Source organism: Mobula birostris, chromosome 4, assembly GCF_030028105.1.
Source record: "Mobula birostris isolate sMobBir1 chromosome 4, sMobBir1.hap1, whole genome shotgun sequence".
Taxonomy (NCBI): Eukaryota; Metazoa; Chordata; class Chondrichthyes; order Myliobatiformes; family Myliobatidae; genus Mobula; species Mobula birostris.
The window spans coordinates 94960987-95105165 of record NC_092373.1 but is presented as its reverse complement, the minus strand read 5'-3'; positions in this window follow the sequence as shown (position 1 = coordinate 95105165).

Sequence of the window (144179 nt, the reverse complement as noted above, 5' to 3'; positions counted from 1 at the left end):
ACCAGCAGGGTCAAAGCTCAGTGTCAGGGACAGAATGTTCACCAGCAGGGACAAGTCTCAGTGTCAGGAACACAATGTTCACCAGCAGGGACAAGTCTCAGTGTCAGGAACAGAATGTTCACCAGCAGGGACAAAGCTCAGTCTCAGGGACAGAATGTTCACCAGCAAGGGCAAAGCTCAGTGTCAGTGACAAAATATTCACCCCCAGGGACAATGGTAATTTTGAGGGACACAATGTTCAGCAGCAGGGACAAAGCTCAGTGTCAGGGAGAGAATGTTGGCAGCAGGGACAAAGCTCAGTGTCAGGAACAGAATATTCACCAGCAGGAACACAGCTCAGTGTCAGGGACAGAATATTCAGCAGCAGGAACACAGCTCAGTGTCAGGGACAGAATATTCACCAGCAGGCACAAAGGTCAGTCAGGGACAGAATATTCACCAGCAGGAACACAGCTCAGTGTCAGGGACAGAATGTTCACCCGCAGGGACAAAGCTCAGTGTCAGGGACAGAATGTTCACCAGCAGGGACAAACCTCAGTTTCATGGACAGAATGTTCACCAGCAGGGACAAACCTCAGTCTCAGGGCCAGAATTTTCACTTTCAGGGAGAAAGCTCAGTATCAGGGACAGAATGTTCACCAGCAGGGATAAAGCTCAGTGTCAGGGGCAGAATTTTCACTTTCAGGGACAAAGCTCAGTCTCAGGCACAGAATGTTCACCAGCAAGGGTAAAGCTCAGTGGCAGGGACAAAATATTCACCCCCAGGGGCAAGGGTCATTTTGAGGGACAGAATGTTCACCAGCAGGAACAAAGCTCAGTGTCAGGGACAGAATGTTCACTAGCATCGACAAGACTGAATGTCAGAGACAGTATTTTCAGCATTTGGGACAAGACTCAGTGTCAGGAACACAATGTTCACCAGCAGGGACAAAGCTCAGTGTCAGGGACAGAATGTTCACCAGCAGAGGCAAAGCTCAGTGTCAGTGACAAAATATTCACACCCAGGGACAATGGTAAATTTGAGGGACACAATGTTCAGCAGCAGGGACAAAGCTCAGTGTCAGGGACAGAATGTTGGCAGCAGGGACAAAGCTCAGTGTCAGGAACAGAATGTTAACCCGCAGGGACAAAGCTCAGTGTCAGGGACTGAGTATTCACCAGCAGGAACAAAGCTCAGTGTCAGGCACAGAATGTTCACCAGCAGGGACAAGACTGAGTGTCAGGGACAGTATTTTCAACATTAGGGACAAGACTCAGTGTCAGGGACAGAATATTCACCAGCAGGGACAAAGCTCAGTGAAATTGACAGAATTTTCACCAGCAGGGACAAAGATCAGTGTCAGGGACAGAGTGTTCACCAGCAGGAACAAAGCTCAGTGTCAGTGACAGAATATTCACCAGCAGGGACAAAACTCAATTTCAGGGACAAAATGTCGAAAAGCAGGGACAAAACTCAGTGTCAGGGACAGAATGTTCACCAGCAGGGACAAGACTGAGTGTCAGGGACAGTATTTTCAACATTAGGGACAAGACTCAGTGTCAGGGACAGAATATTCACCAGTAGGGACAAAGCTCAGTGTCAGAGACAGAATATTCACCAGTAGGGACAAAGCTCAGTGAAATTGACAGAATGTTCACCAGCAGGAAGAAAGATCAGTTTCAGGGACAGAATGTTCACCAGCAGGGTCAAAGCTCAGTGTCAGGGACAGAATATTCACCAGTAGGGACAAGTCTCAGTGTCAGGAACACAATGTTCACCAGCAGGGACAAAGCTCAGTGTCAGGGACAGAATGTTCACCAGCAAGGGCAAAGCTCAGTGTCAGTGACAAAATATTCACCCCCAGGGACAATGGTAATTTTGAGGGACACAATGTTCAGCAGCAGGAACAAAGCTCAGTGTCAGGAACAGAATGTTGGCAACAGGGACAAAGCTCAGTGTCAGGAGCAGAATGTTCACCCGCAGGGACAAAGCTCAGTGTCAGGGACAGAATATTCACCAGCAGGAACAAAGCTCAGTGTCAGGGACAGAATATTACCAGCAGGGACAAAGCTCAGTGTCAGGGACAGAATATTCACCAGCAGGGACAAACCTCAGTCTCAGGGCCAGAATTTTCACTTTCAGGGAGAAAGCTCAGTGTCAGGGACAGAATGTTCACCAGTTGGGACAAAATTCAGTGTCAGGACAAAATGTTAACCAGCAGCGATAAAATTCAGTGTCAGGCACAGAATGTTCACCAGCAAGGGTAAAGCTCAGTGGCAGGGACAAAATATTCACCCCCAGGGGCAAGGGTCATTTTGAGGGACACAATGTTCAGCAGCAGAGACAAAGTTCAGTGTCAGTCAGAGAATATTCACCAGTAGGAACAAGGATCAGTGTCAGGGACAGATTGGTCACCAGCATCGACAAGACTGAGTGTCAGGGACAGAATTTTCACCAGCAGGAACAAAACTCAGTCTCAGGGACAGAATTTTCACTTTCAGGGACATAGCTCAGTTTCAGAGACAGAATGTTCACCAGCAGGAACAAAACTCAGTCTCAGGGACAGAATTTTCACTTTCAGGGACATAGCTCAGTGTCAGGGACAGAATGTTCATCACAGGGACAAGACTCAGTGTCAGGGACAGAATATTCACCAGCAGGGACAAAGCTCAGTGAAATTGACAGAATTTTCACCAGCAGGGACAAAGCTCAGTGTCAGTGACAGAATATTCACCAGCAGGGACAAAACTCAATGTCAGGGACAAAATGTCGAAAAGCAGGGACAAAACTCAGTGTCAGGGACAGAAAGTTCACCAGCAGGGACAAAGCTAAGTCTCAGGTTCAGAATTTTCATCTCAGGGTCAAAACTCAGTCTCAGGGACAGAATGTTCACCAGCAAGGGCAAAGCTCAGTGTCAGTGACAAAATATTCACCCCCAGGGACAATGGTAATTTTGAGGGACACAATGCTCAGCAGCGGGGACAAAGCTCAGTGTCAGGGACAGAATGTTGGCAGCAGGGACAAAGCTCAGTGTCAGGGACAGAATATTCACCAGCAGGAACAAAGCTCAGTGTCAGGAACAGAATGTTCACCCGCAGGGACAAAGCTCAGTGTCAGGGACAGAATATTCACCAGCAGGGACAAAGCTAAGTGTCAGGGAGAGAATATTCACCAGCAGGAACAAAACTGAGTGTCAGGAACAGAATGTTCACCCGCAGGGACAAAGCTCAGTGTCAGGGAGAGATTGTTCACCAGCAGGGATAAGTCCCAGTGTCAGGAACACAATGTTCACCCGCAGGGACAAATCTCAGTGTCAGAGACAGAATGTTCACCAGCAGGAACAAAGCTCAGTGTCAGGAACAGAATGTTCACCCGCAGGGACAAAGCTCAGTGTCAGGAACAGAATGTTCACCAGCAGGGACAAAGCTCAGTGTCAGGGACAGAATGTTCACCAGCAGGGACAAAGCTCAGTGTCAGGGACAGAATGTTCACTAGCAGGAACAAAGCTCAGTGTCAGTGACAAAATATTCACCCCCAGGGACAATGGTAATTTTGAGGGACACAATGTTCAGCAGCAGGGACAAAGCTCAGTGTCAGGGACAGAATATTCACCATCAGGGACAAACCTCAGCATCAGGGACAGAATGTTCACCAGCAGGAACAAAGCACAGTGAAATTGACAGAATTTTCACCAGCAGGGACAAAGCTCAGTGTCAGTGACAGAATATTCACCAGCAGGAACAAAGCTCAGTGTCAGGAACACAATGTTCACCAGCAGGAACAAAGCTCAGTGTCCGTGACAGAATATTCACCAGCAGGAACGAAGCTCAGTGTCAGGAACAGAATGTTCACCCGCAGGGACAAAGCTCAGTGTCAGGGACAGAATATTCACCAGCAGGAACAAAGCTCAGTGTCAGGAACACAATGTTCACCAGCAGGAACAAAGCTCAGTGTCCGTGACAGAATATTCACCAGCAGGAACGAAGCTCAGTGTCAGGGACAGAATGTTCACCAGCAGGGACAAAGCTCAGTGAAATTGACAGAATTTTCACCAGCAGGGACAAAGATCAGTGTCAGGGACAGAATATTCACCAGCAGCAACAAAGCTCAGTGTCAGGGACAGAATGTTCACCCGCAGCAACAAAGCTCAGTGTCAGTGACAGAATATTCACCAGCAGGAACAAAGCTCAGTGTCAGGAACGAAATGTTCACCCGCAGGGACAAAGCTCAGTGTCAGGAACAGAATGTTCACCCGCAGGGACAAAGATCAGTTTCAGGAAAAGAATGTTCACCAGCAGGGTCAAAGCTGAGTGTCAGGGACAGAATATTCACCAGCAGGGATAAGTCTCAGTGTCAGGAACACAATGTTCACCAGTAGGGAAAAAGCTCAGTGTCAGGGACAGAATATTCACCAGCAGGAACAAAGCTCAGTGTCAGGAACAGAATGTTCACCCCCAGGGACAAAGCTCAGTGTCAGTCACAGAATATTCACCAGCAAGGGCAAAGCTCAGTGTCAGGGACAGAATATTCACCAGCAGGGACAAAGCTCAGTATCAGTGACAGAATGTTGGCAGCAGGAACAAAGCTCAGTATCAGTGACAGAATATTCACCAGCAGGAACAAAGCTCAGTGTCAGGGACACAATGTTGAACAGCAGCAAGAAAACTCTGTGTCAGCACAAAATGTTCACTAGCAGGGACAAAACTCAGGGTCAGGGACAGAATGTTCACCACTAGGGATAAGGGTCATTTTGAGGGACACAATGTTCAGTAGCAGGGACAAAGCTCAGTGTCACGGACAGAATATTCACCAGCAGGGATAAAGCTCAGTGTCAGGGACAGAATTTTCACTCTCAGGGACAAAGCTCAGTGTCAGGGACAGAATATTCACCAGCAGGAACAAAGCTCAGTGTCAGGGACAGAATGTTCACCCGCAGGGACAAAGCTCAGTGTCAGGGACAGAATATTCACCAGCAGGAACAAAGCTCAGTGTCAGGGACAGAATGTTCACCCGCAGGGACAAAACTCAGTGTCAGGGACAGAATATTCACCAGCAGGGACAAAGTTCAGTGCCAGTGACAGAATATTCACCAGCAGGTACAAAACTCAATTCAGGGACAAAATGTCGAAAAGCAGGGACAAAACTCAGTGTCAGGGACAGAAAGTTCACCAGCAGGGACAAAGCTAAGTCTCAGGTTCAGAATTTTCATCTCAGGGTCAAAGCTCAGTCTCAGGGACAGAATGTTCACCAGCAAGGGCAAAGCTCAGTGAAATTGACAGAATGTTCACCAGCAGGAACAAAGATCAGTGTCACGGACAGAATGTTCACCAGCAGGGTCAAAGCTCAGTGTCAGGGACAGAATATTCACCATCAGGGACAAACCTCAGCGTCAGGGACAGAATGTTCACCAGCAGGAACAAAGCTCAGTGAAATTGACAGAATTTTCACCAGCAGGGTCAAAGATCAGTGTCAGGGACAGAGTGTTCACCAGCAGGAACAAAGCTCAGTGTCAGTGACAGAATATTCACCAGCAGGAACAAAGCTCAGTGTCAGGAACAGAATGTTCACCAGCAGGAACAAAGCTCAGTGTCAGTGACAGAATGTTCACCAGCAGGAACAAAGCTCAGTGTCAGGGACAGAATGTTCACCAGCAGGGACAAACCTCAGCGTCAGGGACAGAATGTTGGCAGCAGGGACAAAGCTCAGTCTCAGGGACAGAACGTTCACCAGCAGGGGTAACGCTCAGTGGCAGGAACAAAATATTCACCCCCAGGGGCAAGGGTCATTTTCAGGGACTCAATGTTCAGCAGCAGGGACAAAGCTCAGTGTCAGGGAGAGATTGTTCACCCCCAGAGACAAAGCTCAGTGTCAGGGACAGAATATTCACTTTCAGGGACAAAGCTCAGTGTCAGGGACAGAATGTTCACCAGCAAGGGTAAAGCTCAGTGGCAGGAACAAAATATTCACCCCCAGGGGCAAGGGTCATTTTCAGGGACACAATGTTCAGCAGCAGGGACAAAGCTCAGTGTCAGGGAGAGATTGTTCACCAGCAGGGACAAAGCTCAGTGTCAGGGACAGAATGTTCACCAGCAGGAACAAAGCTCAGTGTCAGGGAGAGATTGTTCACCCCCAGGGACAAAGCTCAGTGTCAGGGACAGAATATTCACCAGCAGGGACAAAGCTCAGTGTCAGGGACAGAATGTTCACCAGCAGGGACAAAGCTCAGTGTCAGGGAAAGAATATTCACCAGCAGGGAAAAGGCTCAGTGTCAGGGATAAAATGTATACCACCAGGGATAAGGGTCATTTTGAGAGACACAATGTTCAGACGCAGGGACAAAAGTCAGTGTCAGGGACAGAATGTTCACCAGCAGGGACAAGACTCATTGTCAGGGACAGAATATTCACCAGTAGGGACAAAGCTCAGTGTCGGAGACAGAATATTCACCAGTAGGGACAAAGCTCAGTGAAATTGACAGAATGTTCACCAGCAGGAACAAAGATCAGTTTCAGGGACAGAATGTTCACCAGCAGGGTCAAAGCTCAGTGTCAGGAACAGAATATTCACCAGCAGGGACAAGTCTCAGTGTCAGGAACACAATGTTCACCAGCAGGAACAAAGCTCAGTGTCAGGGACAGAATATTCACCAGCAGGGACAAGTCTCAGTGTCAGGAACACAATGTTCACCAGCAGGGACAACGCTCAGTGTCAGGGACAGAATGTTCACCAGCAAGGGCAAAGCTCATTGTCAGTGACAAAATATTCACCCCCAGGGACAATGGTAATTTTGAGGGACACAATGTTCAGCAGCAGGGACAAAGCTCAGTGTCAGGGACAGAATATTCACCAGCAGGAACAAAGCTCAGTGTCAGCGACAGAATGTTCACCCCCAGGGACAAAGCTCAGTGAAATTGACAAAATATTCACCCCCAGGGGCAAGGGTCATTTTGAGAGACAGAATGTTCACCAGCAGGAACAAGGATCAGTGTCAGTGACAGAATATTCACCAGCAGGGATAAAACTCAGTGAAATTGACAGAATGTTCACCAGCAGGAACAAAGCTCAGTGTCAGGGACAAAATGTCGAAAAGCAGGGACAAAACTCAGTGTCAGGGACAGAATATTCAACAGCAGGGACAAAACTCAGTGTCAGTGACAGAATATTCACCAGCAGGGACAAAACTCAATGTCAGGGACAAAATGTCGAAAAGCAGGGACAAAACTCAGTGTCAGGGACAAAATGTCGAAAAGCAGGGACAAAACTCAGTGTCAGGGACAGAAAGTTCACCAGCAGGGACAAAGCTAAGTCTCAGGTTCAGAATTTTCATCTCAGGGTCAAAACTCAGTCTCAGGGACAGAATGTTCACCAGCAAGGGCAAAGCTCAGTGGCAGGGACAAAATAATCACCCCCAGGGACAAGGGTGATTTTGAGGGACGCAATGTTCTGCAGTAGGGACAAAGCTCAGTGTCAGGGAGAGATTGTTCACCAGCTGGGACAAAGCCCATTGCCAGGGACAGAATATTCACGAGCAAGGACAAAACTCAGGGTCAGGGACAGAATGTTCACCACTGGGGATAAGGGTCATTTTGAGGGACACAATGTTCAGCAGCAGGGACAAAGTTCAGTGTCACGGACAGAATGTTCACCAGATGGGACAAAGCTCAGTGTCAGGGACGGAATATTTACCAGCAGGGACAAAGCTCAGTGTCAGGGACAGAATATTCACCATCAGGGACAAACCTCAGCGTCAGGGACAGAATGTTGGCAGCAGGGACAAAGCTCAGTCTCAGGGACAGAATGTTCACCAGCAGGGGTAAAGCTCAGTGACAGGAACAAAATATTCACCCCCAGGGGCAAGGGTCATTTTGAGGGACTCAATGTTCAGCAATAGGGACAAAGCTCAGTGTCAGGGAGAGATTGTTCACCCCCAGGGACAAAGCTCAGTGTCAGGGACAGAATATTCACTTTCAGGGACAAAGCTCAGTGTCAGGGACAGAATGTTCACCAGCAAGGGTAAAGCTCAGTGGCAGGAACAAAATATTCACCCCCAGGGGCAAGGGTCATTTTCAGGGACTCAATGTTCAGCAGCAGAGACAAAGCTCAGTGGCAGGGAGAGATTGTTCACCCCCAGGGAGAAAGCTCAGTGAAATTGACAAAATATTCACCCCCAGGGACAAGTTTCATTTTGAGAGACAGAATGTTCACCAGCAGGAACAAGGATCAGTGTCAGTGACAGAATATTCACCAGCAGGGACAAAACTCAGTGAAATTGACAGAATGTTCACCAGCAGGGACAAAGCTCAGTGTCAGGAACAGAATGTTCACCCGCAGGGACAAAGCTCAGTGTCAGGGAGAGAATGTTCAGCAGCAGGGACAAAGCTCAGTCTCAGGGAGAGATTGTTCACCAGCAGGGATAAGTCTCAGTGTCAGGAACACAATGTTCAGAAGCAGGGACAAAGCTCAGTGTCAGGGACAGAATATTTACCAGCAGGAACAAAACTCAGTATCAGTGACAGAATATTTACCAGCAGGGACAAAGCTCAGTGTCAGGGACAGAATGTTCACCAGCAGGAACAAAGCTCACTATCAGTGACAGAATATTTACCAGCAGGGACAATGCTCAGTGTCAGGGACAGAATGTTCACCAGCAGGGATAAAGCTCAGTGTCAGGGACAGAATATTCACCATCAGGGACATACCTCAGCATCAGGGACAGAATATTCACCAGCAGGAACAAAGCTCAGTGAATTTGACAGAATATTCACCAGCAGGAACAAAGCTCAGTGTCAGGAACACAATGTTCACCAGCAGGAACAAAGCTCAGTGTCAGGAACAGAATGTTCACCCGCAGGGACAAAGATCAGTTTCAGGAAAAGAATGTTCACCAGCAGGGTCAAAGCTGAGTGTCAGGGACAGAATATTCACCAGCAGGGACAAGTCTCAGTGTCAGGAACACAATGTTCACCAGTAGGGAAAAAGCTCAGTGTCAGGGACAGAATATTCACCAGCAGGAACAAAGCTCAGTGTCAGGAACAGAATGTTCACCCCCAGGGACAAAGCTCAGTGTCAGTCACAGAATATTCACCAGCAAGGGCAAAGCTCAGTGTCAGGGACAGAGTATTCACCAGCAGGGACAAAGCTCAGTATCAGTGACAGAATGTTGGCAGCAGGAACAAAGCTCAGTATCAGTGACAGAATATTCACCAGCAGGAACAAAGCTCAGTGTCAGGAACACAATGTTGAACAGCAGCAAGAAAACTCTGTGTCAGCACAAAATGTTCACTAGCAGGGACAAAACTCAGGGTCAGGGACAGAATGTTCACCACTAGGGATAAGGGTCATTTTGAGGGACACAATGTTCAGTAGCAGGGACAAAGCTCAGTGTCACGGACAGAATATTCACCAGCAGGGATAAAGCTCAGTGTCAGGGACAGAATTTTCACTCTCAGGGACAAAGCTCAGTGTCAGGGACAGAATATTCACCAGCAGGAACAAAGCTCAGTGTCAGGGACAGAATGTTCACCCGCAGGGACAAAGCTCAGTGTCAGGGACAGAATATTCACCAGCAGGAACAAAGCTCAGTCTCAGGGACAGAATGTTCACCCGCAGGGACAAAACTCAGTGTCAGGGACAGAATATTCACCAGCAGGGACAAAGTTCAGTGTCAGTGACAGAATATTCACCAGCAGGTACAAAACTCAATTCAGGGACAAAATGTCGAAAAGCAGGGACAAAACTCAGTGTCAGGGACAGAAAGTTCACCAGCAGGGACAAAGCTAAGTCTCAGGTTCAGAATTTTCATCTCAGGGTCAAAGCTCAGTCTCAGGGACAGAATGTTCACCAGCAAGGGCAAAGCTCAGTGAAATTGACAGAATGTTCACCAGCAGGAACAAAGATCAGTGTCACGGACAGAATGTTCACCAGCAGGGACAAAGCTCAGTGTCAGGGACAGAATATTCACCATCAGGGACAAACCTCAGCGTCAGGGACAGAATGTTCACCAGCAGGAACAAAGCTCAGTGAAATTGACAGAATTTTCACCAGCAGGGTCAAAGATCAGTGTCAGGGACAGAGTGTTCACCAGCAGGAACAAAGCTCAGTGTCAGTGACAGAATATTCACCAGCAGGAACAAAGCTCAGTGTCAGGAACAGAATGTTCACCAGCAGGAACAAAGCTCAGTGTCAGTGACAGAATGTTCACCAGCAGGAACAAAGCTCAGTGTCAGTGACAGAATGTTCACCCGCAGGGACAAAACTCAATGTCAGGGACAAAATGTCGAAAAGCAGGGACAAAACTCAGTGTCAGGGACAGAATGTTCACCAGCAGGGACAAACCTCAGCGTCAGGGACAGAATGTTGGCAGCAGGGACAAAGCTCAGTCTCAGGGACAGAACGTTCACCAGCAGGGGTAAAGCTCAGTGGCAGGAACAAAATATTCACCCCCAGGGGCAAGGGTCATTTTCAGGGACTCAATGTTCAGCAGCAGGGACAAAGCTCAGTGTCAGGGAGAGATTGTTCACCCCCAGAGACAAAGCTCAGTGTCAGGGACAGAATATTCACTTTCAGGGACAAAGCTCAGTGTCAGGGACAGAATGTTCACCAGCAAGGGTAAAGCTCAGTGGCAGGAACAAAATATTCACCCCCAGGGGCAAGGGTCATTTTCAGGGACACAATGTTCAGCAGCAGGGACAAAGCTCAGTGTCAGGGAGAGATTGTTCACCAGCAGGGACAAAGCTCAGTGTCAGGGACAGAATGTTCACCAGCAGGAACAAAGCTCAGTGTCAGGGAGAGATTGTTCACCCCCAGGGACAAAGCTCAGTGTCAGGGACAGAATATTCACCAGCAGGGACAAAGCTCAGTGTCAGGGACAGAATGTTCACCAGCAGGGACAAAGCTCAGTGTCAGGGAAAGAATATTCACCAGCAGGGAAAAGGCTCAGTGTCAGGGATAAAATGTATACCACCAGGGATAAGGGTCATTTTGAGAGACACAATGTTCAGACGCAGGGACAAAAGTCAGTGTCAGGGACAGAATGTTCACCAGCAGGGACAAGACTCATTGTCAGGGACAGAATATTCACCAGTAGGGACAAAGCTCAGTGTCGGAGACAGAATATTCACCAGTAGGGACAAAGCTCAGTGAAATTGACAGAATGTTCACCAGCAGGAACAAGTCTCAGTGTCAGGAACACAATGTTCACCAGCAGGAACAAAGCTCAGTGTCAGGGACAGAATATTCACCAGCAGGGACAAGTCTCAGTGTCAGGAACACAATGTTCACCAGCAGGGACAACGCTCAGTGTCAGGGACAGAATGTTCACCAGCAAGGGCAAAGCTCATTGTCAGTGACAAAATATTCACCCCCAGGGACAATGGTAATTTTGAGGGACACAATGTTCAGCAGCAGGGACAAAGCTCAGTGTCAGGGACAGAATATTCACCAGCAGGAACAAAGCTCAGTGTCAGCGACAGAATGTTCACCCCCAGGGACAAAGCTCAGTGAAATTGACAAAATATTCACCCCCAGGGGCAAGGGTCATTTTGAGAGACAGAATGTTCACCAGCAGGAACAAGGATCAGTGTCAGTGACAGAATATTCACCAGCAGGGATAAAACTCAGTGAAATTGACAGAATGTTCACCAGCAGGAACAAAGCTCAGTGTCAGGGACAAAATGTCGAAAAGCAGGGACAAAACTCAGTGTCAGGGACAGAATATTCAACAGCAGGGACAAAACTCAGTGTCAGTGACAGAATATTCACCAGCAGGGACAAAACTCAATGTCAGGGACAAAATGTCGAAAAGCAGGGACAAAACTCAGTGTCAGGGACAAAATGTCGAAAAGCAGGGACAAAACTCAGTGTCAGGGACAGAAAGTTCACCAGCAGGGACAAAGCTAAGTCTCAGGTTCAGAATTTTCATCTCAGGGTCAAAACTCAGTCTCAGGGACAGAATGTTCACCAGCAAGGGCAAAGCTCAGTGGCAGGGACAAAATAATCACCCCCAGGGACAAGGGTGATTTTGAGGGACGCAATGTTCTGCAGTAGGGACAAAGCTCAGTGTCAGGGAGAGATTGTTCACCAGCTGGGACAAAGCCCATTGCCAGGGACAGAATATTCACGAGCAAGGACAAAACTCAGGGTCAGGGACAGAATGTTCACCACTGGGGATAAGGGTCATTTTGAGGGACACAATGTTCAGCAGCAGGGACAAAGTTCAGTGTCACGGACAGAATGTTCACCAGATGGGACAAAGCTCAGTGTCAGGGACGGAATATTTACCAGCAGGGACAAAGCTCAGTGTCAGGGACAGAATATTCACCATCAGGGACAAACCTCAGCGTCAGGGACAGAATGTTGGCAGCAGGGACAAAGCTCAGTCTCAGGGACAGAATGTTCACCAGCAGGGGTAAAGCTCAGTGACAGGAACAAAATATTCACCCCCAGGGGCAAGGGTCATTTTGAGGGACTCAATGTTCAGCAATAGGGACAAAGCTCAGTGTCAGGGAGAGATTGTTCACCCCCAAGGACAAAGCTCAGTGTCAGGGACAGAATATTCACTTTCAGGGACAAAGCTCAGTGTCAGGGACAGAATGTTCACCAGCAAGGGTAAAGCTCAGTGGCAGGAACAAAATATTCACCCCCAGGGGCAAGGGTCATTTTCAGGGACTCAATGTTCAGCAGCAGAGACAAAGCTCAGTGGCAGGGAGAGATTGTTCACCCCCAGGGACAAAGCTCAGTGAAATTGACAAAATATTCACCCCCAGGGACAAGGGTCATTTTGAGAGACAGAATGTTCACCAGCAGGAACAAGGATCAGTGTCAGTGACAGAATATTCACCAGCAGGGACAAAACTCAGTGAAATTGACAGAATGTTCACCAGCAGGGACAAAGCTCAGTGTCAGGAACAGAATGTTCACCCGCAGGGACAAAGCTCAGTGTCAGGGAGAGAATGTTCAGCAGCAGGGACAAAGCTCAGTCTCAGGGAGAGATTGTTCACCAGCAGGGATAAGTCTCAGTGTCAGGAACACAATGTTCAGAAGCAGGGACAAAGCTCAGTGTCAGGGACAGAATATTCACCAGCAGGAACAAAACTCAGTATCAGTGACAGAATATTTACCAGCAGGGACAAAGCTCAGTGTCAGGGACAGAATGTTCACCAGCAGGAACAAAGCTCAGTATCAGTGACAGAATATTTACCAGCTGGGACAATGCTCAGTGTCAGGGACAGAATGTTCACCAGCAGGGATAAAGCTCAGTGTCAGGGACAGAATATTCACCATCAGGGACATACCTCAGCATCAGGGACAGAATATTCACCAGCAGGAACAAAGCTCAGTGAATTTGACAGAATATTCACCAGCAGGAACAAAGCTCAGTGTCAGGAACACAATGTTCACCAGCAGGAACAAAGCTCAGTGTCAGTGACAGAATATTCACCAGCAGGAACAAAGCTCAGTGTCAGGAACAGAATGTTCACCCGCAGGGACAAAGCTCAGTGTCAGGGACAGAATATTCACCAGCAGGAACAAAGCTCAGTGTCAGGGACAGAATGTTCACCCGCAGGGACAAAGCTCAGTGTCAGGGACAGAATATTCACCATCAGGGACAAACCTCAGCGTCAGGGACAGAATGTTGGCAGCAGGGACAAAGCTCAGTCTCAGGGACAGAATGTTCACCAGCAAGGGCAAAGCTCAGTGGCAGGGACAAACTATTCACCCCCAGGGGCAAGGGTCATTTTGAGGGACACAATGTTCACCAGCAGGGACAAAGCTCAGTGTCAGGGACAGAATTTTCACCAGCAGGAACAAAACTCAGTCTCAGGGACAGAATTTTCACTTTCAGGGACATAGCTCAGTTTCAGAGACAGAATGTTCACCAGCAGGAACAAAACTCAGTCTCAGGGACAGAATTTTCACTTTCAGGGACATAGCTCAGTGTCAGGGACAGAATGTTCATCACAGGGACAAGACTCAGTGTCAGGGACAGAATATTCACCAGCAGGGACAAAGCTCAGTGAAATTGACAGAATTTTCACCAGCAGGGACAAAGCTCAGTGTCAGTGACAGAATATTCACCAGCAGGGACAAAACTCAATGTCAGGGACAAAATGTCGAAAAGCAGGGACAAAACTCAGTGTCAGGGACAGAAAGTTCACCAGCAGGGACAAAGCTAAGTCTCAGGTTCAGAATTTTCATCTCAGGGTCAAAACTCAGTCTCAGGGACAGAATGTTCACCAGCAAGGGCAAAGCTCAGTGTCAGTGACAAAATATTCACCCCCAGGGACAATGGTAATTTTGAGGGACACAATGCTCAGCAGCGGGGACAAAGCTCAGTGTCAGGGACAGAATGTTGGCAGCAGGGACAAAGCTCAGTGTCAGGGACAGAATATTCACCAGCAGGAACAAAGCTCAGTGTCAGGAACAGAATGTTCACCCGCAGGGACAAAGCTCAGTGTCAGGGACAGAATATTCACCAGCAGGGACAAAGCTAAGTGTCAGGGAGAGAATATTCACCAGCAGGAACAAAACTGAGTGTCAGGAACAGAATGTTCACCCGCAGGGACAAAGCTCAGTGTCAGGGAGAGATTGTTCACCAGCAGGGATAAGTCCCAGTGTCAGGAACACAATGTTCACCCGCAGGGACAAATCTCAGTGTCAGAGACAGAATGTTCACCAGCAGGAACAAAGCTCAGTGTCAGGAACAGAATGTTCACCCGCAGGGACAAAGCTCAGTGTCAGGAACAGAATGTTCACCAGCAGGGACAAAGCTCAGTGTCAGGGACAGAATGTTCACCAGCAGGGACAAAGCTCAGTGTCAGGGACAGAATGTTCACTAGCAGGAACAAAGCTCAGTGTCAGTGACAAAATATTCACCCCCAGGGACAATGGTAATTTTGAGGGACACAATGTTCAGCAGCAGGGACAAAGCTCAGTGTCAGGGACAGAATATTCACCATCAGGGACAAACCTCAGCATCAGGGACAGAATGTTCACCAGCAGGAACAAAGCACAGTGAAATTGACAGAATTTTCACCAGCAGGGACAAAGCTCAGTGTCAGTGACAGAATATTCACCAGCAGGAACAAAGCTCAGTGTCAGGAACACAATGTTCACCAGCAGGAACAAAGCTCAGTGTCCGTGACAGAATATTCACCAGCAGGAACGAAGCTCAGTGTCAGGAACAGAATGTTCACCCGCAGGGACAAAGCTCAGTGTCAGGGACAGAATATTCACCAGCAGGAACAAAGCTCAGTGTCAGGAACACAATGTTCACCAGCAGGAACAAAGCTCAGTGTCCGTGACAGAATATTCACCAGCAGGAACGAAGCTCAGTGTCAGGGACAGAATGTTCACCAGCAGGGACAAAGCTCAGTGAAATTGACAGAATTTTCACCAGCAGGGACAAAGATCAGTGTCAGGGACAGAATATTCACCAGCAGCAACAAAGCTCAGTGTCAGGGACAGAATGTTCACCCGCAGCAACAAAGCTCAGTGTCAGTGACAGAATATTCACCAGCAGGAACAAAGCTCAGTGTCAGGAACGAAATGTTCACCCGCAGGGACAAAGCTCAGTGTCAGGAACAGAATGTTCACCCGCAGGGACAAAGATCAGTTTCAGGAAAAGAATGTTCACCAGCAGGGTCAAAGCTGAGTGTCAGGGACAGAATATTCACCAGCAGGGATAAGTCTCAGTGTCAGGAACACAATGTTCACCAGTAGGGAAAAAGCTCAGTGTCAGGGACAGAATATTCACCAGCAGGAACAAAGCTCAGTGTCAGGAACAGAATGTTCACCCCCAGGGACAAAGCTCAGTGTCAGTCACAGAATATTCACCAGCAAGGGCAAAGCTCAGTGTCAGGGACAGAATATTCACCAGCAGGGACAAAGCTCAGTATCAGTGACAGAATGTTGGCAGCAGGAACAAAGCTCAGTATCAGTGACAGAATATTCACCAGCAGGAACAAAGCTCAGTGTCAGGGACACAATGTTGAACAGCAGCAAGAAAACTCTGTGTCAGCACAAAATGTTCACTAGCAGGGACAAAACTCAGGGTCAGGGACAGAATGTTCACCACTAGGGATAAGGGTCATTTTGAGGGACACAATGTTCAGTAGCAGGGACAAAGCTCAGTGTCACGGACAGAATATTCACCAGCAGGGATAAAGCTCAGTGTCAGGGACAGAATTTTCACTCTCAGGGACAAAGCTCAGTGTCAGGGACAGAATATTCACCAGCAGGAACAAAGCTCAGTGTCAGGGACAGAATGTTCACCCGCAGGGACAAAGCTCAGTGTCAGGGACAGAATATTCACCAGCAGGAACAAAGCTCAGTGTCAGGGACAGAATGTTCACCCGCAGGGACAAAACTCAGTGTCAGGGACAGAATATTCACCAGCAGGGACAAAGTTCAGTGCCAGTGACAGAATATTCACCAGCAGGTACAAAACTCAATTCAGGGACAAAATGTCGAAAAGCAGGGACAAAACTCAGTGTCAGGGACAGAAAGTTCACCAGCAGGGACAAAGCTAAGTCTCAGGTTCAGAATTTTCATCTCAGGGTCAAAGCTCAGTCTCAGGGACAGAATGTTCACCAGCAAGGGCAAAGCTCAGTGAAATTGACAGAATGTTCACCAGCAGGAACAAAGATCAGTGTCACGGACAGAATGTTCACCAGCAGGGTCAAAGCTCAGTGTCAGGGACAGAATATTCACCATCAGGGACAAACCTCAGCGTCAGGGACAGAATGTTCACCAGCAGGAACAAAGCTCAGTGAAATTGACAGAATTTTCACCAGCAGGGTCAAAGATCAGTGTCAGGGACAGAGTGTTCACCAGCAGGAACAAAGCTCAGTGTCAGTGACAGAATATTCACCAGCAGGAACAAAGCTCAGTGTCAGGAACAGAATGTTCACCAGCAGGAACAAAGCTCAGTGTCAGTGACAGAATGTTCACCAGCAGGAACAAAGCTCAGTGTCAGGGACAGAATGTTCACCAGCAGGGACAAACCTCAGCGTCAGGGACAGAATGTTGGCAGCAGGGACAAAGCTCAGTCTCAGGGACAGAACGTTCACCAGCAGGGGTAACGCTCAGTGGCAGGAACAAAATATTCACCCCCAGGGGCAAGGGTCATTTTCAGGGACTCAATGTTCAGCAGCAGGGACAAAGCTCAGTGTCAGGGAGAGATTGTTCACCCCCAGAGACAAAGCTCAGTGTCAGGGACAGAATATTCACTTTCAGGGACAAAGCTCAGTGTCAGGGACAGAATGTTCACCAGCAAGGGTAAAGCTCAGTGGCAGGAACAAAATATTCACCCCCAGGGGCAAGGGTCATTTTCAGGGACACAATGTTCAGCAGCAGGGACAAAGCTCAGTGTCAGGGAGAGATTGTTCACCAGCAGGGACAAAGCTCAGTGTCAGGGACAGAATGTTCACCAGCAGGAACAAAGCTCAGTGTCAGGGAGAGATTGTTCACCCCCAGGGACAAAGCTCAGTGTCAGGGACAGAATATTCACCAGCAGGGACAAAGCTCAGTGTCAGGGACAGAATGTTCACCAGCAGGGACAAAGCTCAGTGTCAGGGAAAGAATATTCACCAGCAGGGAAAAGGCTCAGTGTCAGGGATAAAATGTATACCACCAGGGATAAGGGTCATTTTGAGAGACACAATGTTCAGACGCAGGGACAAAAGTCAGTGTCAGGGACAGAATGTTCACCAGCAGGGACAAGACTCATTGTCAGGGACAGAATATTCACCAGTAGGGACAAAGCTCAGTGTCGGAGACAGAATATTCACCAGTAGGGACAAAGCTCAGTGAAATTGACAGAATGTTCACCAGCAGGAACAAAGATCAGTTTCAGGGACAGAATGTTCACCAGCAGGGTCAAAGCTCAGTGTCAGGAACAGAATATTCACCAGCAGGGACAAGTCTCAGTGTCAGGAACACAATGTTCACCAGCAGGAACAAAGCTCAGTGTCAGGGACAGAATATTCACCAGCAGGGACAAGTCTCAGTGTCAGGAACACAATGTTCACCAGCAGGGACAACGCTCAGTGTCAGGGACAGAATGTTCACCAGCAAGGGCAAAGCTCATTGTCAGTGACAAAATATTCACCCCCAGGGACAATGGTAATTTTGAGGGACACAATGTTCAGCAGCAGGGACAAAGCTCAGTGTCAGGGACAGAATATTCACCAGCAGGAACAAAGCTCAGTGTCAGCGACAGAATGTTCACCCCCAGGGACAAAGCTCAGTGAAATTGACAAAATATTCACCCCCAGGGGCAAGGGTCATTTTGAGAGACAGAATGTTCACCAGCAGGAACAAGGATCAGTGTCAGTGACAGAATATTCACCAGCAGGGATAAAACTCAGTGAAATTGACAGAATGTTCACCAGCAGGAACAAAGCTCAGTGTCAGGGACAAAATGTCGAAAAGCAGGGACAAAACTCAGTGTCAGGGACAGAATATTCAACAGCAGGGACAAAACTCAGTGTCAGTGACAGAATATTCACCAGCAGGGACAAAACTCAATGTCAGGGACAAAATGTCGAAAAGCAGGGACAAAACTCAGTGTCAGGGACAAAATGTCGAAAAGCAGGGACAAAACTCAGTGTCAGGGACAGAAAGTTCACCAGCAGGGACAAAGCTAAGTCTCAGGTTCAGAATTTTCATCTCAGGGTCAAAACTCAGTCTCAGGGACAGAATGTTCACCAGCAAGGGCAAAGCTCAGTGGCAGGGACAAAATAATCACCCCCAGGGACAAGGGTGATTTTGAGGGACGCAATGTTCTGCAGTAGGGACAAAGCTCAGTGTCAGGGAGAGATTGTTCACCAGCTGGGACAAAGCCCATTGCCAGGGACAGAATATTCACGAGCAAGGACAAAACTCAGGGTCAGGGACAGAATGTTCACCACTGGGGATAAGGGTCATTTTGAGGGACACAATGTTCAGCAGCAGGGACAAAGTTCAGTGTCACGGACAGAATGTTCACCAGATGGGACAAAGCTCAGTGTCAGGGACGGAATATTTACCAGCAGGGACAAAGCTCAGTGTCAGGGACAGAATATTCACCATCAGGGACAAACCTCAGCGTCAGGGACAGAATGTTGGCAGCAGGGACAAAGCTCAGTCTCAGGGACAGAATGTTCACCAGCAGGGGTAAAGCTCAGTGACAGGAACAAAATATTCACCCCCAGGGGCAAGGGTCATTTTGAGGGACTCAATGTTCAGCAATAGGGACAAAGCTCAGTGTCAGGGAGAGATTGTTCACCCCCAGGGACAAAGCTCAGTGTCAGGGACAGAATATTCACTTTCAGGGACAAAGCTCAGTGTCAGGGACAGAATGTTCACCAGCAAGGGTAAAGCTCAGTGGCAGGAACAAAATATTCACCCCCAGGGGCAAGGGTCATTTTCAGGGACTCAATGTTCAGCAGCAGAGACAAAGCTCAGTGGCAGGGAGAGATTGTTCACCCCCAGGGAGAAAGCTCAGTGAAATTGACAAAATATTCACCCCCAGGGACAAGTTTCATTTTGAGAGACAGAATGTTCACCAGCAGGAACAAGGATCAGTGTCAGTGACAGAATATTCACCAGCAGGGACAAAACTCAGTGAAATTGACAGAATGTTCACCAGCAGGGACAAAGCTCAGTGTCAGGAACAGAATGTTCACCCGCAGGGACAAAGCTCAGTGTCAGGGAGAGAATGTTCAGCAGCAGGGACAAAGCTCAGTCTCAGGGAGAGATTGTTCACCAGCAGGGATAAGTCTCAGTGTCAGGAACACAATGTTCAGAAGCAGGGACAAAGCTCAGTGTCAGGGACAGAATATTTACCAGCAGGAACAAAACTCAGTATCAGTGACAGAATATTTACCAGCAGGGACAAAGCTCAGTGTCAGGGACAGAATGTTCACCAGCAGGAACAAAGCTCACTATCAGTGACAGAATATTTACCAGCAGGGACAATGCTCAGTGTCAGGGACAGAATGTTCACCAGCAGGGATAAAGCTCAGTGTCAGGGACAGAATATTCACCATCAGGGACATACCTCAGCATCAGGGACAGAATATTCACCAGCAGGAACAAAGCTCAGTGAATTTGACAGAATATTCACCAGCAGGAACAAAGCTCAGTGTCAGGAACACAATGTTCACCAGCAGGAACAAAGCTCAGTGTCAGGAACAGAATGTTCACCCGCAGGGACAAAGATCAGTTTCAGGAAAAGAATGTTCACCAGCAGGGTCAAAGCTGAGTGTCAGGGACAGAATATTCACCAGCAGGGACAAGTCTCAGTGTCAGGAACACAATGTTCACCAGTAGGGAAAAAGCTCAGTGTCAGGGACAGAATATTCACCAGCAGGAACAAAGCTCAGTGTCAGGAACAGAATGTTCACCCCCAGGGACAAAGCTCAGTGTCAGTCACAGAATATTCACCAGCAAGGGCAAAGCTCAGTGTCAGGGACAGAGTATTCACCAGCAGGGACAAAGCTCAGTATCAGTGACAGAATGTTGGCAGCAGGAACAAAGCTCAGTATCAGTGACAGAATATTCACCAGCAGGAACAAAGCTCAGTGTCAGGAACACAATGTTGAACAGCAGCAAGAAAACTCTGTGTCAGCACAAAATGTTCACTAGCAGGGACAAAACTCAGGGTCAGGGACAGAATGTTCACCACTAGGGATAAGGGTCATTTTGAGGGACACAATGTTCAGTAGCAGGGACAAAGCTCAGTGTCACGGACAGAATATTCAGCAGCAGGGATAAAGCTCAGTGTCAGGGACAGAATTTTCACTCTCAGGGACAAAGCTCAGTGTCAGGGACAGAATATTCACCAGCAGGAACAAAGCTCAGTGTCAGGGACAGAATGTTCACCCGCAGGGACAAAGCTCAGTCTCAGGGACAGAATGTTCACCCGCAGGGACAAAACTCAGTGTCAGGGACAGAATATTCACCAGCAGGGACAAAGTTCAGTGTCAGTGACAGAATATTCACCAGCAGGTACAAAACTCAATTCAGGGACAAAATGTCGAAAAGCAGGGACAAAACTCAGTGTCAGGGACAGAAAGTTCACCAGCAGGGACAAAGCTAAGTCTCAGGTTCAGAATTTTCATCTCAGGGTCAAAGCTCAGTCTCAGGGACAGAATGTTCACCAGCAAGGGCAAAGCTCAGTGAAATTGACAGAATGTTCACCAGCAGGAACAAAGATCAGTGTCACGGACAGAATGTTCACCAGCAGGGACAAAGCTCAGTGTCAGGGACAGAATATTCACCATCAGGGACAAACCTCAGCGTCAGGGACAGAATGTTCACCAGCAGGAACAAAGCTCAGTGAAATTGACAGAATTTTCACCAGCAGGGTCAAAGATCAGTGTCAGGGACAGAGTGTTCACCAGCAGGAACAAAGCTCAGTGTCAGTGACAGAATATTCACCAGCAGGAACAAAGCTCAGTGTCAGGAACAGAATGTTCACCAGCAGGAACAAAGCTCAGTGTCAGTGACAGAATGTTCACCAGCAGGAACAAAGCTCAGTGTCAGTGACAGAATGTTCACCCGCAGGGACAAAACTCAATGTCAGGGACAAAATGTCGAAAAGCAGGGACAAAACTCAGTGTCAGGGACAGAATGTTCACCAGCAGGGACAAACCTCAGCGTCAGGGACAGAATGTTGGCAGCAGGGACAAAGCTCAGTCTCAGGGACAGAACGTTCACCAGCAGGGGTAAAGCTCAGTGGCAGGAACAAAATATTCACCCCCAGGGGCAAGGGTCATTTTCAGGGACTCAATGTTCAGCAGCAGGGACAAAGCTCAGTGTCAGGGAGAGATTGTTCACCCCCAGAGACAAAGCTCAGTGTCAGGGACAGAATATTCACTTTCAGGGACAAAGCTCAGTGTCAGGGACAGAATGTTCACCAGCAAGGGTAAAGCTCAGTGGCAGGAACAAAATATTCACCCCCAGGGGCAAGGGTCATTTTCAGGGACACAATGTTCAGCAGCAGGGACAAAGCTCAGTGTCAGGGAGAGATTGTTCACCAGCAGGGACAAAGCTCAGTGTCAGGGACAGAATGTTCACCAGCAGGAACAAAGCTCAGTGTCAGGGAGAGATTGTTCACCCCCAGGGACAAAGCTCAGTGTCAGGGACAGAATATTCACCAGCAGGGACAAAGCTCAGTGTCAGGGACAGAATGTTCACCAGCAGGGACAAAGCTCAGTGTCAGGGAAAGAATATTCACCAGCAGGGAAAAGGCTCAGTGTCAGGGATAAAATGTATACCACCAGGGATAAGGGTCATTTTGAGAGACACAATGTTCAGACGCAGGGACAAAAGTCAGTGTCAGGGACAGAATGTTCACCAGCAGGGACAAGACTCATTGTCAGGGACAGAATATTCACCAGTAGGGACAAAGCTCAGTGTCGGAGACAGAATATTCACCAGTAGGGACAAAGCTCAGTGAAATTGACAGAATGTTCACCAGCAGGAACAAGTCTCAGTGTCAGGAACACAATGTTCACCAGCAGGAACAAAGCTCAGTGTCAGGGACAGAATATTCACCAGCAGGGACAAGTCTCAGTGTCAGGAACACAATGTTCACCAGCAGGGACAACGCTCAGTGTCAGGGACAGAATGTTCACCAGCAAGGGCAAAGCTCATTGTCAGTGACAAAATATTCACCCCCAGGGACAATGGTAATTTTGAGGGACACAATGTTCAGCAGCAGGGACAAAGCTCAGTGTCAGGGACAGAATATTCACCAGCAGGAACAAAGCTCAGTGTCAGCGACAGAATGTTCACCCCCAGGGACAAAGCTCAGTGAAATTGACAAAATATTCACCCCCAGGGGCAAGGGTCATTTTGAGAGACAGAATGTTCACCAGCAGGAACAAGGATCAGTGTCAGTGACAGAATATTCACCAGCAGGGATAAAACTCAGTGAAATTGACAGAATGTTCACCAGCAGGAACAAAGCTCAGTGTCAGGGACAAAATGTCGAAAAGCAGGGACAAAACTCAGTGTCAGGGACAGAATATTCAACAGCAGGGACAAAACTCAGTGTCAGTGACAGAATATTCACCAGCAGGGACAAAACTCAATGTCAGGGACAAAATGTCGAAAAGCAGGGACAAAACTCAGTGTCAGGGACAAAATGTCGAAAAGCAGGGACAAAACTCAGTGTCAGGGACAGAAAGTTCACCAGCAGGGACAAAGCTAAGTCTCAGGTTCAGAATTTTCATCTCAGGGTCAAAACTCAGTCTCAGGGACAGAATGTTCACCAGCAAGGGCAAAGCTCAGTGGCAGGGACAAAATAATCACCCCCAGGGACAAGGGTGATTTTGAGGGACGCAATGTTCTGCAGTAGGGACAAAGCTCAGTGTCAGGGAGAGATTGTTCACCAGCTGGGACAAAGCCCATTGCCAGGGACAGAATATTCACGAGCAAGGACAAAACTCAGGGTCAGGGACAGAATGTTCACCACTGGGGATAAGGGTCATTTTGAGGGACACAATGTTCAGCAGCAGGGACAAAGTTCAGTGTCACGGACAGAATGTTCACCAGATGGGACAAAGCTCAGTGTCAGGGACGGAATATTTACCAGCAGGGACAAAGCTCAGTGTCAGGGACAGAATATTCACCATCAGGGACAAACCTCAGCGTCAGGGACAGAATGTTGGCAGCAGGGACAAAGCTCAGTCTCAGGGACAGAATGTTCACCAGCAGGGGTAAAGCTCAGTGACAGGAACAAAATATTCACCCCCAGGGGCAAGGGTCATTTTGAGGGACTCAATGTTCAGCAATAGGGACAAAGCTCAGTGTCAGGGAGAGATTGTTCACCCCCAAGGACAAAGCTCAGTGTCAGGGACAGAATATTCACTTTCAGGGACAAAACTCAGTGTCAGGGACAGAATGTTCACCAGCAAGGGTAAAGCTCAGTGGCAGGAACAAAATATTCACCCCCAGGGGCAAGGGTCATTTTCAGGGACTCAATGTTCAGCAGCAGAGACAAAGCTCAGTGGCAGGGAGAGATTGTTCACCCCCAGGGACAAAGCTCAGTGAAATTGACAAAATATTCACCCCCAGGGACAAGGGTCATTTTGAGAGACAGAATGTTCACCAGCAGGAACAAGGATCAGTGTCAGTGACAGAATATTCACCAGCAGGGACAAAACTCAGTGAAATTGACAGAATGTTCACCAGCAGGGACAAAGCTCAGTGTCAGGAACAGAATGTTCACCCGCAGGGACAAAGCTCAGTGTCAGGGAGAGAATGTTCAGCAGCAGGGACAAAGCTCAGTCTCAGGGAGAGATTGTTCACCAGCAGGGATAAGTCTCAGTGTCAGGAACACAATGTTCAGAAGCAGGGACAAAGCTCAGTGTCAGGGACAGAATATTCACCAGCAGGAACAAAACTCAGTATCAGTGACAGAATATTTACCAGCAGGGACAAAGCTCAGTGTCAGGGACAGAATGTTCACCAGCAGGAACAAAGCTCAGTATCAGTGACAGAATATTTACCAGCTGGGACAATGCTCAGTGTCAGGGACAGAATGTTCACCAGCAGGGATAAAGCTCAGTGTCAGGGACAGAATATTCACCATCAGGGACATACCTCAGCATCAGGGACAGAATATTCACCAGCAGGAACAAAGCTCAGTGAATTTGACAGAATATTCACCAGCAGGAACAAAGCTCAGTGTCAGGAACACAATGTTCACCAGCAGGAACAAAGCTCAGTGTCAGTGACAGAATATTCACCAGCAGGAACAAAGCTCAGTGTCAGGAACAGAATGTTCACCCGCAGGGACAAAGCTCAGTGTCAGGGACAGAATATTCACCAGCAGGAACAAAGCTCAGTGTCAGGGACAGAATGTTCACCCGCAGGGACAAAGCTCAGTGTCAGGGACAGAATATTCACCATCAGGGACAAACCTCAGCGTCAGGGACAGAATGTTGGCAGCAGGGACAAAGCTCAGTCTCAGGGACAGAATGTTCACCAGCAAGGGCAAAGCTCAGTGGCAGGGACAAACTATTCACCCCCAGGGGCAAGGGTCATTTTGAGGGACACAATGTTCACCAGCAGGGACAAAGCTCAGTGTCAGGGACAGAATGTTGGCAGCAGGGACAAAGCTCAGTGTCAGGGACAGAATGTTCAGCAGCAGGGAAAAGTCTCAGTGTCAGGGACAAAATGTCGAAAAGCAGGGACAAAACTCAGTGTCAGGGACGGAAAGTTCACCAGCAGGGACAAAGCTAAGTCTCATGTTCAGAATTTTCATCTCAGGGTCAAAGATCAGTCTCAGGGACAGAATGTTCACCAGCAAGGGCAAAGCTCAGTGGCAGGGACAAAATATTCACCCCCAGGGGCAAGGGTGATTTTGAGGGACACAATGTTCAGCAGCAGGAACAAAGCTCAGTGTCAGGAACAGAATGTTGGCAACAGGGACAAAGCTCAGTATCAGGAACAGAATGTTCACCCGCAGGGACAAAGCTCAGTGTCAGGGACAGAATATTCACCAGCAGGAACAAAGCTCAGTGTCAGGGACAGAATATTACCAGCAGGGACAAAGCTCAGTGTCAGGGACAGAATATTCACCAGCAGGGACAAACCTCAGTCTCAGGGCCAGAATTTTCACTTCCAAGGAGAAAGCTCAGTGTCAGGGACAGAATGTTCACCAGGAGGGACAAAATTCAGTGTCAGGACAAAATATTAACCAGCAGCGATAAAATTCAGTGTCAGGCACAGAATGTTCACCAGCAAGGGTAAAGCTCAGTGGCAGGGACAAAATATTCACCCCCAGGGGCAAGGGTCATTTTGAGGGACACAATGTACAGCAGCAGAGACAAAGCTCAGTGTCGGTCAGAGAATATTCACCAGTAGGAACAAGGATCAGTGTCAGGGACAGATTGGTCACCAGCATCGACAAGACTGAGTGTCAGGGACAGAATTTTCACCAGCAGGAACAAAACTCAGTCTCAGGGACAGAATTTTCACTTTCAGGGACATAGCTCAGTTTCAGAGACAGAATGTTCACCAGCAGGAACAAAACTCAGTCTCAGGGACAGAATTTTCACTTTCAGGTACATAGCTCAGTGTCAGGGACAGAATGATCACCAGCAGGGACAAAACTCAATGTCAGGGACAATATGTCGAAAAGCAGGGACAAAACTCAGTGTCAGGGACAGAAAGTTCACCAGCAGGGACAAAGCTAAGTCTCAGGTTCAGAATTTTCACCTCAGGGTCAAAGCTCAGTCTCAGGGACAGAATGTTCACCAGCAAGGGCAAAGCTCAGTGGCAGGGACAGAATATTCACCAGCAGGGACAAGTCTCAGTGTCAGGAACACAATGTTCAGCAGCAGGGACAAAGCTCAGTGTCAGGGAGAGATTGTTCACCAGCAGGGATAAGTCTCAGTGTCAGGAACACAATGTTCACCAGCAGGGACAAAGCTCAGTGTCAGGGACAGAATATTCACCAGCAGGAACAAAGCTCAGTATCAGTGACAGAATATTTAGCAGCAGGGACAAAGCTCAGTGTCAGGGACAGAATGTTCACCAGCAGGAACAAAGATCAGTTTCAGGGACAGAATGTTCACCAGCAGGAACAAAGCTCAGTGTCAGTGACAGAATATTCACCAGCAGGGACAAAACTCAATTTCAGGGACAAAATGTCGAAAAGCAGGGACAAAACTCAGTGTCAGGGACAGAATGTTCACCAGCAGGGACAAGACTGAGTGTCAGGGACAGTATTTTCAACATTAGGGACAAGACTCAGTGTCAGGGACAGAATATTCACCAGTAGGGACAAAGCTCAGTGTCAGAGACAGAATATTCACCAGTAGGGACAAAGCTCAGTGAAATTGACAGAATGTTCACCAGCAGGAAGAAAGATCAGTTTCAGGGACAGAATGTTCACCAGCAGGGTCAAAGCTCAGTGTCAGGGACAGAATATTCACCAGTAGGGACAAGTCTCAGTGTCAGGAACACAATGTTCACCAGCAGGGACAAAGCTCAGTGTCAGGGACAGAATGTTCACCAGCAAGGGCAAAGCTCAGTGTCAGTGACAAAATATTCACCCCCAGGGACAATGGTAATTTTGAGGGACACAATGTTCAGCAGCAGGAACAAAGCTCAGTGTCAGGAACAGAATGTTGGCAACAGGGACAAAGCTCAGTGTCAGGAGCAGAATGTTCACCAGCAGGAACAAAGCTCAGTGTCAGGGACAGAATGTTCACCCGCAGGGACAAACCTCAGTGTCAGGGACAGAATATTCACCAGCAGGGACAAACCTCAGTCTCAGGGCCAGAATTTTCACTTTCAGGGAGAAAGCTCAGTGTCAGGGACAGAATGTTCACCAGGAGGGACAAAATTCAGTGTCAGGACAAAATGTTAACCAGCAGCGATAAAATTCAGTGTCAGGCACAGAATGTTCACCAGCAAGGGTAAAGCTCAGTGGCAGGGACAAAATATTCACCCCCAGGGGCAAGGGTCATTTTGAGGGACACAATGTTCAGCAGCAGAGACAAAGTTCAGTGTCAGTCAGAGAATATTCACCAGTAGGAACAAGGATCAGTGTCAGGGACAGATTGGTCACCAGCATCGAGAAGACTGAGTGTCAGGGACAGAATTTTCACCAGCAGGAACAAAACTCAGTCTCAGGGACAGAATTTTCACTTTCAGGGACATAGCTCAGTTTCAGAGACAGAATGTTCACCAGCAGGAACAAAACTCAGTCTCAGGGACAGAATTTTCACTTTCAGGGACATAGCTCAGTGTCAGGGACAGAATGTTCATCACAGGGACAAGACTCAGTGTCAGGGACAGAATATTCACCAGCAGGGACAAAGCTCAGTGAAATTGACAGAATTTTCACCAGCAGGGACAAAGCTCAGTGTCAGTGACAGAATATTCACCAGCAGGGACAAAACTCAATTTCAGGGACAAAATGTCGAAAAGCAGGGACAAAACTCAGTGTCAGGGACAGAAAGTTCACCAGCAGGGACAAAGCTAAGTCTCAGGTTCAGAATTTTCATCTCAGGGTCAAAACTCAGTCTCAGGGACAGAATGTTCACCAGCAAGGGCAAAGCTCAGTGTCAGTGACAAAATATTCACCCCCAGGGACAATGGTAATTTTGAGGGACACAATGCTCAGCAGCGGGGACAAAGCTCAGTGTCAGGGACAGAATGTTGGCAGCAGGGACAAAGCTCAGTGTCAGGGACAGAATATTCACCAGCAGGAACAAAGCTCAGTGTCAGGAACAGAATGTTCACCCGCAGGGACAAAGCTCAGTGTCAGGGACAGAATATTCACCAGCAGGGACAAAGCTAAGTGTCAGGGAGAGAATATTCACCAGCAGGAACAAAACTGAGTGTCAGGAACAGAATGTTCACCCGCAGGGACAAAGCTCAGTGTCAGGGAGAGATTGTTCACCAGCAGGGATAAGTCCCAGTGTCAGGAACACAATGTTCACCCGCAGGGACAAATCTCAGTGTCAGAGACAGAATGTTCACCAGCAGGAACAAAGCTCAGTGTCAGGAACAGAATGTTCACCCGCAGGGACAAAGCTCAGTGTCAGGAACACAATGTTCACCAGCAGGGACAAAGCTCAGTGTCAGGGACAGAATGTTAACCAGCAGGGACAAAGCTCAGTGTCAGGGACAGAATGTTCACCAGCAAGGGCAAAGCTCAGTGTCAGTGACAAAATATTCACCCCCAGGGACAATGGTAATTTTGAGGGACACAATGTTCAGCAGCAGGGACAAAGCTCAGTGTCAGGGACAGAATATTCACCATCAGGGACAAACCTCAGCATCAGGGACAGAATGTTCACCAGCAGGAACAAAGCACAGTGAAATTGACAGAATTTTCACCAGCAGGGACAAAGCTCAGTGTCAGTGACAGAATATTCACCAGCAGGAACAAAGCTCAGTGTCAGGAACACAATGTTCACCAGCAGGAACAAAGCTCAGTGTCCGTGACAGAATATTCACCAGCAGGAACGAAGCTCAGTGTCAGGAACAGAATGTTCACCCGCAGGGACAAAGCTCAGTGTCAGGGACAGAATATTCACCAGCAGGAACAAAGCTCAGTGTCAGGAACACAATGTTCACCAGCAGGAACAAAGCTCAGTGTCCGTGACAGAATATTCACCAGCAGGAACGAAGCTCAGTGTCAGGGACAGAATGTTCACCAGCAAGGGCAAAGCTCAGTGTCAGGGACAGAATGTTCACCCGCAGCAACAAAGCTCAGTGTCAGTGACAGAATATTCACCAGCAGGAACAAAGCTCAGTGTCAGGAACGAAATGTTCACCCGCACGGACAAAGCTCAGTGTCAGGAACAGAATGTTCACCCGCAGGGACAAAGATCAGTTTCAGGAAAAGAATGTTCACCAGCAGGGTCAAAGCTGAGTGTCAGGGACAGAATATTCACCAGCAGGGACAAGTCTCAGTGTCAGGAACACAATGTTCACCAGCAGGGACAAAGCTCAGTGTCAGGGACAGAATATTCACCAGCAGGAACAAAGCTCAGTGTCAGGAACAGAATGTTCACCCCCAGGGACAAAGCTCAGTGTCAGTCAGAGAATATTCACCAGCAAGGGCAAAGCTCAGTGTCAGGGACAGAATATTCACCAGCAGGGACAAAGCTCAGTATCAGTGACAGAATGTTGGCAGCAGGAACAAAGCTCAGTATCAGTGACAGAATATTCACCAGCAGGAACAAAGCTCAGTGTCAGGGACACAATGTTGAACAGCAGCAAGAAAACTCTGTGTCAGCACAAAATGTTCACTAGCAGGGACAAAACTCAGGGTCAGGGACAGAATGTTCACCACTAGGGATAAGGGTCATTTTGAGGGACACAATGTTCAGTAGCAGGGACAAAGCTCAGTGTCAGGAACAGAATATTCACCAGCAGGGACAAGTCTCAGTGTCAGGAACACAATGTTCACCAGCAGGAACAAAGCTCAGTGTCAGGGACAGAATATTCACCAGCAGGGACAAGTCTCAGTGTCAGGAACACAATGTTCACCAGCAGGGACAACGCTCAGTGTCAGGGACAGAATGTTCACCAGCAAGGGCAAAGCTCATTGTCAGTGACAAAATATTCACCCCCAGGGACAATGGTAATTTTGAGGGACACAATGTTCAGCAGCAGGGACAAAGCTCAGTGTCAGGGACAGAATATTCACCAGCAGGAACAAAGCTCAGTGTCAGCGACAGAATGTTCACCCCCAGGGACAAAGCTCAGTGAAATTGACAAAATATTCACCCCCAGGGGCAAGGGTCATTTTGAGAGACTCAATGTTCACCAGCAGGAACAAGGATCAGTGTCAGTGACAGAATGTTCACCAGCAGGAACAAAGCTCAGTGTCAGGGACAAAATGTCGAAAAGCAGGGACAAAACTCAGTGTCAGGGACAGAATATTCAACAGCAGGGACAAAACTCAGTGTCAGTGACAGAATATTCACCAGCAGGGACAAAACTCAATGTCAGGGACAAAATGTCGAAAAGCAGGGACAAAACTCAGTGTCAGGGACAAAATGTCGAAAAGCAGGGACAAAACTCAGTGTCAGGGACAGAAAGTTCACCAGCAGGGACAAAGCTAAGTCTCAGGTTCAGAATTTTCATCTCAGGGTCAAAACTCAGTCTCAGGGACAGAATGTTCACCAGCAAGGGCAAAGCTCAGTGGCAGGGACAAAAATATTCACCCCCAGGGGCAAGGGTGATTTTGAGGGACGCAATGTTCTGCAGTAGGGACAAAGCTCAGTGTCAGGGAGAGATTGTTCACCAGCTGGGACAAAGCCCATTGCCAGGGACAGAATATTCACGAGCAAGGACAAATCTCAGGGTCAGGGACAGAATGTTCACCACTGGGGATAAGGGTCATTTTGAGGGACACAATGTTCAGCAGCAGGGACAAAGTTCAGTGTCAGGGACGGAATATTTACCAGCAGGGACAAAGCTCAGTGTCAGGGACAGAATATTCACCATCAGGGACAAACCTCAGCGTCAGGGACAGAATGTTGGCAGCAGGGACAAAGCTCAGTCTCAGGGACAGAATGTTCACCAGCAGGGGTAAAGCTCAGTGACAGGAACAAAATATTCACCCCCAGGGGCAAGGGTCATTTTGAGGGACTCAATGTTCAGCAATAGGGACAAAGCTCAGTGTCAGGGAGAGATTGTTCACCCCCAGGGACAAAGCTCAGTGTCAGGGACAGAATATTCACTTTCAGGGACAAAGCTCAGTGTCAGGGACAGAATGTTCACCAGCAAGGGTAAAGCTCAGTGGCAGGAACAAAATATTCACCCCCAGGGGCAAGGGTCATTTTCAGGGACTCAATGTTCAGCAGCAGAGACAAAGCTCAGTGGCAGGGAGAGATTGTTCACCCCCAGGGACAAAGCTCAGTGAAATTGACAAAATATTCACCCCCAGGGACAAGGGTCATTTTGAGAGACAGAATGTTCACCAGCAGGAACAAGGATCAGTGTCAGTGACAGAATATTCACCAGCAGGGACAAAACTCAGTGAAATTGACAGAATGTTCACCAGCAGGGACAAAGCTAAGTGTCAGGAACAGAATGTTCACCCGCAGGGACAAAGCTCAGTGTCAGGGAGAGAATGTTCAGCAGCAGGGACAAAGCTCAGTCTCTGGGAGAGATTGTTCACCAGCAGGGATAAGTCTCAGTGTCAGGAACACAATGTTCAGAAGCAGGGACAAAGCTCAGTGTCAGGGACAGAATATTCACCAGCAGGAACAAAGCTCAGTATCAGTGACAGAATATTTACCAGCAGGGACAAAGCTCAGTGTCAGGGACAGAATGTTCACCAGCAGGAACAAAGCTCAGTATCAGTGACAGAATATTTACCAGCAGGGACAATGCTCAGTGTCAGGGACAGAATGTTCACCAGCAGGGATAAAGCTCAGTGTCAGGGACAGAATATTCACCATCAGGGACATACCTCAGCATCAGGGACAGAATATTCACCAGCAGGAACAAAGCTCAGTGAATTTGACAGAATATTCACCAGCAGGAACAAAGCTCAGTGTCAGGAACACAATGTTCACCAGCAGGAACAAAGCTCAGTGTCAGTGACAGAATATTCACCAGCAGGAACAAAGCTCAGTGTCAGGAACAGAATGTTCACCCGCAGGGACAAAGCTCAGTGTCAGGGACAGAATATTCACCAGCAGGAACAAAGCTCAGTGTCAGGGACAGAATGTTCACCCGCAGGGACAAAGCTCAGTGTCAGGGACAGAATATTCACCATCAGGGACAAACCTCAGCGTCAGGGACAGAATGTTGGCAGCAGGGACAAAGCTCAGTCTCAGGGACAGAATGTTCACCAGCAAGGGCAAAGCTCAGTGGCAGGGACAAAATATTCACCCCAAGGGGCAAGGGTCATTTTGAGGGACACAATGTTCACCAGCAGGGACAAAGCTCAGTGTCAGGGACAGAATGTTGGCAGCAGGGACAAAGCTCAGTGTCAGGGACAGAATGTTCAGCAGCAGGGAAAAGTCTCAGTGTCAGGGACAAAATGTCGAAAAGCAGGGACAAAACTCAGTGTCAGGGACGGAAAGTTCACCAGCAGGGACAAAGCTAAGTCTCATGTTCAGAATTTTCATCTCAGGGTCAAAGATCAGTCTCAGGGACAGAATGTTCACCAGCAAGGGCAAAGCTCAGTGGCAGGGACAAAATATTCACCCCCAGGGGCAAGGGTGATTTTGAGGGACACAATGTTCAGCAGCAGGAACAAAGCTCAGTGTCAGGAACAGAATGTTGGCAACAGGGACAAAGCTCAGTGTCAGGAACAGAATGTTCACCCGCAGGGACAAAGCTCAGTGTCAGGGACAGAATATTCACCAGCAGGAACAAAGCTCAGTGTCAGGGACAGAATATTACCAGCAGGGACAAAGCCCAGTGTCAGGGACAGAATATTCACCAGCAGGGACAAACCTCAGTCTCAGGGCCAGAATTTTCACTTTCAGGGAGAAAGCTCAGTGTCAGGGACAGAATGTTCACCAGGAGGGACAAAATTCAGTGTCAGGACAAAATATTAACCAGCAGCGATAAAATTCAGTGTCAGGCACAGAATGTTCACCAGCAAGGGTAAAGCTCAGTGGCAGGGACAAAATATTCACCCCCAGGGGCAAGGGTCATTTTGAGGGACACAATGTACAGCAGCAGAGACAAAGCTCAGTGTCAGTCAGAGAATATTCACCAGTAGGAACAAGGATCAGTGTCAGGGACAGATTGGTCACCAGCATCGACAAGACTGAGTGTCAGGGACAGAATTTTCACCAGCAGGAACAAAACTCAGTCTCAGGGACAGAATTTTCACTTTCAGGGACATAGCTCAGTTTCAGAGACAGAATGTTCACCAGCAGGAACAAAACTCAGTCTCAGGGACAGAATTTTCACTTTCAGGTACATAGCTCAGTGTCAGGGACAGAATGTTCACCAGCAGGGACAAGACTGAATGTCAGGGACAGTATTTTCAACATTAGGGACAAGACTCAGTGTCAGGGACAGAATATTCACCAGCAGGGACAAAGCTCAGTGAAATTGACAGAATTTTCACCAGCAGGGACAAAGATCAGTGTCAGGGACAGAGTGTTCACCAGCAGGAACAAAGCTCAGTGTCAGTGACAGAATATTCACCAGCAGGGACAAAAGTCAATGTCAGGGACAAAATGTCGAAAAGCAGGGACAAAACTCAGTGTCAGGGACAGAATGTTCACCAGCAGGGACAAGACTGAGTGTCAGGGACAGTACTTTCAACATTAGGGACAAGACTCAGTGTCAGGGACAGAATATTCACCAGTAGGGACAAAGCTCAGTGTCAGAGACAGAATATTCACCAGTAGGGACAAAGCTCAGTGAAATTGACAGAATGTTCACCAGCAGGAACAAAGATCAGTTTCAGGGACAGAATCTTCACCAGCAGGGTCAAAGCTCAGTGTCAGGGACAGAATATTCACCAGCAGGGACAAGTCTCAGTGACAGGAACACAATGTTCACCAGCAGGGACAAAGCTCAGTGTCAGGGACAGAATGTTCACCAGCAAGGGCAAAGCTCAGTGTCAGTGACAAAATATTCACCCCCAGGGACAATGGTAATTTTGAGGGACACAATGTTCAGCAGCAGGAACAAAGCTCAGTGTCAGGGACAGAATATTACCAGCAGGGACAAAGCTCAGTGTCAGGGACAGAATATTCACCAGCAGGGACAAACCTCAGTCTCAGGGCCAGAATTTTCACTTTCAGGGAGAAAGCTCAGTGTCAGGGACAGAATGTTCACCAGCAGGGACAAAGCTCAGTGTCAGGGACGGAATATTTACCAGCAGGGACAAAGCTCAGTGTCAGGGACAGAATATTCACCATCAGGGACAAACCTCAGCGTCAGGGACAGAATGTTGGCAGCAGGGACAAAGCTCAGTCTCAGGGACAGAATGTTCACCAGCAGGGGTAAAGCTCAGTGACAGGAACAAAATATTCACCCCCAGGGGCAAGGGTCATTTTGAGGGACTCAATGTTCAGCAATAGGGACAAAGCTCAGTGTCACGGACAGAATATTCACCAGCAGGGATAAAGCTCAGTGTCAGGGACAGAATTTTCACTCTCAGGGACAAAGCTCAGTGTCAGGGACAGAATATTCACCAGCAGGAACAAAGCTCAGTGTCAGGGACAGAATGTTCACCCGCAGGGACAAAGCTCAGTGTCAGGGACAGAATATTCACCAGCAGGAACAAAGCTCAGTGTCAGGGACAGAATGTTCACCCGCAGGGACAAAACTCAGTGTCAGGGACAGAATATTCACCAGCAGGGACAAAGTTCAGTGTCAGTGACAGAATATTCACCAGCAGGTACAAAACTCAATTCAGGGACAAAATGTCGAAAAGCAGGGACAAAACTCAGTGTCAGGGACAGAAAGTACACCAGCAGGGACAAAGCTAAGTCTCAGGTTCAGAATTTTCATCTCAGGGTCAAAGCTCAGTCTCAGGGACAGAATGTTCACCAGCAAGGGCAAAGCTCAGTGAAATTGGCAGAATGTTCACCAGCAGGAACAAAGATCAGTGTCACGGACAGAATGTTCACCAGCAGGGACAAAGCTCAGTGTCAGGGACAGAATATTCACCATCAGGGACAAACCTCAGCGTCAGGGACAGAATGTTGACCAGCAGGAACAAAGCTCAGTGAAATTGACAGAATTTTCACCAGCAGGGTCAAAGATCAGTGTCAGGGACAGAGTGTTCACCAGCAGGAACAAAGCTCAGTGTCAGTGACAGAATATTCACCAGCAGGAACAAAGCTCAGTGTCAGGAACAGAATGTTCACCAGCAGGAACAAAGCTCAGTGTCAGTGACAGAATGTTCACCAGCAGGAACAAAGCTCAGTGTCAGTGACAGAATGTTCACCCGCAGGGACAAAACTCAGTGTCAGGGACAGAATGTTCACCAGCAGGGACAAACCTCAGCGTCAGGGACAGAATGTTGGCAGCAGGGACAAAGCTCAGTCTCAGGGACAGAACGTTCACCAGCAGGGGTAAAGCTCAGTGGCAGGAACAAAATATTCACCCCCAGGGGCAAGGGTCATTTTCAGGGACTCAATGTTCAGCATCAGGGACAAAGCTCAGTGTCAGGGAGAGATTGTTCACCCCCAGAGACAAAGCTCAGTGTCAGGGACAGAATATTCACTTTCAGGGACAAAGCTCAGTGTCAGGGACAGAATGTTCACCAGCAAGGGTAAAGCTCAGTGGCAGGAACAAAATATTCACCCCCAGGGGCAAGGGTCATTTTCAGGGACACAATGTTCAGCAGCAGGGACAAAGCTCAGCGTCAGGGAGAGATTGTTCACCAGCAGGGACAAAGCTCAGTGTCAGGGACAGAATGTTCACCACCAGGAACAAAGCTCAGTGTCAGGGAGAGATTGTTCACCCGCAGGGACAAAGCTCAGTGTCAGGGACACAATGTTCACCAGCAGGAACAAAGCTCAGTGTCAGGGAGAGATTGTTCACCCCCAGGGACAAAGCTCAGTGTCAGGGACAGAATATTCACCAGCAGGGACAAAGCTCAGTGTCAGGGACAGAATGTTCACCAGCAGGGACAAAGCTCAGTGTCAGGGAAAGAATATTCACCAGCAGGGAAAAGGCTCAGTGTCAGGGATAAAATGTATACCACCAGGGATAAGGGTCATTTTGAGAGACACAATGTTCAGACGCAGGGACAAAAGTCAGTGTCAGGGACAGAATGTTCACCAGCAGGGACAAGATTCATTGTCAGGGACAGAATATTCACCAGTAGGGACAAAGCTCAGTGTCGGAGACAGAATATTCACCAGTAGGGACAAAGCTCAGTGAAATTGACAGAATGTTCACCAGCAGGAACAAAGATCAGTTTCAGGGACAGAATGTTCACCAGCAGGGTCAAAGCTCAGTGTCAGGAACAGAATATTCACCAGCAGGGACAAGTCTCAGTGTCAGGAACACAATGTTCACCAGCAGGAACAAAGCTCAGTGTCAGGGACAGAATATTCACCAGCAGGGACAAGTCTCAGTGTCAGGAACACAATGTTCACCAGCAGGGACAACGCTCAGTGTCAGGGACAGAATGTTCACCAGCAAGGGCAAAGCTCATTGTCAGTGACAAAATATTCACCCCCAGGGACAATGGTAATTTTGAGGGACACAATGTTCAGCAGCAGGGACAAAGCTCAGTGTCAGGGACAGAATATTCACCAGCAGGAACAAAGCTCAGTGTCAGCGACAGAATGTTCACCCCCAGGGACAAAGCTCAGTGAAATTGACAAAATATTCACCCCCAGGGGCAAGGGTCATTTTGAGAGACTCAATGTTCACCAGCAGGAACAAGGATCAGTGTCAGTGACAGAATATTCAGCAGCAGGGATAAAACTCAGTGAAATTGACAGAATGTTCACCAGCAGGAACAAAGCTCAGTGTCAGGGACAAAATGTCGAAAAGCAGGGACAAAACTCAGTGTCAGGGACAGAATATTCAACAGCAGGGACAAAACTCAGTGTCAGTGACAGAATATTCACCAGCAGGGACAAAACTCAATGTCAGGGACAAAATGTCGAAAAGCAGGGACAAAACTCAGTGTCAGGGACAAAATGTCGAAAAGCAGGGACAAAACTCAGTGTCAGGGACAGAAAGTTCACCAGCAGGGACAAAGCTAAGTCTCAGGTTCAGAATTTTCATCTCAGGGTCAAAACTCAGTCTCAGGGACAGAATGTTCACCAGCAAGGGCAAAGCTCAGTGGCAGGGACAAAATATTCACCCCCAGGGGCAAGGGTGATTTTGAGGGACGCAATGTTCTGCAGTAGGGACAAAGCTCAGTGTCAGGGAGAGATTGTTCACCAGCTGGGACAAAGCCCATTGCCAGGGACAGAATATTCACGAGCAAGGACAAATCTCAGGGTCAGGGACAGAATGTTCACCACTGGGGATAAGGGTCATTTTGAGGGACACAATGTTCAGCAGCAGGGACAAAGTTCAGTGTCAGGGACGGAATATTTACCAGCAGGGACAAAGCTCAGTGTCAGGGACAGAATATTCACCATCAGGGACAAACCTCAGCGTCAGGGACAGAATGTTGGCAGCAGGGACAAAGCTCAGTCTCAGGGACAGAATGTTCACCAGCAGGGGTAAAGCTCAGTGACAGGAACAAAATATTCACCCCCAGGGGCAAGGGTCATTTTGAGGGACTCAATGTTCAGCAATAGGGACAAAGCTCAGTGTCAGGGAGAGATTGTTCACCCCCAGGGACAAAGCTCAGTGTCAGGGACAGAATATTCACTTTCAGGGACAAAGCTCAGTGTCAGGGACAGAATGTTCACCAGCAAGGGTAAAGCTCAGTGGCAGGAACAAAATATTCACCCCCAGGGGCAAGGGTCATTTTCAGGGACTCAATGTTCAGCAGCAGAGACAAAGCTCAGTGGCAGGGAGAGATTGTTCACCCCCAGGGACAAAGCTCAGTGAAATTGACAAAATATTCACCCCCAGGGACAAGGGTCATTTCGAGAGACAGAATGTTCACCAGCAGGAACAAGGATCAGTGTCAGTGACAGAATATTCACCAGCAGGGACAAAACTCAGTGAAATTGACAGAATGTTCACCAGCAGGGACAAAGCTCAGTGTCAGGAACAGAATGTTCACCCGCAGGGACAAAGCTCAGTGTCAGGGAGAGAATGTTCAGCAGCAGGGACAAAGCTCAGTCTCTGGGAGAGATTGTTCACCAGCAGGGATAAGTCTCAGTGTCAGGAACACAATGTTCAGAAGCAGGGACAAAGCTCAGTGTCAGGGACAGAATATTCACCAGCAGGAACAAAGCTCAGTATCAGTGACAGAATATTTACCAGCAGGGACAAAGCTCAGTGTCAGGGACAGAATGTTCACCAGCAGGAACAAAGCTCAGTATCAGTGACAGAATATTTACCAGCAGGGACAATGCTCAGTGTCAGGGACAGAATGTTCACCAGCAGGGATAAAGCTCAGTGTCAGGGACAGAATATTCACCATCAGGGACATACCTCAGCATCAGGGACAGAATATTCACCAGCAGGAACAAAGCTCAGTGAATTTGACAGAATATTCACCAGCAGGAACAAAGCTCAGTGTCAGGAACACAATGTTCACCAGCAGGAACAAAGCTCAGTGTCAGTGACAGAATATTCACCAGCAGGAACAAAGCTCAGTGTCAGGAACAGTATGTTCACCCGCAGGGACAAAGCTCAGTGTCAGGGACAGAATATTCACCAGCAGGAACAAAGCTCAGTGTCAGGGACAGAATGTTCACCCGCAGGGACAAAGCTCAGTGTCAGGGACAGAATATTCACCATCAGGGACAAACCTCAGCGTCAGGGACAGAATGTTGGCAGCAGGGACAAAGCTCAGTCTCAGGGACAGAATGTTCACCAGCAAGGGCAAAGCTCAGTGTCAGGGACAAAATGTCGAAAAGCAGGGACAAAACTCAGTGTCAGGGACGGAAAGTTCACCAGCAGGGACAAAGCTAAGTCTCATGTTCAGAATTTTCATCTCAGGGTCAAAGATCAGTCTCAGGGACAGAATGTTCACCAGCAAGGGCAAAGCTCAGTGGCAGGGACAAAATATTCACCCCCAGGGGCAAGGGTGATTTTGAGGGACACAATGTTCAGCAGCAGGAACAAAGCTCAGTGTCAGGAACAGAATGTTGGCAACAGGGACAAAGCTCAGTGTCAGGAACAGAATGTTCACCCGCAGGGACAAAGCTCAGTGTCAGGGACAGAATATTCACCAGCAGGAACAAAGCTCAGTGTCAGGGACAGAATATTACCAGCAGGGACAAAGCCCAGTGTCAGGGACAGAATATTCACCAGCAGGGACAAACCTCAGTCTCAGGGCCAGAATTTTCACTTTCAGGGAGAAAGCTCAGTGTCAGGGACAGAATGTTCACCAGGAGGGACAAAATTCAGTGTCAGGACAAAATATTAACCAGCAGCGATAAAATTCAGTGTCAGGCACAGAATGTTCACCAGCAAGGGTAAAGCTCAGTGGCAGGGACAAAATATTCACCCCCAGGGGCAAGGGTCATTTTGAGGGACACAATGTACAGCAGCAGAGACAAAGCTCAGTGTCAGTCAGAGAATATTCACCAGTAGGAACAAGGATCAGTGTCAGGGACAGATTGGTCACCAGCATCGACAAGACTGAGTGTCAGGGACAGAATTTTCACCAGCAGGAACAAAACTCAGTCTCAGGGACAGAATTTTCACTTTCAGGGACATAGCTCAGTTTCAGAGACAGAATGTTCACCAGCAGGAACAAAACTCAGTCTCAGGGACAGAATTTTCACTTTCAGGTACATAGCTCAGTGTCAGGGACAGAATGTTCACCAGCAGGGACAAGACTGAATGTCAGGGACAGTATTTTCAACATTAGGGACAAGACTCAGTGTCAGGGACAGAATATTCACCAGCAGGGACAAAGCTCAGTGAAATTGACAGAATTTTCACCAGCAGGGATAAAGATCAGTGTCAGGGACAGAGTGTTCACCAGCAGGAACAAAGCTCAGTGTCAGTGACAGAATATTCACCAGCAGGGACAAAACTCAATGTCAGGGACAAAATGTCGAAAAGCAGGGACAAAACTCAGTGTCAGGGACAGAATGTTCACCAGCAGGGACAAGACTGAGTGTCAGGGACAGTACTTTCAACATTAGGGACAAGACTCAGTGTCAGGGGCAGAATATTCACCAGTCGGGACAAAGCTCAGTGTCAGAGACAGAATATTCACCAGTAGGGACAAAGCTCAGTGAAATTGACAGAATGTTCACCAGCAGGAACAAAGATCAGTTTCAGGGACAGAATCCTCACCAGCAGGGTCAAAGCTCAGTGTCAGGGACAGAATATTCACCAGCAGGGACAAGTCTCAGTGACAGGAACACAATGTTCACCAGCAGGGACAAAGCTCAGTGTCAGGGACAGAATGTTCACCAGCAAGGGCAAAGCTCAGTGTCAGTGACAAAATATTCACCCCCAGGGACAATGGTAATTTTGAGGGACACAATGTTCAGCAGCAGGAACAAAGCTCAGTGTCAGGGACAGAATGTTGGCAACAGGGACAAAGCTCAGTGTCAGGGACAGAATATTCACCAGCAGGAACAAAGCTCAGTGTCAGGGACAGAATATTACCAGCAGGGACAAAGCTCAGTGTCAGGGACAGAATATTCACCAGCAGGGACAAACCTCAGTCTCAGGGCCAGAATTTTCACTTTCAGGGAGAAAGCTCAGTGTCAGGGACAGAATGTTCACCAGGAGGGACAAAATTCAGTGTCAGGACAAAATGTTAACCAGCAGCGATAAAATTCAGTGTCAGGCACAGAATGTTCACCAGCAAGGGTAAAGCTCAGTGGCAGGGACAAAATATTCACCCCCAGGGGCAAGGGTCATTTTGAGGGACACAATGTACAGCAGCAGAGACAAAGCTCAGTGTCAGTCAGAGAATATTCACCAGTAGGAACAAGGATCAGTGTCAGGGACAGATTGGTCACCAGCATCGACAAGACTGAGTGTCAGGGACAGAATTTTCACCAGCAGGAACAAAACTCAGTCTCAGGGACAGAATTTTCACTTTCAGGGACATAGCTCAGTTTCAGAGACAGAATGTTCACCAGCAGGAACAAAACTCAGTCTCAGGGACAGAATTTTCACTTTCAGGGACATAGCTCAGTGTCAGGGACAGAATGTTCATCACAGGGACAAGACTCAGTGTCAGGGACAGAATATTCACCAGCAGGGACAAAGCTCAGTGAAATTGACAGAATTTTCACCAGCAGGGACAAAGCTCAGTGTCAGGGATAAAATGTATACCACCAGGGATAAGGGTCATTTTGAGAGACACAATGTTCAGACGCAGGGACAAAAGTCAGTGTCAGGGACAGAATGTTCACCAGCAGGGACAAGACTGAGTGTCAGGGACAGTATTTTCAACATTAGGGACAAGACTCAGTGTCAGGGACAGAATATTCACCAGCAGGGACAAAGCTCAGTGAAATTGACAGAATTTTCACCAGCAGGGACAACGATCAGTGTCAGGGACAGAGTGTTCACCAGCAGGAACAAAGCTCAGTGTCAGTGACAGAATATTCACCAGCAGGGACAAAACTCAATGTCAGGGACAATATGTCCAAAAGCAGGGACAAAACTCAGTGTCAGGGACAGAAATTTCACCAGCAGGGACAAAGCTAAGTCTCAGGTTCAGAATTTTCACCTCAGGGTCAAAGCTCAGTCTCAGGGACAGAATGTTCACCAGCAAGGGCAAAGCTCAGTGGCAGGGACAGAATATTCACCAGCAGGGACAAGTCTCAGTGTCAGGAACACAATGTTCAGCAGCAGGGACAAAGCTCAGTGTCAGGGAGAGATTGTTCACCAGCAGGGATAAGTCTCAGTGTCAGGAACACAATGTTCACCAGCAGGGACAAAGCTCAGTGTCAGGGACAGAATATTCACCAGCAGGAACAAAGCTCAGTATCAGTGACAGAATATTTACCAGCAGGGACAAAGCTCAGTGTCAGGGACAGAATGTTCACCAGCAGGAACAAAGATCAGTTTCAGGGACAGAATGTTTACCAGCAGGGACAAGTCTCAGTGTCAGGAACACAATGTTCAGCAGCAGGGACAAAGCTCAGTGTCAGGGAGAGATTGTTCACCAGCAGGGATAAGTCTCAGTGTCAGGAACACAATGTTCACCAGCAGGGACAAAGCTCAGTGTCAGGGACAGAATATTCACCAGCAGGAACAAAGCTCAGTATCAGTGACAGAATATTTACCAGCAGGGACAAAGCTCAGTGTCAGGGACAGAATGTTCACCCGCAGGAACAAAGATCAGTTTCAGGGACAGAATGTTTACCAGCAGGGTCAAAGCTCAGTGTCAGGGAAAGAATATTCACCAGCAGGGACAAAGCTCAGTGTCAGGGAAAGAATATTCACCAGCAGGGAAAAGGCTCAGTGTCAGGGATAAAATGTATACCACCAGGGATAAGGGTCATTTTGAGAGACACAATGTTCAGACGCAGGGACAAAAGTCAGTGTCAGGGACAGAATGTTCACCTGCAGGGACAAGACTGAGTGTCAGGGACAGTATTTTCAACATTAGGGAAAAGACTCAGTGTCATGGACAGAATATTCACCAGTAGGGACAAAGCTCAGTGTCAGAGACAGAATATTCACCAGTAGGGACAAAGCTCAGTGAAATTGACAGAATATTCACCAGCAGGGACAAAGCTCAGTGAAATTGACAGAATTTTCACCAGCAGGGACAAAGCTCAGTGTCAGGGATAAAATGTATACCACCAGGGATAAGGGTCATTTTGAGAGACACAATGTTCAGACGCAGGGACAAAAGTCAGTGTCAGGGACAGAATGTTCACCAGCAGGGACAAGACTGAGTGTCAGGGACAGTATTTTCAACATTAGGGACAAGACTCAGTGTCAGGGACAGAATATTCACCAGCAGGGACAAAGCTCAGTGAAATTGACAGAATTTTCACCAGCAGGGACAACGATCAGTGTCAGGGACAGAGTGTTCACCAGCAGGAACAAAGCTCAGTGTCAGTGACAGAATATTCACCAGCAGGGACAAAACTCAATGTCAGGGACAATATGTCGAAAAGCAGGGACAAAACTCAGTGTCAGGGACAGAAAGTTCACCAGCAGGGACAAAGCTAAGTCTCAGGTTCAGAATTTTCACCTCAGGGTCAAAGCTCAGTCTCAGGGACAGAATGTTCACCAGCAAGGGCAAAGCTCAGTGGCAGGGACAGAATATTCATCAGCAGGGACAAGTCTCAGTGTCAGGAACACAATGTTCAGCAGCAGGGACAAAGCTCAGTGTCAGGGAGAGATTGTTCACCAGCAGGGATAAGTCTCAGTGTCAGGAACACAATGTTCACCAGCAGGGACAAAGCTCAGTGTCAGGGACAGAATATTCACCAGCAGGAACAAAGCTCAGTATCAGTGACAGAATATTTACCAGCAGGGACAAAGCTCAGTGTCAGGGACAGAATGTTCACCCGCAGGAACAAAGATCAGTTTCAGGGACAGAATATTCACCAGCAGGGACAAAGCTCAGTGTCAGTGACAAAATATTCACCCCCAGGGACAATGGTAATTTTGAGGGACACAATGTTCAGCAGCAGGGACAAAGCTCAGTGTCATGGACAGAATGTTGGCAGCAGGGACAAAGCTCAGTGTCAGGGACAGAATGTTGGCAGCAGGGACAAAGCTCAGTGTCAGGGACAGAATATTCACCAGCAGAAACAAAGCTCAGTGTCAGGAACAGAATATTCACCAGCAGGAACAAAGCTCAGTGTCAGGAACAGAATGTTCACCCGCAGGGACAAAGCTCAGTGTCAGGGAGAGATTGTTCACCAGCAGGAACAAAGCTCAGTGTCAGGGACAGAATATTCACCAGCAGGAACAAAGCTCAGTGTCAGGAACAGAATGTTCACCCGCAGGGACAAAGCTCAGTGTCAGGGAGAGATTGTTCACCAGCAGGGACAAAGCTCAGTGTCAGGGACAGAATGTTCACCAGCAGGGACAAACCTCAGCGTCAGGGACAGAATATTCACCATCAGGGACAAACCTCAGCATCAGGGACAGAATGTTGGCAGCAGGGACAAAGCTCAGTCTCAGGGACAGAATGTTCACCAGCAAGGGCAAAGCTCAGTGGCAGGGACAAAATATTCACCCCCAGGGGCAAGGGTGATTTTGAGGGACACAATGTTCTGCAATAGGGACAAAGCTCAGTGTCAGGGAGAGATTGTTCACCAGCTGGGACAAAGCCCATTGTCAGGGACAGAATATTCACCAGCAGGGAAAAGGCTCAGTGTCAGGGATAAAATGTACACCAGCAGCGACAAAGCTCAGTGTCAGGGAAAGAATATTCACCAGCAGGGAAAAGGCTCAGTGTCAGGGATAAAATGTATACCACCAGGGATAAGGGTCATTTTGAGAGACACCATGTTCAGACGCAGGGACAAAAGTCAGTGTCAGGGACAGAATGTTCACCAGCAGGGACAAGACTGAGTGTCAGGGACAGTATTTTCAACATTAGGGACAAGACTCAGTGTCAGGGACAGAATATTCACCAGTAGGGACAAAGCTCAGTGTCAGAGACAGAATATTCACCAGTAGGGACAAAGCTCAGTGAAATTGACAGAATGTTCACCAGCAGGAACAAAGATCAGTTTAAGGGACAGAATATTCACCAGCAGGGTCAAAGCTCAGAGTCAGGGAGAGATTGTTCACCAGCAGGGATAAGTCTCAGTGTCAGGAACACAATGTTCACCAGCAGGGACAAAGCTCAGTGTCAGGGACAGAATATTCACCAGCAGAAACAAAGCTCAGTATCAGTGACAGAATATTTACCAGCAGGGACAAGGCTCAGTGTCAGGGACAGAATGTTCACCCGCAGGAACAAAGATCAGTTTCAGGGACAGAATGTTTACCAGCAGGGTCAAAGCTCAGTGTCAGGGACAGAATATTCACCAGCAGGGACAAAGCTCAGTGTCAGTGACAAAATATTCACCCCCAGGGACAATGGTAATTTTGAGGGACACAATGTTCAGCAGCAGGGACAAAGCTCAGTGTCAAGAACAGAATGTTCACCCGCAGGGACAAAGCTCAGTGTCAGGAACAGAATGTTCACCCGCAGGGACAAAGCTCAGTGTCAGGGACAGAATATTCACCAGCAGGAACAAAGCTCAGTGTCAGGGACAGAATATTCACCAGCAGGAACAAAACTCAGTGTCAGGAACAGAATGTTCACCCGCAGGGACAAAGCTCAGTGTCAGGGAGAGATTGTTCACCAGCAGGGACAAATCTCAGTGTCAGGAACACAATGTTCACCAGCAGGGACAAAGCTCAGTGTCAGGGACAGAATATTCACCAGCAGGAACAAAGTTCAGTGTCAGGAACAGAATGTTCACCCGCAGGGACAAAGCTCAGTGTCAGGGACAGAATGTTCACCAGCAGGGAAAAGGCTCAGTGTCAGGGTTAAAATGTACACCACCAGGGATAAGGGTCATTTTGAGAGACACAATGTTCAGACGCAGGGACAAAAGTCAGTGTCAGGGACAGAATGTTCACCAGCAGGGACAAGACTGAGTGTCAGGGACAGTATTTTCAACATTAGGGACAAGACTCAGTGTCAGGGACAGAATATTCACCAGCAGGGACAAACCTCAGTCTCAGGGCCAGAATTTTCACTTTCAGGGAGAAAGCTCAGTGTCAGGGACAGAATGTTCACCAGGAGGGACAAAATTCAGTGTCAGGACAAAATGTTAACCAGCAGCGATAAAATTCAGTGTCAGGCACAGAATGTTCACCAGCAAGGGTAAAGCTCAGTGGCAGGGACAAAATATTCACCCCCAGGGGCAAGGGTCATTTTGAGGGACACAATGTACAGCAGCAGAGACAAAGCTCAGTGTCAGTCAGAGAATATTCACCAGTAGGAACAAGGATCAGTGTCAGGGACAGATTGGTCACCAGCATCGACAAGACTGAGTGTCAGGGACAGAATTTTCACCAGCAGGAACAAAACTCAGTCTCAGGGACAGAATTTTCACTTTCAGGGACATAGCTCAGTTTCAGAGACAGAATGTTCACCAGCAGGAACAAAACTCAGTCTCAGGGACAGAATTTTCACTTTCAGGGACATAGCTCAGTGTCAGGGACAGAATGTTCATCACAGGGACAAGACTCAGTGTCAGGGACAGAATATTCACCAGCAGGGACAAAGCTCAGTGAAATTGACAGAATTTTCACCAGCAGGGACAAAGCTCAGTGTCAGGGATAAAATGTATACCACCAGGGATAAGGGTCATTTTGAGAGACACAATGTTCAGACGCAGGGACAAAAGTCAGTGTCAGGGACAGAATGTTCACCAGCAGGGACAAGACTGAGTGTCAGGGACAGTATTTTCAACATTAGGGACAAGACTCAGTGTCAGGGACAGAATATTCACCAGCAGGGACAAAGCTCAGTGAAATTGACAGAATTTTCACCAGCAGGGACAACGATCAGTGTCAGGGACAGAGTGTTCACCAGCAGGAACAAAGCTCAGTGTCAGTGACAGAATATTCACCAGCAGGGACAAAACTCAATGTCAGGGACAATATGTCCAAAAGCAGGGACAAAACTCAGTGTCAGGGACAGAAATTTCACCAGCAGGGACAAAGCTAAGTCTCAGGTTCAGAATTTTCACCTCAGGGTCAAAGCTCAGTCTCAGGGACAGAATGTTCACCAGCAAGGGCAAAGCTCAGTGGCAGGGACAGAATATTCACCAGCAGGGACAAGTCTCAGTGTCAGGAACACAATGTTCAGCAGCAGGGACAAAGCTCAGTGTCAGGGAGAGATTGTTCAGCAGCAGGGATAAGTCTCAGTGTCAGGAACACAATGTTCACCAGCAGGGACAAAGCTCAGTGTCAGGGACAGAATATTCACCAGCAGGAACAAAGCTCAGTATCAGTGACAGAATATTTACCAGCAGGGACAAAGCTCACTGTCAGGGACAGAATGTTCACCAGCAGGAACAAAGATCAGTTTCAGGGACAGAATGTTTACCAGCAGGGACAAGTCTCAGTGTCAGGAACACAATGTTCAGCAGCAGGGACAAAGCTCAGTGTCAGGGAGAGATTGTTCACCAGCAGGGATAAGTCTCAGTGTCAGGAACACAATGTTCACCAGCAGGGACAAAGCTCAGTGTCAGGGACAGAATATTCACCAGCAGGAACAAAGCTCAGTATCAGTGACAGAATATTTACCAGCAGGGACAAAGCTCAGTGTCAGGGACAGAATGTTCACCCGCAGGAACAAAGATCAGTTTCAGGGACAGAATGTTTACCAGCAGGGTCAAAGCTCAGTGTCAGGGAAAGAATATTCACCAGCAGGGACAAAGCTCAGTGTCAGGGAAAGAATATTCACCAGCAGGGAAAAGGCTCAGTGTCAGGGATAAAATGTATACCACCAGGGATAAGGGTCATTTTGAGAGACACAATGTTCAGACGCAGGGACAAAAGTCAGTGTCAGGGACAGAATGTTCACCTGCAGGGACAAGACTGAGTGTCAGGGACAGTATTTTCAACATTAGGGAAAAGACTCAGTGTCATGGACAGAATATTCACCAGTAGGGACAAAGCTCAGTGTCAGAGACAGAATATTCACCAGTAGGGACAAAGCTCAGTGAAATTGACAGAATATTCACCAGCAGGGACAAAGCTCAGTGAAATTGACAGAATTTTCACCAGCAGGGACAAAGCTCAGTGTCAGGGATAAAATGTATACCACCAGGGATAAGGGTCATTTTGAGAGACACAATGTTCAGACGCAGGGACAAAAGTCAGTGTCAGGGACAGAATGTTCACCAGCAGGGACAAGACTGAGTGTCAGGGACAGTATTTTCAACATTAGGGACAAGACTCAGTGTCAGGGACAGAATATTCACCAGCAGGGACAAAGCTCAGTGAAATTGACAGAATTTTCACCAGCAGGGACAACGATCAGTGTCAGGGACAGAGTGTTCACCAGCAGGAACAAAGCTCAGTGTCAGTGACAGAATATTCACCAGCAGGGACAAAACTCAATGTCAGGGACAATATGTCGAAAAGCAGGGACAAAACTCAGTGTCAGGGACAGAAAGTTCACCAGCAGGGACAAAGCTAAGTGTCAGGTTCAGAATTTTCACCTCAGGGTCAAAGCTCAGTCTCAGGGACAGAATGTTCACCAGCAAGGGCAAAGCTCAGTGGCAGGGACAGAATATTCATCAGCAGGGACAAGTCTCAGTGTCAGGAACACAATGTTCAGCAGCAGGGACAAAGCTCAGTGTCAGGGAGAGATTGTTCACCAGCAGGGATAAGTCTCAGTGTCAGGAACACAATGTTCACCAGCAGGGACAAAGCTCAGTGTCAGGGACAGAATATTCACCAGCAGGAACAAAGCTCAGTATCAGTGACAGAATATTTACCAGCAGGGACAAAGCTCAGTGTCAGGGACAGAATGTTCACCCGCAGGAACAAAGATCAGTTTCAGGGACAGAATATTCACCAGCAGGGACAAAGCTCAGTGTCAGTGACAAAATATTCACCCCCAGGGACAATGGTAATTTTGAGGGACACAATGTTCAGCAGCAGGGACAAAGCTCAGTGTCATGGACAGAATGTTGGCAGCAGGGACAAAGCTCAGTGTCAGGGACAGAATGTTGGCAGCAGGGACAAAGCTCAGTGTCAGGGACAGAATATTCACCAGCAGGAACAAAGCTCAGTGTCAGGAACAGAATATTCACCAGCAGGAACAAAGCTCAGTGTCAGGAACAGAATGTTCACCCGCAGGGACAAAGCTCAGTGTCAGGGAGAGATTGTTCACCAGCAGGAACAAAGCTCAGTGTCAGGGACAGAATATTCACCAGCAGGAACAAAGCTCAGTGTCAGGAACAGAATGTTCACCCGCAGGGACAAAGCTCAGTGTCAGGGAGAGATTGTTCACCAGCAGGGACAAAGCTCAGTGTCAGGGACAGAATGTTCACCAGCAGGGACAAACCTCAGCGTCAGGGACAGAATATTCACCATCAGGGACAAACCTCAGCGTCAGGGACAGAATGTTGGCAGCAGGGACAAAGCTCAGTCTCAGGGACAGAATGTTCACCAGCAAGGGCAAAGCTCAGTGGCAGGGACAAAATATTCACCCCCAGGGGCAAGGGTGATTTTGAGGGACACAATGTTCTGCAATAGGGACAAAGCTCAGTGTCAGGGAGAGATTGTTCACCAGCTGGGACAAAGCCCATTGTCAGGGACAGAATATTCACCAGCAGGGAAAAGGCTCAGTGTCAGGGATAAAATGTACACCAGCAGCGACAAAGCTCAGTGTCAGGGAAAGAATATTCACCAGCAGGGAAAAGGCTCAGTGTCAGGGATAAAATGTATACCACCAGGGATAAGGGTCATTTTGAGAGACACAATGTTCAGACGCAGGGACAAAAGTCAGTGTCAGGGACAGAATGTTCACCAGCAGGGACAAGACTGAGTGTCAGGGACAGTATTTTCAACATTAGGGACAATACTCAGTGTCAGGGACAGAATATTCACCAGTAGGGACAAAGCTCAGTGTCAGAGACAGAATATTCACCAGTAGGGACAAAGCTCAGTGAAATTGACAGAATGTTCACCAGCAGGAACAAAGATCAGTTTAAGGGACAGAATATTCACCAGCAGGGTCAAAGCTCAGAGTCAGGGAGAGATTGTTCACCAGCAGGGATAAGTCTCAGTGTCAGGAACACAATGTTCACCAGCAGGGACAAAGCTCAGTGTCAGGGACAGAATATTCACCAGCAGAAACAAAGCTCAGTATCAGTGACAGAATATTTACCAGCAGGGACAAGGCTCAGTGTCAGGGACAGAATGTTCACCCGCAGGAACAAAGATCAGTTTCAGGGACAGAATGTTTACCAGCAGGGTCAAAGCTCAGTGTCAGGGACAGAATATTCACCAGCAGGGACAAAGCTCAGTGTCAGTGACAAAATATTCACCCCCAGGGACAATGGTAATTTTGAGGGACACAATGTTCAGCAGCAGGGACAAAGCTCAGTGTCAAGAACAGAATGTTCACCCGCAGGGACAAAGCTCAGTGTCAGGAACAGAATGTTCACCCGCAGGGACAAAGCTCAGTGTCAGGGACAGAATATTCACCAGCAGGAACAAAGCTCAGTGTCAGGGACAGAATATTCACCAGCAGGAACAAAACTCAGTGTCAGGAACAGAATGTTCACCCGCAGGGACAAAGCTCAGTGTCAGGGAGAGATTGTTCACCAGCAGGGACAAATCTCAGTGTCAGGAACACAATGTTCACCAGCAGGGACAAAGCTCAGTGTCAGGGACAGAATATTCACCAGCAGGAACAAAGTTCAGTGTCAGGAACAGAATGTTCACCCGCAGGGACAAAGCTCAGTGTCAGGGACAGAATGTTCACCAGCAGGGAAAAGGCTCAGTGTCAGGGTTAAAATGTACACCACCAGGGATAAGGGTCATTTTGAGAGACACAATGTTCAGACGCAGGGACAAAAGTCAGTGTCAGGGACAGAATGTTCACCAGCAGGGACAAGACTGAGTGTCAGGGACAGTATTCTCAACATTAGGGACAAGACTCAGTGTCAGGGACAGAATATTCACCAGCAGGGACAAAGCTCAGTGAAATTGACAGAATTTTCACCAGCAGGGACAACGATCAGTGTCAGGGACAGAGTGTTCACCAGCAGGAACAAAGCTCAGTGTCAGTGACAGAATATTCACCAGCAGGGACAAAACTCAATGTCAGGGACAATATGTCGAAAAGCAGGGACAAAACTCAGTGTCAGGGACAGAAAGTTCACCAGCAGGGACAAAGCTAAGTCTCAGGTTCAGAATTTTCACCTCAGGGTCAAAGCTCAGTCTCAGGGACAGAATGTTCACCAGCAAGGGCAAAGCTCAGTGGCAGGGACAGAATATTCACCAGCAGGGACAAGTCTCAGTGTCAGGAACACAATGTTCAGCAGCAGGGACAAAGCTCAGTGTCAGGGAGAGATTATTCACCAGCAGGGATAAGTCTCAGTGTCAGGAACACAATGTTCACCAGCAGGGACAAAGCTCAGTGTCAGGGACAGAATATTCACCAGCAGGAACAAAGCTCAGTATCAGTGACAGAATATTTACCAGCAGGGACAAAGCTCAGTGTCAGGGACAGAATGTTCACCAGCAGGAACAAAGATCAGTTTCAGGGACAGAATGTTTACCAGCAGGGACAAGTCTCAGTGTCAGGAACACAATGTTCAGCAGCAGGGACAAAGCTCAGTGTCAGGGAGAGATTGTTCACCAGCAGGGATAAGTCTCAGTGTCAGGAACACAATGTTCACCAGCAGGGACAAAGCTCAGTGTCAGGGACAGAATATTCACCAGCAGGAACAAAGCTCAGTATCAGTGACAGAATATTTACCAGCAGGGACAAAGCTCAGTGTCAGGGACAGAATGTTCACCCGCAGTGACAAAGATCAGTTTCAGGGACAGAATGTTTACCAGCAGGGTCAAAGCTCAGTGTCAGGGAAAGAATATTCACCAGCAGGGAAAAGGCTCAGTGTCAGGGATAAAATGTATACCACCAGGGATAAGGGTCATTTTGAGAGACACAATGTTCAGACGCAGGGACAAAAGTCAGTGTCAGGGACAGAATGTTCACCAGCAGGGACAAGACTGAGTGTCAGGGACAGTATTTTCAACATTAGGGACAAGACTCAGTGTCAGGGACAGAATATTCACCAGTAGGGACAAAGCTCAGTGTCAGAGACAGAATATTCACCAGTAGGGACAAAGCTCAGTGAAATTGACAGAATATTCACCAGCAGGGACAAAGCTCAGTGAAATTGACAGAATTTTCACCAGCAGGGACAAAGCTCAGTGTCAGGGATAAAATGTATACCACCAGGGATAAGGGTCATTTTGAGAGACACAATGTTCAGACGCAGGGACAAAAGTCAGTGTCAGGGACAGAATGTTCACCAGCAGGGACAAGACTGAGTGTCAGGGACAGTATTTTCAACATTAGGGACAAGACTCAGTGTCAGGGACAGAATATTCACCAGCAGGGACAAAGCTCAGTGAAATTGACAGAATTTTCACCAGCAGGGACAACGATCAGTGTCAGGGACAGAGTGTTCACCAGCAGGAACAAAGCTCAGTGTCAGTGACAGAATATTCACCAGCAGGGACAAAACTCAATGTCAGGGACAATATGTCGAAAAGCAGGGACAAAACTCAGTGTCAGGGACAGAAAGTTCACCAGCAGGGACAAAGCTAAGTCTCAGGTTCAGAATTTTCACCTCAGGGTCAAAGCTCAGTCTCAGGGACAGAATGTTCACCAGCAAGGGCAAAGCTCAGTGGCAGGGACAGAATATTCACCAGCAGGGACAAGTCTCAGTGTCAGGAACACAATGTTCAGCAGCAGGGACAAAGCTCAGTGTCAGGGAAAGATTGTTCACCAGCAGGGATAAGTCTCAGTGTCAGGAACACAATGTTCACCAGCAGGGACAAAGCTCAGTGTCAGGGACAGAATATTCACCAGCAGGAACAAAGCTCAGTATCAGTGACAGAATATTTACCAGCAGGGACAAAGCTCAGTGTCAGGGACAGAATGTTCACCCGCAGGAACAAAGATCAGTTTCAGGGACAGAATGTTTACCAGCAGGGTCAAAGCTCAGTGTCAGGGACAGAATATTCACCAGCAGGGACAAAGCTCAGTGTCAGTGACAAAATATTCACCCCCAGGGACAATGGTAATTTTGAGGGACACAATGTTCAGCAGCAGGGACAAAGCTCAGTGTCATGGACAGAATGTTGGCAGCAGGGACAAAGCTCAGTGTCAGGGACAGAATGTTGGCAGCAGGGACAAAGCTCAGTGTCAGGGACAGAATATTCACCAGCAGGAACAAAGCTCAGTGTCAGGAACAGAATGTTCACCCGCAGGGACAAAGCTCAGTGTCAGGGAGAGATTGTTCACCAGCAGGAACAAAGCTCAGTGTCAGGGACAGAATATTCACCAGCAGGAACAAAGCTCAGTGTCAGGAACAGAATGTTCACCCGCAGGGACAAAGCTCAGTGTCAGGGAGAGATTGTTCACCAGCAGGGACAAAGCTCAGTGTCAGGGACAGAATGTTCACCAGCAGGGACAAACCTCAGCGTCAGGGACAGAATATTCACCATCAGGGACAAACCTCAGCGTCAGGGACAGAATGTTGGCAGCAGGGACAAAGCTCAGTCTCAGGGACAGAATGTTCACCAGCAAGGGCAAAGCTCAGTGGCAGGGACAAAATATTCACCCCCAGGGGCAAGGGTGATTTTGAGGGACACAATGTTCTGCAATAGGGACAAAGCTCAGTGTCAGGGAGAGATTGTTCACCAGCTGGGACAAAGCCCATTGTCAGGGACAGAATATTCACGAGCAAGGACAAAGCTCAGTGTCAGGGAAAGAATATTCACCAGCAGGGAAAAGGCTCAGTGTCAGGGATAAAATGTACACCAGCAGCGACAAAGCTCAGTGTCAGGGAAAGAATATTCACCAGCAGGGACAAAGCTCAGTGTCAGGGATAAAATGTATACCACCAGGGATAAGGGTCATTTTGAGAGACACAATGTTCAGACGCAGGGACAAAAGTCAGTGTCAGGGACAGAATGTTCACCAGCAGGGACAAGACTGAGTGTCAGGGACAGTATTTTCAACATTAGGGACAAGACTCAGTGTCAGGGACAGAATATTCACCAGTAGGGACAAAGCTCAGTGTCAGAGACAGAATATTCACCAGTAGGGACAAACCTCAGTGAAATTGACAGAATGTTCACCAGCAGGAACAAAGATCAGTTTCAGGGACAGAATGTTCACCAGCAGGGTCAAAGCTCAGTGTCAGGGAGAGATTGTTCACCAGCAGGGATAAGTCTCAGTGTCAGGAACACAATGTTCACCAGCAGGGACAAAGCTCAGTGTCAGGGGCAGAATATTCACCAGCAGAAACAAAGCTCAGTATCAGTGACAGAATATTTATCAGCAGGGACAAAGCTCAGTGTCAGGGACAGAATGTTCACCCGCAGGAACAAAGATCAGTTTCACGGACAGAATGTTTACCAGCAGGGTCAAAGCTCAGTGTCAGGGACAGAATATTCACCAGCAGGGACAAAGCTCAGTGTCAGTGACAAAATATTCACCCCCAGGGACAATGGTAATTTTGAGGGACACAATGTTCAGCAGCAGGGACAAAGCTCAGTGTCAGGAACAGAATGTTCACCCGCAGGGACAAAGCTCAGTGTCAGGAACAGAATGTTCACCCGCAGGGACAAAGCTCAGTGTCAGGGACAGAATATTCACCAGCAGGAACAAAGCTCAGTGTCAGGGACAGAATATTCACCAGCAGGAACAAAGCTCAGTGTCAGGAACAGAATGTTCACCCGCAGGGACAAAGCTCAGTGTCAGGGAGAGATTGTTCACCAGCAGGGACGTCTCAGTGTCAGGAACACAATGTTCACCAGCAGGGAAAAAGCTCAGTGTCAGGGTCAGAATATTCACCAGCAGGAACAAAGTTCAGTGTCAGGAACAGAATGTTCACCCGCAGGGACAAAGCTCAGTGTCAGGGACAGAATGTTCACCAGCAGGGAAAAGGCTCAGTGTCAGGGTTAAAATGTACACCACCAGGGATAAGGGTCATTTTGAGAGACACAATGTTCAGACGCAGGGACAAAAGTCAGTGTCAGGGACAGAATGTTCACCAGCAGGGACAAGACTGAGTGTCAGGGACAGTATTTTCAACATTAGGGACAAGACTCAGTGTCAGGGACAGAATATTCACCAGTAGGGACAAAGCTCAGTGTCAGAGACAGAATATTCACCAGTAGGGACAAAGCTCAGTGAAATTGACAGAATGTTCACCAGCAGGAACAAAGATCAGTTTCAGGGACAGAATGTTCACCAGCAGGGTCAAAGCTCAGTGTCAGGGACAGAATATTCACCAGCAGGGACAAGTCTCAGTGTCAGGAACACAATGTTCACCCGCAGGGACAAGACTGAGTGTCAGGGACAGTATTTTCTGCATTAGGGACAAGTCTCAGTGTCAGGAACACAATGTTCACCAGCAGGGACAAAGCTCAGTGTCAGGGACAGAATGTTCACCAGCAAGGGCAAAGCTCAGTGTCAGTGACAAAATATTCACCCCCAGGGACAATGGTAATTTTGAGGGACACAATGTTCAGCAGCAGGAACAAAGCTCAGTGTCAGGAACAGAATGTTGGCAACAGGGACAAAGCTCAGTGTCAGGAACAGAATGTTCACCCGCAGGGACAAAGCTCAGTGTCAGGGACAGAATATTCACCAGCAGGAACAAAGCTCAGTGTCAGGGACAGAATATTACCAGCAGGGACAAAGCTCAGTGTCAGGGACAGAATATTCACCAGCAGGGACAAACCTCAGTCTCAGGGCCAGAATTTTCACTTTCAGGGAGAAAGCTCAGTGTCAGGGACAGAATGTTCACCAGGAGGGACAAAATTCAGTGTCAGAACAAAATGTTAACCAGCAGCGATAACATTCAGTGTCAGGCACAGAATGTTCACCAGCAAGGGTAAAGCTCAGTGGCAGGGACAAAATATTCACCCCCAGGGGCAAGGGTCATTTTGAGGGACACAATGTACAGCAGCAGAGACAAAGCTCAGTGTCAGTCAGAGAATATTCACCAGTAGGAACAAGGATCAGTGTCAGGGACAGATTGGTCACCAGCATCGACAAGACTGAGTGTCAGGGACAGAATTTTCACCAGCAGGAACAAAACTCAGTCTCAGGGACAGAATTTTCACTTTCAGGGACATAGCTCAGTTTCAGAGACAGAATGTTCACCAGCAGGAACAAAACTCAGTCTCAGGGACAGAATTTTCACTTTCAGGGACATAGCTCAGTGTCAGGGACAGAATGTTCACCAGCAGGGACAAGACTGAGTGTCAGGGACAGTATTTTCAACATTAGGGACAAGACTCAGTGTCAGGGACAGAATATTCACCAGCAGGGACAAAGCTCAGTGAAATTGACAGAATTTTCACCAGCAGGGACAAAGATCAGTGTCAGGGACAGAGTGTTCACCAGCAGGAACAAAGCTCAGTGTCAGTGACACAATGTTCACCCCCAGGGACAAAGCTCAGTGTCAGGAACACAATGTTCACCAGCAGGGACAAAGATCAGTGTCAGGGACAGAGTGTTCACCAGCAGGAACAAAGCTCAGTGTCAGTGACAGAATATTCACCAGCAGGGACAAAACTCAATGTCAGGGACAAAGTGTCAAAAAGCAGGGACAAAACTCAGTGTCAGGGACAGAATGTTCACCAGCAGGGACAAGACTGAGTGTCGGGGACAGTATTTTCAACATTAGGGACAAGACTCAGTGTCAGGGACAGAATATTCACCAGTAGGGACAAAGCTCAGTGTCAGAGACAGAATATTCACCAGTAGGGACAAAGCTCAGTGAAATTGACAGAATGTTCACCAGCAGGAAGAAAGATCAGTTTCAGGGACAGAATGTTCACCAGCAGGGTCAAAGCTCAGTGTCAGGGACAGAATGTTCACCAGCAGGGACAAAGCTCAGTGTCAGGGACAGAATGTTCACCAGCAAGGGCAAAGCTCAGTGTCAGTGACAAAATATTCACCCCCAGGGACAATGGTAATTTTGAGGGACACAATGTTCAGCAGCAGGAACAAAGCTCAGTGTCAGGAACAGAATGTTGGCAACAGGGACAAAGCTCAGTGTCAGGAACAGAATGTTCACCAGCAGGAACAAAGCTCAGTGTCAGGGGCAGAGTATTACCAGCAGGGACAAAGCTCAGTGTCAGGGACATAATATTACCAGCAGGGACAAACCTCAGTCTCAGGGCCAGAATTTTCACTTTCAGGGAGAAAGCTCAGTGTCAGGGACAGAATGTTCACCAGCAGGGACAAACCTCAGTCTCAGGGCCAGAATTTTCACTTTCAGGGAGAAAGCTCAGTGTCAGGGACAGAATGTTCACCAGGAGGGACAAAATTCAGTGTCAGGACAAAATGTTAACCAGCAGCGATAAAATTCAGTGTCAGGCACAGAATGTTCACCAGCAAGGGTAAAGCTCAGTGGCAGGGACAAAATATTCACCCCCAGGGGCAAGGGTCATTTTGAGGGACACAATGTTCAGCAGCAGAGACAAAGTTCAGTGTCAGTCAGAGAATATTCACCAGTAGGAACAAGGATCAGTGTCAGGGACAGATTGGTCACCAGCATCGACAAGACTGAGTGTCAGGGACAGAATTTTCACCAGCAGGAACAAAACTCAGTCTCAGGGACAGAATTTTCACTTTCAGGGACATAGCTCAGTTTCAGAGACAGAATGTTCACCAGCAGGAACAAAACTCAGTCTCAGGGACAGAATTTTCACTTTCAGGGACATAGCTCAGTGTCAGGGACAGAATGTTCACCAGCAGGGACAAAACTCAATGTCAGGGACAAAATGTCGAAAAGCAGGGACAAAACTCATTGTCAGGGAAAGAAAGTTCACCAGCAGGGACAAAGCTAAGTCTCAGGTTCAGAATTTTCATCTCAGGGTCAAAGCTCAGTCTCAGGGACAGAATGTTCACCAGCAAGGGCAAAGCTCAGTGGCAGGGACAAAATATTCACCCCCAGGGGCAAGGGTGATTTTGAGGGACGCAATGTTCTGCAGTAGGGACAAAGCTCAGTGTCAGGGAGAGATTGTTCACCAGCTGGGACAAAGCCCATTGCCAGGGACAGAATATTCACGAGCAAGGACAAAGCTCAGTGTCAGGGAAAGAATATTCACCAGAAGGGAAAAGGCTCAGTGTCAGGGATAAAATGTATACCACCAGGGATAAGGGTCATTTTGAGAGACACAATGTTCAGACGCAGGGACAAAAGTCAGTGTCAGGGACAGAATGTTCACCAGCAGGGACAGGACTGAGTGTCAGGGACAGTATTTTCAACACTAGGGACAAGACTCAGTGTCAGGGACAGAATATTCACCAGCAGGGACAAAGCTCAGTGAAATTGACAGAATTTTCACCAGCAGGGACAACGATCAGTGTCAGGGACAGAGTGTTCACCAGCAGGAACAAAGCTCAGTGTCAGTGACAGAATATTCACCAGCAGGAACAAAGCTCAGCGTCAGTGACAGAATATTCACCAGCAGGGACAAAACTCAATGTCAGGGACAATATGTCGAAAAGCAGGGACAAAACTCAGTGTCAGGGACAGAAAGTTCACCAGTAGGGACAAAGCTAAGTCTCAGGTTCAGAATTTTCACCTCAGGGTCAAAGCTCAGTCTCAGGGACAGAATGTTCACCAGCAAGGGCAAAGCTCAGTGGCAGGGACAGAATATTCACCAGCAGGGACAAGTCTCAGTGTCAGGAACACAATGTTCAGCAGCAGGGACAAAGCTCAGTATCAGGGAGAGATTGTTCACCAGCAGGGATAAGTCTCAGTGTCAGGAACACAATGTTCACCAGCAGGGACAAAGCTCAGTGTCAGGGACAGAATATTCACCAGCAGGAACAAAGCTCAGTATCAGTGACAGAATATGTACCAGCAGGGACAAAGCTCAGTGTCTGGGACAGAATGTTCACCCGCAGGAACAAAGATCAGTTTCAGGGACAGAATGTTTACCAGCAGGGTCAAAGCTCAGTGTCTGGGAAAGAATATTCACCAGCAGGGAAAAGGCTCAGTGTCAGGGATAAAATGTATACCACCAGGGATAAGGGTCATTTTGAGAGACACAATGTTCAGACGCAGGGACAAAAGTCAGTGTCAGGGACAGAATGTTCACCAGCAGGGACAAGACTGAGTGTCAGGGACAGTATTTTCAACATTAGGGACAAGACTCAGTGTCAGGGACAGAATATTCACCAGTAGGGACAAAGCTCAGTGTCAGAGACAGAATATTCACCAGTAGGGACAAAGCTCAGTGAAATTGACAGAATATTCACCAGCAGGGACAAAGCTCAGTGAAATTGACAGAATTTTCACCAGCAGGGACAAAGCTCAGTGTCAGGGATAAAATGTATACCACCAGGGATAAGGGTCATTTTGAGAGACACAATGTTCAGACGCAGGGACAAAAGTCAGTGTCAGGGACAGAAAGTTCATCAGCAGGGACAAGACTGAGTGTCAGGGACAGTATTTTCAACATTAGGGACAAGACTCAGTGTCAGGGACAGAATATTCACCAGCAGGGACAAAGCTCAGTGAAATTGACAGAATTTTCACCAGCAGGGACAACGATCAGTGTCAGGGACAGAGTGTTCACCAGCAGGAACAAAGCTCAGTGTCAGTGACAGAATATTCACCAGCAGGGACAAAACTCAATGTCAGGGACAATATGTCGAAAAGCAGGGACAAAACTCAGTGTCAGGGACAGAAAGTTCACCAGCAGGGACAAAGCTAAGTCTCAGGTTCAGAATTTTCACCTCAGGGTCAAAGCTCAGTCTCAGGGACAGAATGTTCACCAGCAAGGGCAAAGCTCAGTAGCAGGGACAGAATATTCACCAGCAGGGACAAGTCTCAGTGTCAGCAACACAATGTTCAGCAGCAGGGACAAAGCTCAGTGTCAGGGAGAGATTGTTCACCAGCAGGGATAAGTCTCAGTGTCAGGAAAACAATGTTCACCAGCAGGGACAAAGCTCAGTGTCAGGGACAGAATATTCACCAGCAGGAACAAAGCTCAGTATCAGTGACAGAATATTTACCAGCAGGGACAAAGCTCAGTGTCAGGGACAGAATGTTCACCCGCAGGAACAAAGATCAGTTTCAGGGACAGAATGTTTACCAGCAGGGTCAAAGCTCAGTGTCAGGGACAGAATATTCACCAGCAGGGACAAAGCTCAGTGTCAGTGACAAAATATTCACCCCCAGGGACAATGGTAATTTTGAGGGACACAATGTTCAGCAGCAGGGACAAAGCTCAGTGTCATGGACAGAATGTTGGCAGCAGGGACAAAGCTCAGTGTCAGGGACAGAATGTTGGCAGCAGGGACAAAGCTCAGTGTCAGGGACAGAATATTCACCAGCAGGAACAAAGCTCAGTGTCAGGAACAGAATATTCACCAGCAGGAACAAAGCTCAGTGTCAGGAACAGAATGTTCACCCGCAGGGACCAAGCTCAGTGTCAGGGAGAGATTGTTCACCAGCAGGAACAAAGCTCAGTGTCAGGGACAGAATATTCACCAGCAGGAACAAAGCTCAGTGTCAGGAACAGAATGTTCACCCGCAGGGACAAAGCTCAGTGTCAGGGAGAGATTGTTCACCAACAGGGACAAAGCTCAGTGTCAGGGACAGAATGTTCACCAGCAGGGACAAACCTCAGCGTCAGGGACAGAATGTTGGCAGCAGGGACAAAGCTCAGTCTCAGGGACAGAATGTTCACCAGCAAGGGCAAAGCTCAGTGGCAGGGACAAAATATTCACCCCCAGGGGCAAGGGTGATTTTGAGGGACACAATGTTCTGCAATAGGGACAAAGCTCAGTGTCAGGGAGAGATTGTTCACCAGCTGGGACAAAGCCCATTGTCAGGGACAGAATATTCACGAGCAAGGACTAAGCTCAGTGTCAGGGAAAGAATATTCACCAGCAGGGAAAAGGCTCAGTGTCAGGGATAAAATGTACACCAGCAGCGACAAAGCTCAGTGTCAGGGAAAGAATATTCACCAGCAGGGAAAAGGCTCAGTGTCAGGGATAAAATGTATACCACCAGGGATAAGGGTCATTTTGAGAGACACAATGTTCAGACGCAGGGACAAAAGTCAGTGTCAGGGACAGAATGTTCACCAGCAGGGACAAGACTGAGTGTCAGGGACAGTATTTTCAACATTAGGGACAAGACTCACTGTCAGGGACAGAATATTCACCAGTAGGGACAAAGCTCAGTGTCAGAGACAGAATATTCACCAGTAGGGACAAAGCTCAGTGAAATTGACAGAATATTCACCAGCAGGGACAAAGCTCAGTGAAATTGACAGAATTTTCACCAGCAGGGACAAAGCTCAGTGTCAGGGATAAAATGTATACCACCAGGGATAAGGGTCATTTTGAGAGACACAATGTTCAGACGCAGGGACAAAAGTCAGTGTCAGGGACAGAAAGTTCATCAGCAGGGACAAGACTGAGTGTCAGGGACAGTATTTTCAACATTAGGGACAAGACTCAGTGTCAGGGACAGAATATTCACCAGCAGGGACAAAGCTCAGTGAAATTGACAGAATTTTCACCAGCAGGGACAACGATCAGTGTCAGGGACAGAGTGTTCACCAGCAGGAACAAAGCTCAGTGTCAGTGACAGAATATTCACCAGCAGGGACAAAACTCAATGTCAGGGACAATATGTCGAAAAGCAGGGACAAAACTCAGTGTCAGGGACAGAAAGTTCACCAGCAGGGACAAAGCTAAGTCTCAGGTTCAGAATTTTCACCTCAGGGTCAAAGCTCAGTCTCAGGGACAGAATGTTCACCAGCAAGGGCAAAGCTCAGTGGCAGGGACAGAATATTCACCAGCAGGGACAAGTCTCAGTGTCAGGAACACAATGTTCAGCAGCAGGGACAAAGCTCAGTGTCAGGGAGAGATTGTTCACCAGCAGGGATAAGTCTCAGTGTCAGGAACACAATGTTCACCAGCAGGGACAAAGCTCAGTGTCAGGGACAGAATATTCACCAGCAGGAACAAAGCTCAGTATCAGTGACAGAATATTTACCAGCAAGGACAAAGCTCAGTGTCAGGGACAGAATGTTCACCCGCAGGAACAAAGATCAGTTTCAGGGACAGAATGTTTACCAGCAGGGTCAAAGCTCAGTGTCAGGGACAGAATATTCACCAGCAGGGACAAAGCTCAGTGTCAGTGACAAAATATTCACCCCCAGGGACAATGGTAATTTTGAGGGACACAATGTTCAGCAGCAGGGACAAAGCTCAGTGTCATGGACAGAATGTTGGCAGCAGGGACAAAGCTCAGTGTCAGGGACAGAATGTTGGCAGCAGGGACAAAGCTCAGTGTCAGGGACAGAATATTCACCAGCAGGAACAAAGCTCAGTGTCAGGAACAGAATATTCACCAGCAGGAACAAAGCTCAGTGTCAGGAACAGAATGTTCACCCGCAGGGACAAAGCTCAGTGTCAGGGAGAGATTGTTCACCAGCAGGAACAAGACTGAGTGTCAGGGACAGTATTTTCAACATTAGGGACAAGACTCAGTGTCAGGGACAGAATATTCACCAGTAGGGACAAAGCTCAGTGTCAGAGACAGAATATTCACCAGTAGGGACAAACCTCAGTGAAATTGACAGAATGTTCACCAGCAGGAACAAAGATCAGTTTCAGGGACAGAATGTTCACCAGCAGGGTCAAAGCTCAGTGTCAGGGAGAGATTGTTCACCAGCAGGGATAAGTCTCAGTGTCAGGAACACAATGTTCACCAGCAGGGACAAAGCTCAGTGTCAGGGGCAGAATATTCACCAGCAGAAACAAAGCTCAGTATCAGTGACAGAATATTTATCAGCAGGGACAAAGCTCAGTGTCAGGGACAGAATGTTCACCCGCAGGAACAAAGATCAGTTTCAGGGACAGAATGTTTACCAGCAGGGTCAAAGCTCAGTGTCAGGGACAGAATATTCACCAGCAGGGACAAAGCTCAGTGTCAGTGACAAAATATTCACCCCCAGGGACAATGGTAATTTTGAGGGACACAATGTTCAGCAGCAGGGACAAAGCTCAGTGTCAGGAACAGAATGTTCACCCGCAGGGACAAAGCTCAGTGTCAGGAACAGAATGTTCACCCGCAGGGACAAAGCTCAGTGTCAGGGACAGAATATTCACCAGCAGGAACAAAGCTCAGTGTCAGGGACAGAATATTCACCAGCAGGAACAAAGCTCAGTGTCAGGAACAGAATGTTCACCCGCAGGGACAAAGCTCAGTGTCAGGGAGAGATTGTTCACCAGCAGGGACAAGTCTCAGTGTCAGGAACACAATGTTCACCAGCAGGGAAAAAGCTCAGTGTCAGGGACAGAATATTCACCAGCAGGAACAAAGTTCAGTGTCAGGAACAGAATGTTCACCCGCAGGGACAAAGCTCAGTGTCAGGGACAGAATGTTCACCAGCAGGGAAAAGGCTCAGTGTCAGGGTTAAAATGTACACCACCAGGGATAAGGGTCATTTTGAGAGACACAATGTTCAGACGCAGGGACAAAAGTCAGTGTCAGGGACAGAATGTTCACCAGCAGGGACAAGACTGAGTGTCAGGGACAGTATTTTCAACATTAGGGACAAGACTCAGTGTCAGGGACAGAATATTCACCGGTAGGGACAAAGCTCAGTGTCAGAGACAGAATATTCACCAGTAGGGACAAAGCTCAGTGAAATTGACAGAATGTTCACCAGCAGGAACAAAGATCAGTTTCAGGGACAGAATGTTCACCAGCAGGGTCAAAGCTCAGTGTCAGGGACAGAATATTCACCAGCAGGGACAAGTCTCAGTGTCAGGAACACAATGTTCACCCGCAGGGACAAGACTGAGTGTCAGGGACAGTATTTTCTGCATTAGGGACAAGTCTCAGTGTCAGGAACACAATGTTCACCAGCAGGGACAAAGCTCAGTGTCAGGGACAGAATGTTCACCAGCAAGGGCAAAGCTCAGTGTCAGTGACAAAATATTCACCCCCAGGGACAATGGTAATTTTGAGGGACACAATGTTCAGCAGCAGGAACAAAGCTCAGTGTCAGGAACAGAATGTTGGCAACAGGGACAAAGCTCAGTGTCAGGAACAGAATGTTCACCCGCAGGGACAAAGCTCAGTGTCAGGGACAGAATATTCACCAGCAGGAACAAAGCTCAGTGTCAGGGACAGAATATTACCAGCAGGGACAAAGCTCAGTGTCAGGGACAGAATATTCACCAGCAGGGACAAACCTCAGTCTCAGGGCCAGAATTTTCACTTTCAGGGAGAAAGCTCAGTGTCAGGGACAGAATGTTCACCAGGAGGGACAAAATTCAGTGTCAGAACAAAATGTTAACCAGCAGCGATAACATTCAGTGTCAGGCACAGAATGTTCACCAGCAAGGGTAAAGCTCAGTGGCAGGGACAAAATATTCACCCCCAGGGGCAAGGGTCATTTTGAGGGACACAATGTACAGCAGCAGAGACAAAGCTCAGTGTCAGTCAGAGAATATTCACCAGTAGGAACAAGGATCAGTGTCAGGGACAGATTGGTCACCAGCATCGACAAGACTGAGTGTCAGGGACAGAATTTTCACCAGCAGGAACAAAACTCAGTCTCAGGGACAGAATTTTCACTTTCAGGGACATAGCTCAGTTTCAGAGACAGAATGTTCACCAGCAGGAACAAAACTCAGTCTCAGGGACAGAATTTTCACTTTCAGGGACATAGCTCAGTGTCAGGGACAGAATGTTCACCAGCAGGGACAAGACTGAGTGTCAGGGACAGTATTTTCAACATTAGGGACAAGACTCAGTGTCAGGGACAGAATATTCACCAGCAGGGACAAAGCTCAGTGAAATTGACAGAATTTTCACCAGCAGGGACAAAGATCAGTGTCAGGGACAGAGTGTTCACCAGCAGGAACAAAGCTCAGTGTCAGTGACAGAATATTCACCAGCAGGGACAAAACTCAATGTCAGGGACAAAGTGTCAAAAAGCAGGGACAAAACTCAGTGTCAGGGACAGAATGTTCACCAGCAGGGACAAGACTGAGTGTCGGGGACAGTATTTTCAACATTAGGGACAAGACTCAGTGTCAGGGACAGAATATTCACCAGTAGGGACAAAGCTCAGTGTCAGAGACAGAATATTCACCAGTAGGGACAAAGCTCAGTGAAATTGACAGAATGTTCACCAGCAGGAAGAAAGATCCGTTTCAGGGACAGAATGTTCACCAGCAGGGTCAAAGCTCAGTGTCAGGGACAGAATGTTCACCAGCAGGGACAAAGCTCAGTGTCAGGGACAGAATGTTCACCAGCAAGGGCAAAGCTCAGTGTCAGTGACAAAATATTCACCCCCAGGGACAATGGTAATTTTGAGGGACACAATGTTCAGCAGCAGGAACAAAGCTCAGTGTCAGGAACAGAATGTTGGCAACAGGGACAAAGCTCAGTGTCAGGAACAGAATGTTCACCCGCAGGGACAAAGCTCAGTGTCAGGGACAGAATATTCACCAGCAGGAACAAAGCTCAGTGTCAGGGGCAGAATATTACCAGCAGGGACAAAGCTCAGTGTCAGGGACATAATATTACCAGCAGGGACAAACCTCAGTCTCAGGGCCAGAATTTTCACTTTCAGGGAGAAAGCTCAGTGTCAGGGACAGAATGTTCACCAGCAGGGACAAACCTCAGTCTCAGGGCCAGAATTTTCACTTTCAGGGAGAAAGCTCAGTGTCAGGGACAGAATGTTCACCAGGAGGGACAAAATTCAGTGTCAGGACAAAATGTTAACCAGCAGCGATAAAATTCAGTGTCAGGCACAGAATGTTCACCAGCAAGGGTAAAGCTCAGTGGCAGGGACAAAATATTCACCCCCAGGGGCAAGGGTCATTTTGAGGGACACAATGTTCAGCAGCAGAGACAAAGTTCAGTGTCAGTCAGAGAATATTCACCAGTAGGAACAAGGATCAGTGTCAGGGACAGATTGGTCACCAGCATCGACAAGACTGAGTGTCAGGGACAGAATTTTCACCAGCAGGAACAAAACTCAGTCTCAGGGACAGAATTTTCACTTTCAGGGACATAGCTCAGTTTCAGAGACAGAATGTTCACCAGCAGGAACAAAACTCAGTCTCAGGGACAGAATTTTCACTTTCAGGGACATAGCTCAGTGTCAGGGACAGAATGTTCATCACAGGGACAAGACTCAGTGTCAGGGACAGAATATTCACCAGCAGGGACAAAGCTCAGTGAAATTGACAGAATTTTCACCAGCAGGGACAAAGCTCAGTGTCAGTGACAGAATATTCACCAGCAGGGACAAAACTCAATGTCAGGGACAAAATGTCGAAAAGCAGGGACAAAACTCATTGTCAGGGAAAGAAAGTTCACCAGCAGGGACAAAGCTAAGTCTCAGGTTCAGAATTTTCATCTCAGGGTCAAAGCTCAGTCTCAGGGACAGAATGTTCACCAGCAAGGGCAAAGCTCAGTGGCAGGGACAAAATATTCACCCCCAGGGGCAAGGGTGATTTTGAGGGACGCAATGTTCTGCAGTAGGGACAAAGCTCAGTGTCAGGGAGAGATTGTTCACCAGCTGGGACAAAGCCCATTGCCAGGGACAGAATATTCACGAGCAAGGACAAAGCTCAGTGTCAGGGAAAGAATATTCACCAGAAGGGAAAAGGCTCAGTGTCAGGGATAAAATGTATACCACCAGGGATAAGGGTCATTTTGAGAGACACAATGTTCAGACGCAGGGACAAAAGTCAGTGTCAGGGACAGAATGTTCACCAGCAGGGACAGGACTGAGTGTCAGGGACAGTATTTTCAACACTAGGGACAAGACTCAGTGTCAGGGACAGAATATTCACCAGCAGGGACAAGGCTCAGTGAAATTGACAGAATTTTCACCAGCAGGGACAACGATCAGTGTCAGGGACAGAGTGTTCACCAGCAGGAACAAAGCTCAGTGTCAGTGACAGAATATTCACCAGCAGGAACAAAGCTCAGTGTCAGTGACAGAATATTCACCAGCAGGGACAAAACTCAATGTCAGGGACAATATGTCGAAAAGCAGGGACAAAACTCAGTGTCAGGGACAGAAAGTTCACCAGTAGGGACAAAGCTAAGTCTCAGGTTCAGAATTTTCACCTCAGGGTCAAAGCTCAGTCTCAGGGACAGAATGTTCACCAGCAAGGGCAAAGCTCAGTGGCAGGGACAGAATATTCACCAGCAGGGACAAGTCTCAGTGTCAGGAACACAATGTTCAGCAGCAGGGACAAAGCTCAGTATCAGGGAGAGATTGTTCACCAGCAGGGATAAGTCTCAGTGTCAGGAACACAATGTTCACCAGCAGGGACAAAGCTCAGTGTCAGGGACAGAATATTCACCAGCAGGAACAAAGCTCAGTATCAGTGACAGAATATTTACCAGCAGGGACAAAGCTCAGTGTCAGGGACAGAATGTTCACCCGCAGGAACAAACATCAGTTTCAGGGACAGATTGTTTACCAGCAGGGACAAGTCTCAGTGTCAGGAACACAATGTTCAGCAGCAGGGACAAAGCTCAGTGTCAGGGAGAGATTGTTCACCAGCAGGGATAAGTCTCAGTGTCAGGAACACAATGTTCACCAGCAGGGACAAAGCTCAGTGTCAGGGACAGAATATTCACCAGCAGGAACAAAGCTCAGTATCAGTGACAGAATATTTACCAGCAGGGACAAAGCTCAGTGTCAGGGACAGAATGTTCACCCGCAGGAACAAAGATCAGTTTCAGGGACAGAATGTTTACCAGCAGGGTCAAAGCTCAGTGTCAGGGAAAGAATATTCACCAGCAGGGAAAAGGCTCAGTGTCAGGGATAAAATGTATACCACCAGGGATAAGGGTCATTTTGAGAGACACAATGTTCAGACGCAGGGACAAAAGTCAGTGTCAGGGACAGAATGTTCACCAGCAGGGACAAGACTGAGTGTCAGGGACAGTATTTTCAACATTAGGGACAAGACTCAGTGTCAGGGACAGAATATTCACCAGTAGGGACAAAGCTCAGTGTCAGAGACAGAATATTCACCAGTAGGGACAAAGCTCAGTGAAATTGACAGAATATTCACCAGCAGGGACAAAGCTCAGTGAAATTGACAGAATTTTCACCAGCAGGGACAAAGCTCAGTGTCAGGGATAAAATGTATACCACCAGGGATAAGGGTCATTTTGAGAGACACAATGTTCAGACGCAGGGACAAAAGTCAGTGTCAGGGACAGAAAGTTCATCAGCAGGGACAAGACTGAGTGTCAGGGACAGTATTTTCAACATTAGGGACAAGACTCAGTGTCAGGGACAGAATATTCACCAGCAGGGACAAAGCTCAGTGAAATTGACAGAATTTTCACCAGCAGGGACAACGATCAGTGTCAGGGACAGAGTGTTCACCAGCAGGAACAAAGCTCAGTGTCAGTGACAGAATATTCACCAGCAGGGACAAAACTCAATGTCAGGGACAATATGTCGAAAAGCAGGGACAAAACTCAGTGTCAGGGACAGAAAGTTCACCAGCAGGGACAAAGCTAAGTCTCAGGTTCAGAATTTTCACCTCAGGGTCAAAGCTCAGTCTCAGGGACAGAATGTTCACCAGCAAGGGCAAAGCTCAGTAGCAGGGACAGAATATTCACCAGCAGGGACAAGTCTCAGTGTCAGGAACACAATGTTCAGCAGCAGGGACAAAGCTCAGTGTCAGGGAGAGATTGTTCACCAGCAGGGATAAGTCTCAGTGTCAGGAAAACAATGTTCACCAGCAGGGACAAAGCTCAGTGTCAGGGACAGAATATTCACCAGCAGGAACAAAGCTCAGTATCAGTGACAGAATATTTACCAGCAGGGTCAAAGCTCAGTGTCAGGGACAGAATATTCACCAGCAGGGACAAAGCTCAGTGTCAGTGACAAAATATTCACCCCCAGGGACAATGGTAATTTTGAGGGACACAATGTTCAGCAGCAGGGACAAAGCTCAGTGTCATGGACAGAATGTTGGCAGCAGGGACAAAGCTCAGTGTCAGGGACAGAATGTTGGCAGCAGGGACAAAGCTCAGTGTCAGGGACAGAATATTCACCAGCAGGAACAAAGCTCAGTGTCAGGAACAGAATATTCACCAGCAGGAACAAAGCTCAGTGTCAGGAACAGAATGTTCACCCGCAGGGACCAAGCTCAGTGTCAGGGAGAGATTGTTCACCAGCAGGAACAAAGCTCAGTGTCAGGGACAGAATATTCACCAGCAGGAACAAAGCTCAGTGTCAGGAACAGAATGTTCACCCGCAGGGACAAAGCTCAGTGTCAGGGAGAGATTGTTCACCAACAGGGACAAAGCTCAGTGTCAGGGACAGAATGTTCACCAGCAGGGACAAACCTCAGCGTCAGGGACAGAATGTTGGCAGCAGGGACAAAGCTCAGTCTCAGGGACAGAATGTTCACCAGCAAGGGCAAAGCTCAGTGGCAGGGACAAAATATTCACCCCCAGGGGCAAGGGTGATTTTGAGGGACACAATGTTCTGCAATAGGGACAAAGCTCAGTGTCAGGGAGAGATTGTTCACCAGCTGGGACAAAGCCCATTGTCAGGGACAGAATATTCACGAGCAAGGACTAAGCTCAGTGTCAGGGAAAGAATATTCACCAGCAGGGAAAAGGCTCAGTGTCAGGGATAAAATGTACACCAGCAGCGACAAAGCTCAGTGTCAGGGAAAGAATATTCACCAGCAGGGAAAAGGCTCAGTGTCAGGGATAAAATGTATACCACCAGGGATAAGGGTCATTTTGAGAGACACAATGTTCAGACGCAGGGACAAAAGTCAGTGTCAGGGACAGAATGTTCACCAGCAGGGACAAGACTGAGTGTCAGGGACAGTATTTTCAACATTAGGGACAAGACTCACTGTCAGGGACAGAATATTCACCAGTAGGGACAAAGCTCAGTGTCAGAGACAGAATATTCACCAGTAGGGACAAAGCTCAGTGAAATTGACAGAATATTCACCAGCAGGGACAAAGCTCAGTGAAATTGACAGAATTTTCACCAGCAGGGACAAAGCTCAGTGTCAGGGATAAAATGTATACCACCAGGGATAAGGGTCATTTTGAGAGACACAATGTTCAGACGCAGGGACAAAAGTCAGTGTCAGGGACAGAAAGTTCATCAGCAGGGACAAGACTGAGTGTCAGGGACAGTATTTTCAACATTAGGGACAAGACTCAGTGTCAGGGACAGAATATTCACCAGCAGGGACAAAGCTCAGTGAAATTGACAGAATTTTCACCAGCAGGGACAACGATCAGTGTCAGGGACAGAGTGTTCACCAGCAGGAACAAAGCTCAGTGTCAGTGACAGAATATTCACCAGCAGGGACAAAACTCAATGTCAGGGACAATATGTCGAAAAGCAGGGACAAAACTCAGTGTCAGGGACAGAAAGTTCACCAGCAGGGACAAAGCTAAGTCTCAGGTTCAGAATTTTCACCTCAGGGTCAAAGCTCAGTCTCAGGGACAGAATGTTCACCAGCAAGGGCAAAGCTCAGTGGCAGGGACAGAATATTCACCAGCAGGGACAAGTCTCAGTGTCAGGAACACAATGTTCAGCAGCAGGGACAAAGCTCAGTGTCAGGGAGAGATTGTTCACCAGCAGGGATAAGTCTCAGTGTCAGGAACACAATGTTCACCAGCAGGGACAAAGCTCAGTGTCAGGGACAGAATATTCACCAGCAGGAACAAAGCTCAGTATCAGTGACAGAATATTTACCAGCAAGGACAAAGCTCAGTGTCAGGGACAGAATGTTCACCCGCAGGAACAAAGATCAGTTTCAGGGACAGAATGTTTACCAGCAGGGTCAAAGCTCAGTGTCAGGGACAGAATATTCACCAGCAGGGACAAAGCTCAGTGTCAGTGACAAAATATTCACCCCCAGGGACAATGGTAATTTTGAGGGACACAATGTTCAGCAGCAGGGACAAAGCTCAGTGTCATGGACAGAATGTTGGCAGCAGGGACAAAGCTCAGTGTCAGGGACAGAATGTTGGCAGCAGGGACAAAGCTCAGTGTCAGGGACAGAATATTCACCAGCAGGAACAAAGCTCAGTGTCAGGAACAGAATATTCACCAGCAGGAACAAAGCTCAGTGTCAGGAACAGAATGTTCACCCGCAGGGACAAAGCTCAGTGTCAGGGAGAGATTGTTCACCAGCAGGAACAAAGCTCAGTGTCAGGGACAGAATATTCACCAGCAGGAACAAAGCTCAGTGTCAGGAACAGAATGTTCACCCGCAGGGACAAAGCTCAGTGTCAGGGAGAGATTGTTCACCAGCAGGGACAAAGCTCAGTGTCAGGGACAGAATGTTCACCAGCAGGGACAAACCTCAGCGTCAGGGACAGAATATTCACCATCAGGGACAAACCTCAGCGTCAGGGACAGAATGTTGGCAGCAGGGACAAAGCTCAGTCTCAGGGACAGAATGTTCACCAGCAAGGGCAAAGCTCAGTGGCAGGGACAAAATATTCACCCCCAGGGGCAAGGGTGATTTTGAGGGACACAATGTTCTGCAATAGGGACAAAGCTCAGTGTCAGGGAGAGATTGTTCACCAGCTGGGACAAAGCCCATTGTCAGGGACAGAATATTCACGAGCAAGGACAAAGCTCAGTGTCAGGGAAAGAATATTCACCAGCAGGGAAAAGGCTCAGTGTCAGGGATAAAATGCATACCACCAGGGATAAGGGTCATTTTGAGAGACACAATGTTCAGACGCAGGGACAAAAGTCAGTGTCAGGGACAGAATGTTCACCAGCAGGGACAAGACTGAGTGTCAGGGACAGTATTTTCAAAATTAGGGACATGACTCAGTGTCAGGGACAGAATATTCAGCAGTAGGGACAAAGCTCAGTGTCAGAGACAGAATATTCACCAGTAGGGACAAAGCTCAGTGAAATTGACAGAATGTTCACCAGCAGGAACAAAGATCAGTTTCAGGGACAGAATGTTCACCAGCAGGGTCAAAGCTCAGTGTCAGGGAGAGATTGTTCACCAGCAGGGATAAGTCTCAGTGTCAGGAACACAATGTTCACCAGCAGGGACAAAGCTCAGTGTCAGGGGCAGAATATTCACCAGCAGAAACAAAGCTCAGTATCAGTGACAGAATATTTATCAGCAGGGACAAAGCTCAGTGTCAGGGACAGAATGTTCACCCGCAGGACAAAGATCAGTTTCAGGGACAGAATGTTTACCAGCAGGGTCAAAGCTCAGTGTCAGGGACAGAATATTCACCAGCAGGGACAAAGCTCAGTGTCAGTGACAAAATATTCACCCCCAGGGACAATGGTAATTTTGAGGGACACAATGTTCAGCAGCAGGGACAAAGCTCAGTGTCAGGAACAGAATGTTCACCCGCAGGGACAAAGCTCAGTGTCAGGAACAGAATGTTCACCCGCAGGGACAAAGCTCAGTGTCAGGGACAGAATATTCACCAGCAGGAACAAAGCTCAGTGTCAGGGACAGAATATTCACCAGCAGGAACAAAGCTCAGTGTCAGGAACAGAATGTTCACCCGCAGGGACAAAGCTCAGTGTCAGGGAGAGATTGTTCACCAGCAGGGACAAGTCTCAGTGTCAGGAACACAATGTTCACCAGCAGGGAAAAAGCTCAGTGTCAGGGACAGAATATTCACCAGCAGGAACAAAGTTCAGTGTCAGGAACAGAATGTTCACCCGCAGGGACAAAGCTCAGTGTCAGGGACAGAATGTTCACCAGCAGGGAAAAGGCTCAGTGTCAGGGTTAAAATGTACACCACCAGGGATAAGGGTCATTTTGAGAGACACAATGTTCAGACGCAGGGACAAAAGTCAGTGTCAGGGACAGAATGTTCACCAGCAGGGACAAGACTGAGTGTCAGGGACAGTATTTTCAACATTAGGGACAAGACTCAGTGTCAGGGACAGAATATTCACCAGTAGGGACAAAGCTCAGTGTCAGAGACAGAATATTCACCAGTAGGGACAAAGCTCAGTGAAATTGACAGAATGTTCACCAGCAGGAACAAAGATCAGTTTCAGGGACAGAATCTTTACCAGCAGGGTCAAAGCTCAGTGTCAGGGACAGAATATTCACCAGCAGGGACAAGTCTCAGTGTCAGGAACACAATGTTCACCAGCAGGGACAAAGCTCAGTGTCAGGGACAGAATGTTCACCAGCAAGGGCAAAGCTCAGTGTCAGTGACAAAATATTCACCCCCAGGGACAATGGTAATTTTGAGGGACACAATGTTCAGCATCAGGGACAAAGCCCATTGTCAGGGACAGAATGTTGGCAGCAGGGACAAAGCTCAGTGTCAGGAACACAATGTTCACCCGCAGGGACAAGACTGAGTGTCAGGGACAGTATTTTCTGCATTAGGGACAAGTCTCAGTGTCAGGAACACAATGTTCACCAGCAGGGACAAAGCTCAGTGTCAGGGACAGAATGTTCACCAGCAAGGGCAAAGCTCAGTGTCAGTGACAAAATATTCACCCCCAGGGACAATGGTAATTTTGAGGGACACAATGTTCAGCAGCAGGAACAAAGCTCAGTGTCAGGAACAGAATGTTGGCAACAGGGAGAAAGCTCAGTGTCAGGAACAGAATGTTCACCCGCAGGGACAAAGCTCAGTGTCAGGGACAGAATATTCACCAGCAGGAACAAAGCTCAGTGTCAGGGACAGAATATTACCAGCAGGGACAAAGCTCAGTGTCAGGGACAGAATATTCCCCAGCAGGGACAAACCTCAGTCTCAGGGCCAGAATTTTCACTTTCAGGGAGAAAGCTCAGTGTCAGGGACAGAATGTTCACCAGGAGGGACAAAATTCAGTGTCAGAACAAAATGTTAACCAGCAGCGATAAAATTCAGTGTCAGGCACAGAATGTTCACCAGCAAGGGTAAAGCTCAGTGGCAGGGACAACATATTCATCCCCAGGGGCAAGGGTCATTTTGAGGGACACAATGTACAGCAGCAGAGACAAAGCTCAGTGTCAGTCAGAGAATATTCACCAGTAGGAACAAGGATCAGTGTCAGGGACAGATTGGTCACCAGCATCGACAAGACTGAGTGTCAGGGACAGAATTTTCACCAGCAGGAACAAAACTCAGTCTCAGGGACAGAATTTTCACTTTCAGGGACATAGCTCAGTTTCAGAGACAGAATGTTCACCAGCAGGAACAAAACTCAGTCTCAGGGACAGAATTTTCACTTTCAGGGACATAGCTCAGTGTCAGGGACAGAATATTCACCAGCAGGGACAAAGCTCAGTGAAATTGACAGAATTTTCACCAGCAGGGACAAAGATCAGTGTCAGGGACAGAATATTCACCAGCAGGGACAAAACTCAATGTCAGGGACAAAATGTCGAAAAGCAGGGACAAAACTCAGTGTCAGGGACAGAATGTTCACCAGCAGGGACAAGACTGAGTGTCAGGGACAGTATTTTCAACATTAGGGACAAGACTCAGTGTCAGGGACAGAATATTCACCAGTAGGGACAAAGCTCAGTGTCAGAGACAGAATATTCACCAGTAGGGACAAAGCTCAGTGAAATTGACAGAATGTTCACCAGCAGGAAGAAAGATCAGTTTCAGGGACAGAATGTTCACCAGCAGGGTCAAAGCTCAGTGTCAGGGACAGAATATTCACCAGTAGGGACAAGTCTCAGTGTCAGGAACACAATGTTCACCAGCAGGGACAAAGCTCAGTGTCAGGGACAGAATGTTCACCAGCAAGGGCAAAGCTCAGTGTCAGTGACAAAATATTCACCCCCAGGGACAATGGTAATTTTGAGGGACACAATGTTCAGCAGCAGGAACAAAGCTCAGTGTCAGGAACAGAATGTTGGCAACAGGGACAAAGCTCAGTGTCAGGAACAGAATGTTCACCCGCAGGGACAAAGCTCAGTGTCAGGGACAGAATATTCACCAGCAGGAACAAAGCTCAGTGTCAGGGGCAGAATATTACCAGCAGGGACAAAGCTCAGTGTCAGGGACATAATATTACCAGCAGGGACAAACCTCAGTCTCAGGGCCAGAATTTTCACTTTCAGGGAGAAAGCTCAGTGTCAGGGACAGAATGTTCACCAGCAGGGACAAACCTCAGTCTCAGGGCCAGAATTTTCACTTTCAGGGAGAAAGCTCAGTGTCAGGGACAGAATGTTCACCAGGAGGGACAAAATTCAGTGTCAGGACAAAATGTTAACCAGCAGCGATAAAATTCAGTGTCAGGCACAGAATGTTCACCAGCAAGGGTAAAGCTCAGTGGCAGGGACAAAATATTCACCCCCAGGGGCAAGGGTCATTTTGAGGGACACAATGTTCAGCAGCAGAGACAAAGTTCAGTGTCAGTCAGAGAATATTCACCAGCAGGAACAAGGATCAGTGTCAGGGACAGATTGGTCACCAGCATCGACAAGACTGAGTGTCAGGGACAGAATTTTCACCAGCAGGAACAAAACTCAGTCTCAGGGACAGAATTTTCACTTTCAGGGACATAGCTCAGTTTCAGAGACAGAATGTTCACCAGCAGGAACAAAACTCAGTCTCAGGGACAGAATTTTCACTTTCAGGGACATAGCTCAGTGTCAGGGACAGAATGTTCATCACAGGGACAAGACTCAGTGTCAGGGACAGAATATTCACCAGCAGGGACAAAGCTCAGTGAAATTCACAGAATTTTCACCAGCAGGGACAAAGCTCAGTGTCAGTGACAGAATATTCACCAGCAGGGACAAAACTCAATGTCAGGGACAAAATGTCGAAAAGCAGGGACAAAACTCAGTGTCAGGGACAGAATGTTCACCAGCAGGGACAAGACTGAGTGTCAGGGACAGTATTTTCAACATTAGGGACAAGACTCAGTGTCAGGGACAGAATATTCACCAGTAGGGACAAAGCTCAGTGTCAGAGACAGAATATTCACCAGTAGGGACAAAGCTCAGTGAAATTGACAGAATGTTCACCAGCAGGAAGAAAGATCAGTTTCAGGGACAGAATGTTCACCAGCAGGGTCAAAGCTCAGTGTCAGGGACAGAATATTCACCAGTAGGGACAAGTCTCAGTGTCAGGAACACAATGTTCACCAGCAGGGACAAAGCTCAGTGTCAGGGACAGAATGTTCACCAGCAAGGGCAAAGCTCAGTGTCAGTGACAAAATATTCACCCCCAGGGACAATGGTAATTTTGAGGGGCACAATGTTCAGCAGCAGGAACAAAGCTCAGTGTCAGGAACAGAATGTTGGCAACAGGGACAAAGCTCAGTGTCAGGAACAGAATGTTCACCCGCAGGGACAAAGCTCAGTGTCAGGGACAGAATGTTCACCAGCAGGGACAAGACTGAGTGTCAGGGACAGTATTTTCAACATTAGGGACAAGACTCAGTGTCAGGGACAGAATATTCACCAGTAGGGACAAAGCTCAGTGTCAGAGACAGAATATTCACCAGTAGGGACAAAGCTCAGTGAAATTGACAGAATGTTCACCAGCAGGAACAAAGATCAGTTTCAGGGACAGAATCTTTACCAGCAGGGTCAAAGCTCAGTGTCAGGGACAGAATATTCACCAGCAGGGACAAGTCTCAGTGTCAGGAACACAATGTTCACCAGCAGGGACAAAGCTCAGTGTCAGGGACAGAATGTTCACCAGCAAGGGCAAAGCTCAGTGTCAGTGACAAAATATTCACCCCCAGGGACAATGGTAATTTTGAGGGACACAATGTTCAGCAGCAGGGACAAAGCCCATTGTCAGGGACAGAATGTTGGCAGCAGGGACAAAGCTCAGTGTCAGGAACACAATGTTCACCCGCAGGGACAAGACTGAGTGTCAGGGACAGTATTTTCTGCATTAGGGACAAGTCTCAGTGTCAGGAACACAATGTTCACCAGCAGGGACAAAGCTCAGTGTCAGGGACAGAATGTTCACCAGCAAGGGCAAAGCTCAGTGTCAGTGACAAAATATTCACCCCCAGGGACAATGGTAATTTTGAGGGACACAATGTTCAGCAGCAGGAACAAAGCTCAGTGTCAGGAACAGAATGTTGGCAACAGGGACAAAGCTCAGTGTCAGGAACAGAATGTTCACCCGCAGGGACAAAGCTCAGTGTCAGGGACAGAATATTCACCAGCAGGAACAAAGCTCAGTGTCAGGGACAGAATATTACCAGCAGGGACAAAGCTCAGTGTCAGGGACAGAATATTCCCCAGCAGGGACAAACCTCAGTCTCAGGGCCAGAATTTTCACTTTCAGGGAGAAAGCTCAGTGTCAGGGACAGAATGTTCACCAGGAGGGACAAAATTCAGTGTCAGAACAAAATGTTAACCAGCAGCGATAAAATTCAGTGTCAGGCACAGAATGTTCACCAGCAAGGGTAAAGCTCAGTGGCAGGGACAACATATTCACCCCCAGGGGCAAGGGTCATTTTGAGGGACACAATGTACAGCAGCAGAGACAAAGCTCAGTGTCAGTCAGAGAATATTCACCAGTAGGAACAAGGATCAGTGTCAGGGACAGATTGGTCACCAGCATCGACAAGACTGAGTGTCAGGGACAGAATTTTCACCAGCAGGAACAAAACTCAGTCTCAGGGACAGAATATTCACTTTCAGGGACATAGCTCAGTTTCAGAGACAGAATGTTCACCAGCAGGAACAAAACTCAGTCTCAGGGACAGAATTTTCACTTTCAGGGACATAGCTCAGTGTCAGGGACAGAATGTACACCAGCAGGGACAAGACTGAGTGTCAGGGACAGTATTTTCAACATTAGGGACAAGACTCAGTTTCAGGGACAGAATATTCACCAGCAGGGACAAAGCTCAGTGAAATTGACAGAATTTTCACCAGCAGGGACAAAGATCAGTGTCAGGGACAGAGTGTTCACCAGCAGGAACAAAGCTCAGTGTCAGTGACAGAATATTCACCAGCAGGGACAAAACTCAATGTCAGGGACAAAATGTCGAAAAGCAGGGACAAAACTCAGTGTCAGGGACAGAATGTTCACCAGCAGGGACAAGACTGAGTGTCAGGGACAGTATTTTCAACATTAGGGACAAGACTCAGTGTCAGGGACAGAATATTCACCAGTAGGGACAAAGCTCAGTGTCAGAGACAGAATATTCACCAGTAGGGACAAAGCTCAGTGAAATTGACAGAATGTTCACCAGCAGGAAGAAAGATCAGTTTCAGGGACAGAATGTTCACCAGCAGGGTCAAAGCTCAGTGTCAGGGACAGAATATTCACCAGTAGGGACAAGTCTCAGTGTCAGGAACACAATGTTCACCAGCAGGGACAAAGCTCAGTGTCAGGGACAGAATGTTCACCAGCAAGGGCAAAGCTCAGTGTCAGTGACAAAATATTCACCCCCAGGGACAATGGTAATTTTGAGGGACACAATGTTCAGTAGCAGGAACAAAGCTCAGTGTCAGGAACAGAATGTTGGCAACAGGGACAAAGCTCAGTGTCAGGAACAGAATGTTCACCCGCAGGGACAAAGCTCAGTGTCAGGGACAGAATATTCACCAGCAGGAACAAAGCTCAGTGTCAGGGGCAGAATATTACCAGCAGGGACAAAGCTCAGTGTCAGGGACATAATATTACCAGCAGGGACAAACCTCAGTCTCAGGGCCAGAATTTTCACTTTCAGGGAGAAAGCTCAGTGTCAGGGACAGAATGTTCACCAGCAGGGACAAACCTCAGTCTCAGGGCCAGAATTTTCACTTTCAGGGAGAAAGCTCAGTGTCAGGGACAGAATGTTCACCAGGAGGGACAAAATTCAGTGTCAGGACAAAATGTTAACCAGCAGCGATAACATTCAGTGTCAGGCACAGAATGTTCACCAGCAAGGGTAAAGCTCAGTGGCAGGGACAAAATATTCACCCCCAGGGGCAAGGGTCATTTTGAGGGACACAATGTTCAGCAGCAGAGACAAAGTTCAGTGTCAGTCAGAGAATATTCACCAGCAGGAACAAGGATCAGTGTCAGGGACAGATTGGTCACCAGCATCGACAAGACTGAGTGTCAGGGACAGAATTTTCACCAGCAGGAACAAAACTCAGTCTCAGGGACAGAATTTTCACTTTCAGGGACATAGCTCAGTTTCAGAGACAGAATGTTCACCAGCAGGAACAAAACTCAGTCTCAGGGACAGAATTTTCACTTTCAGGGACATAGCTCAGTGTCAGGGACAGAATGTTCATCACAGGGACAAGACTCAGTGTCAGGGACAGAATATTCACCAGCAGGGACAAAGCTCAGTGAAATTCACAGAATTTTCACCAGCAGGGACAAAGCTCAGTGTCAGTGACAGAATATTCACCAGCAGGGACAAAACTCAATGTCAGGGACAAAATGTCGAAAAGCAGGGACAAAACTCAGTGTCAGGGACAGAATGTTCACCAGCAGGGACAAGACTGAGTGTCAGGGACAGTATTTTCAACATTAGGGACAAGACTCAGTGTCAGGGACAGAATATTCACCAGTAGGGACAAAGCTCAGTGTCAGAGACAGAATATTCACCAGTAGGGACAAAGCTCAGTGAAATTGACAGAATGTTCACCAGCAGGAACAAAGATCAGTTTCAGGGACAGAATCTTTACCAGCAGGGTCAAAGCTCAGTGTCAGGGACAGAATATTCACCAGCAGGGACAAGTCTCAGTGTCAGGAACACAATGTTCACCAGCAGGGACAAAGCTCAGTGTCAGGGACAGAATGTTCACCAGCAAGGGCAAAGCTCAGTGTCAGTGACAAAATATTCACCCCCAGGGACAATGGTAATTTTGAGGGACACAATGTTCAGCAGCAGGGACAAAGCCCATTGTCAGGGACAGAATGTTGGCAGCAGGGACAAAGCTCAGTGTCAGGAACACAATGTTCACCCGCAGGGACAAGACTGAGTGTCAGGGACAGTATTTTCTGCATTAGGGACAAGTCTCAGTGTCAGGAACACAATCTTCACCAGCAGGGACAAAGCTCAGTGTCAGGGACAGAATGTTCACCAGCAAGGGCAAAGCTCAGTGTCAGTGACAAAATATTCACCCCCAGGGACAATGGTAATTTTGAGGGACACAATGTTCAGCAGCAGGAACAAAGCTCAGTGTCAGGAACAGAATGTTGGCAACAGGGACAAAGCTCAGTGTCAGGAACAGAATGTTCACCCGCAGGGACAAAGCTCAGTGTCAGGGACAGAATATTCACCAGCAGGAACAAAGCTCAGTGTCAGGGACAGAATATTACCAGCAGGGACAAAGCTCAGTGTCAGGGACAGAATATTCCCCAGCAGGGACAAACCTCAGTCTCAGGGCCAGAATTTTCACTTTCAGGGAGAAAGCTCAGTGTCAGGGACAGAATGTTCACCAGGAGGGACAAAATTCAGTGTCAGAACAAAATGTTAACCAGCAGCGATAAAATTCAGTGTCAGGCACAGAATGTTCACCAGCAAGGGTAAAGCTCAGTGGCAGGGACAACATATTCACCCCCAGGGGCAAGGGTCATTTTGAGGGACACAATGTACAGCAGCAGAGACAAAGCTCAGTGTCAGTCAGAGAATATTCACCAGTAGGAACAAGGATCAGTGTCAGGGACAGATTGGTCACCAGCATCGACAAGACTGAGTGTCAGGGACAGAATTTTCACCAGCAGGAACAAAACTCAGTCTCAGGGACAGAATTTTCACTTTCAGGGACATAGCTCAGTTTCAGAGACAGAATGTTCACCAGCAGGAACAAAACTCAGTCTCAGGGACAGAATTTTCACTTTCAGGGACATAGCTCAGTGTCAGGGACAGAATGTACACCAGCAGGGACAAGACTGAGTGTCAGGGACAGTATTTTCAACATTAGGGACAAGACTCAGTTTCAGGGACAGAATATTCACCAGCAGGGACAAAGCTCAGTGAAATTGACAGAATTTTCACCAGCAGGGACAAAGATCAGTGTCAGGGACAGAGTGTTCACCAGCAGGAACAAAGCTCAGTGTCAGTGACAGAATATTCACCAGCAGGGACAAAACTCAATGTCAGGGACAAAATGTCAAAAAGCAGGGACAAAACTCAGTGTCAGGGACAGAATGTTCACCAGCAGGGACAAGACTGAGTGTCAGGGACAGTATTTTCAACATTAGGGACAAGACTCAGTGTCAGGGACAGAATATTCACCAGTAGGGACAAAGCTCAGTGTCAGAGACAGAATATTCACCAGTAGGGACAAAGCTCAGTGAAATTGACAGAATGTTCACCAGCAGGAAGAAAGATCAGTTTCAGGGACAGAATGTTCACCAGCAGGGTCAAAGCTCAGTGTCAGGGACAGAATATTCACCAGTAGGGACAAGTCTCAGTGTCAGGAACACAATGTTCACCAGCAGGGACAAAGCTCAGTGTCAGGGACAGAATGTTCACCAGCAAGGGCAAAGCTCAGTGTCAGTGACAAAATATTCACCCCCAGGGACAATGGTAATTTTGAGGGACACAATGTTCAGTAGCAGGAACAAAGCTCAGTGTCAGGAACAGAATGTTGGCAACAGGGACAAAGCTCAGTGTCAGGAACAGAATGTTCACCCGCAGGGACAAAGCTCAGTGTCAGGGACAGAATATTCACCAGCAGGAACAAAGCTCAGTGTCAGGGGCAGAATATTACCAGCAGGGACAAAGCTCAGTGTCAGGGACATAATATTACCAGCAGGGACAAACCTCAGTCTCAGGGCCAGAATTTTCACTTTCAGGGAGAAAGCTCAGTGTCAGGGACAGAATGTTCACCAGCAGGGACAAACCTCAGTCTCAGGGCCAGAATTTTCACTTTCAGGGAGAAAGCTCAGTGTCAGGGACAGAATGTTCACCAGGAGGGACAAAATTCAGTGTCAGGACAAAATGTTAACCAGCAGCGATAACATTCAGTGTCAGGCACAGAATGTTCACCAGCAAGGGTAAAGCTCAGTGGCAGGGACAAAATATTCACCCCCAGGGGCAAGGGTCATTTTGAGGGACACAATGTTCAGCAGCAGAGACAAAGTTCAGTGTCAGTCAGAGAATATTCACCAGCAGGAACAAGGATCAGTGTCAGGGACAGATTGGTCACCAGCATCGACAAGACTGAGTGTCAGGGACAGAATTTTCACCAGCAGGAACAAAACTCAGTCTCAGGGACAGAATTTTCACTTTCAGGGACATAGCTCAGTTTCAGAGACAGAATGTTCACCAGCAGGAACAAAACTCAGTCTCAGGGACAGAATTTTCACTTTCAGGGACATAGCTCAGTGTCAGGGACAGAATGTTCATCACAGGGACAAGACTCAGTGTCAGGGACAGAATATTCACCAGCAGGGACAAAGCTCAGTGAAATTCACAGAATTTTCACCAGCAGGGACAAAGCTCAGTGTCAGTGACAGAATATTCACCAGCAGGGACAAAACTCAATGTCAGGGACAAAATGTCGAAAAGCAGGGACAAAACTCAGTGTCAGGGACAGAATGTTCACCAGCAGGGACAAGACTGAGTGTCAGGGACAGTATTTTCAACATTAGGGACAAGACTCAGTGTCAGGGACAGAATATTCACCAGTAGGGACAAAGCTCAGTGTCAGAGACAGAATATTCACCAGTAGGGACAAAGCTCAGTGAAATTGACAGAATGTTCACCAGCAGGAAGAAAGATCAGTTTCAGGGACAGAATGTTCACCAGCAGGGTCAAAGCTCAGTGTCAGGGACAGAATATTCACCAGTAGGGACAAGTCTCAGTGTCAGGAACACAATGTTCACCAGCAGGGACAAAGCTCAGTGTCAGGGACAGAATGTTCACCAGCAAGGGCAAAGCTCAGTGTCAGTGACAAAATATTCACCCCCAGGGACAATGGTAATTTTGAGGGACACAATGTTCAGCAGCAGGAACAAAGCTCAGTGTCAGGAACAGAATGTTGGCAACAGGGACAAAGCTCAGTGTCAGGAACAGAATGTTCACCCGCAGGGACAAAGCTCAGTGTCAGGGACAGAATATTCACCAGCAGGAACAAAGCTCAGTGTCAGGGGCAGAATATTACCAGCAGGGACAAAGCTCAGTGTCAGGGACATAATATTACCAGCAGGGACAAACCTCAGTCTCAGGGCCAGAATTTTCACTTTCAGGGAGAAAGCTCAGTGTCAGGGACAGAATGTTCACCAGCAGGGACAAACCTCAGTCTCAGGGCCAGAATTTTCACTTTCAGGGAGAAAGCTCAGTGTCAGGGACAGAATGTTCACCAGGAGGGACAAAATTCAGTGTCAGGACAAAATGTTAACCAGCAGCGATAAAATTCAGTGTCAGGCACAGAATGTTCACCAGCAAGGGTAAAGCTCAGTGGCAGGGACAAAATATTCACCCCCAGGGGCAAGGGTCATTTTGAGGGACACAATGTTCAGCAGCAGAGACAAAGTTCAGTGTCAGTCAGAGAATATTCACCAGCAGGAACAAGGATCAGTGTCAGGGACAGATTGGTCACCAGCATCGACAAGACTGAGTGTCAGGGACAGAATTTTCACCAGCAGGAACAAAACTCAGTCTCAGGGACAGAATTTTCACTTTCAGGGACATAGCTCAGTTTCAGAGACAGAATGTTCACCAGCAGGAACAAAACTCAGTCTCAGGGACAGAATTTTCACTTTCAGGGACATAGCTCAGTGTCAGGGACAGAATGTTCATCACAGGGACAAGACTCAGTGTCAGGGACAGAATATTCACCAGCAGGGACAAAGCTCAGTGAAATTCACAGAATTTTCACCAGCAGGGACAAAGCTCAGTGTCAGTGACAGAATATTCACCAGCAGGGACAAAACTCAATGTCAGGGACAAAATGTCGAAAAGCAGGGACAAAACTCAGTGTCAGGGACAGAATGTTCACCAGCAGGGACAAGACTGAGTGTCAGGGACAGTATTTTCAACATTAGGGACAAGACTCAGTATCAGGGACAGAATATTCACCAGTAGGGACAAAGCTCAGTGTCAGAGACAGAATATTCACCAGTAGGGACAAAGCTCAGTGAAATTGACAGAATGTTCACCAGCAGGAAGAAAGATCAGTTTCAGGGACAGAATGTTCACCAGCAGGGTCAAAGCTCAGTGTCAGGGACAGAATATTCACCAGTAGGGACAAGTCTCAGTGTCAGGAACACAATGTTCACCAGCAGGGACAAAGCTCAGTGTCAGGGACAGAATGTTCACCAGCAAGGGCAAAGCTCAGTGTCAGTGACAAAATATTCACCCCCAGGGACAATGGTAATTTTGAGGGACACAATGTTCAGCAGCAGGAACAAAGCTCAGTGTCAGGAACAGAATGTTGGCAACAGGGACAAAGCTCAGTGTCAGGAACAGAATGTTCACCCGCAGGGACAAAGCTCAGTGTCAGGGACAGAATATTCACCAGCAGGAACAAAGCTCAGTGTCAGGGGCAGAATATTACCAGCAGGGACAAAGCTCAGTGTCAGGGACATAATATTACCAGCAGGGACAAACCTCAGTCTCAGGGCCAGAATTTTCACTTTCAGGGAGAAAGCTCAGTGTCAGGGACAGAATGTTCACCAGCAGGGACAAACCTCAGTCTCAGGGCCAGAATTTTCACTTTCAGGGAGAAAGCTCAGTGTCAGGGACAGAATGTTCACCAGGAGGGACAAAATTCAGTGTCAGGACAAAATGTTAACCAGCAGCGATAAAATTCAGTGTCAGGCACAGAATGTTCACCAGCAAGGGTAAAGCTCAGTGGCAGGGACAAAATATTCACCCCCAGGGGCAAGGGTCATTTTGAGGGACACAATGTTCAGCAGCAGAGACAAAGTTCAGTGTCAGTCAGAGAATATTCACCAGCAGGAACAAGGATCAGTGTCAGGGACAGATTGGTCACCAGCATCGACAAGACTGAGTGTCAGGGACAGAATTTTCACCAGCAGGAACAAAACTCAGTCTCAGGGACAGAATTTTCACTTTCAGGGACATAGCTCAGTTTCAGAGACAGAATGTTCACCAGCAGGAACAAAACTCAGTCTCAGGGACAGAATTTTCACTTTCAGGGACATAGCTCAGTGTCAGGGACAGAATGTTCATCACAGGGACAAGACTCAGTGTCAGGGACAGAATATTCACCAGCAGGGACAAAGCTCAGTGAAATTGACAGAATTTTCACCAGCAGGGACAAAGCTCAGTGTCAGTGACAGAATATTCACCAGCAGGGACAAAACTCAATGTCAGGGACAAAATGTCGAAAAGCAGGGACAAAACTCAGTGTCAGGGACAGAATGTTCACCAGCAGGGACAAGACTGAGTGTCAGGGACAGTATTTTCAACATTAGGGACAAGACTCAGTGTCAGGGACAGAATATTCACCAGTAGGGACAAAGCTCAGTGTCAGAGACAGAATATTCACCAGTAGGGACAAAGCTCAGTGAAATTGACAGAATGTTCACCAGCAGGAAGAAAGATCAGTTTCAGGGACAGAATGTTCACCAGCAGGGTCAAAGCTCAGTGTCAGGGACAGAATATTCACCAGTAGGGACAAGTCTCAGTGTCAGGAACACAATGTTCACCAGCAGGGACAAAGCTCAGTGTCAGGGACAGAATGTTCACCAGCAAGGGCAAAGCTCAGTGTCAGTGACAAAATATTCACCCCCAGGGACAATGGTAATTTTGAGGGACACAATGTTCAGCAGCAGGAACAAAGCTCAGTGTCAGGAACAGAATGTTGGCAACAGGGACAAAGCTCAGTGTCAGGAACAGAATGTTCACCCGCAGGGACAAAGCTCAGTGTCAGGGACAGAATATTCACCAGCAGGAACAAAGCTCAGTGTCAGGGGCAGAATATTACCAGCAGGGACAAAGCTCAGTGTCAGGGACATAATATTACCAGCAGGGACAAACCTCAGTCTCAGGGCCAGAATTTTCACTTTCAGGGAGAAAGCTCAGTGTCAGGGACAGAATGTTCACCAGCAGGGACAAACCTCAGTCTCAGGGTCAGAATTTTCACTTTCAGGGAGAAAGCTCAGTGTCAGGGACAGAATGTTCACCAGGAGGGACAAAATTCAGTGTCAGGACAAAATGTTAACCAGCAGCGATAAAATTCAGTGTCAGGCACAGAATGTTCACCAGCAAGGGTAAAGCTCAGTGGCAGGGACAAAATATTCACCCCCAGGGGCAAGGGTCATTTTGAGGGACACAATGTTCAGCAGCAGAGACAAAGTTCAGTGTCAGTCAGAGAATATTCACCAGCAGGAACAAGGATCAGTGTCAGGGACAGATTGGTCACCAGCATCGACAAGACTGAGTGTCAGGGACAGAATTTTCACCAGCAGGAACAAAACTCAGTCTCAGGGACAGAATTTTCACTTTCAGGGACATAGCTCAGTTTCAGAGACAGAATGTTCACCAGCAGGAACAAAACTCAGTCTCAGGGACAGAATTTTCACTTTCAGGGACATAGCTCAGTGTCAGGGACAGAATGTTCATCACAGGGACAAGACTCAGTGTCAGGGACAGAATATTCACCAGCAGGGACAAAGCTCAGTGAAATTCACAGAATTTTCACCAGCAGGGACAAAGCTCAGTGTCAGTGACAGAATATTCACCAGCAGGGACAAAACTCAATGTCAGGGACAAAATGTCGAAAAGCAGGGACAAAACTCAGTGTCAGGGACAGAATGTTCACCAGCAGAGACAAGACTGAGTGTCAGGGACAGTATTTTCAACATTAGGGACAAGACTCAGTATCAGGGACAGAATATTCACCAGTAGGGACAAAGCTCAGTGTCAGAGACAGAATATTCACCAGTAGGGACAAAGCTCAGTGAAATTGACAGAATGTTCACCAGCAGGAAGAAAGATCAGTTTCAGGGACAGAATGTTCACCAGCAGGGTCAAAGCTCAGTGTCAGGGACAGAATATTCACCAGTAGGGACAAAGCTCAGTGAAATTGACAGAATGTTCACCAGCAGGAAGAAAGATCAGTTTCAGGGACAGAATGTTCACCAGCAGGGTCAAAGCTCAGTGTCAGGGACAGAATATTCACCAGTAGGGACAAGTCTCAGTGTCAGGAACACAATGTTCACCAGCAGGGACAAAGCTCAGTGTCAGGGACAGAATGTTCACCAGCAAGGGCAAAGCTCAGTGTCAGTGACAAAATATTCACCCCCAGGGACAATGGTAATTTTGAGGGACACAATGTTCAGCAGCAGGGACAAAGCTCAGTGTCATGGACAGAATGTTGGCAACAGGGACAAAGCTCAGTGTCAGGAACAGAATGTTCACCCGCAGGGACAAAGCTCAGTGTCAGGGACAGAATATTCACCAGCAGGAACAAAGCTCAGTGTCAGGGGCAGAATATTACCAGCAGGGACAAAGCTCAGTGTCAGGGACATAATATTACCAGCAGGGACAAACCTCAGTCTCAGGGCCAGAATTTTCACTTTCAGGGAGAAAGCTCAGTGTCAGGGACAGAATGTTCACCAGCAGGGACAAACCTCAGTCTCAGGGCCAGAATTTTCACTTTCAGGGAGAAAGCTCAGTGTCAGGGACAGAATGTTCACCAGGAGGGACAAAATTCAGTGTCAGGACAAAATGTTAACCAGCAGCGATAAAATTCAGTGTCAGGCACAGAATGTTCACCAGCAAGGGTAAAGCTCAGTGGCAGGGACAAAATATTCACCCCCAGGGGCAAGGGTCATTTTGAGGGACACAATGTTCAGCAGCAGAGACAAAGTTCAGTGTCAGTCAGAGAATATTCACCAGCAGGAACAAGGATCAGTGTCAGGGACAGATTGGTCACCAGCATCGACAAGACTGAGTGTCAGGGACAGAATTTTCACCAGCAGGAACAAAACTCAGTCTCAGGGACAGAATTTTCACTTTCAGGGACATAGCTCAGTTTCAGAGACAGAATGTTCACCAGCAGGAACAAAACTCAGTCTCAGGGACAGAATTTTCACTTTCAGGGACATAGCTCAGTGTCAGGGACAGAATGTTCATCACAGGGACAAGACTCAGTGTCAGGGACAGAATATTCACCAGCAGGGACAAAGCTCAGTGAAATTGACAGAATTTTCACCAGCAGGGACAAAGCTCAGTGTCAGTGACAGAATATTCACCAGCAGGGACAAAACTCAATGTCAGGGACAAAATGTCGAAAAGCAGGGACAAAACTCAGTGTCAGGGACAGAATGTTCACCAGCAGGGACAAGACTGAGTGTCAGGGACAGTATTTTCAACATTAGGGACAAGACTCAGTGTCAGGGACAGAATATTCACCAGTAGGGACAAAGCTCAGTGTCAGAGACAGAATATTCACCAGTAGGGACAAAGCTCAGTGAAATTGACAGAATGTTCACCAGCAGGAAGAAAGATCAGTTTCAGGGACAGAATGTTCACCAGCAGGGTCAAAGCTCAGTGTCAGGGACAGAATATTCACCAGTAGGGACAAGTCTCAGTGTCAGGAACACAATGTTCACCAGCAGGGACAAAGCTCAGTGTCAGGGACAGAATGTTCACCAGCAAGGGCAAAGCTCAGTGTCAGTGACAAAATATTCACCCCCAGGGACAATGGTAATTTTGAGGGACACAATGTTCAGCAGCAGGAACAAAGCTCAGTGTCAGGAACAGAATGTTGGCAACAGGGACAAAGCTCAGTGTCAGGAACAGAATGTTCACCCGCAGGGACAAAGCTCAGTGTCAGGGACAGAATATTCACCAGCAGGAACAAAGCTCAGTGTCAGGGGCAGAATATTACCAGCAGGGACAAAGCTCAGTGTCAGGGACATAATATTACCAGCAGGGACAAACCTCAGTCTCAGGGCCAGAATTTTCACTTTCAGGGAGAAAGCTCAGTGTCAGGGACAGAATGTTCACCAGCAGGGACAAACCTCAGTCTCAGGGCCAGAATTTTCACTTTCAGGGAGAAAGCTCAGTGTCAGGGACAGAATGTTCACCAGGAGGGACAAAATTCAGTGTCAGGACAAAATGTTAACTAACAGCGATAAAATTCAGTGTCAGGCACAGAATGTTCACCAGCAAGGGTAAAGCTCAGTGGCAGGGACAAAATATTCACCCCCAGGGGCAAGGGTCATTTTGAGGGACACAATGTTCAGCAGCAGAGACAAAGTTCAGTGTCAGTCAGAGAATATTCACCAGCAGGAACAAGGATCAGTGTCAGGGACAGATTGGTCACCAGCATCGACAAGACTGAGTGTCAGGGACAGAATTTTCACCAGCAGGAACAAAACTCAGTCTCAGGGACAGAATTTTCACTTTCAGGGACATAGCTCAGTTTCAGAGACAGAATGTTCACCAGCAGGAACATAACTCAGTCTCAGGGACAGAATTTTCACTTTCAGGGACATAGCTCAGTGTCAGGGACAGAATGTTCATCACAGGGACAAGACTCAGTGTCAGGGACAGAATATTCACCAGCAGGGACAAAGCTCAGTGAAATTCACAGAATTTTCACCAGCAGGGACAAAGCTCAGTGTCAGTGACAGAATATTCACCAGCAGGGACAAAACTCAATGTCAGGGACAAAATGTCGAAAAGCAGGGACAAAACTCATTGTCAGGGACAGAAAGTTCACCAGCAGGGACAAAGCTAAGTCTCAGGTTCAGAATTTTCATCTCAGGGTCAAAGCTCAGTCTCAGGGACAGAATGTTCACCAGCAAGGGCAAAGCTCAGTGGCAGGGACAAAATATTCACCCCCAGGGGCTAAGGTGATTTTGAGGGACGCAATGTTCTGCAGTAGGGACAAAGCTCAGTGTCAGGGAGAGATTGTTCACCAGCTGGGACAAAGCCCATTGCCAGGGACAGAATATTCACGAGCAAGGACAAAGCTCAGTGTCAGGGAAAGAATATTCACCAGAAGGGAAAAGGCTCAGTGTCAGGGATAAAATGTATACCACCAGGGATAAGGGTCATTTTGAGAGACACAATGTTCAGACGCAGGGACAAAAGTCAGTGTCAGGGACAGAATGTTCACCAGCAGGGACAGGACTGAGTGTCAGGGACAGTATTTTCAACACTAGGGACAAGACTCAGTGTCAGGGACAGAATATTCACCAGCAGGGACAAAGCTCAGTGAAATTGACAGAATTTTCACCAGCAGGGACAACGATCAGTGTCAGGGACAGAGTGTTCACCAGCAGGAACAAAGCTCAATGTCAGTGACAGAATATTCACCAGCAGGAACAAAGCTCAGTGTCAGTGACAGAATATTCACCAGCAGGGACAAAACTCAATGTCAGGGACAATATGTCGAATAGCAGGGAGAAAACTCAGTGTCAGGGACAGAAAGTTCACCAGTAGGGACAAAGCTAAGTCTCAGGTTCAGAATTTTCACCTCAGGGTCAAAGCTCAGTCTCAGGGACAGAATGTTCACCAGCAAGGGCAAAGCTCAGTGGCAGGGACAGAATATTCACCAGCAGGGACACGTCTCAGTGTCAGGAACACAATGTTCAGCAGCAGGGACAAAGCTCAGTGTCAGGGAGAGATTGTTCACCAGCAGGGATAAGTCTCAGTGTCAGGAACACAATGTTCACCAGCAGGGACAAAGCTCAGTGTCAGGGACAGAATATTCACCAGCAGGAACAAAGCTCAGTATCAGTGACAGAATATTTACCAGCAGGGACAAAGCTCAGTGTCAGGGACAGAATGTTCACCCGCAGGAACAAACATCAGTTTCAGGGACAGAATGTTTACCAGCAGGGACAAGTCTCAGTGTCAGGAACACAATGTTCAGCAGCAGGGACAAAGCTCAGTGTCAGGGAGAGATTGTTCACCAGCAGGGATAAGTCTCAGTGTCAGGAACACAATGTTCACCAGCAGGGACAAAGCTCAGTGTCAGGGACAGAATATTCACCAGCAGGAACAAAGCTCAGTATCAGTGACAGAATATTTACCAGCAGAGACAAAGCTCAGTGTCAGGGACAGAATGTTCACCCGCAGGAACAAAGATCAGTTTCAGGGACAGAATGTTTACCAGCAGGGTCAAAGCTCAGTGTCAGGGAAAGAATATTCACCAGCAGGGAAAAGGCTCAGTGTCAGGGATAAAATGTATACCACCAGGGATAAGGGTCATTTTGAGAGACACAATGTTCAGACGCAGGGACAAAAGTCAGTGTCAGGGACAGAATGTTCACCAGCAGGGACAAGACTGAGTGTTAGGGACAGTATTTTCAACATTAGGGACAAGACTCAGTGTCAGGGACAGAATATTCACCAGTAGGGACAAAGCTCAGTGTCAGAGACAGAATATTCACCAGTAGGGACAAAGCTCAGTGAAATTGACAGAATATTCACCAGCAGGGACAAAGCTCAGTGTCAGGGATAAAATGTATACCACCAGGGATAAGGGTCATTTTGAGAGACACAATGTTCAGACGCAGGGACAAAAGTCAGTGTCAGGGACAGAAAGTTCATCAGCAGGGACAAGACTGAGTGTCAGGGACAGTATTTTCAACATTAGGGACAAGACTCAGTGTCAGGGACAGAATATTCACCAGCAGGGACAAAGCTCAGTGAAATTGACAGAATTTTCACCAGCAGGGACAACGATCAGTGTCAGGGACAGAGTGTTCACCAGCAGGAACAAAGCTCAGTGTCAGTGACAGAATATTCACCAGCAGGGACAAAACTCAATGTCAGGGACAATATGTCGAAAAGCAGGGACAAAACTCAGTGTCAGGGACAGAAAGTTCACCAGCTGGGACAAAGCTAAGTCTCAGGTTCAGAATTTTCACCTCAGGGTCAAAGCTCAGTCTCAGGGACAGAATGTTCACCAGCAAGGGCAAAGCTCAGTGGCAGGGACAGAATATTCACCAGCAGGGACAAGTCTCAGTGTCAGGAACACAATGTTCAGCAGCAGGGACAAAGCTCAGTGTCAGGGAGAGATTGTTCACCAGCAGGGATAAGTCTCAGTGTCAGGAACACAATGTTCACCAGCAGGGACAAAGCTCAGTGTCAGGGACAGAATATTCACCAGCAGGAACAAAGCTCAGTATCAGTGACAGAATATTTACCAGCAGGGACAAAGCTCAGTGTCAGGGACAGAATGTTCACCCGCAGGAACAAAGATCAGTTTCAGGGACAGAATGTTTACCAGCAGGGTCAAAGCTCAGTGTCAGGGACAGAATATTCACCAGCAGGGACAAAGCTCAGTGTCAGTGACAAAATATTCACCCCCAGGGACAATGGTAATTTTGAGGGACACAATGTTCAGCAGCAGGGACAAAGCTCAGTGTCATGGACAGAATGTTGGCAGCAGGGACAAAGCTCAGTGTCAGGGACAGAATGTTGGCAGCAGGGACAAAGCTCAGTGTCAGGGACAGAATATTCACCAGCAGGAACAAAGCTCAGTGTCAGGAACAGAATGTTCACCCGCAGGGACAAAGCTCAGTGTCAGGGAGAGATTGTTCACCAGCAGGAACAAAGCTCAGTGTCAGGGACAGAATATTCACCAGCAGGAACAAAGCTCAGTGTCAGGAACAGAATGTTCACCCGCAGGGACAAAGCTCAGTGTCAGGGAGAGATTGTTCACCAGCAGGGACAAAGCTCAGTGTCAGGGACAGAATGTTCACCAGCAGGGACAAACCTCAGCGTCAGGGACAGAATATTCACCATCAGGGACAAACCTCAGCGTCAGGGACAGAATGTTGGCAGCAGGGACAAAGCTCAGTCTCAGGGACAGAATGTTCACCAGCAAGGGCAAAGCTCAGTGGCAGGGACAAAATATTCACCCCCAGGGGCAAGTGTGATTTTGAGGGACACAATGTTCTGCAATAGGGACAAAGCTCAGTGTCAGGGAGAGATTGTTCACCAGCTGGGACAAAGCCCATTGTCAGGGACAGAATATTCACGAGTAAGGACAAAGCTCAGTGTCAGGGAAAGAATATTCACCAGCAGGGAAAAGGCTCAGTGTCAGGGATAAAATGTACACCAGCAGCGACAAAGCTCAGTGTCAGGGAAAGAATATTCACCAGCAGGGAAAAGGCTCAGTGTCAGGGATAAAATGTATACCACCAGGGTAAAGGGTCATTTTGAGAGACACAATGTTCAGACGCAGGGACAAAAGTCAGTGTCAGGGACAGAATGTTCACCAGCAGGGACAAGACTGAGTGTCAGGGAGAGTATTTTCAACATTAGGGACAAGACTCAGTGTCAGGGACAGAATATTCACCAGCAGGAACAAAGCTCAGTATCAGTGACAGAATATTTACCAGCAGGGACAAAGCTCAGTGTCAGGGACAGAATTTTCACCCGCAGGAACAAAGATCAGTTTCAGGGACAGAATGTTTACCAGCAGGGTCAAAGCTCAGTGTCAGGGACAGAATATTCACCAGCAGGGACAAAGCTCAGTGTCAGTGACAAAATATTCACCCCCAGGGACAATGGTAATTTTGAGGGACACAATGTTCAGCAGCAGGGACAAAGCTCAGTGTCATGGACAGAATGTTGGCAGCAGGGACAAAGCTCAGTGTCAGGGACAGAATGTTGGCAGCAGGGACAAAGCTCAGTGTCAGGAACAGAATGTTCACCCGCAGGGACAAAGCTCAGTGTCAGGGACAGAATATTCACCAGCAGGAACAAAGCTCAGTGTCAGGGGCAGAATATTACCAGCAGGGACAAAGCTCAGTGTCAGGGACATAATATTACCAGCAGGGACAAACCTCAGTCTCAGGGCCAGAATTTTCACTTTCAGGGAGAAAGCTCAGTGTCAGGGACAGAATGTTCACCAGCAGGGACAAACCTCAGTCTCAGGGCCAGAATTTTCACTTTCAGGGAGAAAGCTCAGTGTCAGGGACAGAATGTTCACCAGGAGGGACAAAATTCAGTGTCAGGACAAAATGTTAACTAACAGCGATAAAATTCAGTGTCAGGCACAGAATGTTCACCAGCAAGGGTAAAGCTCAGTGGCAGGGACAAAATATTCACCCCCAGGGGCAAGGGTCATTTTGAGGGACACAATGTTCAGCAGCAGAGACAAAGTTCAGTGTCAGTCAGAGAATATTCACCAGCAGGAACAAGGATCAGTGTCAGGGACAGATTGGTCACCAGCATCGACAAGACTGAGTGTCAGGGACAGAATTTTCACCAGCAGGAACAAAACTCAGTCTCAGGGACAGAATTTTCACTTTCAGGGACATAGCTCAGTTTCAGAGACAGAATGTTCACCAGCAGGAACATAACTCAGTCTCAGGGACAGAATTTTCACTTTCAGGGACATAGCTCAGTGTCAGGGACAGAATGTTCATCACAGGGACAAGACTCAGTGTCAGGGACAGAATATTCACCAGCAGGGACAAAGCTCAGTGAAATTCACAGAATTTTCACCAGCAGGGACAAAGCTCAGTGTCAGTGACAGAATATTCACCAGCAGGGACAAAACTCAATGTCAGGGACAAAATGTCGAAAAGCAGGGACAAAACTCATTGTCAGGGACAGAAAGTTCACCAGCAGGGACAAAGCTAAGTCTCAGGTTCAGAATTTTCATCTCAGGGTCAAAGCTCAGTCTCAGGGACAGAATGTTCACCAGCAAGGGCAAAGCTCAGTGGCAGGGACAAAATATTCACCCCCAGGGGCTAAGGTGATTTTGAGGGACGCAATGTTCTGCAGTAGGGACAAAGCTCAGTGTCAGGGAGAGATTGTTCACCAGCTGGGACAAAGCCCATTGCCAGGGACAGAATATTCACGAGCAAGGACAAAGCTCAGTGTCAGGGAAAGAATATTCACCAGAAGGGAAAAGGCTCAGTGTCAGGGATAAAATGTATACCACCAGGGATAAGGGTCATTTTGAGAGACACAATGTTCAGACGCAGGGACAAAAGTCAGTGTCAGGGACAGAATGTTCACCAGCAGGGACAGGACTGAGTGTCAGGGACAGTATTTTCAACACTAGGGACAAGACTCAGTGTCAGGGACAGAATATTCACCAGCAGGGACAAAGCTCAGTGAAATTGACAGAATTTTCACCAGCAGGGACAACGATCAGTGTCAGGGACAGAGTGTTCACCAGCAGGAACAAAGCTCAATGTCAGTGACAGAATATTCACCAGCAGGAACAAAGCTCAGTGTCAGTGACAGAATATTCACCAGCAGGGACAAAACTCAATGTCAGGGACAATATGTCGAATAGCAGGGAGAAAACTCAGTGTCAGGGACAGAAAGTTCACCAGTAGGGACAAAGCTAAGTCTCAGGTTCAGAATTTTCACCTCAGGGTCAAAGCTCAGTCTCAGGGACAGAATGTTCACCAGCAAGGGCAAAGCTCAGTGGCAGGGACAGAATATTCACCAGCAGGGACACGTCTCAGTGTCAGGAACACAATGTTCAGCAGCAGGGACAAAGCTCAGTGTCAGGGAGAGATTGTTCACCAGCAGGGATAAGTCTCAGTGTCAGGAACACAATGTTCACCAGCAGGGACAAAGCTCAGTGTCAGGGACAGAATATTCACCAGCAGGAACAAAGCTCAGTATCAGTGACAGAATATTTACCAGCAGGGACAAAGCTCAGTGTCAGGGACAGAATGTTCACCCGCAGGAACAAACATCAGTTTCAGGGACAGAATGTTTACCAGCAGGGACAAGTCTCAGTGTCAGGAACACAATGTTCAGCAGCAGGGACAAAGCTCAGTGTCAGGGAGAGATTGTTCACCAGCAGGGATAAGTCTCAGTGTCAGGAACACAATGTTCACCAGCAGGGACAAAGCTCAGTGTCAGGGACAGAATATTCACCAGCAGGAACAAAGCTCAGTATCAGTGACAGAATATTTACCAGCAGAGACAAAGCTCAGTGTCAGGGACAGAATGTTCACCCGCAGGAACAAAGATCAGTTTCAGGGACAGAATGTTTACCAGCAGGGTCAAAGCTCAGTGTCAGGGAAAGAATATTCACCAGCAGGGAAAAGGCTCAGTGTCAGGGATAAAATGTATACCACCAGGGATAAGGGTCATTTTGAGAGACACAATGTTCAGACGCAGGGACAAAAGTCAGTGTCAGGGACAGAATGTTCACCAGCAGGGACAAGACTGAGTGTTAGGGACAGTATTTTCAACATTAGGGACAAGACTCAGTGTCAGGGACAGAATATTCACCAGTAGGGACAAAGCTCAGTGTCAGAGACAGAATATTCACCAGTAGGGACAAAGCTCAGTGAAATTGACAGAATATTCACCAGCAGGGACAAAGCTCAGTGTCAGGGATAAAATGTATACCACCAGGGATAAGGGTCATTTTGAGAGACACAATGTTCAGACGCAGGGACAAAAGTCAGTGTCAGGGACAGAAAGTTCATCAGCAGGGACAAGACTGAGTGTCAGGGACAGTATTTTCAACATTAGGGACAAGACTCAGTGTCAGGGACAGAATATTCACCAGCAGGGACAAAGCTCAGTGAAATTGACAGAATTTTCACCAGCAGGGACAACGATCAGTGTCAGGGACAGAGTGTTCACCAGCAGGAACAAAGCTCAGTGTCAGTGACAGAATATTCACCAGCAGGGACAAAACTCAATGTCAGGGACAATATGTCGAAAAGCAGGGACAAAACTCAGTGTCAGGGACAGAAAGTTCACCAGCTGGGACAAAGCTAAGTCTCAGGTTCAGAATTTTCACCTCAGGGTCAAAGCTCAGTCTCAGGGACAGAATGTTCACCAGCAAGGGCAAAGCTCAGTGGCAGGGACAGAATATTCACCAGCAGGGACAAGTCTCAGTGTCAGGAACACAATGTTCAGCAGCAGGGACAAAGCTCAGTGTCAGGGAGAGATTGTTCACCAGCAGGGATAAGTCTCAGTGTCAGGAACACAATGTTCACCAGCAGGGACAAAGCTCAGTGTCAGGGACAGAATATTCACCAGCAGGAACAAAGCTCAGTATCAGTGACAGAATATTTACCAGCAGGGACAAAGCTCAGTGTCAGGGACAGAATGTTCACCCGCAGGAACAAAGATCAGTTTCAGGGACAGAATGTTTACCAGCAGGGTCAAAGCTCAGTGTCAGGGACAGAATATTCACCAGCAGGGACAAAGCTCAGTGTCAGTGACAAAATATTCACCCCCAGGGACAATGGTAATTTTGAGGGACACAATGTTCAGCAGCAGGGACAAAGCTCAGTGTCATGGACAGAATGTTGGCAGCAGGGACAAAGCTCAGTGTCAGGGACAGAATGTTGGCAGCAGGGACAAAGCTCAGTGTCAGGGACAGAATATTCACCAGCAGGAACAAAGCTCAGTGTCAGGAACAGAATGTTCACCCGCAGGGACAAAGCTCAGTGTCAGGGAGAGATTGTTCACCAGCAGGAACAAAGCTCAGTGTCAGGGACAGAATATTCACCAGCAGGAACAAAGCTCAGTGTCAGGAACAGAATGTTCACCCGCAGGGACAAAGCTCAGTGTCAGGGAGAGATTGTTCACCAGCAGGGACAAAGCTCAGTGTCAGGGACAGAATGTTCACCAGCAGGGACAAACCTCAGCGTCAGGGACAGAATATTCACCATCAGGGACAAACCTCAGCGTCAGGGACAGAATGTTGGCAGCAGGGACAAAGCTCAGTCTCAGGGACAGAATGTTCACCAGCAAGGGCAAAGCTCAGTGGCAGGGACAAAATATTCACCCCCAGGGGCAAGTGTGATTTTGAGGGACACAATGTTCTGCAATAGGGACAAAGCTCAGTGTCAGGGAGAGATTGTTCACCAGCTGGGACAAAGCCCATTGTCAGGGACAGAATATTCACGAGTAAGGACAAAGCTCAGTGTCAGGGAAAGAATATTCACCAGCAGGGAAAAGGCTCAGTGTCAGGGATAAAATGTACACCAGCAGCGACAAAGCTCAGTGTCAGGGAAAGAATATTCACCAGCAGGGAAAAGGCTCAGTGTCAGGGATAAAATGTATACCACCAGGGTAAAGGGTCATTTTGAGAGACACAATGTTCAGACGCAGGGACAAAAGTCAGTGTCAGGGACAGAATGTTCACCAGCAGGGACAAGACTGAGTGTCAGGGAGAGTATTTTCAACATTAGGGACAAGACTCAGTGTCAGGGACAGAATATTCACCAGCAGGAACAAAGCTCAGTATCAGTGACAGAATATTTACCAGCAGGGACAAAGCTCAGTGTCAGGGACAGAATTTTCACCCGCAGGAACAAAGATCAGTTTCAGGGACAGAATGTTTACCAGCAGGGTCAAAGCTCAGTGTCAGGGACAGAATATTCACCAGCAGGGACAAAGCTCAGTGTCAGTGACAAAATATTCACCCCCAGGGACAATGGTAATTTTGAGGGACACAATGTTCAGCAGCAGGGACAAAGCTCAGTGTCATGGACAGAATGTTGGCAGCAGGGACAAAGCTCAGTGTCAGGGACAGAATGTTGGCAGCAGGGACAAAGCTCAGTGTCAGGGACAGAATATTCACCAGCAGGAACAAAGCTCAGTGTCAGGAACAGAATGTTCACCCGCAGGGACAAAGCTCAGTGTCAGGGAGAGATTGTTCACCAGCAGGAACAAAGCTCAGTGTCAGGGACAGAATATTCACCAGCAGGAACAAAGCTCAGTGTCAGGAACAGAATGTTCACCCGCAGGGACAAAGCTCAGTGTCAGGGAGAGATTGTTCACCAACAGGGACAAAGCTCAGTGTCAGGGACAGAATGTTCACCAGCAGGGACAAACCTCAGCGTCAGGGACAGAATATTCACCATCAGGGACAAACCTCAGCGTCAGGGACAGAATGTTGGCAGCAGCGACAAAGCTCAGTCTCAGGGACAGAATGTTCACCAGCAAGGGCAAAGCTCAGTGGCAGGGACAAAATATTCACCCCCAGGGGCAAGGGTGATTTTGAGGAACACAATGTTCTGCAATAGGGACAAAGCTCAGTGTCAGGGAGAGATTGTTCACAAGCTGGGACAAAGCCCATTGTCAGGGACAGAATATTCACGAGCAAGGACAAAGCTCAGTGTCAGGGAAAGAATATTCACCAGCAGGGAAAAGGCTCAGTGTCAGGGATAAAATGTACACCAGCAGCGACAAAGCTCAGTGTCAGGGAAAGAATATTCACCAGCAGGGAAAAGGCTCAGTGTCAGGGATAAAATGTATACCACCAGGGATAAGGGTCATTTTGAGAGACACAATGTTCAGACGCAGGGACAAAAGTCAGTGTCAGGGACAGAATGTTCACCAGCAGGGACAAGACTGAGTGTCAGGGAGAGTATTTTCAACATTAGGGACAAGACTCAGTGTCAGGGACAGAATATTCACCAGTAGGGACAAAGCTCAGTGTCAGAGACAGAATATTCACCAGTAGTGACAAAGCTCAGTGAAATTGACAGAATGTTCACCAGCAGGAACAAAGATCAGTTTCAGGGACAGAATGTTCACCAGCAGGGTCAAAGCTCAGTGTCAGGGAGAGATTGTTCACCAGCAGGGATAAGTCTCAGTGTCAGGAACACAATGTTCACCAGCAGGGACAAAGCTCAGTGTCAGTGACAAAATATTCACCCCCAGGGACAATGGTAATTTTGAGGGACACAATGTTCAGCAGCAGGGGCAAAGCTCAGTGTCATGGACAGAATGTTGGCAGCAGGGACAAAGCTCAGTGTCAGCGACAGAATATTCACCAGCAGGAACAAAGCTCAGTGTCAGGAACAGAATGTTCACCCGCAGGGACAAAGCTCAGTGTCAGGGAGAGATTGTTCACCAGCAGGGACAAGTCTCAGTGTCAGGAACACAATGTTCACCAGCAGGGACGAAGCTCAGTGTCAGGGACAGAATATTCACCAGCAGGAACAAAGTTCAGTGTCAGAAACAGAATGTTCACCCGCAGGGACAAAGCTCAGTGTCAGGGACAGAATGTTCACCAGCAGGGAAAAGGCTCAGTGTCAGGGTTAAAATGTACACCACCAGGGATAAGGGTCATTTTGAGAGACACAATGTTCAGACGCAGGGACAAAAGTCAGTGTCAGGGACAGAATGTTCACCAGCAGGGACAAGACTGAGTGTCAGGGACAGTATTTTCAACATTAGGGACAAGACTCAGTGTCAGGGACAGAATATTCACCAGTAGGGACAAAGCTCAGTGTCAGAGACAGAATATTCACCAGTAGGGACAAAGCTCAGTGAAATTGACAGAATGTTCACCAGCAGGAGCAAAGATCAGTTTCAGGGACAGAATGTTCACCAGCAGGGTCAAAGATCAGTGTCAGGGACAGAATATTCACCAGCAGGGACAAGTCTCAGTGTCAGGAACACAATGTTCACCAGCAAAGACAAAGCTCAGTGTCAGGGACAGAATGTTCACCAGCAAGGGCAAAGCTCAGTGTCAGTGACAAAATATTCACCCCCAGGGACAATGGTAATTTTGAGGGACACAATGTTCAGCAGCAGGGACAAAGCCCATTGTCAGGGACAGAATGTTGGCAGCAGGGACAAAGCTCAGTGTCAGGAACACAATGTTCACCCGCAGGGACAAGACTGAGTGTCAGGGACAGTATTTTCAGCTTTAGGGACAAGTCTCAGTGTCAGGAACACAATGTTCACCAGCAGGGACAAAGCTCAGTGTCAGGGACAGAATGTTCACCAGCAAGGGCAAAGCTCAGTGTCAGGGACAGAATATTCACCAGCAGGAAAAAAGCTCAGTGTCAGGGACAGAATGTTCACCAGCAGGAACAAAGCTCAGTGTCAGGGACAGAATGTTCACCAGCAGGGACAAAGCTCAGTGTCAGGGACAGAATATTCACCAGCAGGAACAAAGCTCAGTGTCAGGGACAGAATATTCACCAGCAGGAACAAAGCTCAGTGTCAGGGACAGAATATTACCAGCAGGGACAAAGCTCAGTGTCAGGGACAGAATATTCACCAGCAGGGACAAACCTCAGTCTCAGGGCCAGAATTTTCACTTTCAGGGAGAAAGCTCAGTGTCAGGGACAGAATGTTCACCAGGAGGGACAAAATTCAGTGTCAGGACAAAATGTTAACCAGCAGCGATAAAATTCAGTGTCAGGCACAGAATGTTCACCAGCAAGGGTAAAGCTCAGTGGCAGGGACAAAATATTCACCCCCAGGGGCAAGGGTCATTTTGAGGGACACAATGTTCAGCAGCAGAGACAAAGTTCAGTGTCAGTCAGAGAATATTCACCAGTAGTAACAAGGATAAGTGTCAGGGACAGATTGGTCACCAGCATCGACAAGACTGAGTGTCAGGGACAGAATTTTCACCAGCAGGAACAAAACTCAGTCTCAGGGACAGAATTTTCACTTTCAGGGACATAGCTCAGTTTCAGAGACAGAATGTTCACCAGCAGGAACAAAACTCAGTCTCAGGGACAGAATTTTCACTTTCAGGGACATAGCTCAGTGTCAGGGACAGAATGTTCACCAGCAGGGACAAGACTGAGTGTCAGGGACAGTATTTTCAACATTAGGGACAAGACTCAGTGTCAGGGACAGAATATTCACCAGCAGGGACAAAGCTCAGTGAAATTGACAGAATTTTCACCAGCAGGGACAAAGATCAGTGTCAGGGACAGAGTGTTCACCAGCAGGAACAAAGCTCAGTGTCATTGACAGAATATTCACCAGCAGGGACAAAACTCAATGTCAGGGACAAAATGTCGAAAAGCAGGGACAAAACTCAGTGTCAGGGACAGAATGTTCACCAGCAGGGACAAGACTGAGTGTCAGGGACAGTATTTTGAACATTAGGGACAAGACTCAGTGTCAGGGACAGAATATTCACCAGTAGGGACAAAGCTCAGTGTCAGAGACAGAATATTCACCAGTAGGGACAAAGCTCAGTGAAATTGACAGAATGTTCACCAGCAGGAAGAAAGATCAGTTTCAGGGACAGAATGTTCACCAGCAGGGTCAAAGCTCAGTGTCAGGGACAGAATATTCACCAGTAGGGACAAGTCTCAGTGTCAGGAACACAATGTTCACCAGCAGGGACAAAGCTCAGTGTCAGGGACAGAATGTTCACCAGCAAGGGCAAAGCTCAGTGTCAGTGACAAAATATTCACCCCCAGGGACAATGGTAATTTTGAGGGACACAATGTTCAGCAGCAGGAACAAAGCTCAGTGTCAGGAACAGAATGTTGGCAACAGGGACAAAGCTCAGTGTCAGGAACAGAATGTTCACCCGCAGGGACAAAGCTCAGTGTCAGGAACAGAATATTCACCAGCAGGAACAAAGCTCAGTGTCAGGGACAGAATATTACCAGCAGGGACAAAGCTCAGTGTCAGGGACAGAATATTACCAGCAGGGACAAAGCTCAGCGTCAGGGACAGAATATTCACCAGCAGGGACAAACCTCAGTCTCAGGGCCAGAATTTTCACTTTCAGGGAGAAAGCTCAGTGTCAGGGACAGAATGTTCACCAGCAGGGACAAACCTCAGTCTCAGGGCCAGAATTTTCACTTTCAGGGAGAAAGCTCAGTGTCAGGGACAGAATGTTCACCAGGAGGGACAAAATTCAGTGTCAGGACAAAATGTTAACCAGCAGCGATAAAATTCAGTCTCAGGCACAGAATGTTCACCAGCAAGGGTAAAGCTCAGTGGCAGGGACAAAATATTCACCCCCAGGGGCAAGGGTCATTTTGAGGGACACAATGTTCAGCAGCAGAGACAAAGTTCAGTGTCAGTCAGAGAATATTCACCAGTAGGAACAAGGATCAGTGTCAGGGACAGATTGGTCACCAGCATCGAGAAGACTGAGTGTCAGGGACAGAATTTTCACCAGCAGGAACAAAACTCAGTCTCAGGGACAGAATTTTCACTTTCAGGGACATAGCTCAGTTTCAGAGACAGAATGTTCACCAGCAGGAACAAAACTCAGTCTCAGGGACAGAATTTTCACTTTCAGGGACATAGCTCAGTGTCAGGGACAGAATGTTCATCACAGGGACAAGACTCAGTGTCAGGGACAGAATATTCACCAGCAGGGACAAAGCTCAGTGAAATTGACAGAATTTTCACCAGCAGGGACAAAGCTCAGTGTCAGTGACAGAATATTCACCAGCAGGGACAAAACTCAATGTCAGGGACAAAATGTCGAAAAGCAGGGACAAAACTCAGTGTCAGGGACAGAATGTTCACCAGCAGGGACAAGACTGAGTGTCAGGGACAGTATTTTCAACATTAGGGACAAGACTCAGTGTCAGGGACAGAATATTCACCAGTAGGGACAAAGCTCAGTGTCAGAGACAGAATATTCACCAGTAGGGACAAAGCTCAGTGAAATTGACAGAATGTTCACCAGCAGGAAGAAAGATCAGTTTCAGGGACAGAATGTTCACCAGCAGGGTCAAAGCTCAGTGTCAGGGACAGAATATTCACCAGTAGGGACAAGTCTCAGTGTCAGGAACACAATGTTCACCAGCAGGGACAAAGCTCAGTGTCAGGGACAGAATGTTCACCAGCAAGGGCAAAGCTCAGTGTCAGTGACAAAATATTCACCCCCAGGGACAATGGTAATTTTGAGGGACACAATGTTCAGCAGCAGGAACAAAGCTCAGTGTCAGGAACAGAATGTTGGCAACAGGGACAAAGCTCAGTGTCAGGAACAGAATGTTCACCCGCAGGGACAAAGCTCAGTGTCAGGGACAGAATATTCACCAGCAGGAACAAAGCTCAGTGTCAGGGACAGAATATTACCAGCAGGGACAAAGCTCAGTGTCAGGGACAGAATATTACCAGCAGGGACAAAGCTCAGCGTCAGGGACAGAATATTCACCAGCAGGGACAAACCTCAGTCTCAGGGCCAGAATTTTCACTTTCAGTGAGAAAGCTCAGTGTCAGGGACAGAATGTTCACCAGCAGGGACAAACCTCAGTCTCAGGGCCAGAATTTTCACTTTCAGGGAGAAAGCTCAGTGTCAGGGACAGAATGTTCACCAGGAGGGACAAAATTCAGTGTCAGGACAAAATGTTAACCAGCAGCGATAAAATTCAGTGTCAGGCACAGAATGTTCACCAGCAAGGATAAAGCTCAGTGGCAGGGACAAAATATTCACCCCCAGGGGCAAGGGTCATTTTGAGGGACACAATGTTCAGCAGCAGAGACAAAGTTCAGTGTCAGTCAGAGAATATTCACCAGTAGGAACAAGGATCAGTGTCAGGGACAGATTGGTCACCAGCATCGACAAGACTGAGTGTCAGGGACAGAATTTTCACCAGCAGGAACAAAACTCAGTCTCAGGGACAGAATTTTCACTTTCAGGGACATAGCTCAGTTTCAGAGACAGAATGTTCACCAGCAGGAACAAAACTCAGTCTCAGGGACAGAATTTTCACTTTCAGGGACATAGCTCAGTGTCAGGGACAGAATGTTCATCACAGGGACAAGACTCAGTGTCAGGGACAGAATATTCACCAGCAGGGACAAAGCTCAGTGAAATTGACAGAATTTTCACCAGCAGGGACAAAGCTCAGTGTCAGTTGCAGAATATTCACCAGCAGGGACAAAACTCAATGTCAGGGACAAAATGTCGAAAAGCAGGGACAAAACTCAGTGTCAGGGACAGAAAGTTCACCAGCACGGAAAAAGCTAAGTCTCAGGTTCAGAATTTTCATCTCAGGGTCAAAGCTCAGTCTCAGGGACAGAATGTTCACCAGCAAGGGCAAAGCTCAGTGGCAGGGAAAGAATATTCACCAGAAGGGAAAAGGCTCAGTGTCAGGGATAAAATGTATACCACCAGGGATAAGGGTCATTTTGAGAGACACAATGTTCAGACGCAGGGACAAAAGTCAGTGTCAGGGACAGAATGTTCACCAGCAGGGACAGGACTGAGTGTCAGGGACAGTATTTTCAACATTAGGGACAAGACTCAGTGTCAGGGACAGAATATTCACCAGCAGGGACAAAGCTCAGTGAAATTGACAGAATTTTCACCAGCAGGGACAACGATCTGTGTCAGGGACAGAGTGTTCACCAGCAGGGACAAAACTCAATGTCAGGAACACAATGTTCAGCAGCAGGGACAAAGCTCAGTGTCAGGGAGAGATTGTTCACCAGCAGGGATAAGTCTCAGTGTCAGGAACACAATGTTCACCAGCAGGGACAAAGCTCAGTGTCAGGGACAGAATATTCACCAGCAGGAACAAAGCTCAGTATCAGTGACAGAATATTTACCAGCAGGGACAAAGCTCAGTGTCAGGGACAGAATGTTCACCCGCAGGAACAAAGATCAGTTTCAGGGACAGAATGTTTACCAGCAGGGTCAAAGCTCAGTGTCAGGGACAGAAAATTCACCAGCAGGGACAAAGCTCAGTGTCAGTGACAAAATATTCACCCCCAGGGACAATGGTAATTTTGAGGGACACAATGTTCAGCAGCAGGGACAAAGCTCAGTGTCAGGGACAGAATGTTGGCAGCAGGGACAAAGCTCAGTGTCAGGGACAGAATATTCACCAGCAGGAACAAAGCTCAGTGTCAGGGACAGAATATTCACCAGCAGGAACAAAGCTCAGTGTCAGGGACAGAATGTTGGCAGCAGGGACAAAGCTCAGTGTCAGGAACAGAATGTTCACCCGCAGGGACAAAGCTCAGTGTCAGGGACAGAATATTCACCAGCAGGAACAAAGCTCAGTGTCAGGGACAGAATATTCACCAGCAGGAACAAAGCTCAGTGTCAGGGAGAGATTGTTCACCAGCAGGGATAAGTCTCAGTGTCAGGAACACAATGTTCACCAGCAGGGACAAAGCTCAGTGTCAGGGACAGAATATTCACCAGCAGGAACAAAGTTCAGTGTCAGGAACAGAATGTTCACCCGCAGGGACAAAGCTCAGTGTCAGGCACAGAATGTTCACCAGCAAGGGCAAAGGTCATTGTCAGTGACAAAATATTCACCCCCAGGGACAATGGTAATTTTGAGGGACACAATGTTCAGCAGCAGGGACAAAGCTCAGTGTCAGGGACAGAATGTTCACCAGCAGGAACAAAGCTCAGTGTCAGTGACAGAATATTTACCAGCAGGGACAAACCTCAGTCTCAGGGCCAGAATTTTCACTTTCAGGGAGAAAGCTCAGTGTCAGGGACAGAATGTTCACCAGCAGGGACAAACCTCAGTCTCAGGGCCAGAATTTTCACTTTCAGGGAGAAAGCTCAGTGTCAGGGACAGAATGTTCACCAGGAGGGACAAAATTCAGTGTCAGGACAAAATGTTAACCAGCAGCGATAAAATTCAGTGTCAGGCACAGAATGTTCACCAGCAAGGGTAAAGCTCAGTGGCAGGGACAAAATATTCACCCCCAGGGGCAAGGGTCATTTTGAGGGACACAATGTTCAGCAGCAGAGACAAAGTTCAGTGTCAGTCAGAGAATATTCCCCAGTAGGAACAAGGATCAGTGTCAGGGACAGTTTGGTCACCAGCATCGACAAGACTGAGTGTCAGGGACAGAATTTTCACCAGCAGGAACAAAACTCAGTCTCAGGGACAGAATTTTCACTTTCAGGGACATAGCTCAGTTTCAGAGACAGAATGTTCACCAGCAGGAACAAAACTCAGTCTCAGGGACAGAATTTTCACTTTCAGGGACATAGCTCAGTGTCAGGGACAGAATGTTCATCACAGGGACAAGACTCAGTGTCAGGGACAGAATATTCACCAGCAGGGACAAAGCTCAGTGAAATTGACAGAATTTTCACCAGCAGGGACAAAGCTCAGTGTCAGTGACAGAATATTCACCAGCAGGGACAAAACTCAATGTCAGGGACAAAATGTCGAAAAGCAGGGACAAAACTCAGTGTCAGGGACAGAAAGTTCACCAGCAGGGACAAAGCTAAGTCTCAGGTTCAGAATTTTCATCTCAGGGTCAAAGCTCAGTCTCAGGGACAGAATGTTCACCAGCAAGGGCATAGCTCAGTGGCAGGGACAAAATATTCACCCCCAGGGGCAAGGGTGATTTTGAGGGACGCAATGTTCTGCAGTAGGAACAAAGCTCAGTGTCAGGGAGAGATTGTTCACCAGCTGGGACAAAGCCCATTGCCAGGGACAGAATATTCACGAGCAAGGACAAAGCTCAGTGTCAGGGAAAGAATATTCACCAGAAGGGAAAAGGCTCAGTGTCAGGGATAAAATGTATACCACCAGGGATAAGGGTCATTTTGAGAGACACAATGTTCAGACGCAGGGACAAAAGTCAGTGTCAGGGACAGAATGTTCACCAGCAGGGACAGGACTGAGTGTCAGGGACAGTATTTTCAACATTAGGGACAAGACTCAGTGTCAGGGACAGAATATTCACCAGCAGGGACAAAGCTCAGTGAAATTGACAGAATTTTCACCAGCAGGGACAACGATCAGTGTCAGGGACAGAGTGTTCACCAGCAGGAACAAAGCTCAGTGTCAGTGACAGAATATTCACCAGCAGGGACAAAACTCAATGTCAGGAACACAATGTTCAGCAGCAGGGACAAAGCTCAGTGTCAGGGAGAGATTGTTCACCAGCAGGGATAAGTCTCAGTGTCAGGAACACAATGTTCACCAGCAGGAACAAAGCTCAGTGTCAGTGACAGAATATTCACCAGCAGGAACAAAGCTCAGTGTCAGGAACAGATTGTTCACCCGCAGGGACAAAGCTCAGTGTCAGGGACAGAATGTTCACCCGCAGGGACAATGCTCAGTGTCAGGGACAGAATGTTCTCCCGCAGGGACAAAGCTCAGTGTCAGGGACAGAATATTCACCATCAGAGACAACCTCAGCGTCAGGGACAGAATGTTGGCAGCAGGGACAAAGCTCAGTCTCAGGGACAGAATCTTCACTAGCAGGGGTAAAGCTCAGTGACAGGAACAAAATATTCACCCCCAGGGGCAAGGGTGATTTTGAGGGACACAATGTTCTGCAATAGGGACAAAGCTCAGTGTCAGGGAGAGATTGTTCACCAGCTGGGACAAAGCCCATTGTCAGGGACAGAATATTCACGAGCAAGGACAAAGCTCAGTGTCAGGGAAAGAATATTCACCAGCAGGGAAAAGGCTCAGTATCAGGGACAGAATATTCACCAGTACGGACAAAGCTCAGTGAAATTGACAGAATGTTCACCAGCAGGAACAAAGATCAGTTTCAGGGACAGAATGTTCACCAGCAGGGACAAAGCTCAGTGTCAGGGACAGAATATTCACCAGCAGGGACAAGTCTCAGTGTCAGGAACACAAAGTTCACCATCAGGGACAAAGCTCAGTGTCAGGGACAGAATGTTCACCAGCAAGGGCAAAGCTCAGTGTCAGTGACAAAATATTCACCCCCAGGGACAATGGTAATTTTGAGGGACACAATGCTCAGCAGCGGGGACAAAGCTCAGTGTCAGGGACAGAATGTTGGCAGCAGGGACAAAGCTCAGTGTCAGGGACAGAATATTCACCAGCAGGAACAAAGCTCAGTGTCAGGAACAGAATGTTCACCCGCAGGGACAAAGCTCAGTGTCAGGGACAGAATATTCACCAGCAGGGACAAAGCTAAGTGTCAGGGAGAGAATATTCACCAGCAGGAACAAAACTGAGTGTCAGGAACAGAATGTTCACCCGCAGGGACAAAGCTCAGTGTCAGGGAGAGATTGTTCACCAGCAGGGATAAGTCCCAGTGTCAGGAACACAATGTTCACCCGCAGGGACAAATCTCAGTGTCAGAGACAGAATGTTCACCAGCAGGAACAAAGCTCAGTGTCAGGAACAGAATGTTCACCCGCAGGGACAAAGCTCAGTGTCAGGAACACAATGTTCACCAGCAGGGACAAAGCTCAGTGTCAGGGACAGAATGTTCACCAGCAGGAACAAAGCTCAGTGTCAGGGAGAGATTGTTCACCAGCAGGGATAAGTCTCAGTGTCAGGAACACAATGTTCACCAGCAGGGACAAAGCTCAGTGTCAGGGACAGAATATTCACCAGCAGGAACAAAGTTCAGTGTCAGGAACAGAATGTTCACCCGCAGGGACAAAGCTCAGTGTCAGGCACAGAATGTTCACCAGCAAGGGCAAAGGTCAGTGTCAGTGACAAAATATTCACCCCCAGGGACAATGGTAATTTTGAGGGACACAATGTTCAGCAGCAGGGACAAAGCTCAGTGTCAGGGACAGAATGTTCACCAGCAGGAACAAAGCTCAGTGTCAGTGACAGAATATTTACCAGCAGGGACAAAGCTCAGTGTCAGGGACAGAATGTTCACCAGCAGGAACAAAGCTCAGTATCAGTGACAGAATATTTACCAGCAGGGACAAAGCTCAGTGTCAGGGACAGAATGTTAACCAGCAGGGATAAAGCTCAGTGTCAGGGACAGAATATTCACCATCAGGGACAAACCTCAGCGTCAGGGACAGAATGTTCACCAGCAGGGTCAAAGCTCAGTGAAATTGACAGAATTTTCACCAGTTGGGTCAAAGATCAGAGTCAGGGACAGAGTGTTCACCAGCAGGAACAAAGCTCAGTGTCAGTGACAGAATATTCACCAGCAGGAACAAAGCTCAGTGTCAGGAACACAATATTCACCAGCAGGAACAAAGCTCAGTGTCAGTGACAGAATATTCACCAGCAGGAACAAAGCTCAGTGTCAGGAACAGATTGTTCACCCGCAGGGACAAAGCTCAGTGTCAGGGACAGAATGTTCACCCGCAGGGACAAAGCTCAGTGTCAGGGACAGAATGTTCTCCCGCAGGGACAAAGCTCAGTGTCAGGGACAGAATATTCACCATCAGTCACAAACCCCCAGCTTCAGGGACAGAATGTTGGCAGCAGGGACAAAGCTCAGTCTCAGGGACAGAATGTTCACTAGCAGGGGTAAAGCTCAGTGACAGGAACAAAATATTCACCCCCAGGGGCAAGGGTCATTTTGAGGGACACAATGTTCTGCAATAGGGACAATGCTCAGTGTCAGGAACAGAATGTTCACCCGCAGGGACAAAGCTCATTATCAGGGACAGAATATTCACCATCAGAGACAACCTCAGCGTCAGGGACAGAATGTTGGCAGCAGGGACAAAGCTCAGTCTCAGGGACAGAATCTTCACTAGCAGGGGTAAAGCTCAGTGACAGGAACAAAATATTCACCCCCAGGGGCAAGGGTGATTTTGAGGGACACAATGTTCTGCAATAGGGACAAAGCTCAGTGTCAGGGAGGGATTGTTCACCAGCTGGGACAAAGCCCATTGTCAGGGACAGAATATTCACGAGCAAGGACAAAGCTCAGTGTCAGGGAAAGAATATTCACCAGCAGGGAAAAGGCTCAGTGTCAGGGACAGAATATTCACCAGTAGGGACAAAGCTCAGTGAAATTGACAGAATGTTCACCAGCAGGAACAAAGATCAGTTTCAGGGACAGAATGTTCACCAGCAGGGACAAAGCTCAGTGTCAGGGACAGAATATTCACCAGCAGGGACAAGTCTCAGTGTCAGGAACACAAAGTTCACCATCAGGGACAAAGATCAGTGTCAGGGACAGAATGTTCACCAGCAAGGGCAAAGCTCAGTGTCAGTGACAAAATATTCACCCCCAGGGACAATGGTAATTTTGAGGGACACACTGCTCAGCAGCGGGGACAAAGCTCAGTGTCAGGGACAGAATGTTGGCAGCAGGGACAAAGCTCAGTGTCAGGGACAGAATATTCACCAGCAGGAACAAAGCTCAGTGTCAGGAACAGAACGTTCACCCGCAGGGACAAAGCTCAGTGTCAGGGACAGAATATTCACCAGCAGGGACAAAGCTAAGTGTCAGGGAGAGAATATTCACCAGCAGGAACAAAACTGAGTGTCAGGAACAGAATGTTCACCCGCAGGGACAAAGCTCAGAGTCAGGGAGAGATTGTTCACCAGCAGGGATAAGTCCCAGTGTCAGGAACACAATGTTCACCCGCAGGGACAAATCTCAGTGTCAGAGACAGAATGTTCACCAGCAGGAACAAAGCTCAGTGTCAGGAACAGAATGTTCACCCGCAGGGACAAAGCTCAGTGTCAGGAACACAATGTTCACCAGCAGGGACAAAGCTCAGTGTCAGGGACAGAATGTTCACCAGCAGGGACAAAGCTCAGTGTCAGGGACAGAATGTTCACCAGCAAGGGCAAAGCTCAGTGTCAGTGACAAAATATTCACCCCCAGGGACAATGGTAATTTTGAGGGACACAATGTTCAGCAGCAGGGACAAAGCTCAGTGTCAGGGACAGAATATTCACCATCAGGGACAAACCTCAGCATCAGGGACAGAATGTTCACCAGCAGGAACAAAGCACAGTGAAATTGACAGAATTTTCACCAGCAGGGACAAAGCTCAGTGTCAGTGGCAGAATATTCACCAGCAGGAACAAAGCTCAGTGTCAGGAACACAATGTTCACCAGCAGGAACAAAGCTCAGTGTCCGTGACAGAATATTCACCAGCAGGAACGAAGCTCAGTGTCAGGAACAGAATGTTCACCCGCAGGGACAACGCTCAGTGTCAGGGACAGAATATTCACCAGCAGGAACAAAGCTCAGTGTCAGGAACACAATGTTCACCAGCAGGAACAAAGCTCAGTGTCCGTGACAGAATATTCACCAGCAGGAACGAAGCTCAGTGTCAGGGACAGAATGTTCACCAGCAAGGGCAAAGCTCAGTGTCAGGGACAGAATGTTCACCCGCAGCAACAAAGCTCAGTGTCAGTGACAGAATATTCACCAGCAGGAACAAAGCTCAGTGTCAGGAACGAAATGTTCACCCGCAGGGACAAAGCTCAGTGTCAGGAACAGAATGTTCACCCGCAGGGACAAAGCTCAGTGTCAGGGACAGAATGTTCACCAGCAGGGACAAGTCTCAGTGTCAGGGACAGAATGTTCACCAGCAGGGACAGGACTGAGTGTCAGGGACAGTATTTTCAACATTAGGGACAAGACTCAGTGTCAGGGACAGAATATTCACCAGCAGGGACAAAGCTCAGTGAAATTGACAGAATTTTCACCAGCAGGGACAACGATCAGTGTCAGGGACAGAGTGTTCACCAGCAGGAACAAAGCTCAGTGTCAGTGACAGAATATTCACCAGCAGGGACAAAACTCAATGTCAGGAACACAATGTTCAGCAGCAGGGACAAAGCTCAGTGTCAGGGAGAGAATGTTCACCAGCAGGGATAAGTCTCAGTGTCAGGAACACAATGTTCACCAGCAGGGACAAAGCTCAGTGTCAGGGACAGAATATTCACCAGCAGGAACAAAGCTCAGTATCAGTGACAGAATATTTACCAGCAGGGACAAAGCTCAGTGTCAGGGACAGAATGTTCACCCGCAGGAACAAAGATCAGTTTCAGGGACAGAATGTTTACCAGCAGGGTCAAAGCTCAGTGTCAGGGACAGAATATTCACCAGCAGGGACAAAGCTAAGTGTCAGGGAGAGAATATTCACCAGCAGGAACAAAACTGAGTGTCAGGAACAGAATGTTCACCCGCAGGGACAAAGCTCAGTGTCAGGGAGAGATTGTTCACCAGCAGGGATAAGTCCCAGTGTCAGGAACACAATGTTCACCCGCAGGGACAAATCTCAGTGTCAGAGACAGAATGTTCACCAGCAGGAACAAAGCTCAGTGTCAGGAACAGAATGTTCACCCACAGGGACAAAGCTCAGTGTAAGGAACACAATGTTCACCAGCAGGGACAAAGCTCAGTGTCAGGGACAGAATGTTCACCAGCAGGGACAAAGCTCAGTGTCAGGGACAGAATGTTCACCAGCAAGGGCAAAGCTCAGTGTCAGTGACAAAATATTCACCCCCAGGGACAATGGTAATTTTGAGGGACACAATGTTCAGCAGCAGGGACAAAGCTCAGTGTCAGGGACAGAATATTCACCATCAGGGACAAACCTCAGCATCAGGGACAGAATGTTCACCAGCAGGAACAAAGCACAGTGAAATTGACAGAATTTTCACCAGCAGGGACAAAGCTCAGTGTCAGTGACAGAATATTCACCAGCAGGAACAAAGCTCAGTGTCAGGAACACAATGTTCACCAGCAGGAACAAAGCTCAGTGTCCGTGACAGAATATTCACCAGCAGGAACGAAGCTCAGTGTCAGGAACAGAATGTTCACCCGCAGGGACAAAGCTCAGTGTCAGGGACAGAATATTCACCAGCAGGAACAAAGCTCAGTGTCAGGAACACAATGTTCACCAGCAGGAACAAAGCTCAGTGTCCGTGACAGAATATTCACCAGCAGGAACGAAGCTCAGTGTCAGGGACAGAATGTTCACCAGCAAGGGCAAAGCTCAGTGTCAGGGACAGAATGTTCACCCGCAGCAACAAAGCTCAGTGTCAGTGACAGAATATTCACCAGCAGGAACAAACCTCAGTGTCAGGAACGAAATGTTCACCCGCAGGGACAAAGCTCAGTGTCAGGAACAGAATGTTCACCCGCAGGGACAAAGCTCAGTGTCAGGGACAGAATGTTCACCAGCAGGGACAAGTCTCAGTGTCAGGGACAGAATGTTCACCAGCAGGGACAGGACTGAGTGTCAGGGACAGTATTTTCAACATTAGGGACAAGACTCAGTGTCAGGGACAGAATATTCACCAGCAGGGACAAAGCTCAGTGAAATTGACAGAATTTTCACCAGCAGGGACAACGATCAGTGTCAGGGACAGAGTGTTCACCAGCAGGAACAAAGCTCAGTGTCAGTGACAGAATATTCACCAGCAGGGACAAAACTCAATGTCAGGAACACAATGTTCAGCAGCAGGGACAAAGCTCAGTGTCAGGGAGAGATTGTTCACCAGCAGGGATAAGTCTCAGTGTCAGGAACACAATGTTCACCAGCAGGGACAAAGCTCAGTGTCAGGGACAGAATATTCACCAGCAGGAACAAAGCTCAGTATCAGTGACAGAATATTTACCAGCAGGGACAAAGCTCAGTGTCAGGGACAGAATGTTCACCCGCAGGAACAAAGATCAGTTTCAGGGACAGAATGTTTACCAGCAGGGTCAAAGCTCAGTGTCAGGGACAGAATATTCACCAGCAGGGACAAAGCTCAGTGTCAGTGACAAAATATTCACCCCCAGGGACAATGGTAATTTTGAGGGACACAATGTTCAGCAGCAGCGACAAAGCTCAGTGTCAGGGACAGAATGTTGGCAGCAGGGACAAAGCTCAGTGTCAGGGACAGAATATTCAACAGCAGGAACAAAGCTCAGTGTCAGGGACAGAATGTTGGCAGCAGGGACAAGGCTCAGTGTCAGGGACAGAATGTTCACCAGCAGGAACAAAGCTCAGTGTCAGGAACAGAATGTTCACCCGCAGGGACAAAGCTCAGTCTCAAGGACAGAATGTTCACCAGCAGGAACAAAGCTCAGTGTCAGGAACAGAATGTTCACCCGCAGGTACAAAGCACAGTGTCAAGGACAGAATGTTCACCAGCAGGAACAAAGCTCAGTGTCAGGAACAGAATGTTCACCAGCAGGAACAGAGCTCAGTGTCAGGGACAGAATATTCACCAGCAGGAACAAAGCTCAGTGTCAGGGAGAGATTGTTCACCAGCAGGGATAAGTCTCAGTGTCAGGGACAGAATGTTCACCAGCAGGTTCAAAGCTCAGTGTCAGGCACAGAATGTTCACCAGCAAGGGCAAAGGTCAGTGTCAGTGACAAAATATTCACCCCCAGGGACAATGGTAATTTTGAGGGACACAATGTTCAGCAGCAGGGACAAAGCTCAGTGTCAGGGACAGAATGTTCACCAGCAGGAACAAAGCTCAGTGTCAGTGACAGAATATTCACCAGCAGGAACAAAGCTCAGTGTCAGGAACACAATGTTCACCAGCAGGAACAAAGCTCAGTGTCAGTGACAGAATATTCACCAGCAGGAACAAAGCTCAGTGTCAGGAACAGATTGTTCACCCGCAGGGACAAAGCTCAGTGTCAGGGACAGAATGTTCACCCGCAGGGACAAAGCTCAGTGTCAGGGACGGAATGTTCTCCCGCAGGGACAAAGCTCAGTGTCAGGGACAGAATATTCACCATCAGGCACAAACCCCCAGCGTCAGGGACAGAATGTTGGCAGCAGGGACAAAGCTCAGTCTCAGGGACAGAATCTTCACTAGCAGGGGTAAAGTTCAGTGACAGGAACAAAATATTCACCCCCAGGGGCAAGGGTCATTTTGAGGGACACAATGTTCAGCAGCAGGGACAAAGCTCAGTGTCAGGGACAGAATATTCACCATCAGGGACAAACCTCAGCATCAGGGACAGAATGTTCACCAGCAGGAACAAAGCACAGTGAAATTGAGAGAATTTTCACCAGCAGGGACAAAGCTCAGTGTCAGTGACAGAATATTCACCAGCAGGAACAAAGCTCAGTGTCAGGAACACAATGTTCACCAGCAGGAACAAAGCTCAGTGTCCGTGACAGAATATTCACCAGCAGGAACGAAGCTCAGTGTCAGGAACAGAATGTTCACCCGCAGGGACAAAGCTCAGTGTCAGGGACAGAATATTCACCAGCAGGAACAAAGCTCAGTGTCAGGAACACAATGTTCACCAGCAGGAACAAAGCTCAGTGTCCGTGACAGAATATTCACCAGCAGGAACGAAGCTCAGTGTCAGGGACAGAATGTTCACCAGCAAGTGCAAATCTCAGTGTCAGGGACAGAATGTTCACCCGCAGCAACAAAGCTCAGTGTCAGTGACAGAATATTCACCAGCAGGAACAAAGTTCAGTGTCAGGAACGAAATGTTCACCCGCAGGGACAAAGCTCAGTGTCAGGAACAGAATGTTCACCCGCAGGGACAAAGCTCAGTGTCAGGGACAGAATATTCACCAGCAGGAACAAAGCTCAGTGTCAGGGACAGAATGTTCACCCGCAGGGACAAAGCTCAGTGTCAGGGACAGAATGTTCACCCGCAGTGACAAAGCTCAGTGTCAGGGACAGAATATTCACCATCAGAGACAACCTCAGCGTCAGGGACAGAATGTTGGCAGCAGGGACAAAGCTCAGTGTCAGGAACAGAATGTTCACCCGCAGGGATAAAGCTCAGTGTCAGGGACAGAATATTCACCAGCAGGAACAAAGCTCAGTGTCAGGGACAGAATATTCACCAGCAGGAACAAAGCTCAGTGTCAGGGAGAGATTGTTCACCAGCAGGGATAAGTCTCAGTGTCAGGAACACAATGTTCACCAGCAGGGACAAAGCTCAGTCTCAGGGACAGAATATTCACCAGCAGGAACAAAGTTCAGTGTCAGGAACAGAATGTTCACCCGCAGGGACAAAGCTCAGTGTCAGGGACAGAATATTCACCAGCAGGAACAAAGCTCAGTGTCAGGAACACAATGTTCACCAGCAGGAACAAAGCTCAGTGTCCGTGACAGAATATTCACCAGCACGAACGAAGCTCAGTGTCAGGGACAGAATGTTCACCAGCAAGTGCAAATCTCAGTGTCAGGGACAGAATGTTCACCCGCAGCAACAAAGCTCAGTGTCAGTGACAGAATATTCACCAGCAGGAACAAAGCTCAGTGTCAGGAACGAAATGTTCACCCGCAGGGACAAAGCTCAGTGTCAGGAACAGAATGTTCACCCGCAGGGACAAAGCTCAGTGTCAGGGACAGAATATTCACCAGCAGGAACAAAGCTCAGTGTCAGGGACAGAATGTTCACCCGCAGGGACAAAGCTCAGTGTCAGGGACAGAATGTTCACCCGCAGTGACAAAGCTCAGTGTCAGGGACAGAATATTCACCATCAGAGACAACCTCAGCGTCAGGGACAGAATGTTGGCAGCAGGGACAAAGCTCAGTGTCAGGAACAGAATGTTCACCCGCAGGGATAAAGCTCAGTGTCAGGGACAGAATATTCACCAGCAGGAACAAAGCTCAGTGTCAGGGACAGAATATTCACCAGCAGGAACAAAGCTCAGTGTCAGGGAGAGATTGTTCACCAGCAGGGATAAGTCTCAGTGTCAGGAACACAATGTTCACCAGCAGGGACAAAGCTCAGTGTCAGGGACAGAATATTCACCAGCAGGAACAAAGTTCAGTGTCAGGAACAGAATGTTCACCCGCAGGGACAAAGCTCAGTGTCAGGCACAGAATGTTCACCAGCAAGGGCAAAGGTCATTGTCAGTGACAAAATATTCACCCCCAGGGACAATGGTAATTTTGAGGGACACAATGTTCAGCAGCAGGGACAAAGCTCAGTGTCAGGGACAGAATGTTCACCAGCAGGAACAAAGCTCAGTGTCAGTGACAGAATATTTACCAGCAGGGACAAACCTCAGTCTCAGGGCCAGAATTTTCACTTTCAGGGAGAAAGCTCAGTGTCAGGGACAGAATGTTCACCAGCAGGGACAAACCTCAGTCTCAGGGCCAGAATTTTCACTTTCAGGGAGAAAGCTGAGTGTCAGGGACAGAATGTTCACCAGGAGGGACAAAATTCAGTGTCAGGACAAAATGTTAACCAGCAGCGATAAAATTCAGTGTCAGGCACAAAATGTTCACCAGCAAGGGTAAAGCTCAGTGGCAGGGACAAAATATTCACCCCCAGGGGCAAGGGTCATTTTGAGGGACACAATGTTCAGCAGCAGAGACAAAGTTCAGTGTCAGTCAGAGAATATTCCCCAGTAGGAACAAGGATCAGTGTCAGGGACAGATTAGTCACCAGCATCGACAAGACTGAGTGTCAGGGACAGAATTTTCACCAGCAGGAACAAAACTCAGTCTCAGGGACAGAATTTTCACTTTCAGGGACATAGCTCAGTTTCAGAGACAGAATGTTCACCAGCAGGAACAAAACTCAGTCTCAGGGACAGAATTTTCACTTTCAGGGACATAGCTCAGTGTCAGGGACAGAATGTTCATCACAGGGACAAGACTCAGTGTCAGGGACAGAATATTCACCAGCAGGGACAAAGCTCAGTGAAATTCACAGAATTTTCACCAGCAGGGACAAAGCTCAGTGTCAGTGACAGAATATTCACCAGCAGGGACAAAACTCAATGTCAGGGACAAAATGTCGAAAAGCAGGGACAAAACTCAGTGTCAGGGACAGAAAGTTCACCAGCAGGGACAAAGCTAAGTCTCAGGTTCAGAATTTTCATCTCAGGGTCAAAGCTCAGTCTCAGGGACAGAATGTTCACCAGCAAGGGCAAAGCTCAGTGGCAGGGACAAAATATTCACCCCCAGGGGCAAGGGTGATTTTGAGGGACGCAATGTTCTGTAGTAGGGACAAAGCTCAGTGTCAGGGAGAGATTGTTCACCAGCTGGGACAAAGCCCATTGCCAGGGACAGAATATTCACGAGCAAGGACAAAGCTCAGTGTCAGGGAAAGAATATTCACCAGAAGGGAAAAGGCTCAGTGTCAGGGATAAAATGTATACCACCAGGGATAAGGGTCATTTTGAGAGACACAATGTTCAGACGCAGGGACAAAAGTCAGTGTCAGGGACAGAATGTTCACCAGCAGGGACAGGACTGAGTGTCAGGGACAGTATTTTCAACATTAGGGACAAGACTCAGTGTCAGGGACAGAATATTCACCAGCAGGGACAAAGCTCAGTGAATTGACAGAATTTTCACCAGCAGGGACAACGATCAGTGTCAGGGACAGAGTGTTCACCAGCAGGAACAAAGCTCAGTGTCAGTGACAGAATATTCACCAGCAGGGACAAAACTCAATGTCAGGAACACAATGTTCAGCAGCAGGGACAAAGCTCAGTGTCAGGGAGAGATTGTTCACCAGCAGGGATAAGTCTCAGTGTCAGGAACACAATGTTCACCAGCAGGAACAAAGCTCAGTGTCAGTGACAGAATATTCACCAGCAGGAACAAAGCTCAGTGTCAGGAACAGATTGTTCACCCGCAGGGACAAAGCTCAGTGTCAGGGACAGAATGTTCACCCGCAGGGACAAAGCTCAGTGTCAGGGACAGAATGTTCTCCCGCAGGGACAAAGCTCAGTGTCAGGGACAGAATATTCACCATCAGGCACAAACCCCCAGCTTCAGGGACAGAATGTTGGCAGCAGGGACAACGCTCAGTCTCAGGGACAGAATGTTCACTAGCAGGGGTAAAGCTCAGTGACAGGAACAAAATATTCACCCCCAGGGGCAAGGGTCATTTTGAGGGACACAATGTTCTGCAATAGGGACAAAGCTCAGTGTCAGGAACAGAATGTTCACCCGCAGGGACAAAGCTCAGTGTCAGGGACAGAATATTCACCATCAGAGACAACCTCAGCGTCAGGGACAGAATGTTGGCTGCAGGGACAAAGCTCAGTCTCAGGGACAGAATCTTCACTAGCAGGGGTAAAGCTCAGTGACAGGAACAAAATATTCACCCCCAGGGGCAAGGGTGATTTTGAGGGACACAATGTTCTGCAATAGGGACAAAGCTCAGTGTCAGGGAGAGATTGTTCACCAGCTGGGACAAAGCCCATTGTCAGGGACAGAATATTCACGAGCAAGGACAAAGCTCAGTGTCAGGGAAAGAATATTCACCAGCAGGGAAAAGGCTCAGTGTCAGGGACAGAATATTCACCAGTAGGGACAAAGCTCCGTGAAATTGACAGAATGTTCACCAGCAGGAACAAAGATCAGTTTCAGGGACAGAATGTTCACCAGCAGGGACAAAGCTCAGTGTCAGGGACAGAATATTCACCAGCAGGGACAAGTCTCAGTGTCAGGAACACAAAGTTCACCATCAGGGACAAAGCTCAGTGTGAGGGACAGAATGTTCACCAGCAAGGGCAAAGCTCAGTGTCAGTGACAAAATATTCACCCCCAGGGACAATGGTAATTTTGAGGGACACAATGCTCAGCAGCGGGGACAAAGCTCAGTGTCAGGGACAGAATGTTGGCAGCAGGGACAAAGCTCACTGTCAGGGACAGAATATTCACCAGCAGGAACAAAGCTCAGTGTCAGGAACAGAATGTTCACCCGCAGGGACAAAGCTCAGTGTCAGGGACAGAATATTCACCAGCAGGGACAAAGCTAAGTGTCAGGGAGAGAATATTCACCAGCAGGAACAAAACTGAGTGTCAGGAACAGAATGTTCACCCGCAGGGACAAAGCTCAGTGTCAGGGAGAGATTGTTCACCAGCAGGGATAAGTCCCAGTGTCAGGAACACAATGTTCACCCGCAGGGACAAATCTCAGTGTCAGAGACAGAATGTTCACCAGCAGGAACAAAGCTCAGTGTCAGGAACAGAATGTTCATCCGCAGGGACAAAGCTCAGTGTCAGGAACACAATGTTCACCAGCAGGGACAAAGCTCAGTGTCAGGGACAGAATGTTCACCAGCAGGAACAAAGCTCAGTGTCAGGGAGAGATTGTTCACCAGCAGGGATAAGTCTCAGTGTCAGGAACACAATGTTCACCAGCAGGGACAAAGCTCAGTGTCAGGGACAGAATATTCACCAGCAGGAACAAAGTTCAGTGTCAGGAACAGAATGTTCACCCGCAGGGACAAAGCTCAGTGTCAGGCACAGAATGTTCACCAGCAAGGGCAAAGGTCAGTGTCAGTGACAAAATATTCACCCCCAGGGACAATGGTAATTTTGAGGGACACAATGTTCAGCAGCAGGGACAAAGCTCAGTGTCAGGGACAGAATGTTCACCAGCAGGAACAAAGCTCAGTGTCAGTGACAGAATATTTACCAGCAGGGACAAAGCTCAGTGTCAGGGACAGAATGTTCACCAGCAGGAACAAAGCTCAGTATCAGTGACAGAATATTTACCAGCAGGGACAAAGCTCAGTGTCAGGGACAGAATGTTAACCAGCAGGGATAAAGCTCAGTGTCAGGGACAGAATATTCACCATCAGGGACAAACCTCAGCGTCAGGGACAGAATGTTCACCAGCAGGGTCAAAGCTCAGTGAAATTGACAGAATTTTCACCAGTTGGGTCAAAGATCAGAGTCAGGGACAGAGTGTTCACCAGCAGGAACAAAGCTCAGTGTCAGTGACAGAATATTCACCAGCAGGAACAAAGCTCAGTGTCAGGAACACAATATTCACCAGCAGGAACAAAGCTCAGTGTCAGTGACAGAATATTCACCAGCAGGAACAAAGCTCAGTGTCAGGAACAGATTGTTCACCCGCAGGGACAAAGCTCAGTGTCAGGGACAGAATGTTCACCCGCAGGGACAAAGCTCAGTGTCAGGGACAGAATGTTCTCCCGCAGGGACAAAGCTCAGTGTCAGGGACAGAATATTCACCATCAGTCACAAACCCCCAGCTTCAGGGACAGAATGTTGGCAGCAGGGACAAAGCTCAGTCTCAGGGACAGAATGTTCACTAGCAGGGGTAAAGCTCAGTGACAGGAACAAAATATTCACCCCCAGGGGCAAGGGTCATTTTGAGGGACACAATGTTCTGCAATAGGGACAATGCTCAGTGTCAGGAACAGAATGTTCACCCGCAGGGACAAAGCTCATTATCAGGGACAGAATATTCACCATCAGAGACAACCTCAGCGTCAGGGACAGAATGTTGGCAGCAGGGACAAAGCTCAGTCTCAGGGACAGAATCTTCACTAGCAGGGGTAAAGCTCAGTGACAGGAACAAAATATTCACCCCCAGGGGCAAGGGTGATTTTGAGGGACACAATGTTCTGCAATAGGGACAAAGCTCAGTGTCAGGGAGAGATTGTTCACCAGCTGGGACAAAGCCCATTGTCAGGGACAGAATATTCACGAGCAAGGACAAAGCTCAGTGTCAGGGAAAGAATATTCACCAGCAGGGAAAAGGCTCAGTGTCAGGGACAGAATATTCACCAGTAGGGACAAAGCTCAGTGAAATTGACAGAATGTTCACCAGCAGGAACAAAGATCAGTTTCAGGGACAGAATGTTCACCAGCAGGGACAAAGCTCAGTGTCAGGGACAGAATATTCACCAGCAGGGACAAGTCTCAGTGTCAGGAACACAAAGTTCACCATCAGGGACAAAGATCAGTGTCAGGGACAGAATGTTCACCAGCAAGGGCAAAGCTCAGTGTCAGTGACAAAATATTCACCCCCAGGGACAATGGTAATTTTGAGGGACACACTGCTCAGCAGCGGGGACAAAGCTCAGTGTCAGGGACAGAATGTTGGCAGCAGGGACAAAGCTCAGTGTCAGGGACAGAATATTCACCAGCAGGAACAAAGCTCAGTGTCAGGAACAGAATGTTCACCCGCAGGGACAAAGCTCAGTGTCAGGGACAGAATATTCACCAGCAGGGACAAAGCTAAGTGTCAGGGAGAGAATATTCACCAGCAGGAACAAAACTGAGTGTCAGGAACAGAATGTTCACCCGCAGGGACAAAGCTCAGAGTCAGGGAGAGATTGTTCACCAGCAGGGATAAGTCCCAGTGTCAGGAACACAATGTTCACCCGCAGGGACAAATCTCAGTGTCAGAGACAGAATGTTCACCAGCAGGAACAAAGCTCAGTGTCAGGAACAGAATGTTCACCCGCAGGGACAAAGCTCAGTGTCAGGAACACAATGTTCACCAGCAGGGACAAAGCTCAGTGTCAGGGACAGAATGTTCACCAGCAGGGACAAAGCTCAGTGTCAGGGACAGAATGTTCACCAGCAAGGGCAAAGCTCAGTGTCAGTGACAAAATATTCACCCCCAGGGACAATGGTAATTTTGAGGGACACAATGTTCAGCAGCAGGGACAAAGCTCAGTGTCAGGGACAGAATATTCACCATCAGGGACAAACCTCAGCATCAGGGACAGAATGTTCACCAGCAGGAACAAAGCACAGTGAAATTGACAGAATTTTCACCAGCAGGGACAAAGCTCAGTGTCAGTGACAGAATATTCACCAGCAGGAACAAAGCTCAGTGTCAGGAACACAATGTTCACCAGCAGGAACAAAGCTCAGTGTCCGTGACAGAATATTCACCAGCAGGAACGAAGCTCAGTGTCAGGAACAGAATGTTCACCCGCAGGGACAACGCTCAGTGTCAGGGACAGAATATTCACCAGCAGGAACAAAGCTCAGTGTCAGGAACACAATGTTCACCAGCAGGGACAAAGCTCAGTGTCAGGGACAGAATATTCACCAGCAGGAACAAAGTTCAGTGTCAGGAACAGAATGTTCACCCGCAGGGACAAAGCTCAGTGTCAGGCACAGAATGTTCACCAGCAAGGGCAAAGGTCAGTGTCAGTGACAAAATATTCACCCCCAGAGACAATGGTAATTTTGAGGGACACAATGTTCAGCAGCAGGGACAAAGCTCAGTGTCAGGGACAGAATGTTCACCAGCAGGAACAAAGCTCAGTGTCAGTGACAGAATATTTACCAGCAGGGACAAAGCTCAGTGTCAGGGACAGAATGTTCACCAGCAGGAACAAAGCTCAGTATCAGTGACAGAATATTTACCAGCAGGGACAAAGCTCAGTGTCAGGGACAGAATGTTAACCAGCAGGGATAAAGCTGTGTCAGGGACAGAATATTCACCATCAGGGACAAACCTCAGCGTCAGGGACAGAATGTTCACCAGCAGGGTCAAAGCTCAGTGAAATTGACAGAATTTTCACCAGTTGGGTCAAAGATCAGAGTCAGGGACAGAGTGTTCACCAGCAGGAACAAAGCTCAGTGTCAGTGACAGAATATTCACCAGCAGGAACAAAGCTCAGTGTCAGGAACACAATATTCACCAGCAGGAACAAAGCTCAGTGTCAGTGACACAATATTCACCAGCAGGAACAAAGCTCAGTGTCAGGAACAGATTGTTCACCCGCAGGGACAAAGCTCAGTGTCAGGGACAGAATGTTCTCCCGCAGGGACAAAGCTCAGTGTCAGGGACAGAATATTCACCATCAGTCACAAACCCCCAGCTTCAGGGACAGAATGTTGGCAGCAGGGACAAAGCTCAGTCTCAGGGACAGAATGTTCACTAGCAGGGGTAAAGCTCAGTGACAGGAACAAAATATTCACCCCTAGGGGCAAGGGTCATTTTGAGGGACACAATGTTCTGCAATAGGCACAATGCTCAGTGTCAGGAACAGAATGTCCACCCGCAGGGACAAAGCTCATTATCAGGGACAGAATATTCACCATCAGAGACAACCTCAGCGTCAGGGACAGAATGTTGGCAGCAGGGACAAAGCTCAGTCTCAGGGACAGAATCTTCACTAGCAGGGGTAAAGCTCAGTGACAGGAACAAAATATTCACCCCCAGGGGCAAGGGTGATTTTGAGGGACACAATGTTCTGCAATAGCGACAAAGCTCAGTGTCAGGGAGAGATTGTTCACCAGCTGGGACAAAGCCCATTGTCAGGGACAGAATATTCACGAGCAAGGACAAAGCTCAGTGTCAGGGAAAGAATATTCACCAGCAGGGAAAAGGCTCAGTGTCAGGGACAGAATATTCACCAGTAGGGACAAAGCTCAGTAAAATTGACAGAATGTTCACCAGCAGGAACAAAGCTCAGTGTCAGGAACACAATGTTCACCAGCAGGAACAAAGCTCAGTGTCCGTGACAGAATATTCACCAGCAGGAACGAAGCTCAGTGTCAGGGACAGAATGTTCACCAGCAAGGGCAAAGCTCAGTGTCAGGGACAGAATGTTCACCCGCAGCAACAAAGCTCAGTGTCAGTGACAGAATATTCACCAGCAGGAACAAAGCTCAGTGTCAGGAACGAAATGTTCACCCGCAGGGACAAAGCTCAGTGTCAGGAACAGAATGTTCACCCGCAGGGACAAAGCTCAGTGTCAGGGACAGAATGTTCACCAGCAGGGACAAGTCTCAGTGTCAGGGACAGAATGTTCACCAGCAGGGACAGGACTGAGTGTCAGGGACAGTATTTTCAACATTAGGGACAAGACTCAGTGTCAGGGACAGAATATTCACCAGCAGGGACAAAGCTCAGTGAAATTGACAGAATTTTCACCAGCAGGGACAACGATCAGTGTCAGGGACAGAGTGTTCACCAGCAGGAACAAAGCTCAGTGTCAGTGACAGAATATTCACCAGCAGGGACAAAACTCAATGTCAGGAACACAATGTTCAGCAGCAGGGACAAAGCTCAGTGTCAGGGAGAGAATGTTCACCAGCAGGGATAAGTCTCAGTGTCAGGAACACAATGTTCACCAGCAGGGACAAAGCTCAGTGTCAGGGACAGAATATTCACCAGCAGGAACAAAGCTCAGTATCAGTGACAGAATATTTACCAGCAGGGACAAAGCTCAGTGTCAGGGACAGAATGTTCACCCGCAGGAACAAAGATCAGTTTCAGGGACAGAATGTTTACCAGCAGGGTCAAAGCTCAGTGTCAGGGACAGAATATTCACCAGCAGGGACAAAGCTAAGTGTCAGGGAGAGAATATTCACCAGCAGGAACAAAACTGAGTGTCAGGAACAGAATGTTCACCCGCAGGGACAAAGCTCAGTGTCAGGGAGAGATTGTTCACCAGCAGGGATAAGTCCCAGTGTCAGGAACACAATGTTCACCCGCAGGGACAAATCTCAGTGTCAGAGACAGAATGTTCACCAGCAGGAACAAAGCTCAGTGTCAGGAACAGAATGTTCACCCACAGGGACAAAGCTCAGTGTAAGGAACACAATGTTCACCAGCAGGGACAAAGCTCAGTGTCAGGGACAGAATGTTCACCAGCAGGGACAAAGCTCAGTGTCAGGGACAGAATGTTCACCAGCAAGGGCAAAGCTCAGTGTCAGTGACAAAATATTCACCCCCAGGGACAATGGTAATTTTGAGGGACACAATGTTCAGCAGCAGGGACAAAGCTCAGTGTCAGGGACAGAATATTCACCATCAGGGACAAACCTCAGCATCAGGGACAGAATGTTCACCAGCAGGAACAAAGCACAGTGAAATTGACAGAATTTTCACCAGCAGGGACAAAGCTCAGTGTCAGTGACAGAATATTCACCAGCAGGAACAAAGCTCAGTGTCAGGAACACAATGTTCACCAGCAGGAACAAAGCTCAGTGTCCGTGACAGAATATTCACCAGCAGGAACGAAGCTCAGTGTCAGGAACAGAATGTTCACCCGCAGGGGCAAAGCTCAGTGTCAGGGACAGAATATTCACCAGCAGGAACAAAGCTCAGTGTCAGGAACACAATGTTCACCAGCAGGAACAAAGCTCAGTGTCCGTGACAGAATATTCACCAGCAGGAACGAAGCTCAGTGTCAGGGACAGAATGTTCACCAGCAAGGGCAAAGCTCAGTGTCAGGGACAGAATGTTCACCCGCAGCAACAAAGCTCAGTGTCAGTGACAGAATATTCACCAGCAGGAACAAAGCTCAGTGTCAGAGACAGAATATTCACCAGTAGGGACAAGTCTCAGTGTCAGGGACAGAATATTCACCAGCAGGGACAAAGCTCAGTGTCAGGGACAGAATGTTCACCAGCAGGGACAAGTCTCAGTGTCAGGGACAGAATGTTCACCAGCAGGGACAGGACTGAGTGTCAGGGACAGTATTTTCAACATTAGGGACAAGACTCAGTGTCAGGGACAGAATATTCACCAGCAGGGACAAAGCTCCGTGAAATTGACAGAATTTTCACCAGCAGGGACAACGATCAGTGTCAGGGACAGAGTGTTCACCAGCAGGAACAAAGCTCAGTGTCAGTGACAGAATATTCACCAGCAGGGACAAAACTCAATGTCAGGAACACAATGTTCAGCAGCAGGGACAAAGCTCAGTGTCAGGGAGAGATTGTTCACCAGCAGGGATAAGTCTCAGTGTCAGGAACACAATGTTCACCAGCAGGGACAAAGCTCAGTGTCAGGGACAGAATATTCACCAGCAGGAACAAAGCTCAGTATCAGTGACAGAATATTTACCAGCAGGGACAAAGCTCAGTGTCAGGGACAGAATGTTCACCCGCAGGAACAAAGATCAGTTTCAGGGACAGAATGTTTACCAGCAGGGTCAAAGCTCAGTGTCAGGGACAGAATATTCACCAGCAGGGACAAAGCTCAGTGTCAGTGACAAAATATTCACCCCCAGGGACAATGGTAATTTTGAGGGACACAATGTTCAGCAGCAGGGACAAAGCTCAGTGTCAGGGACAGAATGTTTGCAGCAGGGACAAAGCTCAGTGTCAGGGACAGAATATTCACCAGCAGGAACAAAGCTCAGTGTCAGGGACAGAATGTTGGCAGCAGGGACAAAGCTCAGTGTCAGGGACAGAATGTTCAGCAGCAGGAACAAAGCTCAGTGTCAGGAACAGAATGTTCACCCGCAGGGACAAAGCTCAGTGTCAGGGACAGAATATTCACCAGCAGGAACAAAGCTCAGTGTCAGGGACAGAATATTCACCAGCAGGAACAAAGCTCAGTGTCAGGGAGAGATTGTTCACCAGCAGGGATAAGTCTCAGTGTCAGGAACACAATGTTCACCCGCAGGGACAAAGCTCAGTGTCAGGGACAGAAGGTTCACCAGCAGGTTCAAAGCTCAGTGTCAGGCACAGAATGTTCACCAGCAAGGGCAAAGGTCAGTGTCAGTGACAAAATATTCACCCCCAGGGACAATGGTAATTTTGAGGGACAGAATGTTCAGCAGCAGGGACAAAGCTCAGTGTCAGGGACAGAATGTTCACCAGCAGGAACAAAGCTCAGTGTCAGTGACAGAATATTTACCAGCAGGGACAAAGCTCAGTGTCAGGGACAGAATGTTCACCAGCAGGAACAAAGCTCAGTATCAGTGTCAGAATATTTACCAGCAGGGACAAAGCTCAGTGTCAGGGACAGAATGTTAACCAGCAGGGATAAAGCTCAGTGTCAGGGACAGATTATTCACCATCAGGGACAAACCTCAGCGTCAGGGACAGAATTTTCACCAGCAGGGTCAAAGCTCAGTGAAATTGACAGAATTTTCACCAGTTGGGTCAAAGATCAGAGTCAGGGACAGAGTGTTCACCAGCAGGAACAAAGCTCAGTGTCAGTGACAGAATATTCACCAGCAGGAACAAAGCTCAGTGTCAGGAACACAATGTTCACCAGCAGGAACAAAGCTCAGTGTCAGTGACAGAATATTCACCAGCAGGAACAAAGCTCAGTGTCAGGAACAGATTGTTCACCCGCAGGGACAAAGCTCAGTGTCAGGGACGGAATGTTCTCCCGCAGGGACAAAGCTCAGTGTCAGGGACAGAATATTCACCATCAGGCACAAACCCCCAGCGTCAGGGACAGAATGTTGGCAGCAGGGACAAAGCTCAGTCTCAGGGACAGAATCTTCACTAGCAGGGGTAAAGCTCAGTGACAGGAACAAAATATTCACCCCCAGGGGCAAGGGTCATTTTCAGGGACACAATGTTCTGCAATAGGGACAAAGCTCAGTGTCAGGAACAGAATGTTCACCCGCAGGGACAAAGCTCAGTGTCAGGGACAGAATATTCACCATCAGAGACAACCTCAGCGTCAGGGACAGAATGTTGGCAGCAGGGACAAAGCTCAGTCTCAGGGACAGAATCTTCACTAGCAGGGGTAAAGCTCAGTGACAGGAACAAAATATTCACCCCCAGGGGCAAGGGTGATTTTGAGGGACACAATGTTCTGCAATAGGGACAAAGCTCAGTGTCAGGGAGAGATTGTTCACCAGCTGGGACAAAGCCCATTGTCAGGGACAGAATATTCACGAGCAAGGACAAAGCTCAGTGTCAGGGAAAGAATATTCACCAGCAGGGAAAAGGCTCAGTGTCAGGGACAGAATATTCACCAGTAGGGACAAAGCTCAGTGAAATTGACAGAATGTTCACCAGCAGGAACAAAGATCAGTTTCAGGGACAGAATGTTCACCAGCAGGGACAAAGCTCAGTGTCAGGGACAGAATATTCACCAGCAGGGACAAGTCTCAGTGTCAGGAACACAAAGTTCACCATCAGGGACAAAGCTCAGTGTCAGGGACAGAATGTTCACCAGCAAGGGCAACGCTCAGTGTCAGTGACAAAATATTCACCCCCAGGGACAATGGTAATTTTGAGGGACACAATGCTCAGCAGCGGGGACAAAGCTCAGTGTCAGGGACAGAATGTTGGCAGCAGGGACAAAGCTCAGTGTCAGGGACAGAATATTCACCAGCAGGAACAAAGCTCAGTGTCAGGAACAGAATGTTCACCCGCAGGGACAAAGCTCAGTGTCAGGGACAGAATATTCACCAGCAGGGACAAAGCTAAGTGTCAGGGAGAGAATATTCACCAGCAGGAACAAAACTGAGTGTCAGGAACAGAATGTTCACCCGCAGGGACAAAGCTCAGTGTCAGGGAGAGATTGTTCACCAGCAGGGATAAGTCCCAGTGTCAGGAACACAATGTTCACCCGCAGGGACAAATCTCAGTGTCAGAGACAGAATGTTCACCAGCAGGAACAAAGCTCAGTGTCAGGAACAGAATGTTCACCAGCAGGGACAAAGCTCAGTGTCAGGGACAGAATGTTCACCAGCAGGGACAAAGCTCAGTTTCAGGGACAGAATGTTCACCAGCAAGGGCAAAGGTCAGTGTCAGTGACAAAATATTCACCCCCAGGGACAATGGTAATTTTGAGGGACACAATGTTCAGCAGCAGGGACAAAGCTCAGTGTCAGGGACAGAATGTTCACCAGCAGGAACAAAGCTCAGTGTCAGTGACAGAATATTTACCAGCAGGGACAAAGCTCAGTATCAGTGACAGAATATTTACCAGCAGGGACAAAGCTCAGTGTCAGGGACAGAATGTTAACCAGCAGGGATAAAGCTCAGTGTCAGGGACAGAATATTCACCATCAGGGACAAACCTCAGCGTCAGGGACAGAATGTTCACCAGCAGGGTCAAAGCTCAGTGAAATTGACAGAATTTTCACCAGTTGGGTCAAAGATCAGAGTCAGGGACAGAGTGTTCACCAGCAGGAACAAAGCTCAGTGTCAGTGACAGAATATTCACCAGCAGGAACAAAGCTCAGTGTCAGGAACACAATGTTCACCAGCAGGAACAAAGCTCAGTGTCAGTGACAGAATATTCACCAGCAGGAACAAAGCTCAGTGTCAGGAACAGATTGTTCACCCGCAGGGACAAAGCTCAGTCTCAGGGACAGAATCTTCACTAGCAGGGGTAAAGTTCAGTGACAGGAACAAAATATTCACCCCCAGGGGCAAGGGTCATTTTGAGGGACACAATGTTCTGCAATAGGGACAAAGCTCAGTGTCAGGAACAGAATGTTCACCCGCAGGGACAAAGCTCAGTGTCAGGGACAGAATATTCACCATCAGAGACAACCTCAGCGTCAGGGACAGAATGTTGGCAGCAGGGACAAAGCTCAGTCTCAGGGACAGAATCTTCACTAGCAGGGGTAAAGCTCAGTGACAGGAACAAAATATTCACCCCCAGGGGCAAGGGTGATTTTGAGGGACACAATGTTCTGCAATAGGGACAAAGCTCAGTGTCAGGGAGAGATTGTTCACCAGCTGGGACAAAGCCCATTGTCAGGGACAGAATATTCACGAGCAAGGACAAAGCTCAGTGTCAGGGAAAGAATATTCACCAGCAGGGAAAAGGCTCAGTGTCAGGGACAGAATATTCACCAGTAGGGACAAAGCTCCGTGAAATTGACAGAATGTTCACCAGCAGGAACAAAGATCAGTTTCAGGGACAGAATGTTCACCAGCAGGGACAAAGCTCAGTGTCAGGGACAGAATATTCACCAGCAGGGACAAGTCTCAGTGTCAGGAACACAAAGTTCACCATCAGGGACAAAGCTCAGTGTCAGGGACAGAATGTTCACCAGCAAGGGCAACGCTCAGTGTCAGTGACAAAATATTCACCCCCAGGGACAATGGTAATTTTGAGGGACACAATGCTCAGCAGCGGGGACAAAGCTCAGTGTCAGGGACAGAATGTTGGCAGCAGGGACAAAGCTCAGTGTCAGGGACAGAATATTCACCAGCAGGAACAAAGCTCAGTGTCAGGAACAGAATGTTCACCCGCAGGGACAAAGCTCAGTGTGAGGGACAGAATATTCACCAGCAGGGACAAAGCTAAGTGTCAGGGAGAGAATATTCACCAGCAGGAACAAAACTGAGTGTCAGGAACAGAATGTTCACCCGCAGGGACAAAGCTCTGTGTCAGGGAGAGATTGTTCACCAGCAGGGATAAGTCCCAGTGTCAGGAACACAATGTTCACCCGCAGGGACAAATCTCAGTGTCAGAGACAGAATGTTCACCAGCAGGAACAAAGCTCAGTGTCAGGAACAGAATCTTCACCCGCAGGGACAAAGCTCAGTGTCAGGAACACAATGTTCACCAGCAGGGACAAAGCTCAGTGTCAGGGACAGAATGTTCACCAGCAGGGACAAAGCTCAGTGTCAGGGACAGAATGTTCACCAGCAAGGGCAAAGCTCAGTGTCAGTGACAAAATATTCACCCCCAGGGACAATGGTAATTTTGAGGGACACAATGTTCAGCAGCAGGGACAAAGCTCAGTGTCAGGGACAGAATATTCACCATCAGGGACAAACCTCAGCATCAGGGACAGAATGTTCACCAGCAGGAACAAAGCACAGTGAAATTGAGAGAATTTTCACCAGCAGGGACAAAGCTCAGTGTCAGTGACAGAATATTCACCAGCAGGAACAAAGCTCAGTGTCAGGAACACAATGTTCACCAGCAGGAAGAAAGCTCAGTGTCCGTGACAGAATATTCACCAGCAGGAACGAAGCTCAGTGTCAGGAACAGAATGTTCACCCGCAGGGACAAAGCTCAGTGTCAGGGACAGAATATTCACCAGCAGGAACAAAGCTCAGTGTCAGGAACACAATGTTCACCAGCAGGAACAAAGCTCAGTGTCCGTGACAGAATATTCACCAGCAGGAACGAAGCTCAGTGTCAGGGACAGAATGTTCACCAGCAAGTGCAAATCTCAGTGTCAGGGACAGAATGTTCACCCGCAGCAACAAAGCTCAGTGTCAGTGACAGAATATTCACCAGCAGGAACAAAGCTCAGTGTCAGGAACGAAATGTTCACCCGCAGGGACAAAGCTCAGTGTCAGGGACAGAATATTCACCAGCAGCAACAAAGCTCAGTGTCAGGGACAGAATGTTCACCCGCAGGGACAAAGCTCAGTGTCAGGGACAGAATGTTCACCCGCAGTGACAAAGCTCAGTGTCAGGGACAGAATATTCACCATCAGAGACAACCTCAGCGTCAGGGACAGAATGTTGGCAGCAGGGACAAAGCTCAGTCACAGGGACAGAATGTTCACCAGCAAGGGCAAAGCTCAGTGGCAGGGACAAAATATTCACCCCCAGGGGCAAGGGTGATTTTGAGGGACACAATGTTCTGCAATAGGGACAAAGCTCAGTGTGAGGGAGAGACTGTTCACCAGCTGGGACAAAGCCCATTGTCAGGGACAGAATATTCACCAGCAAGGACAAAGCTCAGCGTCAGGGAAAGAATATTCACCAGCAGGGAAAAGGCTCAGTGTCAGGGATAAAATGTATACTACCAGGGATAAGGGTCATTTTGAGAGACACAATGTTCAGACGCAGGGACAAAAGTCAGTGTCAGGGACAAAATATTCACCAGCAGGGACAAGACTGAGTGTCAGGGACAGTATTTTCAACATTAGGGACAAGACTCAGTGTCAGGGACAGAATATTCACCAGCAGGGACAAATATCAGTGTCAGGGACAGAGTGTTCACCAGCAGGGACAAAGCTCAGTGTCAGGGACAGAATATTCACCAGCAGGGACAAGTCTCAGTGTCAGGAACACAAAGTTCACCATCAGGGACAAAGCTCAGTGTCAGGGACAGAATGTTCACCAGCAAGGGCAACGCTCAGTGTCAGTGACAAAATATTCACCCCCAGGGACAATGGTAATTTTGAGGGACACAATGCTCAGCAGCGGGGACAAAGCTCAGTGTCAGGGACAGAATGTTGGCAGCAGGGACAAAGCTCAGTGTCAGGGACAGAATATTCACCAGCAGGAACAAAGCTCAGTGTCAGGAACAGAATGTTCACCCGCAGGGACAAAGCTCAGTGTCAGGGACAGAATATTCACCAGCAGGGACAAAGCTAAGTGTCAGGGAGAGAATATTCACCAGCAGGAACAAAACTGAGTGTCAGGAACAGAATGTTCACCCGCAGGGACAAAGCTCAGTGTCAGGGAGAGATTGTTCACCAGCAGGGATAAGTCCCAGTGTCAGGAACACAATGTTCACCCGCAGGGACAAATCTCAGTGTCAGAGACAGAATGTTCACCAGCAGGAACAAAGCTCAATGTCAGGAACAGAATGTTCACCAGCAGGGACAAAGCTCAGTGTCAGGGACAGAATGTTCACCAGCAGGGACAAAGCTCAGTTTCAGGGACAGAATGTTCACCAGCAAGGGCAAAGGTCAGTGTCAGTGACAAAATATTCACCCCCAGGGACAATGGTAATTTTGAGGGACACAATGTTCAGCAGCAGGGACAAAGCTCAGTGTCAGGGACAGAATGTTCACCAGCAGGAACAAAGCTCAGTGTCAGTGACAGAATATTTACCAGCAGGGACAAAGCTCAGTGTCAGGGACAGAATGTTCACCAGCAGGAACAAAGCTCAGTATCAGTGACAGAATATTTACCAGCAGGGACAAAGCTCAGTGTCAGGGACAGAATGTTAACCAGCAGGGATAAAGCTCAGTGTCAGGGACAGAATATTCACCATCAGGGACAAACCTCAGCGTCAGGGACAGAATGTTCACCAGCAGGGTCAAAGCTCAGTGAAATTGACAGAATTTTCACCAGTTGGGTCAAAGATCAGAGTCAGGGACAGAGTGTTCACCAGCAGGAACAAAGCTCAGTGTCAGTGACAGAATATTCACCAGCAGGAACAAAGCTCAGTGTCAGGAACACAATGTTCACCAGCAGGAACAAAGCTCAGTGTCAGTGACAGAATATTCACCAGCAGGAACAAAGCTCAGTGTCAGGAACAGATTGTTCACCCGCAGGGACAAAGCTCAGTCTCAGGGACAGAATCTTCACTAGCAGGGGTAAAGTTCAGTGACAGGAACAAAATATTCACCCCCAGGGGCAAGGGTCATTTTGAGGGACACAATGTTCTGCAATAGGGACAAAGCTCAGTGTCAGGAACAGAATGTTCACCCGCAGGGACAAAGCTCAGTGTCAGGGACAGAATATTCACCATCAGAGACAACCTCAGCGTCAGGGACAGAATGTTGGCAGCAGGGACAAAGCTCAGTCTCAGGGACAGAATCTTCACTAGCAGGGGTAAAGCTCAGTGACAGGAACAAAATATTCACCCCCAGGGGCAAGGGTGATTTTGAGGGACACAATGTTCTGCAATAGGGACAAAGCTCAGTGTCAGGGAGAGATTGTTCACCAGCTGGGACAAAGCCCATTGTCAGGGACAGAATATTCACGAGCAAGGACAAAGCTCAGTGTCAGGGAAAGAATATTCACCAGCAGGGAAAAGGCTCAGTGTCAGGGACAGAATATTCACCAGTAGGGACAAAGCTCCGTGAAATTGACAGAATGTTCACCAGCAGGAACAAAGATCAGTTTCAGGGACAGAATGTTCACCAGCAGGGACAAAGCTCAGTGTCAGGGACAGAATATTCACCAGCAGGGACAAGTCTCAGTGTCAGGAACACAAAGTTCACCATCAGGGACAAAGCTCAGTGTCAGGGACAGAATGTTCACCAGCAAGGGCAACGCTCAGTGTCAGTGACAAAATATTCACCCCCAGGGACAATGGTAATTTTGAGGGACACAATGCTCAGCAGCGGGGACAAAGCTCAGTGTCAGGGACAGAATGTTGGCAGCAGGGACAAAGCTCAGTGTCAGGGACAGAATATTCACCAGCAGGAACAAAGCTCAGTGTCAGGAACAGAATGTTCACCCGCAGGGACAAAGCTCAGTGTGAGGGACAGAATATTCACCAGCAGGGACAAAGCTAAGTGTCAGGGAGAGAATATTCACCAGCAGGAACAAAACTGAGTGTCAGGAACAGAATGTTCACCCGCAGGGACAAAGCTCTGTGTCAGGGAGAGATTGTTCACCAGCAGGGATAAGTCCCAGTGTCAGGAACACAATGTTCACCCGCAGGGACAAATCTCAGTGTCAGAGACAGAATGTTCACCAGCAGGAACAAAGCTCAGTGTCAGGAACAGAATGTTCACCCGCAGGGACAAAGCTCAGTGTCAGGAACACAATGTTCACCAGCAGGGACAAAGCTCAGTGTCAGGGACAGAATGTTCACCAGCAGGGACAAAGCTCAGTGTCAGGGACAGAATGTTCACCAGCAAGGGCAAAGCTCAGTGTCAGTGACAAAATATTCACCCCCAGGGACAATGGTAATTTTGAGGGACACAATGTTCAGCAGCAGGGACAAAGCTCAGTGTCAGGGACAGAATATTCACCATCAGGGACAAACCTCAGCATCAGGGACAGAATGTTCACCAGCAGGAACAAAGCACAGTGAAATTGAGAGAATTTTCACCAGCAGGGACAAAGCTCAGTGTCAGTGACAGAATATTCACCAGCAGGAACAAAGCTCAGTGTCAGGAACACAATGTTCACCAGCAGGAAGAAAGCTCAGTGTCCGTGACAGAATATTCACCAGCAGGAACGAAGCTCAGTGTCAGGAACAGAATGTTCACCCGCAGGGACAAAGCTCAGTGTCAGGGACAGAATATTCACCAGCAGGAACAAAGCTCAGTGTCAGGAACACAATGTTCACCAGCAGGAACAAAGCTCAGTGTCCGTGACAGAATATTCACCAGCAGGAACGAAGCTCAGTGTCAGGGACAGAATGTTCACCAGCAAGTGCAAATCTCAGTGTCAGGGACAGAATGTTCACCCGCAGCAACAAAGCTCAGTGTCAGTGACAGAATATTCACCAGCAGGAAGAAAGCTCAGTGTCAGGAACGAAATGTTCACCCGCAGGGACAAAGCTCAGTGTCAGGGACAGAATATTCACCAGCAGCAACAAAGCTCAGTGTCAGGGACAGAATGTTCACCCGCAGGGACAAAGCTCAGTGTCAGGGACAGAATGTTCACCCGCAGTGACAAAGCTCAGTGTCAGGGACAGAATATTCACCATCAGAGACAACCTCAGCGTCAGGGACAGAATGTTGGCAGCAGGGACAAAGCTCAGTCACAGGGACAGAATGTTCACCAGCAAGGGCAAAGCTCAGTGGCAGGGACAAAATATTCACCCCCAGGGGCAAGGGTGATTTTGAGGGACACAATGTTCTGCAATAGGGACAAAGCTCAGTGTGAGGGAGAGACTGTTCACCAGCTGGGACAAAGCCCATTGTCAGGGACAGAATATTCACCAGCAAGGACAAAGCTCAGCGTCAGGGAAAGAATATTCACCAGCAGGGAAAAGGCTCAGTGTCAGGGATAAAATGTATACTACCAGGGATAAGGGTCATTTTGAGAGACACAATGTTCAGACGCAGGGACAAAAGTCAGTGTCAGGGACAAAATATTCACCAGCAGGGACAAGACTGAGTGTCAGGGACAGTATTTTCAACATTAGGGACAAGACTCAGTGTCAGGGACAGAATATTCACCAGCAGGGACAAATATCAGTGTCAGGGACAGAGTGTTCACCAGCAGGAACAAAGCTCAGTGTCAGTGACAGAATATTCACCAGCAGGGACAAAACTCAATGTCAAGGACAAAATGTCGAAAAGCAGGGACAAAACTCAGTGTCAGGGACAGAATGTTCACCAGCAGGGACAAGACTGAGTGTCAGGGACAGTATTTTCAACATTAGGGACAAGACTCAGTGTCAGGGACAGAATATTCACCAGTAGGGACAAAGCTCAGTGTCAGAGACAGAATATTCACCAGTAGGGACAAAGCTCAGTGAAATTGACAGAATGTTCACCAGCAGGAACAAAGATCAGTTTCAGGGACAGAATGTTCACCAGCAGGGACAAGTCTCAGTGTCAGGAACACAATGTTCACCAGCAGGGACAAAGCTCAGTTTCAGGGACAGAATATTCACCAGCAGGGTCAAAGCTCAGTGTCAGGGACAGAATATTCACCAGCAGGGACAAGTCTCAGTGTCAGGGACAGAATATTCACCAGCAGGGTCAAAGCTCAGTGTCAGGGACAGAATGTTCACCAGCAGGGACAAGTCTCAGTGTCAGGGACAGAATGTTCACCAGCAGGGACAGGACTGAGTGTCAGGGACAGTATTTTCAACATTAGGGACAAGACTCAGTGTCAGGGACAGAATATTCACCAGCAGGGACAAAGCTCCGTGAAATTGACAGAATTTTCACCAGCAGGGACAACGATCAGTGTCAGGGACAGAGTGTTCACCAGCAGGAACAAAGCTCAGTGTCAGTGACAGAATATTCACCAGCAGGGACAAAACTCAATGTCAGGAACACAATGTTCAGCAGCAGGGACAAAGCTCAGTGTCAGGGAGAGATTGTTCACCAGCAGGGATAAGTCTCAGTGTCAGGAACACAATGTTCACCAGCAGGGACAAAGCTCAGTGTCAGGGACAGAATATTCACCAGCAGGAAAAAAGCTCAGTATCAGTGACAGAATATTTACCAGCAGGGACAAAGCTCAGTGTCAGGGACAGAATGTTCACCCGCAGGAACAAAGATCAGTTTCAGGGACAGAATGTTTACCAGCAGGGTCAAAGCTCAGTGTCAGGGACAGAATATTCACCAGCAGGGACAAAGCTCAGTGTCAGTGACAAAATATTCACCCCCAGGGACAATGGTAATTTTGAGGGACACAATGTTCAGCAGCAGGGACAAAGCTCAGTGTCAGGGACAGAATGTTTGCAGCAGGGACAAAGCTCAGTGTCAGGGACAGAATATTCACCAGCAGGAACAAAGCTCAGTGTCAGGGACAGAATGTTGGCAGCAGGGACAAAGCTCAGTGTCAGGGACAGAATGTTCAGCAGCAGGAACAAAGCTCAGTGTCAGGAACAGAATGTTCACCCGCAGGGACAAAGCTCAGTGTCAGGGACAGAATATTCACCAGCAGGAACAAAGCTCAGTGTCAGGGACAGAATATTCACCAGCAGGAACAAAGCTCAGTGTCAGGGAGAGATTGTTCACCAGCAGGGATAAGTCTCAGTGTCAGGAACACAATGTTCACCCGCAGGGACAAAGCTCAGTGTCAGGGACAGAAGGTTCACCAGCAGGTTCAAAGCTCAGTGTCAGGCACAGAATGTTCACCAGCAAGGGCAAAGGTCAGTGTCAGTGACAAAATATTCACCCCCAGGGACAATGGTAATTTTGAGGGACAGAATGTTCAGCAGCAGGGACAAAGCTCAGTGTGAGGGACAGAATGTTCACCAGCAGGAACAAAGCTCAGTGTCAGTGACAGAATATTTACCAGCAGGGACAAAGCTCAGTGTCAGGGACAGAATGTTCACCAGCAGGAACAAAGCTCAGTATCAGTGTCAGAATATTTACCAGCAGGGACAAAGCTCAGTGTCAGGGACAGAATGTTAACCAGCAGGGATAAAGCTCAGTGTCAGGGACAGATTATTCACCATCAGGGACAAACCTCAGCGTCAGGGACAGAATTTTCACCAGCAGGGTCAAAGCTCAGTGAAATTGACAGAATTTTCACCAGTTGGGTCAAAGATCAGAGTCAGGGACAGAGTGTTCACCAGCAGGAACAAAGCTCAGTGTCAGTGACAGAATATTCACCAGCAGGAACAAAGCTCAGTGTCAGGAACACAATGTTCACCAGCAGGAACAAAGCTCAGTGTCAGTGACAGAATATTCACCAGCAGGAACAAAGCTCAGTGTCAGGAACAGATTGTTCACCCGCAGGGACAAAGCTCAGTGTCAGGGACGGAATGTTCTCCCGCAGGGACAAAGCTCAGTGTCAGGGACAGAATATTCACCATCAGGCACAAACCCCCAGCGTCAGGGACAGAATGTTGGCAGCAGGGACAAAGCTCAGTCTCAGGGACAGAATCTTCACTAGCAGGGGTAAAGCTCAGTGACAGGAACAAAATATTCACCCCCAGGGGCAAGGGTCATTTTCAGGGACACAATGTTCTGCAATAGGGACAAAGCTCAGTGTCAGGAACAGAATGTTCACCCGCAGGGACAAAGCTCAGTGTCAGGGACAGAATATTCACCATCAGAGACAACCTCAGCGTCAGGGACAGAATGTTGGCAGCAGGGACAAAGCTCAGTCTCAGGGACAGAATCTTCACTAGCAGGGGTAAAGCTCAGTGACAGGAACAAAATATTCACCCCCAGGGGCAAGGGTGATTTTGAGGGACACAATGTTCTGCAATAGGGACAAAGCTCAGTGTCAGGGAGAGATTGTTCACCAGCTGGGACAAAGCCCATTGTCAGGGACAGAATATTCACGAGCAAGGACAAAGCTCAGTGTCAGGGAAAGAATATTCACCAGCAGGGAAAAGGCTCAGTGTCAGGAACAGAATATTCACCAGTAGGGACAAAGCTCAGTGAAATTGACAGAATGTTCACCAGCAGGAACAAAGATCAGTTTCAGGGACAGAATGTTCACCAGCAGGGACAAAGCTCAGTGTCAGGGACAGAATATTCACCAGCAGGGACAAGTCTCAGTGTCAGGAACACAAAGTTCACCATCAGGGACAAAGCTCAGTGTCAGGGACAGAATGTTCACCAGCAAGGGCAACGCTCAGTGTCAGTGACAAAATATTCACCCCCAGGGACAATGGTAATTTTGAGGGACACAATGCTCAGCAGCGGGGACAAAGCTCAGTGTCAGGGACAGAATGTTGGCAGCAGGGACAAAGCTCAGTGTCAGGGACAGAATATTCACCAGCAGGAACAAAGCTCAGTGTCAGGAACAGAATGTTCACCCGCAGGGACAAAGCTCAGTGTCAGGGACAGAATATTCACCAGCAGGGACAAAGCTAAGTGTCAGGGAGAGAATATTCACCAGCAGGAACAAAACTGAGTGTCAGGAACAGAATGTTCACCCGCAGGGACAAAGCTCAGTGTCAGGGAGAGATTGTTCACCAGCAGGGATAAGTCCCAGTGTCAGGAACACAATGTTCACCCGCAGGGACAAATCTCAGTGTCAGAGACAGAATGTTCACCAGCAGGAACAAAGCTCAGTGTCAGGAACAGAATGTTCACCAGCAGGGACAAAGCTCAGTGTCAGGGACAGAATGTTCACCAGCAGGGACAAAGCTCAGTTTCAGGGACAGAATGTTCACCAGCAAGGGCAAAGTTCAGTGTCAGTGACAAAATATTCACCCCCAGGGACAATGGTAATTTTGAGGGACACAATGTTCTGCAATTGGGACAAAGCTCAGTGTGAGGGAGAGATTGTTCACCAGCTGGGACAAAGCCCATTGTCAGGGACAGAATATTCACCAGCAAGGACAAAGCTCAGCGTCAGGGAAAGAATATTCACCAGCAGGGAAAAGGCTCAGTGTCAGGGATAAAATGTATACCACCAGGGATAAGGGTCATTTTGAGAGACACAATGTTCAGACGCAGGGACAAAAGTCAGTGTCAGGGACAAAATGTTCACCAGCAGGGACAAGACTGAGTGTCAGGGACAGTATTTTCAACATTAGGGACAAGACTCAGTGTCAGGGACAGAATATTCACCAGCAGGGACAAAGCTCAGTGAAATTGACAGAATTTTCACCAGCAGGGACAAATATCAGTGTCAGGGACAGAGTGTTCACCAGCAGGAACAAAGCTCAGTGTCAGTGACAGAATATTCACCAGCAGGGACAAAACTCAATGTCAGGGACAAAATGTCGAAAAGCAGGGACAAAACTCAGTGTCAGGGACAGAATGTTCACCAGCAGGGACAAGACTGAGTGTCAGGGACAGTATTTTCAACATTAGGGACAAGACTCAGTGTCAGGGACAGAATATTCACCAGTAGGGACAAAGCTCAGTGTCAGGAACAGAATGTTCACCAGCAGGAACAAAGCTCAGTGTCAGGAACAGAATGTTCACCATCAGGAACAAAGCTCAGTGTCAGGGACAGAATATTTACCAGCAGGGACAAAGCTCAGTGTCAGGAACAGAATGTTCACCATCAGGAACAAAGCTCAGTGTCAGGGACAGAATATTCACCAGCAGGGACAAAGCTCAGTGTCAGGGACAGAATGTTCACCCGCAGGGACAAAGCTCAGTGTCAGGGACAGAATATTCACCAGCAGGAACAAAGCTCAGTGTCAGGGACAGAATATTCACCAGCAGGAACAAAGCTCAGTGTCAGGAACAGAATGTTCACCCGCAGGGACAAAGCTCAGTGTCAGGGACAGAATATTCACCAGCAGGAACAAAGCTCAGTGTCAGGCACAGCATGTTCACCAGCAGGGACAAAGCTCAGTGTCAGGGACAGAATGTTGGCAGCAGGGACAAAGCTCAGTCTCAGGGACAGAATATTCACCAGCAGGGACAAAGCTCAGTGTCAGGGAGAGATTGTTCACCAGCAGGGATAAGTCTCAGTGTCAGGAACACAATGTTCACCAGCAGGGACAAAGCTCAGTGTCAGGGACAGAATGTTCACCAGCAGGGACAAAGCTCAGTGTCAGGGACAGAATATTCACCAGCAGGAACACAGCTCAGTGTCAGGGACAGAATATTCACCAGCAGGGACAAAGCTCAGTCAGGGACAGAATATTCACCAGCAGGAACACAGGTCAGTGTCAGGGACAGAATGTTCACCCGCAGGGACAAAGCTCAGTGTCAGGGACAGAATGTTCACCAGCAAGGGCAAAGCTCAGTGTCAGTGACAAAATATTCACCCCCAGGGACAATGGTAATTTTGAGGGACACAATGTTCAGCAGCAGGGACAAAGCTCAGTGTCAGGGACAGAATATTCACCATCAGGGACAAACCTCAGCATCAGGGACAGAATGTTCACCAGCAGGAACAAAGCACAGTGAAATTGACAGAATTTTCACCAGCAGGGACAAAGCTCAGTGTCAGTGACAGAATATTCACCAGCAGGAACAAAGCCCAGTGTCAGGAACACAATGTTCACCAGCAGGAACAAAGCTCAGTGTCCGTGACAGAATATTCACCAGCAGGAACGAAGCTCAGTGTCAGGAACAGAATGTTCACCAGCAGGGACAAAGCTCAGTGTCAGGGACAGAATATTCACCATCAGAGACAACCTCAGCGTCAGGGACAGAATGTTGGCAGCAGGGACAAAGCTCAGTCACAGGGACAGAATGTTCACCAGCAAGGGCAAAGCTCAGTGGCAGGGACAAAATATTCACCCCCAGGGGCAAGGGTGATTTTGAGGGACACAATGTTCTGCAATAGGGACAAAGCTCAGTGTGAGGGAGAGATTGTTCACCAGCTGGGACAAAGCCCATTGTCAGGGACAGAATATTCACCAGCAAGGACAAAGCTCAGCGTCAGGGAAAGAATATTCACCAGCAGGGAAAAGGCTCAGTGTCAGGGATAAAATGTATACCACCAGGGATAAGGGTCATTTTGAGAGACACAATGTTCAGACGCAGGGACAAAAGTCAGTGTCAGGGACAAAATGTTCACCAGCAGGGACAAGACTGAGTGTCAGGGACAGTATTTTCAACATTAGGGACAAGACTCAGTGTCAGGGACAGAATATTCACCAGCAGGGACAAAGCTCAGTGAAATTGACAGAATTTTCACCAGCAGGGACAAATATCAGTGTCAGGGACAGAGTGTTCACCAGCAGGAACAAAGCTCAGTGTCAGTGACAGAATATTCACCAGCAGGGACAAAACTCAATGTCAGGGAAAAAATGTCGAAAAGCAGGGACAAAACTCAGTGTCAGGGACAGAATGTTCACCAGCAGGGACAAGACTGAGTGTCAGGGACAGTATTTTCAACATTAGGGACAAGACTCAGTGTCAGGGACAGAATATTCACCAGTAGGGACAAAGCTCAGTGTCAGAGACAGAATATTCACCAGTAGGGACAAAGCTCAGTGAAATTGACAGAATGTTCACCAGCAGGAACAAAGATCAGTTTCAGGGACAGAATGTTCACCAGCAGGGACAAGTCTCAGTGTCAGGAACACAATGTTCACCAGCAGGGACAAAGCTCAGTTTCAGGGGCAGAATATTCACCAGCAGGGTCAAAGCTCAGTGTCAGGGACAGAATATTCACCAGCAGGGACAAGTCTCAGTGTCAGGGACAGAATATTCACCAGCAGGGTCAAAGCTCAGTGTCAGGGACAGAATGTTCACCAGCAGGGACAAGTCTCAGTGTCAGGAACACAATGTTCACCAGCAGGGAGAAAGCTCAGTGTCAGGGACAGAATGTTCACCAGCAAGGGCAAAGCTCAGTGTCAGTGACAAAATATTCACCCCCAGGGACAATGGTAATTTTGAGGGACACAATGTTCAGCAGCAGGGACAAAGCTCAGTGTCAGGGACAGAATGTTGGCAGCAGGGACTAAGCTCAGTGTCAGGAACAGAATGTTGGCAGCAGGGACAAAGCTCAGTGTCAGGAACAGAATGTTCACCATCAGGAACAAAGCTCAGTGTCAGGGACAGAATATTTACCAGCAGGGACAAAGCTCAGTGTCAGGAACAGAATGTTCACCATCAGGAACAAAGCTCAGTGTCAGGGACAGAATATTCACCAGCAGGGACAAAGCTCAGTGTCAGGGACAGAATGTTCACCCGCAGGGACAAAGCTCAGTGTCAGGGACAGAATATTCACCAGCAGGAACAAAGCTCAGTGTCAGGGACAGAATATTCACCAGCAGGAACAAAGCTCAGTGTCAGGAACAGAATGTTCACCCGCAGGGACAAAGCTCAGTGTCAGGGAGAGATTATTCACCAGCAGGGATAAGTCTCAGTGTCAGGAACACAATGTTCACCAGCAGGTACAAAGCTCAGTGTCAGGGACAGAATATTCACCAGCAGGAACAAAGCTCAGTGTCAGGCACAGCATGTTCACCAGCAGGGACAAAGCTCAGTGTCAGGGACAGAATGTTGGCAGCAGGGACAAAGCTCAGTCTCAGGGACAGAATATTCACCAGCAGGGACAAAGCTCAGTGTCAGGGAGAGATTGTACACCAGCAGGGATAAGTCTCAGTGTCAGGAACACAATGTTCACCAGCAGGGACAAAGCTCAGTGTCAGGGACAGAATGTTCACCAGCAGGGACAAAGCTCAGTGTCAGGGACAGAATATTCACCAGCAGGAACACAGCTCAGTGTCAGGGACAGAATATTCACCAGCAGGGACAAAGCTCAGTCAGGGACAGAATATTCACCAGCAGGAACACAGCTCAGTGTCAGGGACAGAATGTTCACCCGCAGGGACAAAGCTCAGTGTCAGGGACAGAATGTTCACCAGCAGGGACAAACCTCAGTTTCATGGACAGAATGTTCACCAGCAGGGACAAACCTTAGTCTCAGGGCCAGAATTTTCACTTTCAGGGAGAAAGCTCAGTATCAGGGACAGAATGTTCACCAGCAGGGATAAAGCTCAGTGTCAGGGACAGAATTTTCACTTTCAGGGACAAAGCTCAGTCTCAGGCACAGAATGTTCACCAGCAAGGGTAAAGCTCAGTGGCAGGGACAAAATATTCACCCCCAGGGGCAAGGGTCATTT